The 102,373-nt window shown below is 39.2% G+C and overlaps 1 protein-coding gene across 1 annotated transcript; it reads right to left on the reverse strand.

The window, feature by feature from the left end:
• Window positions 1–3,230: 3,230 nt before the first annotated feature.
• On the reverse strand, window positions 3,231–96,891 carry LOC143029824 (phosphatidylinositol 4,5-bisphosphate 3-kinase catalytic subunit delta isoform-like). Its single transcript, XM_076192884.1, has 21 exons — window positions 96,315–96,891; window positions 89,062–89,240; window positions 88,107–88,335; window positions 70,311–70,426; window positions 65,470–65,586; window positions 57,690–57,821; window positions 43,620–43,742; window positions 36,480–36,606; window positions 31,480–31,658; window positions 23,072–23,314; window positions 22,498–22,776; window positions 20,528–20,722; window positions 19,166–19,296; window positions 11,674–11,817; window positions 10,032–10,156; window positions 8,485–8,632; window positions 7,833–8,021; window positions 5,842–5,984; window positions 5,412–5,731; window positions 5,183–5,302; window positions 3,231–5,083 (listed from the first exon to the last, which is right to left on the reverse strand). The coding sequence occupies exons 1-21, from the start codon at window positions 96,637–96,639 to the stop codon at window positions 4,958–4,960; spliced, it is 3,690 nt and encodes a 1,229-aa protein (XP_076048999.1). The 5' UTR covers window positions 96,640–96,891; the 3' UTR covers window positions 3,231–4,957.
• Window positions 96,892–102,373: the final 5,482 nt, after the last annotated feature.

The following is a 102,373-nucleotide window of genomic DNA, read 5'->3' on the forward strand; positions in this document are numbered from 1 at the left end:
TCTTCCTCTCTTATGTTCCATGTTTCTGCCCAATACAGTGCTGGACAGTATCCAGGAAATTAAGAAGTGGAAAGAAAATATTGAAAATAAAGAAATTGCTTTCAAAGAAATAGTCAAGCAGCAAATGCAAGATAATGCAAAAGACACAATCATTCAAGTGATTAACGAAAAAGCAAATTGGGTCAGGGACACAGTAGATAGGAAGAAATGTATTGTGGTTTATGGGCTTAAAGAAAAACAAGGATTGGCGAGGTACATGAGAGAAAAAGAAGAAAAAGAGACAGCAGTAGAAATCCTTAATGAAATTCAGGGGGGAGATAGTGATTCAGGCACAGACTTAGAAGAGACTTACAGAATTGGTCGCTATACTAAGGATAGGAATCGACCTCTAAAGATAAAACTAAGGTCACAAGTGGTAGTAGAAGACATATTTGAAAAAGTAGGTAACTTGGCAAAGAGTGAAAAATACAATAAGATATGGATAAAAAGAGAAATGAGTACTGAGGAATTAGAAAAAGAAAGGGCGCTAAGAGAAGAAGCAAAGGAAAAAAACTTGAAAAGATCGGAGACAGAATGCAAAGAATTCCAGTGGAGAGTAATAGACTTGAGATTAAGACAATGGCGCTTCAAAACGAACAAAACAAGGGAAGAAGAAACCAGGGAGAAGGAAGAAAATTAAAAGTGGCCTATACCAACATTGACGGACTAATTTCGGGACTGAACGAACTCAATGATTATCTGTTAGAAGCAAAACCAGACATAATGGGAATTGTAGAGACTAAACTAAGAGGTGAAATACCATCCACTGTTATCGGACAAGGTTTATACAACTACTGGATAAAAAACAGGGACAAGAAACAGGGAGGGGGAATCATGTTCTTGGCCAAGAAAGACCTAAAGGTGACAAAAATTGCAGAGGGCAAAGGTAATGCTGAATTGATCATGATAAAAGTCGAAGGCAAGAATACGAAAAGTAGAAAGTTTGTGGTGACTTATGTGCCTCCAAAAACAAGCGCTTGGAAAGAAATTGAACATACAAAAATGCTAGATGACACAAGAAAATCACTCAATGAGATACTAATGGGTAAGGGTAATCTGGTAGTTATGGGGGACTTCAATTGCAAAGAAATTTGTTGGGACAGCATGACAGTGCAAGGAGGAGATGACTCGTGGGGCAATGTACTGCTAGATATGACCATGGAGTACACAATGACCCAATGGGTCCGTGAAAACACAAGGTACAGAAATAATGAAGAGCCATCGAAACTAGATCTAATATTTACAACAGAGCCTGAAATAGTGCATAAAGTCCAGTATGAGACACCAATTGGAAAGAGTGACCATGTACTCATCGAAACTATACTAAAGGAAGAAATAGACATAGAGAGGAACGAAAAGCATAGGAAAGGAAGACTGAGGTACAACAAAACAGACTTTACAAAACTAAAGACATTCTTCCGGAATGCAAACTGGGAAATATTTTACAGGGAAGAAACAGCAGTGGAAGAGAAATGGAATATATTGATGGAAAACTACAATGAAGGGGTAAACAGGCATGTACCAAGACAAAAGCGAGAGAGAGAGTACATTAAATGTTGGTTCAACAAAAGATGCAGTGAGGCAAAAGACAGAAGGGACAAAGCTTGGAAAAAGTGGAGAAAAGACAAAAAACAAAGCAAATGGCAAATTTATGTTAACTATAGAAATGAGTATGTTAATGTGAGAAGAGAGGAGAAAAGGAACCATGAGAAGGATATTATAGACAAATGCAAAGAGCAACCCAAACTATTCTATCGGTATGTGAATGGTAAACTTAAAAACAAACAGGAATTGGTGAAACTATGCCAAGGAAACATAGAATACACAGAAGATTTAGAGATGGCCGAAGTCATGAACAATCACTTTAAATCTGTTTTCACCAGAGAGAAAATACCGAATTGTGACATAGACAAAAACAAGAAATCTCCCCTCATGAATGAGTTTACAGCATCACTAAAGGAAATATCAGAACATTTATCAAGGCTGGATGTCAGAAAATCACATGGCCCGGACGGTATTGCAAATTGGATTCTAAAGGAGTGCAAAGAAGAACTAACAGACAAAATACACATCTTAATAAACAGCTCACTCAAAGAAGGAAAGATACCCGAGGACTGGAAAAACGCTAACATTGTACCAATACACAAAGGAGGAAACAAAGAAGAACCCACCAACTATAGGCCAGTATCACTAACAAGCACCATTGCCAAAATTTGTGAGAAAATAATCAAGAATAGATGGGTAAAACATCTGGAAGACAATGACATATTAAACCCAAGACAATTCGGATTCAGACAAGGAAGATCATGCTCCACAAACTTAATATGCTTTTACTCAAGACTAATAGACATAGTGCAAGAAAGAAATGGATGGGCTGATTGTGCATTCCTAGACTTGCAAAAAGCCTTTGACAAAGTACCACACAGAAAACTACTAAAAAAACTGGAACACATAGGAGGAATACAGGGAAACCTACTAAAATGGATAGAGGACTTTCTGACTGGTAGAAAGATGAGAGTAGTGCTCAGAGAAAAATATTCAGACTGGAAAGAGGTGATCAGTGGAGTACCGCAAGGATCTGTGCTGGCACCAATAATGTTTGCTATCTATATGAATGACATGGATGAGGACGTGAACTGCTACATGAGCTTCTTTGCCGATGACGCCAAACTGCTAAGGAAAATAGAAACTGATGAGGACTGTGAAGCACTGCAAGAAGACCTAAATAGGGTATGGAACTGGAGTCAGAAATGGGAAGTGGACTTTAATACTAAGAAGTGTAGCATAATGGAGTTTGGAAAAAGCAAAAACAGAATATCAGGAAAATATACAATTGGAACCAAAGAAGTAAAGAAAGTAGGATCCGAAAAAGATTTGGGAGTAATTATCACGAACGACTTGTCCTATGATATACAGATTAACAAAATTGTCGGGGAGACTTACAACTTGCTAAGATCAATAAAAGTGGCGTTTACATACTTGGACGAAGACATGATGAAAAAAATATTGGTTACATTGATAAGGCCTAGATTAGAGTATGCAGCGACATTGTGGTCCCCCAGTACCAAAAAGAATATAAAGAAAATAGAAAGAATCCAAAGAGCAGCTACAAAAATGGCACCTGCACTTGCAAACCTATCATACGAAGAGAGATTGGCTAAACTGGAGTTACCGACACTGGAGCAAAGAAGAGAGAGAGGTGACCTATTGACCATCTACAGAATCATGAAAGGCACAGAGGTACTCGATAGTGAGAACTTACTTAACTGGGACAAAAGAAACACAAGAGGACATGGAAAGAAAATAAAAAAACATAGCTATAGAAGAGAACTGAAGAAAAACAGTTTTCCTCATAGAGTTTTGGACACTTGGAACAAACTGGACAATGAAATAGTATGCGCAAAAACCATTCATGAGTTTAAAAACAAACTAGACACTGCAAGATACAAAGGCGGGACAACACGAGCATAGCTCCCCTTCCCGCAAAATACAACTAGGTAAATACAACTAGGTAAATAAATACAATCTCCTCTTAGCATCCATTCCCAAATGTCTATTTCTCATTACACTTTTTAATTCCCCAAGGCATTTACTTGCTTCTCTTAATCCACATTATACCTTCATTCCTCCCTTTCCTGCCACATTCACACCCAAGTATTCAAAGTTATCCACTTCCTTCAGTCTCTCTCCCTTAATACTCACTTTCAATTTGCTGCCATTCTTTCCCCTTGTACATCTCATCACATTTATCTTCAACTTCCTTCTTTCACACACCTTCCTGAACTATGTCACCAACTTCTTCAATCGCTCCTCTGATACTGCTACAAGCACAGTATTGTCAGCAAACAACTGGCTTATCTCCCATTTTTCTTTATTTTCTTTAACCATCTCCAATCCCTGGTCCATTACCCTTGGATTTACCTCTCACACCACTTCTTCCATGTATAAATTGAACAGTCAAGGTGACATAACACACCCCTGATGAAGTCCCACCTTTACCTCAAACCACTCACTCTTTCAATTTCTAATTCTAACACAGGCTCTACTACTCTCATAAAAACTCTTGAATGCTCTTAACAGCTTTCCTCCTATCCCATATGTCTGCAATACCTCTCACAGTGCCTTTCTGTCTATACTTTCATAAGCCTTTTCTAAATCCATAGAGGCCCAAAATACATCCTTACCTTTTCCTAAAGCTTTCTCACATATCTGCCTTACCACAAAAATCTGATCCATGCAACCCCCACTTGTCCTAAACCCGCAATGTTCCTCACCAATTACTCCCTCTGTTCCTCTCTTAATCACTTTCAATCAAAACCCTCCCATAAGCCTTTCCAACTTAACTCAACAAACTAATCCCTCTGAAACTACTACACTCACACTTGTTCCCTTTTCCCTTGTAAAGCAGAACTATACAGGCACTCATCCAGTCCTCTCGTACTCTACCCTCTATTACACAAACATTAAACAACCTCACCAGCCAGTCCATCACTGTACCTCCTTTTCTTAGACACTTTGCATGGCACCCATCTAACCATGCTTAAAATATTGACAGAGCAAAATGTAAAAAGGAAGAGAATGGTATTAAAAAAGAAAGATTTTGAAACCTCTGCATGGAAATCCATCTTTTTACCTCTGTGATGTTTAAGTTGGTTTTCTTAGCTATCTATCCATACACTAAGGCCCTCTTCCCTCTTAAAAGGGAGCTAAGGGGGAAGAGGCCTTTGGTATATAGATAGACAACTAAGTAAGTCAATTTGTGCATCACAAAGAAAGGTAAATGGATGGATTTACAAGCAGAGATTTCAAAACCTAAATAAAGAATTTATTTTTTTTAGCTACAGGTACAATTATCCATTTTGAATTGACTTGCTCTGTTCTGGAATTACATGGTTCTGAGAAGTGAATTTGATGTTTTTTACTTGGTAACCTTGGCCATGACATGAAAGGCCCAGTTGATGGATGTCTTCCAGGAGTTTGACAATGCTTCTGCAAACTTGTCACGGAAATGCTGCAATGCTGCTTCTTCAGTCATGTCCAGTTTCTGAAAATGTAACTAGTCATCCACTCTCCTTTTCTTCAACTATTTTCTATTGCAAATATATTTTCTACTTAGCAGGATGAAAGAACATTGTGAACTTACCAAAGTCTCTCTTAAATAGTTTAGGTCCTTCTCACTCTGTAATTCTGGCAATCCTGTTGATATCATCATAGCAAAAAGTGATATAATGAATGAACCATATCGACGTAGAATGAGAAATGCCTGTGGAGAGTCAAAGGACACAAAAATAGTTCACTTTTTAGCTGTGCTATACAAATATTTTAAATTAATTATTCATTATTCCATTCTAAATACAGCAGAAAAACCTTACCCGTTCACAATATTCTTTAAAAAGTATGAATTCATCAGACTTTGTGTGATGTCCTTTAGTAATGATGTGAATAAAATCATGAGTAAGAACAAAGGGCTGCCTTTCCCTCTTGATTCCAAATTTTTCCTTGAAGTGACCAAGGATATGGCCAAAATCAATATGGAAGAGCTGTCCAGTTTTCATTATCATTATGTTGTCTGAATGCCGATCAGCAATGCCCAATACATATGTAGCCACACAATAACCAGCACAAGAAAGGGTGAATTCATGAATTGCTTTGTTCAATGCTTCTTCGCTACTGTTATGATCCCGAAGCCATGCTGTTGACAAAAATGGGTTCCTTAGTCCTAGCACCACATCTATTTGGCTATATTATAAAAATTTATCCTTCAGAAAATCTTTGTTTAATCAGATAAGAAAAAGATCTAACCTAACAGGGATCCTTTCTTGAAAGCACATGTGGCTGTGAAAAGACCTTTCTCCATTTGAATTTTAGCAATGGTTTCAGCATTAAGGACCACTTCAATAAGCCCTTCTCGGTCATCAGTGGACATACAACCATATGGATTCATTCTGAAAGTGAATACACAGAAGTGAAATATGTCATGTTCCATGATGTGTCACTGGACACAAAGGGGATGCGAAAAATGGTGTCACAAACTACATTCTAGCAAGAGCCATATTGCTGGTCATCCTAAATGGGATGACCATTGTTGTTGGATTCAACCAAATAGTGGATTATCTGAAATTAGAAAATAAGATTTTATATATAGTGTCTGTACCTCAAAACTGCCCTAGTTGCAGGAGCCTTGCTGTACAGATGGCAGAGGAGTACAAAATTAAGGCCATCTCCCCTCAAGAGGTCAAAGGGCGTGTAAACAAAATGACACTATGAAGTAGTATCCTTGCATATGCATTTATGTTCTCCTATTAATTAAGATAGGTAACAATTGAAATTGTGTAAGTTTTCTTCACACACAAGTAAAGAAGTAGATTTATTGTGTGAAGCCAGGCAAATAAGGATTGAATAGGCTTACAGAGGCACACATTGGCACCTGTCCTTGGCACCAATGTTGTGCAGTTGTGTTATAAATTCAAGAAGACATGGGCATTGAGTCTCTCTGACTCCCTTGCTCACACTCTATTCATCCCTAACTTCAATGTAAGTCAAAATCATATATTTTCATATCATGTAAATAAAAAAAATTTGCACATCACCTCTTTTTCTGCCCATGTGAGGATAGGAAACCAATTAAAAGGCAAAACACTCACATTGGCCATTGGATTGAAGGAACTGTTCAAATCACAGCCGATATTTGATACATCAACTCATACACAAAAGCTAGTCCATGACAAAATGTATGACACTTTTTAGTCCTACCTGATCCCTTAAAATTCAGACATGCTTTGGCTAAATCTTATTGGTAAATACTGTTTGGTGGGCTGTTTTTAGATGATTTGATGTTAAGGATGGTTGGTTTAAGAGTTTTTGTGCAAAATTTTTGCCTTTCATTCACATGTGCTGCTCTGTGGGGAGGATTTTGATTTTTAACTCTAACTTATATTCAGAGGGCCATGGATGTATCAGGGTAATAGGTTTGACATCCATAGTCATGTTTGTTCTGTATGAGGGCCTGGTATAAGTTCCAAAGTGATTGTCTATGTGTTCGCATCTTGTGTGGGATGGTAGTTTCAGATCACAAGTTTGGGGGTTGGATGTTTTTTAGTTACTTGATATGGGGAGTCTAAGTGAATCTATTTTTAAAAATGAGGCCCAGAAATGATCTATTCTACCACTGGGAGGGTGATGTTTCCTAGTTGTTTTTGATTGATTGATTTGGTTTAATGTCACAAACTCCCCCCTGTCGGGAGGCTAGGATAGTACCCCTTACAGAGGACTTTGTAGCATGGAATTTAATGACATTTCCTAGTTGTATTGATGGAATAGCTTTGCATCACCATCATCTACAAAAGTGTATGGTTACTGATGTTGAGGTGGAGAAATGAAATCCAAGGTCTTCTGCCCTTTGATGCACCTGGGGAAGGTGGTTGGTATGAGTAGGGTGGTTTCTGATGTGGAACAGGGATAGGTCATCAATACACAGACTAGCAAATATTTTGGGGGGATTCATTTTATATTTTCTGGTTCCTGATACATGGTTGGTGTCAGATACTCTGCATTTTAGCTAAATACCTTCCAATTGATGCAGCCTGAAGGGTTTTCTCCTTGTCTTTTCTATTTTCACATGATGGGTCACTAAGTAAATGAAGCAATGGGGCCTTGCTGTGGATGTGCTGTATCTTGTTGCATTGCATATGACCCCAAATCCAGGTGGGAAACAGGGAGACAATTTATGATATAATTAGTCTTGCATTACTTGCACAAAAAGATTCAAATGTTTCATCACCATGTAACCTTACCTCAGATCTAAACCATTATCCTTCCAGATTTTATCCATGATCCTAATTATCTGTAAAGTGAGCATATCTTGACGAAGGTCATCACCACTTTTAAAGATAAGATAAATATCTTCCTTAGGTGCATATTTGTTCTCAAACACAAGCCACAATGGAGCCATTTTGCTTTCTTTGAATGTCCACCTCTTGTCCCTGAAATGAAAATAAAAATAATATTGAGTTTATATCTACATAGGCATTATTACTATTTTTTTTTATTGTTTATCAATTACAATTTCTTCACTCTTCACTGTTATTATTAAAGGTGTGAAGTCTGTGTGAGATTGGAAAATAAAGAGAGCAAGGTGTTTCAGATGAATGTTGATTTGAGCTATAGGTGTTTAATGTCACCATGGTTGTTTAATCTGTATATGGATGACAAGATGAGAAAAAGGAGTTATGAAGAGAGGAGTGAGGGTGGAGGAACCTGGTCAAGAGTGAATGATCAATCATTCAATCTGTTCCTTCCATTCTCCTCTGCTGGAGATTTGTGACCTCCAGCTAACTGGTTATGCTCAACTGTTCAACCCATAAGTCACTTAGTGAAGAGAAATTGTGGAACTGTTTGGAGTTAATGAGAATAGGTCAATGTAAAATGAAGTTGTCTAAAACTTACCTTGGTTGACTGATATGGTACACGGGCTCAAGAGGATTCAGGAAGTCAGAGAAAGTTTGCTGGCCTGGAGCACTGGCCAAGTACTTTTGCAATGCTGCCAATTTACGTTCACGGCTGCAACCTGGGTCTATTACTTCTTTCTTTAGCTCTAAAGGACATAAAATTTTCATGGTTTTTTTTTTATAAAAAATCTTTCTCTTCCATATTCATAATAGCATTTATTTAGAACTATCATTCAATATTTCTCAACCATCTATTTTGCCAGTTTCAATTTACAAAATATGATTTTAACTATAATGATGAAATAGTATAATCAAAGCATAATCATGAAAACTATCCACTTAAAATATCTGATATATTTCTGCCTCACCACTCAATCAATAAATCAATCAGTTGCCCCAGATCTCTAATTCAAGGGATCCTCAACCCTGAGATATCTGGCCACAACCACTGACTTAATTAACTAAATGGAAAACCCACACCCCAGTGGTGGCTGGCAACAGTTCCTGAGCCCTGAAACTTTGGAATGTTGTTTTTGTATTGATGTGGCACTGTTTCTATGAACCATTCATGAGTTTAAGAGCAAACTAGACACTGCGAGACACAAAGGTGGGACACCACGAGTGTAGCTCCCCTTCCCGCAAAATACAACAACTAGGTAAATACAGGCTTAGAGTAGTAGTAGGACAGGAGAAGTCACCAGTTTTCACTTCTCTACATGTTAAACAGTGTAAGAAATACAGTTTGAGATGACAGAAAGAGATCTTGGGTGCAGTCCAGAGAGGAGGGGGTTGACAGGTTTTGAAAGTAGGTAGCTCTACTGTCTATCTTGTGGGTCCACCACAAGCAGGTACCTATCATTGATCCCTAATGGTGGCAGTGGTAGCCATGATGATGTAATAATGATCATGATTGTAATAACAATAACAACTGCTGGTTTAGGTTTCACTTAATAGAAATAGCATCCCAATAGAAGTTAGCAATAGTCCTCAAGCTTTCCCATTCTGGGAAGAACATTTGTATTGTTGTATTAGCATGGGTCTATTTCTATGACAATGTTGTGGCCCTCCCAAGACAAAGAGAAACCAAACTGTTGTGGATCCCTCCCAAGGTAGAAACCAAATTGGATGACTGAATTCAGGCCATTGCCCCACATAGAAGAGGTGCTAACACAGGGTGGGCCTGGCCACAGACTCAGATTGCCCCAAATGCATCAACCATAAGAACACCTTAACCTACACTGACCCACTTTTACCCTACCCAGACGGCAACACAATTTTTTTTTGTCTGAGTGACTTGTGGGTCAATCTGTTGTCTATTACTGCTTATCTGGGAGGCATGAGTCTCCTGTAAGAAAATATGGGGCAACAGACTGATTGATATATTTATCTATTTATTCATAAAATTATTTATTGATTTAATCAATCAATTCATTTATCTATTTTTTACCTTTTTGATGTTCTTTGAAATATTTGGATTAAAAAAAATCATGACATGACAGAAAGAAAAGTGGACAAAATCTTTTGCTACTATACAAAATACTTTACCTTTCAATTTCTTAAGTGAATCCAATTGCTTGATCAGTTGTTTCACATGCTCACCTGAACCTCTGCAGTAAGTTTCTAGTAACAATCCAAACCTTATGGAAACTGATGGGACATACATTTCAGATCTGTGAACAAGGAATGCAGTAATTTAATTTTTACAGATCTAAAATAATGTGCTATTTTGAAGAAGAGAGGTTATTATCTTAATTACATGAAAAAAGCTGTACTGAGTACATGAAAAAAATGCTAACCAATGTCATAATCACTATATTAGTCATCTATCTATATATAAAAGGTTCAATCCCTCTTACAAAGTATTGACTCAAAACAAACAGAAAATGAGGTGGTTCCTAATTCCCTCACACTATCACAGGTAACTGTCTTTCATGAAATGCAGAATACAGTGGTGATAATCTTGTCCTTTGTCATATGGTGCTGCCTCATTATTATGTAATTTTCTTATATTGTTTTTTTTTCCACACAAAGGTAAACACTCAACCTTACTTCTGTCCTACAGCTTTAATAGTTTACCTAAAGTTTCTGAGTGTATTCTCTTCTGAAAAGTGATATCTTTTAAATATCTATTAGTCCACCATTTTCTTTTTCTCTATTCATTAGCATGATTGCTGCGAAGGATTCTTCTTATGATCTTGTTCTGCCTAACTCTTGGCTGCTTTATTTGGGTGACTTTGGTGAGACCTCTATTTGTTGTGCAGGTCATAAGAAAAAAATCTTGAACAGAATCTAAAACAACTTTTTGCTCTCCCAATAATTCTGCTACAATGGGTGTTACTTAGTCTGTTCTCTTATCTTTGATAGTTTTAGAGATGCCATTTTACATGACCAATGCTTTTCTCTCAAGACTACTTCTTTAAGTATTCCTCAGGGTTTGATCTTGTCTCTTGCTTTTTTCTTGAATCATAAACAACATCTTGACTACGTTCTTCTGTACACTCCCATATAGACGACACTGTTCAACACCTATGTCACCTTCACATTCCAGTGCAAACTATTCCATGAACAGAACTGGGGCATTGTATTAATTGACTTCTCAATGAACAAATGTAAAATACTTAACCTTGTATCTTTCAATTATATCTGACTGTGGTAATGACACCTTACTGTTTCTTAATGCTTCCAGTATCTAGTGTGCCAAATAAAATCACCTACAAGTTTTGTCCTGGCTAATGCTTTATGTCTTTATTCAGCTTACAAGAACCTCTATGCTATATTAGGTTAACTAGTTATCTTGATTCAATTATCCTAATTCAATCAACCCATTGCCCCAAGTCTCTCTTGCAGGAGAACTGGAGTGCTCAGGCCATGGGTTTTGCACAGAACTGTGTGTCTGCCATTTTCATATGATACTCTATGGAAGGGACTCTGGATTTTGAGTGTAGATGTTCTATTGGAGTTGTTTTACTGCAGCTAGTTATTACTCTTACAGTTTTAGTGTGTGTTGCTTGGAGGATATCCTTGTGCCAATTTCAGTCATTTTAAAGATTTTATTCTAGCCATTGTCACATGACTTTATTCAGTTCAGCTGATCCCATGAAGGCTGAAAGTTAACTACATGTAAGATAAAAATAAATAAATAATTAAACAAATAAATAAAATAAATGAAAATGCTACTCCTAACTACCTCAAATGCCAGAAGAGAAAATGTCCAATCCTCTTGTTATTCAGAGCCCTTATTATAAGAAATTCTCCTAATTCACACTTGAGGTAGTTTTCATGCTTGAGAGCTTGGACTAATTGCAGTAGGTAGAGTAACAAATCATCATCACTGTGGACAACAATAGTTAACATAAAGTCCATTTATACTAGGGGAAAAAAAGTAATTATTTAGGTTTCTGCATGGCTTCCATATTGATTTGCATTTTAAGACTAATATGTGCCATTTGTCATGATATTATATAATTACAATAAGTACTATACATACATATACCAAGGGCTTTTTCCCCTTACAAGGGAGGTAGCCAAAGGCATAAATACACTCCCACCCATTTCATCCCTACATACTCCAGTCTCATTCACCACCCCTCCCTCTCTCTTTTTTTGGCTCCTCCTGGATGATGGGTCATCCCTGCATCTCACCCACTGCCCTGGGTCAGAAGCGATGCAATAAGACAGTGCATCCACAGCAAGGCCGCTTCATTTAATTTGCAACCCATCCCCTCTTTGCCCCCTCATGCAAAAAAAAAAAAAAAAAGAGAAGATGGGGGAAAAATGCCTTCACACCTTTCTCAAAAAATGTAATTTTTGCAGGAAAATAATTTTTTTCCTGATACAAACCTGAGGTACTCCTTACAATAGGATACTTTCGCGTAGCGCGAATATTTCTACTGCGAAATTAAAATCCTCACTCTGTGGGTCTGGGCAACGCTTATCCTCAGTAAGGGGCCCCATTGGGGCAAGGGGGGGGGGCTTGCCCTCCACCACAAGTCTCGCACACTATAACCATTCTCTGAGCCAGGTATGAATTAAGCACAAGGTTTGTCAGGCAAGGAGAAGGAACTGTTTAGAGGGGTGGTTGAGGAGGGCCATTAAAGGTAAGGAGTACCTCAGGTTTGTATCAGGGAAAAATTAATTTTCCTGTGAAAATTACATTTGTTCCGAAGAATACAAACTCTTCGGTACTCCTTACAATAGGAGACTCGGACTTAGGAGGGAAGGAAGTTGTTATCTAGCCTGGGAAACCGCTGTAAGGAAAATCTAGTGTGCTAAGACTATGTTGACCAGACCCCTATACATTCCCCTCACTTTGAAGTGCACCCCTTTCTGTTCCCTGGAGTGGAGACAGACAGGTTATAATCACTTTTGTACCACTGAAGGGCTTGAATTGATTCCCTTGGAATGCTTGAGAGCCCGCGGGTGAGGTAAGGGAATGTAAGAGTATGAGAAGGACTTTGGAAAGTTATCCCTGCAGTTGCCGAGCCAGAACCTGGATGAGTTGTCAGGGTCGGCTGTGTGCTCTTGAGGAGGGGTATATCATTTTCAGGACTTCTTGGGCGGCCACTATGGGGCCCAAAGATAAGTTCCCTAAAGATTCCCGCATAACTTCTTTGAGGTAAAAGGAAGTGAACGTATTCTGGCTCTTCCATATACCTGCTTGAAGAACCTGGTTGACTGACAGATTCTTTCTGATGACTAGGGAGGTCCCTACTGCCCTCAGGTCATGGACAATCTGTGTGGTTCATGTCGCAGGCTCTGCGGATGACTTCCATTGTCCAGTAAGAAATGGAATTCTTAGTGATGGGCTACCTTTAGTAGAAATGAACAACCTCTTTAATTCTGGTCGAAGATGTTCGGTTCTCTTGAGGTAGGTCCGGATGGCTCGTACCGGGCATAGAACTGTTTCAGTCTATTCTCCCCCTGCAAATTCGTCTAAGGACGGAACACTAAAGGACCAGAATCTAGGGTCGGATTTGGCAATGAATTGAGGCATGAAAGTGAAGGAGACCTCTTTCCATCCTTTGGAATGGGCGACTCTATAAGAGATGGCATGTAACTCCCCTACTCTCTTGGAAGATGCCAGGGCTAGCAGAAAAAACTGTCCTCTAGGTGAGGTCCTTCAGATGTGCCTCTCGGAGAGGTTCGTAAGGGGGACCCCTCAGAGAGTTCAGGACTAATGCCACATCCCGCGGAGGAGAACTGATTTCCCTGGGGGGGCATGATCTTTGAAGTGCCTGAAGAGCATGGAAATTTCCGGTGAAAGGGCTAGGACCATGCCCTTCAGAGAAAACATCTGATTTAGAGCTGCCCTATAGCCTTGTACTGCCGAGAGGGAGATCTTCTTGGACTTCCTGAGGAAGTGGAAGGAGGCGATCTCAGGAATGGTGGCTCGATCTGGGACTAACTTCCTGGAGTGGCACTATTTTGCAAAGGCATTGCATTTCCCTTGATAAAGGTTTGCTGAGGAAGAGCGAATAGGAGCGGACATGTCCTCTGCCACTTCTCTGGGAAAACCCTTCTTTAGGAGGATCCGGACCATAGTCTGAATGAGTGAAGATTGTGTGCTGAAGGGTTCTTGTGCCAAGGCCCGTTGATGGGTGGATACAGAAGATCTGGTCTTCCCTGAAGGGCCAGAGGCTCTTCTACTGCTAGCTCGAGGGCGTCTGGAAACCATGGGGCTTCGGGCCACCAAGGAGCGATCAAAGTCATCCGAAGGTAGGATGCGTGTCTTGCTCTGAGGAGTACCTTCTGGAGCAAGGGAAATGGTGGGAAAGCGTAGGAGTCCAGGTTGTCCCAACTTTGCAGAAGAGCGTCTTCTCCTGCTGCCAGAGGATCCGGGAAAGGGCTGAAATATATTGGGAGTTGGTGATTCCATCTCATTGCAAAAAGGTCCACTAGAGGGGAGCCCCATTTGCTGAGGATGAAGTTCGCTACCTCTCGATAGAGGGACCATTCTGTGTTGATTATCTGATTCTTCCTGCCGAGGTGGTCCGCCCAGACATTCCTCTTCCCCGGGATGTAGCGGGCTTTGAGTGACACCTGGAGATTCTTGGCTAGGTTGAGGATGTCCATCATCAGAAGGCATAGTTCCTGGGAGACTGTGCCCCCCTTGCTCGTTCAGGTAGGGTACTACCGAGGAATTGTCCGACATTATGCCCACTACTTTTCCTGAGACTTGATCCTTGAAGTGACGGAGAGCCAGGAGTACTGCTTTCAACTCAAGCCAATTGATATGGGCTGTCCGCTCGACTGTGGACCAGGAACCGCTGATGTGATCGTCGTTGAGGTGGGCTCCCCAGCCCTGCTTGGAGGCATCGGAGAACAGGAGGACTTCGGGGGGAGATGGGCCGAGGGGCATCCCCATGAGAAGGTTGCATGGGCCTTCCACCAGAGAAGAGAATCCTTGACTTCTTCGGTGAGGGAGATGTGTTGTAGGGGTTCTCCCTCTTGTGGGGCCCACTGAGACTTGAGGAGCCACTGTAGCGGTCACTTTCTTGGTCTACTCCTGGGGATTAATTTCTCTATGGAGGCCATATGGCCCAGGAGGATTTGGCATTGTGTCGCCGTCAGGAACCTGGTCGATAGTGCCTGTGCAACTAGAGAAGCGAGATTCTGGATCCCCTTTTCTACTGGGAAGGACTCCATTAGGGAGGAGTCCAGGACCATACCCAGGTACGTGACTCTCTGTCTTGGTAAGAAATCTGACTTTTCCGGGTTGACTACTGTGCCCAATTTAAGGACAAAGGTTAGGACCATTCTCAGGTGTTCTTGGCATAGCTGGGCGGAATGTGCAAGGATCAGCCAGTTATCCAAGTAACGGAGTAGTTGAATTCCCCTGGAGTGGGACCACGCTGAAACGAGGCTGAACACACTGGAGAAGACTTGGGGTGCTGTGGAAAGTCCGAAGCAGAGGCAGGGGAAGTGGAAGGTGTTGCCCCTGTGGATGATTCTGAGGAATTTCCTGGAGGAGGGATGCACTGGTATGTGGAAATAGGCATCTTGGAGGTCCAGCGACAACATGAAGTCCCCTTCCTTGATAGATGCCCTTACGGACTCTGGGGTGTCCATTCGGAACTTCGTCAGGGAAAGGAACTTGTTGAGTAGAGACAAATAGATGACTGGTCTCCACACCCCTGTTGTCTTTTCTACTAGGAATAGCCTTGAGTAGAACCCTGGGTCCGGAGTCGAGACTTCCTCTAAAGCTCCTTTCTGGAGCAGAACGGAGGATTCCTCCGCTAGTGCCCGCCCGCGAGCCGTGTCCGGGTGGAAGCTGCTGACTTGGATGGGATAGGGGGAGAGGTTTGGGACAGTGGGAAAGGGAAGACAATAGCATGTCTTAATGACTTAGTAGGTCCAGTCTTCCGCCCCGGCCTCTTCCCATGCTCTCCAGTAGAGGGAGAGGCAACCCCCTATCTTGTGCGGAGGGGCTGGCGAATTCCTAGGATTCCTGTGGGGGAGTCCGGAGCCTCTATAATGTTTGCGTCTAGGATCTCTAGTCGTAAAGGGACGGGGCTTTCCTGTCTGCCTTTTCGACTTGGAGTGGAGGGGTAGGGAATCAGCATGCGGGTTAGAAGGGGGGCCCTCTTCAATGGAGCATAAATTTCTCTGAGGAGGGGATCACTGGGGTCTCCTAGGACGGTGTCTCTCCTGCGGGACTCAATGTTGGCCCAAGACGTTAAGAGGCAGGCCGCTTGATGCTTCAGAGCTCTGCTTAAGCTTTCCCATAGAGCCTGGAGGTTGCATTCCCCTTGGGGTTGCAGCCCGGGTAAAAACTCCCTTACTGAAGCCAAGACGCGTTCCAGCCAGGAGTGCACCGCGAGAGAGCCAGGCCCTGAACGAGGTCCCTGGATTCTCTGCCGGAAAGGATGACGTTTCTTCTGAGCAGTGAATCCACGTCCGCTTTGACAAGCTCTGGTAACCGAGCCGGGATCAAGGCTGCTTAAAGTTTGTCCCTGATGGGAAGTAGAAGCGTTTTTGCTGTTCCACTGGAACAGAGCGCCAGCGCGGTTTTTCGGTTGCCCGCTTTGTGAGTGCGTCGGAGGCCTGGTTCATGGCTCGTACCGCTGTGTACTCCATGGGAGTTGGTTTTGTTGTTTGAGAATTGCCCGTCCTGAAGATTTCAGACTCGAACGTGACTTCCACTTCTTGTGGAAGGCTCAGTTGATTAGCTCTCCTAACTTTAGAGAGGATCTCTGAGCAGGAGGGTGTAACAACCATCGGGGATTCCGACTGGGAATCCTGCAAAGTTTGGTAACTTGTCCTCTCATCCCCGGCGCTGTGGACGTCGTCGCCGTCGTAGCTGGCGCCTGTCCAGTTAGCGAGAAAACACCGCGTCTGCAACCTCGTCCCTGATCTCTGTCCTCGTGAGCAAAGGGCATGGAAAGGTCACCGTTGATCACCCGGCTCTTCCTACGGTGGGTGTTGTGCGTACTGCGGGATTCCTGAGTAGAAGAGACTAAGGGGCTCTTTGTCTTTGAACCCGGGTTCTTTGTCCGTGCCGGCGTCGAGTTTCCGGGATGCGTCGGGGGCAAGCCGCAAGCGACCACATCCGGGAAAAATGTCATACAGGAGCGGTAGCTAGAGGTGCCCTGAGGCGCATGTCCGTCTACGCTAACCGTCCTGGTTGAAGGAAGAGAGGACAACTTGGCCTGAGAATGACTCGAAGTGGACGTTGTACCACCTTCCTGGCTACTACGCTTTGGAGGAGGGACCGTCGAGTATCCGGGATGGGTCGAGGGCAAGCCGCAAGCGACCTCATCCGGGAAAAATCTCGTACAGGAACGGTAGCTAGAGGTGGCCTGAGGCGCATGTCCGTCTACGCTAACCGTCCTGGTTGAAGGAATAGAGGACAACTTGGCCTGAGAATGACTCGAGGTGGACGTTGTACCACTTTCCTGGCTACTACGCTTTGGAGGAGGGACCGTTGAGTTTCCGGGATGGGTCGAGGGCAAGCCGCAAGCGACCTCATCCGGGAAAAATCTCGTACAGGAACGGTAGCTAGAGGTGGCCTGAGGCGCATGTCCGTCTACGCTAACCGTCCTGGTTAAAGGAACAAAGGACAATTTGGCTTCCTGTCTACTACGCCGTGGAGGAGGGAGAGAATTGCTCGTCTTCTCTGAAGCCGCAGTCTACCTTCTCTTGTTTTTGGGGGGTGAAGAGGGAAGCCATTTTCTATGCTTGCGCACCTATTCCCCTGCATGTGCTTTCCTGTGAACATGAAAGTACATGGAACACTGACTATCATCTCACTGAATGCACGTCTCACACGGGGAAGGTGAACACTTAAGAGCTATACACTTGAAACACCAAATGTGAGGATCCACTTGGGCTGGCGGTAAGGGGGGTGAGACAAAGGTATCTCCCTTCGGCGAAGGCACACAACCCATCTTGAACAACAACAATACTGGAACCAGATTCCATACTTACAGTGAAGGGTAGGATACCCGGTGGCGGTTAAGGGAATAATACAGGAAAGGGAGAAGCACTTAATAACTTCCAGGACACAGGATGGCGTAGGGAAAACCCCGATGAAATTGAAGGACGACGAACTCCTTAGCGTCCTGGGAGTGAGCTGGCGACAATCGAAGCGGGTTGCTTGATTTTCGGCCCATACGTAAACATAGAACCGTTGAGTAATTAACGGTTCGCTGCCGTGCTAATAATGGAGTTTGACTGAGAATCGGCCCATTAAGGGGGAAACCGATAAAAACTAAACATGTATAGTAGAGAGATGTTAACGCGGTCACTACTGCGAAGAGAATGGTTATAGTGTGCGAGACTTGTGGTGGAGGGCAAGGGCCCCCCCCCCCTTGCCCCAATGGGGCCCCTTACTGAGGATAAGCGTTGCCCAGACCCACAGAGTGAGGATTTTAATTTTGCAGTAGAAATATTCGCACTATGCGAAAGTATCCTATTGTAAGGAGTACCGAAGAGTTTGTATTCTTCGGAACAAATTATAGGATTTCTATATTCTTTGGTCATTAGAGACACAATACCAGTACAGTATCTTGCTTTCCATTTTTTTTTATATATAATGAACAACCCTTTTGTCTTTCCAGGAACCAATACTGGGTACCTGCAAGTGATGGTCCAGAGAGGTCAGACATGATGGAGAATCATCTCCCTCCCACCCATCTTCAAATCTCATTGATACCCTCACTTTTACCTGAAGGTGCAGCCCCAAGGACTAGCACTCAGTTTCTTATAAGAAGTATAGTTGAGCCAGAGCACAATTAAATCCCATTTATACCTGTCCCCCTCCTATTTCAGCACCTCTGGGATGAAGGGTTGTCCTTGTCTCCCATCATAATACTTGGGTCAAAGGTGTGTGTAGCAAGGCACAGCTCTTGCATGGCCTTTGGGCCCTATCATTCCTTTATCCATTTACAATCTCTCTCTATTTATTCTTATCTTTGGTATTCTCTCTTCCCTGACTGAAGATTCCATGTGCATCCAAAGCCTCCTTTACCCCATCTATCCACACTATTCTTAGTTTTCTTCTCAAGTTTACTCCATTTATTTCTGCTTTTCATGTTCTCTCTGCTAGTTTTCTTCATTCATTCTTTCCATTTAACACACCTGAAAAGAACTGCTAATAAGAGAATAATTCATACTAAAACAGTACATCAGCAGTCTCAAGAAAAAAAAATCTTACAAGTATGAATTAAAGAATATCTCACCTTAGATCACTGATGCACTCTATGGCAAAACTGCGCACTGCAGGATCTGCATAAGCATAGTCCAACAGCTCCAAAGCCTGTTCAGGTGGCAGTTTGGGCCACTCTGAGATCAGCCATATTATCTCACAAACCTAAGTAATACATAGTCTATGGTAACATGAAATACATTTACAGCCTTAACTACACTAGCTCTAGGTCAAGAGTGGGACCAATGATAGGTACTTGCAAGAGGTGGTTCTACAGGATGAATATCAGAGAGAATCATTGCCTTAATACCCATTTTCAAAACCTGTTAAAAACCTTATATTCATCTAGAAGTGCAGCCCTGAATGGCTGACACTTGGTCCTCAGACCTGGAATAAGATCTTTATTAATATCAATTGGTTTTCCTTCTCAGGCATTTCATTTCAAACATATTTAAACTATTCCTCTCTGCTCCTCTTAAATTCGATCTCTCTGTCCCATACAATGCTGTTAGCACAATCACCCCTTCATATAATCTCCACTTTGCATCCACTCCCAAATGCCTATTTCTCATTACACTTTTTAATCCCCCAAGACATTTACTTGTTTCTCTCAATCTACAGTTTACCTCCACCTCTACTCCATTCATGAGACAACAAAACAGTATCTCTTCTACAAATGGCCTTTGGACCAACCAAGTGTTGTTGCTAGTTATCTAGGAGAGACTTGGAGTAACAGATTGGTTGATCTGTTTCAAAACCACCTCAAACAGGTTCCTTTCATTGGTCCTTGTTACAAAAATTTCAAATACAAAGTACAACTATAATCATTGTTGCCTTGAGTTTTCATGACCAGAAACCTACAACCCTACATTGGCTGGCAATGGCCCTTGGCCCTTCCCACAAATATCTCTGGGAAGAACTTTTGGACTACTGTCTGTGTTATATTAGTGTGAAATTGTTTTTATGTTACTACTTGAAAGTAGTAGAAGAGTGTAGCAGTTGCCAGTTATCAAAATTTCTTGTGTGAGAAAGTGGAAGAAACATAACTGAAATTGACAGAAAGGTCTTGGGCTTGGGGTGGAGATCAAATGCCAGGACAACTATAGATGGAGTTGAGGATGTTGACAAGTTCTGGGAGATGAGTCTTTTTGTCACCCAACTTCAATGACTATCTGTCATTAGTCCCATTATATAAAGTATGATCATATTGTGGTTAGGAGAAATTAATGAGAACCAATCCCACCATTTCAAAAACTTTGAGGTAGAAAAGTAAATCATCAATATCTGATGTCAAGGAAAACATAATTGCAAAGGCTTGTTAATTCAAAGATAGGCACACAGGTTGAAATTAGAGAACTCAATTCTCTTGCACATCCTATCACTATGGAATACCAACCTGTAAATGATCATTCCACTCTACAACCTGGAGCAGCTTTGGAAGAACATGAGGGATTTCTCTCTGGCAATGCCATCGAAGTGACCAAAGTGATTTTTTCTCTTGTTCATGCAACTCTGTCATAAGGTCTCTGTCAGCTACTTGTTGTACTTGTTGCACCTCTTCTATGTTGGCATAGTTATCTGACTGTTCATCCTACCAAGAAACAAACAAAGCTGTTATTCATTTGATTTTATATACAGTAAGATGCAGAAAAAACACTGGTAAATAAAATACATAGGCCAAACATTTCTGTCTATTCAAGACATCTTCAGGGAATACATTAAGAGAGATACAGGGATATACGAGTATACAGTGGCCGCGAAAAGTTTGGGCGCAAAATTATAGGCGCCCCAACTTTCCCCTAAACTCAAAACATGCGAAAAATACAACTTTCCACCCAAACTTTTCGCTATTTTTCAATGCTAGCGTTTGTACCCGTATTTAGCCGAGACAATACACACTATTTGGCAACTCTGTTTAGGCGCACTCGATGTCACGTGGAGTCAGTTTCTAAACATCTCTCACGGAGAGTAGTCTTTTTTTTGCGGTGGTCTCTGTTTTTGTGCCTTGATATCTCCGTAATGGGAAGTGGTAAAGAGCTGGAAAGAGACACAGTTGTTACAATCATAACCCTCTATAAGGAGGGTTATAAGTGTAAAGATATTGCTACTCGTGTGGGAATTGGAGTGCGTCAAGTGCAAAAGTGGACCAAGAAATTTCGAGACGAAGGAAGTAACATCATTCGTACTCCAAAGCATCGCTCTGGTCGGCCAAGGAAGATATCAAATCGTACTTCTACGGTTCTAACTGCCTCCTACGGTTATTAGGAGGCAGTTAGAACCGTAGAAGTACGATTTGATATCTTCCTTGGACGACCAGAGCGATGCTTTGGAGTACGAATGATGTCACTTCCTTCGTCTCGAATTTTCTTGGTCCACTTTTGCACTTGACGCACTCCAATTCCCACACGAGTGGCAATATCTTTACACTTATAACCCTCCTTATAGAGGGTTATGATTGTAACAACTGTGTCTCTTTCCAGCTCTTTACCACTTCCCATTACGGAGATATCAAGGCACAAAAACAGAGACCACCGCAAAAAAAAAGACTACTCTCCGTGAGAGATGTTTAGAAACTGACTCCATGTGACATCGAGTGCGCCTAAACAGAGTTGCCAAATAGTGTGTATTGTCTCGGCTAAATACGGGTACAAACGCTAGCATTGAAAAATAGCGAAAAGTTTGGGTGGAAAGTTGTATTTTTCGCATGTTTTGAGTTTAGGGGAAAGTTGGGGCGCCTATAATTTTGTGCCCAAACTTTTTGCGGCCACTGTATATTACAAAGATTCCATTCTGTGTCTTCCATGTGATAAATTTTACATTGGCCAAATTGGTAAAGATCTACAAACAAGAATTAACCAACAGCGTGAGAAGAGGCCAAGTGTCTAGTGGGGTTTTTATTCATGTGAGGGATCATGGTCATTCAATTTACTGGGATACGAATAAAATTACTTCTTTTAATTCCTTGACAGAAAGAAACATTTTTGAATCAAGCCACATAAAACATACATTTGATGAAAACATTAATTTAAGTTTAAGAATGCACAAGCTTGATAAATTAATTTCAAAGAAAACTGTTGAATGTTATTCCTCCCAGCCTATATGACATTTTGTCTGACAAAACTTTTTGCGTTTAGTGTGACTGAGCATTCCATGTTCCTTTATAATATATACATCCCTGTTTCTCATACTGATGATGTCTTAAACAGACAAAAATGTTTAGATTACATATTTCATTTACAAGTGTTTTTTCTGCAAATTTATTTTCATGTGTTTTTGTGAATTACTGCAAATCCAATAAGATATATCAGTTTGAAAAAACTACAAATTTTGTATGCAGTTTTTTTTAGTGCATAATTGAATGATTACCTCCTCTTCTGTTAAATTTTCCTTTGCCCTGCCTATCATCTCATCTTTAGATGGAAACAGAACAGAAAACGTAGGATGATATTTCTTGAAGGAAATTGTTAAAGTAACAGCATGGTCGTGGTCATGGTTATTCACAACACTGCCTAATGCATAGGGGAGATCTGTCTCACCAGTATGGTCCATATAAGCCCATGAATACAGTGACATGGAGCCACTTTTCAGTTGATTTCTGTAGTCATAAACTGTTGTGTTTACCCAGGCAATTGGAATTCTGGTTTTCTGTGGAACAAATGGTTTTAGTTACATTCTTATACTGTACTGTCTAGTACTGTATACAGGATATTTGATATGCATTTAACTAATTGTAATATATATAAATGTATATTTGTAAAAGAGGGGAGCAGGTTCTCAGTAATACACATGGAGTTAAAAACAACAGCATTGTTGTAGTTATTCAGTTTTTTCCTTGTATTCTCGATTTTCCTGATTAGAGATTTGCCATTAACCGAGTGAATTGAAACTAAATCACTAACTACACACTGATGGCCACTTAAAAAGGAAAGTAAGAACATACCTGTTTCTCTTGCCCTGCATTGGCATTGGTTGGTTTGCCTTTAACAGCTTTATTACTCAGAGGGACAACTTTATATATAGCTAGGCATAACCGGGCATTCCTAGGAATATTGCACACTTCGATATTGAAGTTGAGATCTTGGTCAATTATTGCTTGACCATCTACAAATTCAACCTCTCTTGTTATTTGTGTTTCTGAGCAAAGACTGGCACCTCCATGGTAGAGACCTGCCTCTACTTGAACCTGCCAAGCATGAACATAAAGTTATACAAAAATAACAAAAATGTCACATCATACTAGATCACCAACTTGTTTATTTATTCTATCTAGCTATATACCAAGAGCTTCTCCCCCTTATAAAGGAGGTAGCCAAGTCAAAGGCACACACTAACTCTCACCCATCCCACTCCCATCCACCACCCTTGTTTCCCTCTTACCTTAGCTCCTTGTGGATGAAGGGTCAACCATGTCTCCTGCCCACTGCCTGGGTCAGGAGCAATGAGCAAGACACAGCACATCCACAGAGCAGGGATGCTTCACTTACATGACAGCCCCCACCTCCCCATCCCCTCATGTGGAAAATAGAGATATCTATTTATCTATCTAACTATATACTAAGAGCTTTTTCCTCCTTACATGGGAGGTAGCCAAGTCAAAGGCAGGTAACTGCTCCCACCCATTCCACTCCCATCCACCACCTTTCCCTCTCTCATCTGTTTATCATACATACATATACCAAGGCTTTTTCCCCCTTACAAGGGAGGTAGCCAAAAAGGAAAAGGCATAAAATCATTCCCACCCATTCCATCCCTGAAATACACTCCACACCCCTCCACCCTCCCTCTCGTCTTAGCATCTCCCAGATGACGAGTCATCCCTGCACCTTGTCCACTGCCCTGGGTCAGAAGCAGTGTCAAGACACAGCACATCCACAGCAAGGCTGCTTCATTAAATCAGCGACCCCCTCTCCGTCCCCCAATGCATAAAAGGAGAAGACGGGGAGAAATCCCTTCGGGCTGTGTCAAATTTTGCTCACACATACTACCTCAGCCCCCCCCATCTCCCTGCCCATTCCACCTCATGCATCTGTTTATTATACTAGCCAAAATAAAAACTCCTGGAAATCAGGAAAACTATATGTTTATATATATATATATATATATATATATATATATATATATATATATATATATATATATTTAGTATATTTTGGCAGTAAATTTTGTACTTAGATAGTACCATATTGTATACTTATCTTGTGTTTCTTATTTGAACGATAATTTCCATACGTAATCATGTAACGGTCCCATTGACCTACTGCCCATTCTCTTTTGTGTTGATTGCCTGTAAAAATATTTTCCATTAATAATTTCGTTTACTAGTTTTATCGCTAGTTTAATATTCCTTTCCTGGAATCTTCTTTGTTACCTTTACTTCTAGTCTTACGAATTATCTAGGCCCTGACCAGATAGTTCAGTCCTACAGTGGCTTCTAGAAGTGCGCTGGTTCTTAAGCACTTAGACGTTATACGTAACGTCTCTTCACATACCAGCAGCCCGTAACAATGTCTTGTTAAAGACCAATGCTAATTCAGTTTCAACTTTCTTCTTAGTTGTTTTTTCCATTCTTCTTATATGTTTCTTATAGTCCAGGGGTAGATTAAACACAAGTCTACCGAGATCCATGGTATATTGACACTAATTACATAAATACAATCGCAAGCTTTCGGTTGTTACATACAACCATCTTCAGGCAGATAAAATGACAGGAAAAGGTCCATGTCAATTATGCTAAGGAGTTACAAAATGACAAGGCTTTATGGTTCCAGTGAGGTGGAATTAGGAGAGGTTCGGGTCAGATCATAATGACTGGGGGGGGGGGAAGCTGGACAGTGAGGTGGAATTAGGAGAGGTTCGAGTCAGATCATAATGACTGGGAGGGGGGGGAGCTGGACAAGGTGTCCGATGATGTTATATGTCATGTTGTCGAGGGAAATTTTGTCCTGGTGTGACGGGTTCTTTGTTTAAGAGTAAGGTGCCTAATGTGTTTGTTTGTATGTTGATGATTGGTGTGTGTTGTGAAATGTAGACTTTCTCCAGGATGTGTAGTTTTTTGTGATTGTTAGTGTTTGAGTATTTTGGTATTGTTAACTAGGTCTTGTCTTGTTGGATTTCTGTTGTGATATTGAGTCATATGTTTCCGTATGCTACCATCGCGGGCATGCATTGTGAGCCTTCGGCTAAGTGAAGTAGTGGTAACACCAATATAATTCATGTTAGGCAGAAGTTTGCAACCTTCTTCGGAGCAGGAGTATTGGTATACCACATTCGCTTGCTTTAGGGTGTTGTTATCTTTTGTCTGGTTATTCTTCATGAACAGGCTAGAGACGGTTGTGTTTTTGTAGTATATAATTATGGCTAATTTTTCTTGTGGGTTGATACATGTGACATTCCTTGTGATGATTTCTTTTAAGACCCGTTCGTCAGTTTTATATGCGGGTGTCATTTGATTCTTAAAGAAAATTTTGTGTATAGTCTGTGTGGGTTTTTGTTCCTGTTGAGTTTGGGTACGTGTCAGAAAAAGGTTGATTTCTTTGTCTATGATAGTGTTTGAGTAATTGTTGTTGATGAGTATCTGTTTCAGTCTCAAGAGTTCTGTGTGAAGTAAGTCCCAAGAAGAACAGTTACGAAAGGCACGTCTTAAATATGCCTTGTCATTTTGTAACTCCTTAGCATAATTGACATGGACCTTTTCCTGTCATTTTATCTGCCTGAAGATGGTTGTATGTAACAACCGAAAGCTTGCGATTGTATTTATGTAATTAGTGTCAATATACCATGGATCTCGGTAGACTTGTGTTTAATCTACCCCTGGACTATAAGAAACATATAAGAAGAATGGAAAAAACAACTAAGAAGAAAGTTGAAACTGAATTAGCATTGGTCTTTAACAAGACATATATATATATATATATATATATATATATATATATATATATAAATATATATATATATATATATATATATATATATATAAATATATATATATGTATATATATATATATGCACACACAATAAATTTGAGGCTAAGTATAATAAATTGGAAAGTAGTATGGAAAAAGGTTGTGAATCACTACAGAGAGACCTGGACAAGTTCTGGGAAGGGAGTCAAAAATGGGAAGTGAACTTCAACATTAAGAAATGTAGTATAACAGAGTTTGGAAAGAGAAAAAAAAAAAAAAAAAAAAAAAAAGAATATCAGGACAATATAAAATCAGTGCAAATGAATGAAAGAAAGTTTGTTCCGAAAAGGACCTAGGAGTAATCATCACCAAAGACATCCCCAGACAAGCAGATAAACAAATTGTCAGAGAAACCTACATTTTACTAATATCAATTAAGGTGGCTTTTAATTACTTGGATGAGATACTGGTAAAGAAAATAATGGTCATACTGATAAGACCAAGATTGGAGTATGCTGTGACACTATGGACACCCAGTACAAAAAAGAATACAGTCGTACCTCGGTACTCGACCGCCTCTATACTCGACCAAATCGGTGCTCGACCAAAAAATTCGAGTAGAAAATGCATCGGACCTCGAACAGATTTTCGGTACTCGACTAGCTCGAACAGCGGGTAAGCGTCAGTTCGACTCAGACCGCCAGCGGAGTAAGACGTACGCAGTTTGTTCGAGTATTTCTTCCCAGATTTAAACTTTTTCGTGTTGCTCTAGCCCTTAATAATGGGTCCAAAGAAAGACAGTGATAAGGGGAAAATTGGTTTCGGTGTTCGAACAAATCGGTGCTCGACCACCACCTCAGAACGGATTATGGTCGAGTACCGAGGTACGACTGTATAAGGAAAATAGAAAGAATCCAAGCAGCAATGGCAGAGATGGTCCCAACACTTTCAAAACTGACATACAAGCAAAGATTGGCTAAACTGGAACTACCAACTCTGGAACAAAGAAGAGGCAATCTATTGGCCATCTACAGCATCATGAAAGACATCGAAGTCCTTGACAGAGAAGATTTATTAAAGTGGGATAGAAAAAAACAAGGGGACATGGAAAGAAACTCAAAAAGGATATTATAGAAGAGATCTGAAAAAAAAAAAAAAAAAAAAAAAAATCCACACAGTGGTGGATGTCTGGAACAAATTGGACGAAACAATAGTGTAAGCAAACACCATACAAGAATTTAAGAATGAACTAGATGTTGCGTGATACAAAGATGGGCCACCACGAGCATAGCTCCCCTTTCCATATAATACATACATACATATACCAAGGCTTTTTCCCCCTTACAAGGGAGGTAGCCAAAAAGGAAAAGGCATAAAATCATTCCCACCCATTCCATCCCTGAATACACTCCACACCCCTCCACCCTCTCTCTCATCATAGCACCTCCCAGATGACAGGTCATCCCTGCACCTTGTCCACTGCCCTGGGTCAGAAGCAGTGTCGCAAGACACAGCACATCCACAGCAAGGCCGCTTCATTAAATCGGTGACCCCCCTCTCCGTCCCCCAATGCATAAAAGGAGAAGACAGGGAGAAAATCCCTTCAGGCTGCGTCAAATTTTGCTCACACATACTACCTCATCCCCCATCCCCCCACCCATCCCACTTCATGCATCACGTCATCCATATACAACCATTCTCCATTCACCCGTCTTCTGTCCTCTCTCGTCCTTCCTCAACATACATTCCCCTCTTCCCTAGAGCCCCCTTCACCCCATCCATCCACCTCAACCTAGGATGTCCCCTCATGTTCACTCCCTCCACATCTGCCTTCCATACCTCTTTTACTAGTCTTTCTTCACTCATTCTTTCCATGTGTCCAAACCATCCTAATACTCTTTCATCAACCCTATCTCCCAACTCCCTTTCCACCCCTGTTCTCCTCCTCACCTCCTCATTTAAATCTCACTCTATCTAGCCTAGTAACCCCCATCATACTTCTCAGACACCTCATCTCAAACACATTCAAACTCCTTCTCTCTTCCTCTCTCATGTTCCATGTTTCTGCCCCATACAGTGCTGTTGGCACAATCACTCCTTCATACAATCTCCTCTTAGCATCCATTCCCAAATGTCTATTCCTCAATACACTTTTTAATCCACCATATAATACAACGATAACCCATATAATACAGGTACTCCTCGTTTAATGACGACAATTGGGACCAGTGCGCCGTCGTTAACCGAATTGGTCGTTAAGCGAAAGTGTATACATATACGTACATGTACTGTATGTACAATGTCCAGCAATACATGTATCTTTATTTTCGTGTATTTTCCCTCTTTTATACAGTACATTAAAGCTTTATTTACTGTTTATTTACAGTGGTTAGGTTCCTAAAATTACCGTATATGACCAAATCCGCGTATGCTGACATTCCATATTGAATACCGGGGTATTTTTTTAGTTTCGACCATGGGCGCAATATAGCAATAGAACATTAATTATTAATTTTGTAAATTAAAATGTATCAACGTAATATGCAATTTTGTGGGCAGAAATGAAAGTAAAAAATACCTTGCTACAAGAAAATATGCTAATGAACGAAGTCGGTAGCATAGGCTCGGGATGCCATCTTGTTGTCTACCAACGTCTCTCATGACGACGACAACGAGGACGAGCAGGATGACATTTAATTTGCAGGTAATGATTTATTAAACACAGGTTAGGTTAGTTTAGTTTAGGTTAGACAAATTAATGTATCATCCTTTCATTTCTTCGACATCGGCATCTATCATAAACATGGTGTACCATTCGTCCGACATGACTTCGTTACTTACGAAATCTGTTTTAGCATTTTTTTTTTCATTTCTGCTCACAAAATTGCATATTACGTTGATACATTATAATTTACAAAATTAATAATTAATTTTCTATTGTCATATTGCGCCCATGGTCGAAACTAAAAATTTACCACTACCGGTATACACTGTACCCCAGGTAGTTTTTGCAGCTTGCAGGATGGTAATGTAGACCTAAGCTTCAGAACACTTTACCTCACAGCTAATATCCACCGTACAAGTTCATTTATAACATCATACAAATTTGCCTCAGCCAACTTAATTATCATACACGACGTCGTAACTTCGGGAGATTTACGTTAAACGACGTCATAAAGCCCGTCATTACTCTGAGTTGTCGTTAACCGAGTAGGTCGTTAAACGAGGAGTACCTGTACAACTAGGTAAATACACACATACACACATGAGCAGGCATTCCAACTCTAGTGGCCAAGGAGTTTGGGGTGTGTATTTGTAAAATCACAACATTACCAAGAGACTAGGCCATAATGTGATCTCTGAGCTTTCATCTGGGATGGTAAAAGTTGTCTTGCCAGGTTATTCTCAGGATATGGTGGATGGTTCTCAGGTGGAAGGTGTTTAGCCTTTTCTCCTGTCTACCCATATGTGATCCATGTCTTGTTGCCATATAACAGTATACAGACGCTCCTCAACTTACGTTTTAGTTACGTTCCGAACAGCTGAACGTAAGTTGAAAATGAACGTAAGTTGTTACTGTACCATACATCCGTAAATTCTATTACCATATCTTATAAAACACCCCTAAATCATTAATTATACACATAACATTGTAAAATGATAACATTAATTTCAAATAAATTAAATTCAAGCAACATAAATTGAGATGGTGGAGGAGGAGGGGTAGGAGGAGGATGAGGCAAGGCACGTTCAGTCTGTCGTTTGTGCCATGTAAACAATGGATGCAGCGTCATGTGTAAGTATCGTTTGAACTACGGAGAGCGCGCTAAACTAAAAAATTCACTAAAAAAAAAAATTACAGTCAGTTCAAACGTAAAATCGAAAAAGCGTAAAACGAATGAACGTAAGTAGAGGAGTGTCTGTACTAATGACACACTGCCATCTTTGTCTTCACTGTCAGTTCTAAGTTTGTCCACAGTCAAGTTGAGAGGCGAGTGGTGTTACTGCTTTCCCAATCCTCTTGTTGACATCAGTGTCCAGGGAGAGGGTGATGGTGATGGTGGAGCTGAGGTACATGAACTTGTGAACAACATTGAGTTTGTAGTCATCTATGGAGATGGCTGGAGGCACCTGTGTACTCTGTCCCAGAATATTCATCTTTTTCAGGTTGATGGTCAATCCAAAGTCCTTGCAAGTCTGGAAAACCAATCCATCAATGACTAGTTCCTGCTATGTGTGGGTTGCAACTGCTGCATTATATTCAAACAGTATGTCTCTGATGAGGACTTCACATACTTTGGTCCTGGCTCTGAGGCAGGCAAGATAGAAGAACCTACAATCTGATCTGGTCTGAAGGTAGATTCCCTCTGTTGCAGTGCTGAAGATGTGTTTCAAAAGCAGAGTAAAGATCCCAAAGAATGGGATTAAGCAAACATTCTTACTTGACTCTGCTGTGAACGTCAAAAGGCTCAGAAGCAGTGCCACTGAACTATCATGAAAAGATGCAATCATGCTGTGCAGTTTTGGCGGGCATCCAATCTTCGGAAGTACCTTGAGTAGTCCATCTCTGCTGACCAAATCAAAGGCCTTGATGAGGTCAATAAAGGCAAAGTTCAAGGGCATCTGTTGTTTTCTGCACTTCTCCTGGAGTTGGCAAAAGGAGAAGAATATGTCTACCATTGACCTCTCAACCTGAGAGCCACAATATGATTCAGGGCAGGCTCATTTGGCATGCTTCTGGAGGTGCATCAAGATGACCCAAGTGAACATTGCTGATGATGCTGAAAAGGGAGATGTCTCTATATTTGTTACTATAGTTGCTTCTTTGGCTCTTCTTGTTGAGTATGATGGTCTTAGAGTTCCTCATGTCCTGTAGTGCTGCTCTTTCATGCCAGCACTGGCAGAGAACCTTATGCATTGGTAGCAGTAGGATGGTCTTGCAGTACTCAATCATGTCTGGAGGGATACTAATGCTGCTTGGGGCCTTGCCTGAGACCAAGATGTCTAATGAATATTTCAAAGGGGCAGTAGTCTGAAATTTTTGTCATGAACATCATTAGTAGGCACTGTCCACTTGATCCCACACCACATAATCAGGAGGTCATTAACTGAGTAAGGGTAGGCATCTTTGGTCCTTCCCCTGTTCTTCTTGTTGTAAAAGAGTGCTATATAAGTATAGTAACCTCCACTTATTCTGCACTACTGAAAAGGACTTTAGCTTACAGTCAAAATACGTAGAATCACTGTTTCTAGTCTTTTCTTCTTCTCCAACTGTAGTATTAGTTTTGATTTACAAATGTGCTACTACATTTATCATCAATGGTGTTCCTCATATGTATATGGTAAAACAAATGTACTGGCATCATATGATACAACAAATTTACTTGAATTTATATATAATAATAGGGATACAAAAATTAAGCTGAAAAAAACAGTAAGATCTTACTTCCACTTGGTCATCCGAATCAGTATCCAGCTTGCTTAAGGATCCAACTCTGAAGCTGAATTCCTCTTTAATATTCCAAGAAGACATAAAAGACATCTTAGTTGCTGTCATACTGCTGAAAGAACTCCGTGGATTCCTGAAGATATTACTCAGATCTTCATAAGTGTTATCAGATGGTACTGAAGTGGAAAATATTTATATAAGTATCAGCTTTGTCACTCAATGAATAATAATAACTGTTGCCTCTACATATGGGGTATTGACTGCATAACTGTCACGGAATCAATATTTCATGGACTTAGTGGCAGCCCTATGGACCAGAGAGTAATTTCTACTCATAAAGGAAAGCTAAGTCAATTTTAAATGTCTACTACTCATCATTTCTGCAATCCTCCTTCAGTCTCTCCCTTATCACCTCTATGACCACATCATCATCTTCCCTTATACCATAAGTATCTTGGAACTGGGTTTCAATTCAATATGAATCACTACCCACATATTCCTTGTATTTACCTAGTTGTATTTTACAGGAAGGGGAGCTATGCTTGTGGTGTCCCATCTTCATATCTTGTTTTATCTAGCCTGTTTTTAAATTCATGTATTGCTTTTGCACACACCACATTTTCATTGATCCAAATGTCTATTATCTTGTGGGGAAAGCTTTTCTTTTTCAGGTCTCTTTTATAATTGTCTTTTTTTATTTTCTTTCCGTGTCCTCTTGCATCTCTACTATCCGATTCTATTAGCTCCTCTCTATCAATAATTTCTATGCCTTTCACGATTCTATAAATAGTTATCAAGTCTCCTCTCTCTCTTCTTTGCTCCAATGTCTGTAGTTCACGTTTTGCCAGTCTCTCCTCATATGATAGTTCTGAGAGCATTGGTGCCAATTTCGTAATATTTTTTTGTATTTTTTCAAGTTTTGTTATACATTTTTTTGCACTTGGTGACCATGTCGTTGCAGCATACTCCAATCTTGGTATTATCAAAGTGACTAATATTTTCTTCACCATTTCTTCACCCAGGTATTTACCTAGTTGTATTTTACGGGAAGGGGAGCTATGCTTGTGGTGTCCTGTCTTCATATCTCATTTTATCTAGACTGTTTTTAAATTTGTGTATTGTTTTTGCACACACCACATTTTCATCTAACTTGTTCCAAACGTCTATTACCCTATGGGGAAAGCTGTTCTTTTTCAGGTCTCTTCTATGACTATCTTTCTTTATTTTTTTCCGTGTCCTCTTGTATCTCTACTATCCCATTTTAATAGATCCTCTCTATCAATAGTTTCTATGCCTTTCATGATTCTATAAATAGTTATCAGGTCTCCTCTTTCTCTTCTTTGCTCTAATGTCTGTACCTCAAGTTTTGCTAGTCTCTCCTCATATGATAGTTCTGAGAGTGTTGGTGCCAATTTTGTAATTGCTCTTTGTATTCTTTCAAGTTTTGTTATACATTTTTTTGTACTTGGTGACCATGTTGTTGCTCCATACTCCAATTTTGGTCTTATCAGAGTGACTAGTATTTTCTTCACCATTTCCTTGTCCAGGTATGTAAATGCCACTTTGATTGTTCTTATTAAATAATAAGTTTCTCCAAAAATTTTGTTTACATGATTCTCAGAGGACATATTATTCATAATAATGACTCCCAGGTCCTTCTCATTTTCCACTTTTTTTTTCTTCTTTTTTTCCTCTCCCAATTTATATGATCCCACAATCCTTTTTTTGCTTCTTCCAAATTCCATTATACTACACTTCTTAATATTGAATTCCATCTCCCACTTCCTACTCCATTCCCATACTTTACTGACATCACTCTGCAGTGACTCACAATCTTCTACAGTGTTAACTTTTTCAACATTTTGCATCGTCCGCAAAGAAGCTCATATAACTTTCAGTTCCTTTATCCATATCATTAATATATATAGCAAAGATTATTGGGGCCAGAACTGTTCCTTGTGGAACTCCACTAATCACTTCATTCCAATTAAAATGTTTGTCTCTTATCACCACTCTCATTTTTCTTTCATGCAAGAAGTCTTCTATCCACTTCAGCAGTTTACCCTGTATTCCTCCTACAGTTTCTAATTTCTTTAGCAGTTTCTTATGTGGCACCTTATCAAAATCTTTTTTCAAGTCTAGAAATGCACAATCAGCCCATCCATCTCTTTCTTGTATTACATCTATTAGTCTTGAATAGAAACACATCAAGTTTGTGACACATGATCTTCCTTGTCTAAATCCAAATTGCCTTGGATTTAGTACATTGTTTTTTTCCAAATGCCTTACCCATCTAATTTTGATAATTCTTTCACAAATTTTAGCTACTGTACTTGTAAGAGAGACTGGTCTATAGTTAGTAGGGTCTTCCTTGTTTCCCCTTTTATATATTGGTACTATATTTGCTCTTTTCCAATCTTCTGGAACTTTTCCTTCTTTCAATGAACTACTTATTAGACTATGTGTTTTGTTTTTCAGTTCGTTCCTGCATTCTCTCAAAATCCAGTTTGCCATTTCATCTGATCCATGTGATTTTCTAACATCGAGATTGCTCAAGTGATTCATTATTTCTTTCCTTGTTACTTCTATCTCTTTCATAGGGGGGGACTTTCTCTTCCCACTCAACATCTCTAAGTTGTACGGTATGTTCTTCCTTGTAAACACTGATTTAAAATGCTTGTTCATAATTTTGGCCATCTCTATTTCCTCTATGTATTCAACTCCTCCTTGTCATAGTTTCACTAATTCTTATTTGTTTATCAGTTTGTTGTTTACAAATCTATAAAATAGTTTTGGTTGATCTTTACATATTTCTATGATATCCTTCTCAGATTTTCTCTTTTCTTCTCTGCACACTTATACATATTGATTTCTATAACTAGTATATATTTTCCTTTTTTCAGGTCTTTTGTCTTTCTTCCATTTTATCCAAGCTTTATCCTTTTTGTCTTTTAACTCACTACATCTTTTGTTGTACCAACATTTTACATATCTCGGAACATACTTTTCCATTCCTTAATGAATTTTTGTTAACATTTTCCATTTCTCTTCTACTGTTGTTTCCGCCTTGTGTATTCTTTCCCAGTCTCCTTTTTGAAAAAAATTCTTATTTTATCAAAATTTGTTTTTTCATACATCAATTTTCCCTTTCTATATCCATTGTGTCATTGTATGTCCTTTTATCATATCAAGTAATACATCAATCTTCCTTTCCTATACTTTTCATTTCTCTCCATATTTCTTCCTTTAGTTCAGTCTCTATAAGTATAAGGTCACTCTTTCCAAGTGGTGTCTTGTATTCAATTTTATCCACAATTTCAGGGTCTGTTGTAAATATTAAATCCAGTCTCGACAGTTCCTCATTACTTCTGTATCTGGTATTTTCATTGATACATTGTGTCATTGTATATTCTATGGTCATATCCAGTAATACATTACCCCACATGTCTTTTCCACCTTTCACTGTCATTTCCTCTTAACAATTTTTTTTTGCAGTTAAAGTCCCCCATAATTACCAGGTTACCTCCACCCTTTAGTATCTCATTTAATGAATGCCTTGTATCTTCTAGCATTTTCATATGCTTGTTCTCTTTCCAAGAGCTCATTTTTGGGGGCACATAAATCACCACAAACTTTCTACTTTTCATGTCCTTGTCTTCGACTTTTATCATGATCAGTTGTACATTGCTTTTACCCTCTGTAATCTTTGTCACATTCAAGTTTTTCTTGGCCAAGAACATGATTCCTCCTCCCTGTTTCTTGTTTCTGTTTTTAATCCAGTAATTGTATAACCCTTGTCCAACATTAATGGGTGGTATTGAACCCCTTAATTTCGTCTCCACAATTCCCATTATGTCTGGTTTTTCTTCTAACAGGTAATCATTTAGTTCATTCAGTCCTGAAATTAATCCATCAATGTTGGTATAGGCAACTTTTATTTTTTTTTATTTTTCCATCTTTTTTTCTGTTTTTGCTTTGCCCATTCTGATGTACCATTTTCTCAGTCTCATGTCAATTACCCTCCAATAGAATTCCTTGCTTTCGGTCTCCATTCTCTTCACATTTTTTTCCTTAGCTTCATCTTTTAGTGTCTTCTCTTTTTCTAATTCCTCAACACTCATTTCTCTTTTTATCCATATCTTATTGTAATGTTCACTCCTTGCCAACTTACTTGCTTTTTCTAATATGTCTTCTACTACCATTTGTGATCTTAGTTTTATCTTTAGGGGTCGATTTCTTTCCTTAGAATGATGTCCCACCCTATACACATTGTCTATATCTTTCTCTATTTCCTGATCACCATCCTTTATTTCTTTTAAGATTGCTATTGTTGTTGTGTGTGTGTACACACATATTTTGATGCAACCCAAAGGTATTTCTCCCTGTCTTCTCTTTTTCTGCACGAGGGGACAGAAAGGGGGGGCCAATTAAATAAAGTGGCCTTTCTCTGGATGTGCTGCGTCTTACTGCATTACTTGACCCATGGCAGTGGGCAAGATACAGGGATGACCTGTCATCTATGAGGTGCCAAGAAAAGAGGAAGGGAGGGGTGGTGAATGGGAGTGGAGTATGTGGGGATGAAATGGGTGGGAGTGGATTTATGCTTTTGACTTTGGTTACCTCCTTTGTGAGGGGGAAAAGGACATTGGTATATGTATGTATATATGATATTATGGATCAAATCGCTCATAGCAGTGACGGCTGGGTACAATTATTTGATATATATATATATATATATATATATGTTAGTGACTTGGTACTTCCCTGAGTGAGGATTTGTCTCTGGTCCATTGGGGCACAATTAGTCTTGACTGTATACGACTAAGAAGCAAATACCCCGAAGTATCATGACCTTACTCTATAGTAGCAGTGTTAAAAAAATAGATGAGATATACTCAGTCTAAATAATATCACATATGAAGATATACCATCTTTGTCTTCTTCCTTCCAAGATATAATTTGGGGCAAAACTCATACAACTTCTAGAAATATTTTACCTTCAAGTGAGTCATTAGGTACGATCACTAGGGGGATTGGTGATTTCTCCTGGGATATGTGTTCTCTGATGTATGTAAACTGGGAGAGAGGAACATCAGCCATCAAGTACTCTTCACGTCCCGGAGCCTTCAAAGAGAATATGATTTTTTTGTTTCAGGAGGAATTAATATCTTTTTTCTGAACTGGTTATTTGAAATCAACACAAGTATTTTAGGACAAGAATATATAGTACAAGTTGCTCTGACATTGGATAAATTCAGTTAGTTCAACAGAAGTGAAACCAGTTTCAGTGACTGATGACAAACTTTACTGAACTATATTACAAGAAAAAATTGAAAGTTTTTTTTCTACATATTTCAAAGAAAAGTGGAATGGGTAATGAATGCGTACTCTCAAATCACAGACAAAACCCTGTGAAACATTACAGACATGAGAGAAAAACAGTAGCTGTCTGCAGCAGTAGCCATTCATAGGTGAAGAAGCAGAGATAGGAATTATAGGAAGTTAAAGTCTCGCTAAAGGAAGACAAAAATCAGACATATGAACTAATATTATTATGTCCACAGCATCAAACTTTAAGGTCAATTTTTTTTTACGGAAAATTGAGTATCAACTATTACATGAACATTAGTTTTGTTAGATTATTGGAACTTTTAGCATCAGGTGTAAAAATATTTATAAATTACTTCTACTAAACAATAGCAACAAAATATGTACTAATTTATAATGAAAAGATGTGAAATGCCTTCATCAGGTGAAGCTCACAAACTTATGATAGATTAACTTACTGTATAATAATACTTTCATTAGGTCAAAATCTGTACATGATAGGAAGGGTTACAAGCAACTCTTAGTTTCAGACATGGATTTTTTTTTTTCTTTTTTAGCACTGTTTTAGGTGAATGAAGAATGTTTTTTTTAGTAAAAATATTTTTTAAACAAATTCCATACAAAAATGTAATTTTCACAGGAAAATTAATTTTTCCCTGATACAAACCTGAGGTACTCCTTACAGTAGGATACTCTCGCGTAGCGCGAATATTTCTACTGCGAAATTAAAATCCTCATTCTGTGGGTCTGGGCAACGCTTATCCTCAGTAAGGGACCCCATTGGGGCAAGGGGGGGGGGGCCCTTGCCCTCCACCACAAGTCTCGCACACTATAACCATTCTCTGAGCCAGGTATGATTTAAGCACAAGGTTGTCAGGCAAGGAGAAGGAACTATTTAGAGGGGTGGTTGAGGAGGGCCATTAAAGGTAAGGAGTACCTCAGGTTTGTATCAGGGAAAAATTAATTTTCCTGTGAAAATTACATTTGTTCCGAAGAATACAAACTCTTCGGTACTCCTTACACTAGGAGACTCGGACTTAGGAGGGAAGGAAGTTGTTATCTAGCCTGGGAAACCGCTGTAAGGAAAATCTAGTGTGCTAAGACTATGTTGACCAGACCCCTATACATTCCCCTCACTTTGAAGTGCACCCCTTTCTGTTCCCTGGAGTGGAGACAGAAAGGTTATAATCACTTTTGTACCACTGAAGGGCTTGAATTGATTCCCTTGGAATGCTTGAGAGCCCGCGGGTGAGGTAAGGGAATGTAAGAGTATGAGAAGGACTTTAGAAAGTTATCCCTGCAGTTGCCGAGCCAGAACCTGGATGAGTTGTCAGGGTCGGCTGTGTGCTCTTGAGGAGGGGTATATCATTTTCAGGACTTCTTGGGCGGCCACTATGGGGCCCAAAGATAAGTTCCCTAAAGATTCCCGCATAACTTCTTTGAGGTAAAAGGAAGTGAACGTATTCTGGCTCTTCCATATACCTGCTTGAAGAACCTGGTTGACTGACCGATTCTTTCTGATGACTAGGGAGGTCCCTACTGCCCTCAGGTCATGGGCAATCTGTGTGGTTCATGTCGCAGGCTCTGCGGATGACTTCCATTGTCCAGTAAGAAATGGAATTCTTAGTGATGGGCTACCTTTAGTAGAGATGAACAACCACTTTAATTCTGGTCGAAGATGTTCGGTTCTCTTGAGGTAGGTCCGGATGGCTTGTACCGGGCATAGAACTGTTTCAGTCTATTCTCCCCCTGCAAATTCGTCTAAGGATGGAACACTAAAGGACCAGAATCTAGGGTCGGATTTGGCAGGATCTTTGTTTTGGCAATGAATTGAGGCATGAAAGTGAAGGAGACCTCTTTCCATCCTTTGGAATGGGCGACTCTATAAGAGATGGCATGTAACTCCCCTACTCTCTTGGAAGATGCCAGGGCTAGCAGAAAAAACTGTCCTCTAGGAGAGGTCCTTCAGATGTGCCTCTCGGAGAGGTTCGTAAGGGGGACCCCTCAGAGAGTTCAGGACTAATGCCACATCCCGCGGAGGAGAACTGATTTCCCTGGGGGGGGCATGATCTTTGAAGTGCCTGAAGAGCATGGAAATTTCCTGTGAAAGGGCTAGGACCATGCCCTTCAGAGAAAACACCTGATTTAGAGCTGCCCTATAGCTTTGTACTGCCGAGAGGGAGATCTTCCTGGACTTCCTGAGGACGTGGAAGGAGGCGATCTCAGGAATGGTGGCTCGAACTGGGACTAACTTCCTGGAGTGGCACCATTTTGCAAAGGTGCATTTCCCTTGATAAAGGTTAGCTGAGGAAGAGCAAATAGGAGCGGACATGTCCTCAACCACTTCTCTGGGAAAACCCTTCTTTAGGAGGATCTGGACTATAGTCTGAACGCGTGAAGATTGAGTGCTGAAGGGTTCTTGTGCCAAGGCCCGTTGATGGGTGGATACAGAAGATCTGGTCTTCCCTGAAGGGCCAGAGGCTCTTCTACTGCTAGCTCGAGGGCGTCCGGAAACCATGGGGCTTCGGGCCACCAAAGAGCGATCAAAGTCATCCGAAGGTAGGATGCGTGTCTTGCTCTGAGGAGTACCTTCTGGAGCAAGGGAAATGGTGGGAAAGCGTAGGAGTCCAGGTTGTCCCAACTTTGCAGAAGAGCGTTTTCTCCTGCTGTCAGAGGATCCAGGAAAGGGCTGAAATATATTGGGAGTTGGTGATTCCATCTCATTGCAAAAAGGTCCACTAGAGGGGAGCCCCATTTGCTGAGGATGAAGTTCGCTACCTCTCGATAGAGGGACCATTCTGTGTTGATTATCTGATTCTTCCTGCCGAGGTGGTCCGCCCAGACATTCCTCTTCCCCGGGATGTAACGGGCTTTGAGTGACACCTGGAGATTCTTGGCTAGGTTGAGGATGTCCATCATCAGAAGGCATAGTTCCTGGGAGACTGTGCCCCCCTTGCTCGTTCAGGTAGGCTACTACCAAGGAATTGTCCGACATTATGCCCACTACTTTTCCTGAGACTTGATCCTTGAAGTGACGGAGAGCCAGGAGTACTGCTTTCAACTCAAGCCAATTGATATGGGCTGTCCGCTCGACTGTGGACCAGGAACCGCTGATGTGATCGTCGTTGAGGTGGGCTCCCCAGCCCTCCTTGGAGGCATCGGAGAACAGGAGGACTTCGGGGGGAGATGGGCCGAGGGGCATCCCCATGAGAAGGTTGCATGGGCCTTCCACCAGAGAAGAGAATCCTTGACTTCTTCGGTGAGGGAGATGTGTTGTAGGGGTTCTCCCTCTTGCGGGACCCACTGAGACTTGAGGAGCCACTGTAGCGGTCGCATTCTTTGTCTACTCCAGGGGATTAATTTCTCTATGGAGGCCATATGGCCCAGGAGGATTTGGCATTGTGTAGCCGTCAGGAACCTGGTCGATAGTGCCTGTCAACAAGAGATGCGAGATTCGGGATCCCCTTTCCTACTGGGAAGGATTCCATTAGGGAGGAGTCCAGGACCATACCCAGGTACGTGACTCTCTGTTCTGGTAAGAAATCTGACTTTTCCGGGTGGACTACTGTGCCCAATTTCAGGACAAAGGTTAGGACCATTCTCAGGTGTTCTTGGCAAAGCTGGGCGGAATGCATCTTGGAGGTCCAGCGACACCATGAAGTTCCCTTCCCTGATAGACGCCCTTACGGACTCTGGGGTGGCCATTCGGAACTTCGTCAGGGAAAAGGAACTTGTTGAGTGGAGACAAATAGATGACTGGTCTCCACACCCCTGTTGTCTTTTCTACTAGGAATAGCCGTGAGAAGAACCCTGGGTCCGGAGTCGAGACTTCCACTAAAGTTCCTGTCTGGAGCAGAACGGAGGATTCCTCCGCTAGGGCCCGCCCGCGAGCCGAGTCCGGGTGGAAGCTGCTGACTTGGATGGGATAGAGGGAGAGGTTTGGGACAGTGGAAAAGGGAAGACAATAGCCCGTCTTAATGACTTAGTAGGTCCAGTCTTCCGCCCCGGCCTCTTCCCATGCTCTCCAGTAGAGGGAGAGGCAACCCCCTATCTTGTGCGGAGGGGCTGGCGAATTCCTAGGAGTCCTGTGGGGGAGTCCGGAGCCTCTATAATGTTTGCGTCTAGGATCTCGGAGTCCACCATATCCGGGGGAATCAGCGCGTGGGTGAGCATAAATCTCCCTGAGGAGGGGGTCACTGGGGTCCCCGAGGATGGTGTCTCTCCTGCGGGACTCGAAGTTGGCCCAGGACGTTGAGAGACAGGAAACCTGATGCTTCAGGGCTCTGCTCGCGCTTGCCAAAAAGCCTGGAGGTCGCATTCTTCCTGGGGTTGTAGTGCGGGTAAGAACTCCCACGCCGAGGCAAGGAGGCGTTCTAGCCAGGAGTTCACCGCCAGGGACAGAGCCAGTGATTGAAGGTGGTTGCTGACTTCCCTGCCAGAGAGGAGGACGTTTCGTCTGCGCAGCGACTCGGCGTCCGCCTAACCAGCTCTGGTAACCTCGCCGGGATCGAGGCTGCTCCGAGGGTTGACCCCGATGGGGTGTAGAAGCGCTTCTGGTGTTCCAATGGGACCGGAAGCCAACGCGTCTTCTCGGTCGTCCTTGTTGCGAGAGCGTCGGAGGCCTGGGCCATGGCTCTCGCCGTCTACGTACTCCATGGAAGGTGGAGGGGAGGAGGCTGGGCTTTCTGAGAGTTGGCCGTCATGAAGATGTCAGACTCGAATGTGGCTTCCTCTTCTTTCGGGAGTGACGAGTGAACAGAGAGTGGGGAGGAGGTCCGGGGAATGTCCGCTTGATGAGTCCCGCCTGGGTGCGGATGGTCCGGGAGACGCCAAGGGGAGACTGCCTCCAATGGACGAAGCTGAGTCACCCACGACGAACGCGCGCGTGGGCACATCTCGGGCTTCCTGCCCAATGGGCATAGAAAGGGTTCCGGCGATGACCCGGCTCGTCTGACGACGGGTGGAAGGTGGATGTGGGGGCCACCCGAGGAGGAGAAGAGGCCGACGCGCTCCGAATCTCCGAACTCGGCTCCTTTGTCCGTGGGGGGGCGGAGCCGCCAGCAGCGTCGCGGGGCCGGAGGACGCATCCGGGAAAAAGCTCGTACCCGGGGGGATTCGCGGGGGCGGCTATTGTACAACCATTCCGTTTACTACGCTTAGGAGGGGGGAGACAACTGTCCGCGTCCTCCGCCGACGTAGCATCCGGTCAGCGAGAAACACCGCGTCTGCAACCTCGTCCCTGATCTCTGTCCCTGTGAGCAAAGGGCATGGAAAGGTCACCGTTGATCACCCGGCTCTTTTGTGCGTACTGCGGGATTCCTGAGTAGAAGAGACTAAGGGGCTCTTTGCCCCCCCCCCCCTTTGTCCGTGCCGGCGTCGAGTTTCGGGGGCAGCCGCAAGCGACCACATCCGGGAAAAATGTCGTACAGGAACGGTAGCTAGCGGTGGCTTGACGCGCATGTCCGTCTACGCTAACCGTCCCGGTTGAAGGAAGAGGACAACTTGGCCTGAGAATGACTCGAAGTGGCGTTGTACCACCTTCCTGGCGAATGTTGAGTTTCTGGGATGGGCGAGGGCAAGCCGCAAGCGACCTCATCCGGGAAAAGCTCGTACAGGAACGGTAGCTAGAGGTGGCCTGAGGCGCATGTCCATCTACGCTAACCGTCCAGGTTTAAAGGAATAAAGGACAACTTGGCTTCCTGTCTACTACGCCGTGGAGGAGGGAGAGAATTGCTCGTCTCCTCCGAAGCCGTAGGCCGCCTTCCCTTGTTTTTGGGGGGGTGAAGAGGGAAGCCATTTTCTATGCTTGCGCACCTTTCCCCCTATCACCCTTCGGCGAAACCACAACAATACTGGAACCAGATTCCATACTTACAATGAAGGGTAGGATACCCGGTGGCGGTTAAGGGAATAATACAGGAAATGGAGAAGCACTTAATAATTCCAGGACACAGGATGGCGTAGGGAAAACCCCGATGAAATTGAAGGACGACGAACTCCTTAGCGTCCTTAGAGTGAGCTGGCGACAATCGAAGCAGATTGCTTGATTTTCGGCACCGACGTAAACATAGAACCGCTGAGTAATTAACGGTTCGCTGCCGCGCTAATAATGGAGTTTGACTGAGAATCGGCCCATTAAGGGGGAAACCGATAAAAACTAAACATGTATAGTAGAGAGATGTTAACGCGGTCACTACTGCGAAGAGAATGGTTATAGTGTGCGAGACTTGTGGTGGAGGGCAAGGGCCCCCCCCCTTGCCCCAATGGGGCCCCTTACTGAGGATAAGCGTTGCCCAGACCCACAGAGTGAGGATTTTAATTTCGCAGTAGAAATATTCGCGCTACGCGAGAGTATCCTAGTGTAAGGAGTACCGAAGAGTTTGTATTCTTCGGAACAATATGGTGTTTTATAATTATGATTTATTGTGTCTTCATGGAAAGGGGGAATCGATCCATCCATTGAACATATAAAAAAATCACTGAGCAACTTCTAGGTGAAACTGACTTATAGACATTGATATCAAACTTAAGGAAGCATCTGGTTCCAAAAACAGTTGTTAATGGGACTTTAACATAGTTGTGTTTTGGCAAAACAGATGTGATAGACAATGCCAAATTCATTACAAGCTCAGCTGTGCCTTGTGAAAGTTGCTGACAAAACTGACAAACTGTGTCAACATTTTGTTAGGAAACTACAGAAATTGTCAATAACATGTTATTCTTAGGGCAAAATACATTGTAGTGCACTGAAAAACATAAAAATGGAATATCCCCTTCCTTTTTCAATTATGTCTTTATCTAATAAATACCTTCAATTTCAATTCTTTTAAAGCTGTCCAGTCACTTCCTTCATTTTCCTCATCTTTGGTGAAATACATGGCCAGCAATTCTTTTGGCTTCTTCTGTGGGCTTACCTCAAGCAATATGGGTTTCTGAAAGATACAATAATGGGTCACTACAAGCATGGCTCCCTTCCCATATAATACAACTAGGCAAACTAGATAAATACACACACATGCATATATATATATATATATATATATATATATATATATATATATATACATACATACATATACCAAGGCTTTTTCCCCCTTACAAGGGAGGTAGCCAAAAAGAAAAAGGCATAAAACCATTCCCACACATTCCATCCCTAAATACACTCCACTCCCCCTCCACCCTCCCTCCCATCTTAGCACCTCCTGGATGACAGGTCATCCCTGCACCTTGTCCACTGCCCTGGGTCAGAGCCAGTGTCGCAAGGCACAGCACATCCACAGCAAGGCCGCTTCATTAAATCGGCGACCCCCCTCTCCGTCCCCCATGCATAACAGGAGAAGACGGGAAGAAATCCCTTTGGGTTGCGTCAAATTTTGCTCACACATACTACCTCAACCCCCCATTCCCCCAACCATTCCACCTCATGCATCACAACATCATCCATATACAACCATTCTCCATTCACCTCTGTCTTCTGTCCTCTCCTGTCCTTCCTCAACATACATTCCCCTCTTCCCTAGAGCCCCCTTCATCCCATCCATCCATCTCATCCTAGGATGCCCCATCATGTTCACTCCCTCCACATCTGCCTTCCATACCTCTTTTACTAGTCTTTCTTCACTCATTCTTTCCATGTGTCCAAACCATCCCAATACTCTTTCATCAACCCTATCTCCCAACTCCCTTTCCACCCCTGTTCTCCTCCTCACCTCCTCATTTCTCACTCTATCTAGCCTAGTAACCCCCATCATACTTCTCAGAAAACTCATCTCAAACACATTCAAACCCCTTCTCTCTTCCTCTCTTATGTTCCATGTTTCTGCCCCATACAGTGCTGTTGGCACAATCACTCCTTCATACAGTCTCCTCTTAGCATCCATTCCCAAATGTCTATTCCTCATTACACTTTTTAATCCACCAAGGCTTTTACTTGCTTCTCTCAATCTACATTCCACCTCCACATTTGAACCCAAGTATCTAAAAATATCCACTTCCTCCAGTCGCTCTCCCTTATATGTATATATATATATATATATATATATATATATATATATATATACACACACACACACACACACTTCAGCGAATGGACGGCTTGGATGACGTTCTGAAGAAAACTGAAGTCTGTGGATCCCAACGCAAAGAGAAGTGCCTAGTGTTTTTACAGGGTGGGGGGGAAATTGCTCGTGGAGTAGTGGGAAAGTAGTGAAAGAGGAAAAGGGGAGGGATTACTGAGGGAAATGGAAGGAAATGAGGAGGGAGTAGACTTGGCCCAGCCAGACAAGCGAAAGGTAAACAAAAGACTGAGCGATGATGAAATGTCTAATAAAAATGTAAAGATTAGAAGTATAGAGAGGAGCAATACAGTAGAAAGTGACGAGAATATGTTCCAGGGATTTAAAGAGGGTGGGGGGGACACAACCCCCCCTCCCCGACTGATAAGACTAGAGGAGAGAATTGATAAGGTGATCGAGGACTTGGAAAGTAGGTTAGGTAATGTTGACTCCATTTTCCAGAGAATTGAAAGGTTGGAACAACTAGAGAAGGCAAACAGAAACTTAACTGATGAAATAGAGGACCTAAAAAGACAGTTAAGAAATGTAAAGGAGGAGAATGAGAAATTGAAGAAGAATAGTAATGAAAACAGAGAGACAATAGCTAAAGTAGCTAAAAATTGGAGAACAACCCAAGAAGGGAATAAGGTTTCATTCACTGACATAGTCAAACAGCAATTGAAAGAACATAATGAAGACTCAGTTATTAAAGTGATGAGACAGAAGGAGAATATAGTAAGAGACTTAGCAGACAAAAAGAAATGTATAATTATATTAGGAATGGAATAGAAAAATAAAACAGATAGAACAGAAAGAATCAAGGAGGAAAATGAAAGAGTAAGCAGTTTACTAAAACTAGTTCAGGAAGATGAACCAGAAATTATAAAGGAAATTGAGGAAAAATTCAGACTCGGAAAATATAGTACAGATAAGACCAGACCAATTAAGATTAAATTCAGGTCACAAACAACGGCAGAGAAAATTCTATCCAAAACAGGGAAACTAGCAACAAATGATCAATATAAAAAGGTATGGATAAAAAGAGAAATGAATAAGGAGGAAAGAGAGGCAGAAAAGCAGAAAAGACTTGAAGCTAAGGCAAAAAACGAGGAAATAACGGAGTCAGAGAAAGAGAGATTCTATTGGAGAGTAGTGAACATGAAAATAAAGCAGTTCGACATACAAAAGAAAAACATAAGGGAAACAGAGAACACAATGGAAGTGGCAGAAAACTAAGAGTGTCTTACACAAATATAGATGGATTGATAACAGGATTGAATGAACTGAATGATTATTTGAAAGAAAAAGAACCGGACATAATGGGAATTGTAGAAACAAAATTAAAAGGCCCACTACCACCCAACAGTGTAGGACATGATGCATACAATTATTGGATTAGAAACAGAGAGAAAAAACAAGGGGGTGGAGTTATGTTCCTGACTAAGAAGGATATAAACGTGAAAGGTGTCATATATGGAAAGAATACAGTAGAGATGATTATGATAGAAGTGGAAGACCGAGATAAGAAGAGCAGAAAATTTGTGATCAATTATGTGCCTCCGAAAACAGCCTCATGGGAGGAGAGTGAATATAAAAGTATGTTAGAGGACACAAAGATAGCATTAACTAAAATAATTGAAGACGGAGGAAGAATAGTTATGATGGGCGACTTTAATTGCAAAGAAATCTGCTGGGAAGAAATGACAGTAAAGAGTGGTGATGACTCATGGGGAAATGCTCTACTTGAGATGATTACTGACCATTCAATGACACAATGGATACAAGAGAACACTAGGTATAGAAATGAAGAAGAACCATCGAGACTAGACTTAATAATTACATCTGAACCTAGAATAGTGGACAAGATTGAATATAAAACACCAATAGGTAAAAGTGACCACATATTGATTGAACTGGAACTTAATGAAGAAAAATATATGAAAAGAAATGAACAATATAGAAAAGGAAGAATGATGTATGAAAAAACAAACTTTGATAAAATAAGAGAATTCTTCCAACAAGAAAACTGGGAAGAAATATACAAAGAAGAAACATCAGTGGAAGAGAAATGGAATATTTTGACAAAAATTTACAAAAAAGGAGTGGAAAAGTATGTCCCAAGACAAAAACAAGAAAAAGAATATGTAAAATGCTGGTACAACAAAAGTTGTAGGGAGTTAAAAGACAAAAGAGACAAAGCCTGGACCAGATGGAAAAAAGACAGAAGACCTGAAAAATGGAAAATATATACTTGTTATAGAAATGAATATGTACAAAAGTGCAGAGAGGAAAAAAGAAAATATGAAAAAGATGTTATAGAAAAGTGTAAAGATCAACCAAAACTATTCTACAGATTTGTAAACAATAAACTGAAAAACAAACAAGACTTGGAGAAATTAAGACAAGGAGTTGAATACACTGAGGAAATGGAAATGGCAGAAATTATGAACAAACATTTTAAATCAGTGTTTACAAGGGAAAATATACAACCTGAAGAGATTGAGTGGAAGGAAAAAGTCCCCCCTATGGAAGAAATAGAAGTAACAAAGAATGAAATATTGACACACTTGGGTAATTTTGATGTCAGAAAATCGCATGGGCCAGATGAAATAGCAAACTGGATTCTGAAAGAATGTAGGAATGAACTGGCAGACAAAATACATAGCATAATAAGCAGTTCCTTAAAAGAAGGAAAAGTTCCAGAAGATTGGAAAAAAGCAAATATAGTACCTATATATAAAGGAGGAAATAAAGAAGAACCTACCAACTATAGACCAGTCTCTCTAACAAGTACAATAGCAAAAATATGTGAAAGAATTATCAAAAGTAGATGGGTAAAATACTTGGAAAAAAACAACGTACTAAATCCAAGGCAATTTGGATTCAGACAAGGACGATCATGCGTCACCAATTTAATATGTTTCTATTCAAGACTAATAGATATAATACAAGAAAGAGATGGATGGGCTGATTGTGCATTTCTAGACCTAAAAAAGCTTTTGACAAAGTACCACATAAGAAGTTGCTTAAGAAATTAGAATATGAAGGAGGAATACAAGGTAAATTGCTAAATTGGATGGAAGACTTTTTGCAAGAAAGAAAAATGAGAGTAGTGATAAGAGATCAGCACTCAAAATGGAATGAAGTAATAAGCGGTGTCCCGCAGGGAACAGTTCTGGCCCCAATAATGTTTGCTATATATATTAATGATATGGATGAAGGAATTGAAAGCTATATGAGCTTCTTTGCAGATGATGCAAAATTACTGAAAAGAGTGAAAACTGAAGAGGATTGTGAATCACTACAGAGAGATCTAAATAAAGTACAAGAATGGAGTAGGAAGTGGGAGATGGAGTTCAATACAAAAAAGTGTAGTATAATGGAATTTGGAAAAAGCAAAAACAGAATAACAGGATCATATAATTTGGGAGAAGAAGGAATAAAAAGAGTAGAAAATGAGAGGGACCTGGGAGTCATTGTTATGAATAATATGTCACCTGAGAAACATATAAATAAGATTTTTGGAGAAACTTATAATTTAATAAGAACAATCAAAGTGGCATTTACATACCTGGATGAAGAAATGGTGAGGAAAATCCTAATCACCCTGATAAGACCAAGATTGGAATATGCAGCAACGATATGGTCACCAAGTACAAAAAAATGTATAAAAAAACTTGAAAGAATACAAAGAGCAATTACAAAACTGGCACCAACACTCTCAAAACTATCATATGAAGAGAGACTACAAAAACTTAAACTACAGACACTAGAGCAAAGAAGAGAGAGAGGAGATTTGATAGCTATTTACAGAATCATGAAAGGCATAGAAATTACTGATAGAGAGAATCTGATAAAATGGGATGACAGAAATACAAGAGGACACGGAAAGAAAATAAAAAAAGACAACTATAGAAGAGATTTGAAAAAGAACAGCTTTCCTCACAGAGCAATAGACAGTTGGAACAAGTTAGATGAGAAAGTGGTGTGTGCAAAAACAATACATGAATTTAAAAATAGTTTAGATAAAATGAGATATGAAGACGGGACCTCACGAGCATAGCTCCCCTTCCCGTAAAATACAACTAGGTAAATACAACTAGGTAAATACACACACTTTCAACGAACGGACGGCTTGAAGAACGCTCTGAAGAAAAGTGCAGATTGTGGATACCAACGCAAAGAGAAGTGCCTTTTTGTATTTGCAGGGTGGGGGGAAATTGCTCGTGGGGTAGTGGGAAAGTAAGGAAAGAGGAGAGGGGGAGGGATTGCTGGGGAAATGGAAGGTAATGAGGAGGTGGAGGAAATGGCCCTGACGGGCCGCCGTAAGGTAGACAAACGACCCCAAGACGAGTTGGATGATAACGACATGTCTAATAGGAATGTGAAGATTAGAGGTATAGATAGGAGCAATATAGCAGAAAGTGATGAGAATATTTTCAAGGGATTTAAAGAGAGTGGGGGGGACACAAACCCCCCCCGACTGACAAGACTAGAGAAGAAGGTTGATAAAGTGATCGAGGACTTGGAGAGTAGGTTAGGTCATATGAACACCATTTTACAAAGGGTTGAAAGATTGGAAGAACTGGAAAAGGCGAATAAAAACTTAACTGATGAAATAGAAGAACTAAAAAGACAGTTAAGAGAGGTAAAGGGGGAGAATGAGGAATTGAAGAAGAATAGTAAAGAAAACAGAGAAACAATAGCTAAAGAAAGTAAAAATTGGAAGCAAACCCAAGAAGGAAATAAGATTTCATTCACTGACATAGTCAAACAGCAATTGAAAGAACATACTGAAGACTCAGTTATTAAAGTGATGAGACAAAAGGAGAATATAGTAAGGGATTTAGCAGACAAGAAGAAATGTATAATTATATTAGGAATGGAAGAGAAACACAACACAGATAGAACCACAAGAATCAAAGAGGAAAATGAAAAAGTAAGCCAATTACTAGAATCAGTTCAGGAAGATGAACCAGGAATTATGAAACAAATCGAAGAGAAATTTAGACTCGGAAAGTATAGCACAGACAAGACCAGACCAATTAAGATTAAATTCAAGTCACAAACAACGGCAGAGAATATCTTATCCAAAACAGGGAAACTAGCAACAAGTGAACAATACAAAAATATATGGATAAAAAGAGAAATGAATAAAGAGGAAAGAGAGGAAGAAAAGCAGAAAAGACTGGAAGCTAAGACAAAAAACGAGAACAGAACGGAGTCAGAGAAAGAGAGATTCTATTGGAGAGTAGTGAACATGAAACTAAGGAAGTTCGACATACAAAAGAAAAACATAAGGGAAACAGAGAACACAATGGAAGTGGCAGAAAACTAAGAGTGTCTTACACAAATATAGATGGATTAATAACAGGATTGAATGAGCTGAATGATTATTTGAAAGAAAAAGAACCGGACATAATGGGAATTGTAGAAACAAAATTAAAAGGCCCACTACCACCCAACAGTGTAGGACATGATGCATACAATTATTGGATTAGAAACAGAGAGAAAAAGCAAGGGGGTGGAGTTATGTTCCTGACTAAGAAGGATATAAACGTGAAAGGTGTCATATATGGAAAGAATACAGTAGAGATGATTATGATAGAAGTGGAAGACAGAGATAAGAAGAGCAGAAAATTTGTGATCAATTATGTGCCTCCGAAAACAGCCTCATGGGAGGAGAGTGAATATAAAAGTATGCTAGAGGACACAAAGATAGCATTAACTAAAATAATGGAAGACGGAGGAAGAATAGTTATGATGGGCGACTTTAATTGCAAAGAAATCTGCTGGGAAGAAATGACAGTAAAGAGTGGTGATGACTCATGGGGAAATGCTCTACTTGAGATGATTACTGACCATTCAATGACACAATGGATACAAGAGAACACTAGGTATAGAAATGAAGAAGAACCATCGAGGCTAGACTTAATAATTACATCTGAACCTAGAATAGTGGACAAGATTGAATATAAAACACCAATAGGTAAAAGTGACCACATATTGATTGAACTGGAACTTAATGAAGAAAAATATATGAAAAGAAATTAACAATATAGAAAAGGAAGAATGATGTATGAAAAAACAAACTTTGATAAAATAAGAGAATTCTTCCAACAAGAAAACTGGGAAGAAATATACAAAGAAGAAACATCAGTGGAAGAGAAATGGAATATTTTGACAAAAATTTACAAAAAAGGAGTGGAAAAGTATGTCCCAAGACAAAAACAAGAAAAAGAATATGTAAAATGCTGGTACAACAAAAGTTGTAGGGAGTTAAAAGACAAAAGAGACAAAGCCTGGACCAGATGGAAAAAAGACAGAAGACCTGAAAAATGGAAAATATATACTGGTTATAGAAATGAATATGTACAAAAGTGCAGAGAGAAAAAAAGAAAATATGAAAAAGATGTTATAGAAAAGTGTAAAGATCAACCAAAACTATTCTACAGATTTGTAAACAATAAACTGAAAAACAAACAAGACTTGGAGAAATTGAGACAAGGAGGAGTTGAATACACTGAGGAAATGGAAATGGCAGAAATTATGAACAAACATTTTAAATCAGTGTTTACAAGGGAAAATATACAACCTGAAGAGATTGAGTGGAAAGAAAAAGTCCCCCCTATGGAAGAAATAGAAGTAACAAAGAATGAAATATTGACACACTTGGGTAATTTTGATGTCAGAAAATCGCATGGGCCAGATGAAATAGCAAACTGGATTCTGAAAGAATGCAGGAATGAACTGGCAGACAAAATACATAGCATAATAAGCAGTTCCTTAAAAGAAGGAAAAGTTCCAGAAGATTGGAAAAAAGCAAATATAGTACCTATATATAAAGGAGGAAATAAAGAAGAACCTACCAACTATAGACCAGTCTCTCTAACAAGTACAATAGCAAAAATTTGTGAAAGAATTATCAAAAGTAGATGGGTAAAATACTTGGAAAAAAACAACGTACTAAATCCAAGGCAATTTGGATTCAGACAAGGACGGTCATGCGTCACCAATTTAATATGTTTCTATTCAAGGCTAATAGATATAATACAAGAAAGAGATGGATGGGCTGATTGTGCATTTCTAGACCTAAAAAAAGCTTTTGACAAAGTACCACATAAGAAGTTGCTTAAGAAATTAGAATATGAAGGAGGAATACAAGGTAAATTGCTAAATTGGATGGAAGACTTTTTGCAAGAAAGAAAAATGAGAGTAGTGATAAGAGATCAGCACTCAAAATGGAATGAAGTAATAAGCGGTGTCCCGCAGGGAACAGTTCTGGCCCCAATAATGTTTGCTATATATATTAATGATATGGATGAAGGAATTGAAAGCTATATGAGCTTCTTTGCAGATGATGCAAAACTACTGAAAAGAGTGAAAACTGAAGAAGATTGTGAATCACTACAGAGGGATCTAAATAAAGTACAAGAATGGAGTAGGAAGTGGGAGATGGAGTTCAATACAAAAAAGTGTAGTATAATGGAATTTGGAAAAAGCAAAAACAGAATAACAGGATCATATAATTTGGGAGAAGAAGGAATAAAAAAAGTAGAAAATGAGAAGGACCTGGGAGTCATTGTTATGAATAATATGTCACCTGAGAAACATATAAATAAGATTTTTGGAGAAACTTATAATTTAATAAGAACAATCAAAGTGGCATTTACATACCTGGATGAAGAAATGGTGAGGAAAATCCTAATCACCCTGATAAGACCAAGATTAGAATATGCAGCAACGATATGGTCACCAAGTACAAAAAAAATGTATAAAAAAACTTGAAAGAATACAAAGAGCAATCACAAAACTGGCACCAACACTCTCAAAACTATCATATGAAGAGAGACTACAAAAACTTAAACTACAGACACTAGAGCAAAGAAGAGAGAGAGGAGATTTGATAGCTATTTACAGAATCATGAAAGGCATAGAAATTACTGATAGAGAGAATCTGATAAAATGGGATGACAGAAATACAAGAGGACACAGAAAGAAAATAAAAAAAGACAGCTATAGAAGAGATTTGAAAAAGAACAGCTTTCCTCACAGAGTAATAGACAGTTGGAACAAGTTAGATGAGAAAGTGGTGTGTGCAAAAACAATACATGAATTTAAAAATAGTTTAGATAAAATGAGATATGAAGACGGGACCCCACGAGCATAGCTCCCCTTCCCGTAAAATACAACTAGGTAAATACAACTAGGTAAATACACTTCAGCGAATGGACGGCTTGGATGACGTTCTGAAGAAAACTGAAGTCTGTGGATCCCAACGCAAAGAGAAGTGCCTAGTGTTTTTACAGGGTGGGGGGGAAATTGCTCGTGGAGTAGTGGGAAAGTAGGGAAAGAGGAAAAGGGGAGGGATTACTGAGGGAAATGGAAGGAAATGAGGAGGGAGTAGACTTGGCCCAGCCAGACAAGCGAAAGGTAAACAAAAGACTGAGCGATGATGAAATGTCTAATAAAAATGTAAAGATTAGAAGTATAGAGAGGAGCAATACAGTAGAAAGTGACGAGAATATGTTCCAGGGATTTAAAGAGGGTGGGGGGGACACAACCCCCCCCGACTGATAAGACTAGAGGAGAGAGTTGATAAGGTGATCGAGGACTTGGAAAGTAGGTTAGGTAATGTTGACTCCATTTTCCAGAGAATTGAAAGGTTGAAACAACTAGAGAAGGCAAACAGAAACTTAACTTAGACAGTTAAGAAATGTAAAGGAGGAGAATGAGAAATTGAAGAAGAATAGTAATGAAAAAATGAAAACAGAGAGACAATAGCTAAAGTAGCTAAAAATTGGAGAACAACCCAAGAAGGGAATAAGGTTTCATTCACTGACATAGTCAAACAGCAATTGAAAGAACATAATGAAGACTCAGTTATTAAAGTGATGAGACAGAAGGAGAATATAGTAAGAAAATTAGCTGACAAAAAGAAATGTATAATTATATTAGGAATGGAAGAGAAACATAACCCAGATAGAACCGCAAGAATCAAGGAGGAAAATGAAAGAGTAAGCAGTTTATTAAAATTAGTCCAGGAAGATGAACCAGAAATTATAAAGGAAATTGAGGAAAAATTCAGACTCGGAAAATATAGTACAGATAAGACCAGACCAATTAAGATTAAATTCAGGTCACAAACAACGGCAGAGAAAATTCTATCCAAAACAGGGAAACTAGCAACAAATGATCAATATAAAAAGGTATGGATAAAAAGAGAAATGAATAAGGAGGAAAGAGAGGCAGAAAAGCAGAAAAGACTTGAAGCTAAGGCAAAAAACGAGGAAAGAACGGAGTCAGAGAAAGAGAGATTCTATTGGAGAGTAGTGAACATGAAAATAAAGCAGTTCGACATACAAAAGAAAAACATAAGGGAAACAGAGAACACAATGGAAGTGGCAGAAAACTAAGAGTGTCTTACACAAATATAGATGGATTGATAACAGGATTGAATGAACTGAATGATTATTTGAAAGAAAAAGAACCGGACATAATGGGAATTGTAGAAACAAAATTAAAAGGCCCACTACCACCCAACAGTGTAGGACATGATGCATACAATTATTGGATTAGAAACAGAGAGAAAAAACAAGGGGGTGGAGTTATGTTCCTGACTAAGAAGGATATAAACGTGAAAGGTGTCATATATGGAAAGAATACAGTAGAGATGATTATGATAGAAGTGGAAGACAGAGATAAGAAGAGCAGAAAATTTGTGATCAATTATGTGCCTCCGAAAACAGCCTCATGGGAGGAGAGTGAACATAAAAGTATGTTAGAGGACACAAAGATAGCATTAACTAAAATAATGGAAGACGGAGGAAGAATAGTTATGATGGGCGACTTTAATTGCAAAGAAATCTGCTGGGAAGAAATGACAGTAAAGAGTGGTGATGACTCATGGGGAAATGCTCTACTTGAGATGATTACTGACCATTCAATGACACAATGGATACAAGAGAACACTAGGTATAGAAATGAAGAAGAACCATCGAGACTAGACTTAATAATTACATCTGAACCTAGAATAGTGGACAAGATTGAATATAAAACACCAATAGGTAAAAGTGACCACATATTGATTGAACTGGAACTTAATGAAGAAAAATATATGAAAAGAAATTAACAATATAGAAAAGGAAGAATGATGTATGAAAAAACAAACTTTGATAAAATAAGAGAATTCTTCCAACAAGAAAACTGGGAAGAAATATACAAAGAAGAAACATCAGTGGAAGAGAAATGGAATATTTTGACAAAAATTTACAAAAAAGGAGTGGAAAAGTATGTCCCAAGACAAAAACAAGAAAAAGAATATGTAAAATGCTGGTACAACAAAAGTTGTAGGGAGTTAAAAGACAAAAGAGACAAAGCCTGGAACAGATGGAAAAAAGACAGACCTGAAAAATGGAAAATATATACTTGTTATAGAAATGAATATGTACAAAAGTGCAGAGAGGAAAAAAGAAAATATGAAAAAGATGTTATAGAAAAGTGTAAAGATCAACCAAAACTATTCTACAGATTTGTAAACAATAAACTGAAAAACAAACAAGACTTGGAGAAATTAAGACAAGGAGGAGTTGAATACACTGAGGAAATGGAAATGGCAGAAATTATGAACAAACATTTTAAATCAGTGTTTACAAGGGAAAATATACAACCTGAAGAGATTGAGTGGAAAGAAAAAGTCCCCCCTATGGAAGAAATAGAAGTAACAAAGAATGAAATATTGACACACTTGGGTAATTTTGATGTCAGAAAATCGCATGGGCCAGATGAAATAGCAAACTGGATTCTGAAAGAATGCAGGAATGAACTGGCAGACAAAATACATAGCATAATAAGCAGTTCCTTAAAAGAAGGAAAAGTTCCAGAAGATTGGAAAAAAGCAAATATAGTACCTATATATAAAGGAGGAAATAAAGAAGAACCTACCAACTATAGACCAGTCTCTCTAACAAGTACAATAGCAAAAATTTGTGAAAGAATTATCAAAAGTAGATGGGTAAAATACTTGGAAAAAAACAACGTACTAAATCCAAGGCAATTTGGATTCAGACAAGGACGATCATGCGTCACCAATTTAATATGTTTCTATTCAAGGCTAATAGATATAATACAAGAAAGAGATGGATGGGCTGATTGTGCATTTCTAGACCTAAAAAAGCTTTTGACAAAGTACCACATAAGAAGTTGCTTAAGAAATTAGAATATGAAGGAGGAATACAAGGTAAATTGCTAAATTGGATGGAAGACTTTTTGCAAGAAAGAAAAATGAGAGTAGTGATAAGAGACCAGCACTCAAAATGGAATGAAGTAATAAGCGGTGTCCCGCAGGGAACAGTTCTGGCCCCAATAATGTTTGCTATATATATTAATGATATGGATGAAGGAATTGAAAGCTATATGAGCTTCTTTGCAGATGATGCAAAACTACTGAAAAGAGTGAAAACTGAAGAAGATTGTGAATCACTACAGAGAGATCTAAATAAAGTACAAGAATGGAGTAGGAAGTGGGAGATGGAGTTCAATACAAAAAAGTGTAGTATAATGGAGTTTGGAAAAAGCAAAAACAGAATAACAGGATCATATAATTTGGGAGAAGAAGGAATAAAAAAAGTAGAAAATGAGAAAGACCTGGGAGTCATTGTTATGAATAATATGTCACCTGAGAAACATATAAATAAGATTTTTGGAGAAACTTATAATTTAATAAGAACAATCAAAGTGGCATTTACATACCTGGATGAAGAAATGGTGAGGAAAATCCTAATCACCCTGATAAGACCAAGATTGGAATATGCAGCAACGATATGGTCACCAAGTACAAAAAAATGTATAAAAAAACTTGAAAGAATACAAAGAGCAATTACAAAATTGGCACCAACACTCTCAAAACTATCATATGAAGAGAGACTACAAAAACTTAAACTACAGACACTAGAGCAAAGAAGAGAGAGAGGAGATTTGATAGCTATTTACAGAATCATGAAAGGCATAGAAATTACTGATAGAGAGAATCTGATAAAATGGGATGACAGAAATACAAGAGGACACAGAAAGAAAATAAAAAAAGACAGCTATAGAAGAGATTTGAAAAAGAACAGCTTTCCTCACAGAGTAATAGACAGTTGGAACAAGTTAGATGAGAAAGTGGTGTGTGCAAAAACAATACATGAATTTAAAAATAGTTTAGATAAAATGAGATATGAAGACGGGACCCCACGAGCATAGCTCCCCTTCCCGTAAAATACAACTAGGTAAATACAACTAGGTAAATACATATATATATATATATATATATATATATATATTTATATATATGTATATATATATATTTATCTATTTATTTCTTTTTTTAATGATAGTGGAGGAAAAAAAAAAAAATAGTAGGAGAATTTATTGCTGACGTTTTGACTTCACAGTGTCTTTATAAAAGCTTACAACATATTTGGTCACAATCAGACAAATATACACACACTGCCTTCATTTCACAGGCAGTGTGTGTATATTTTGTCTGATTGTGACCAAATGTATGCTTTGATAAAGACACTGTGAGGTCAAAATGACAGCAATAAATTCTCCTACTATTTCCTTGTTTCTCTCTCCACCATCATTCAAAAAATCTGTCAGCAAATTTATTCAATTATATCTATATCTATATATATATATATATATATATATATATATATATATACATATATATATATAGGTTTCTTCCCATTCTATCAATATATCAATATAATATTGTATTTACTTAATTTTAAAAGTACTTAAGCAAATTAATTTTTCTAATGAAGAAAGACACAGTCTTACCTCTTCTGATGAATCCAAATTAGAAGACATGCTCTCTGTATCCTTATTCAATTTCAACCTTTCTTGTAAGAATTTTGCTAATTCTTCACTTTTGGTAATGCGGCTAAGGTACAAATAGTCCATCTGCTTCTTCTGTGGGTATATATGTATGGTAAATGCTATGAAAAGAAATTACCAGAGCAAAGTGTTTTTGTGTATTACAGCTTCAGTGCAGATATACATATTTCTGCACTGGAATGGATCAAACACTTGGAAGAGAATAAAATACTAAACCCTAAACAATTTGGCTTTAGAAGTGGAAGATTGTGTACCACAAACTTAATATGTTTTTACTCAAGATTAATAGAGATAATACAAGAAAGAGATGGCTGGGCAGATTGTGCCTTCTTGGACTTGCAGAAGGCTTTTGACAAAGTACCACATAAAAAGCTAATAAGAAAAATAATAGGAGTAATACAAGGTAAGTTACTGGAATGGATGAAAGATTTCTTAAGGGGGTACGCGACACCTGGAGGTCATTTTCTAAAATATTTAGAGTAAAGAGCTGAAACTTCTCAGGTAAATAGGTATCCATATTGCCTACATTTTAGGTGAAGCAGAATGATGTATGTACACATGTACACATGTACACATGTACGTATACCAGTAGCGACATTTAAAAGTGCACAGCACCATAATACGTGGACCAATTTGTTTTATATTTTGGCTATGATTAGTCAGTAGGCACACCTAGGGCCGGTCATTTAGTAATTGAACAATTTCCTTTATACTTTTGCATACAGGCATTTCAATTTTAATGGCTGGCAAAAATCTTGAAAAATACAATTTGTTTGCTCTTGTTTCCATTATTACTCCGAACTCTTTCATCCTATTCAAAATATTCGAATCATCGGCCCTAGCAGGTACTAAAAGTAATATTCCCTGTAAGTTTCATCTAAATCTAATTTATATTAGATTTTTTATGATTAAAAAAAAAGTAGAAAAATATCGAATGGAGATATGGCAACTTGAAATATGAATATATCTGTAACTTGCTTATAGTTTCACCAATTTGACTGATTTTTTCATGGCTTAATTCTTATTATATAATAAGTAAGTACAGTAAAAATTATCAACATATTTTAATTATAAGTACTTTAAATACTGAAAAACTAAAGTATAAGTATGTCACAGTAGTGACGACGCACAGACGACAACATCATATAATTTGCTTTTTTGCACCTTTGGCGGTTTCTTCATATGAAACCTCTCTGCTGGGGGTCTTCAGGGTATCTAAATCATTGGAAAGAGGTTTATTTTCCAGTAGTGGGCGCCTTCTCTTTCCTCATCAGATTCCCCTCGCCAATCTATGTTGGTAGGGCACCCCCTCCAGCATCATATGATGTCCCTTCTTCTTTCTTCTTCCTGTATAGCCTTGATCTTTTTCCTCTTGCTTTCTTCTTTGGATTCAATCTTCCTCTTTGAATTGTTTAGTCTAATGTTGTCCTTTACCTCTGTCACCGTCACAGAGGTGCAGGTGAGGGCGGTGGTGGAGTGAGAGGTGGTGAGATCTTTAGTCGTCTTTGACTGCTTGCCATCTTTAACTGCTGTTTTTTGTCATTGTGATGTTCTTTTGTTCTTTTTGCTACCCATGATGACTGTACTAAAGAGTAATATGTACTAGCTAAAGTAATAGATTGCAATGAGAGCTCATGAGACATGCATACTTCCCTTTTCAGAGCTAGCCGGTAACTAACGCTTAGTTTCGCACAAAGTTGGCGAAATATTCTCCCTCCACCTTCCTCCCTTCCCCTCCACAATCGTATTGGCCGTTGATACACTGGGCGAGTGTAAATTCAATCAAATTTCAACGTTATTCGCTGCGCCTGAAGGTCCTAAGTGGCACGCCTCCTTCTAGTGTGGGTTGCGCCTTTAAATCTGTCCCTTTAATCCTCACCCAGGACCTTTAAATTGCGCGCGGCTGGAAAATTATTTGTCGGGATTTGTTTCTAAGTGGTATACGAACATTTTGAACACAGTTTTGAAAAATGCCATATCTTGACCAAATTCACCCCCCCAGGTGTCGCGTACCCCCTTAAGTGGGAGAAAAATGAGAGTGGCACTTAGAGACAAGAACTCAAACTGGGAAGATGTGATAAGTGGCATCCCGCAGGGCTCTGTATTGGCTTCTTTAATGTTTGATGAAAGAGTATTGGGATGGTTTGGACACATGGAAAGAATGAGTGAAGAAAGACTAGTAAAAGAGGTATGGAAGGCAGATGTGGAGGGAGTGAACATGAAGGGACGTCCTATGATGAGGTGGATGGATGGGGTGAGGGGGGCTTTGGGGAAGAGGGGAATGTCTGTTGAGGAAGGACGGGAGAGGACAGAAGACAGGGGTGAATGGAGAATGGTTGTGTATGGATGATGTTGTGATGCATGAGGTGGAATAGGCGGGGGGATGGGGGGTGAGATAGTATGTGTGAGCAAAATTTGATGCAGCCCGAAGGGATTTCTCCCAGTCTTCTCCTGTTATGCATGGGGGGAAGGAGAGGGGGGTCACTGATTTAATGAAGCAGCCTTGCTGTGGATGTGCTGTGTCTTGCGACACTGCTTCAGACCCAGGGCAGTGGACAAGGTGCAGGGATGACCCGTCATCCAGGAGGTGCTAAGATAAGAGGGAGGGTGGAGGGGTGTGGAGTGTGTTCAGGGATGGAATGGGGGGAATGATTTTATGCCTTTCCTTTTTGGCTACCTCCCTTGTAAAGGGGAAAAAGCCTTGGTATATGTATGTATATATATAAATGATATGGATGAGGGAGAGAAGTGTTACGTGAAGTTTTTTGCTGATGATGCCAAATTACTTAAGAGAGTAAGCATAGAAGAAGACTGCAGATCGCTACAGGAAAACCTAGACAAAATATGGGAATGGAGTCAGAGGTGTGAAGTGAACTTTAACATTAAGAAATGCAGTATAATGGAACTTGGAAAAAGCAAAAATAAAATATCGGGTCAATATAAAATTGGTACCAAGGAAGTCAAAAAAGCCGACTCAGAAATGGACCTGGGAGTGATTATCTCAAGTGACTTAACACCTCTGGGGTATTGGCTGCATGTTATTGTGGAAAAGTAGCATGCAGTTGATACTTTAGGGTCTATATGGGGCGCTCCTATGGATCAGAGCCACACATAATTTTGTCTGTGATAGAGGAAAACTGTTCATAGAGAAATGATGACACTTTTATACTATGACTATCCCTCCATTATGCTTTCCCCCAACCCCTTGTTATTGTCCTGTACCATTTCTCTGAATATTTATTTCCTTTTTTCACCTACCCTCTGGTGGGGGAAGAGAATACTACCACTAAGTCTTTCACTTGAGTCATAAAAGGAGACAAAAATTGGGATGGGGGTTGGGATTAGGAGTCCTGCAACCTGTAGCCCCTACAGGAGACATTACTTAAAAGAAAAAGAAAAAGAAAAAGAAAAAAAAAGAAAAAAAAAAAAAAAAGTAAAGGCATAAGAGGGTCTGGGAGCTTTCCAACCAGTACCCTAAGGTTTGGGTCTTTTAATGTGTGTGGATGTGGTACAGATGAGAGTAAAAGGGAAGAGATAGGCAGTATGTTTGTGAGAAGAAAGATGGATGTGCTGGCTTTGAGTGAAACTAAAATGAAAGGAAAGGGCAACTGTGAGTTTGGGAGTGTAGCTGGGAGGTACTCAGGAGTGAAGAGGGGAAGAGGGAGAGAAGGGGTGGCTATGCGAGTAAATGAAGAGATAAATAAGCGGGTAGTGGAGTGGAAGGAGGTTTCATCAAGGTTGATGTGGATGAAGGTGAAGCTGGGAAGGGAAATGTGGGTTTTTGTAAGTGCGTATGGGCCTGGTCACTAGAAGAGCGTAGAGGAAAGGGAGGCTTTTTGGGTAGATATAAATGAGTGCACAGAGGGATTAGGGGGAAATGTCAATGTAATTGTATTGGGAGACCTTAATGCTAGGGTAGGAAATGAACCAATAGACAGAGTGATAGGGAAGTATGGAGTTCCAGGTAAAAATCATAGTGGAGAATTGATGGTGGAGATGTGTCTTGAAAGAGAGTTGATGATAGCAAATACAGTGTTTAGGAAGAAAGTCAAGCATAAGTACACATGGGAGAGGGTGGCGGATGGAAGGGTGGCAGATAGAGTGTTAATGGACTATATAGTGGTGACCAGGAGTATGGTAGGAAGAGTTAAGAATGTACATGTTCTAAGGGGAGAGAATGGGGGAATATCAGATCACTTTCTAGTGGAAGGTAAATTGAGAGTGGAGAATAGGTGGAGAAAGAGGAAAAGGGCAGAAGGTAGGGAGGTACTTAGAGTGAACTGCTTAAATGAAAAAAAAAAAAAAAAGTATAAGAAGCTGAAAGAGGAGTGGGAGGGAGTGAAGGATAGAGTAGAATTAGTAGTGGAGGAAGAATGGGGATGGTTCAAGGAGGGAGTCATAAGGTGTGCAAAGATGGTATGTGGAACACGTAGGGTGGGAGGAAATAGAAGGAAGGTTAGTGAGTGGTGGGATGAGGAAGCAAAGAAAGGTGGAGAAGAGAATAAGCAGGCATTCATACATTGGCTACAAGTTAGGACGAGGGAATCGTATGAGAGGTACAAAGTAAAGAGAAGGGAAGTTAAGCATAAGATAAAGGAAGCAAAGAGGAGAGCAGATGTGAAATGGGGTAAGAGTATGACAGAAAATTTTGAAAGTAATAAAAAGATGTTTTGGAAGGAAATTAAAAGAGAGAGGAGGCGAATCAAGTAGAGAAAAAAAGGTAAAAGGTACAGATGGAGAGATGATAATGGAAGAGAAGGCAGTGAGAGGAAGGTGGGCAGAGTATTTTAGGGAGTTGCTAAATGTGAAGGAGGATAGGGAGGGAAAGGTAGTTGCAGTGGGAAGCGCTAAGAAAATGAGAGTGATGAGTGAGAAAAATGGAGGAGAAATAGGGAAGGATGAAGGGAAAGCAACTGTTAAGATGATGAGAGCAGGTAAGGCACCTGGATTGGATGGATGCCATGCATAATATTTGAAGAAAGGAGGTACAGTTATGGTGGACTGGCTGGTGAGGTTATTTAATGTTTGTTTAAGAGAGGGTAGAGTGCCGGAGGACTGGAGGAGTGCCTGTATAGTTTCGCTTTACAAGGGAAAGGGGGACAAGTGTGAATGTAGTAGTTTCAGAGAGATCAGCTTGTTGAGTGTAGTTGGGAAGGCTTATGGGAGGGTCTTGATTGAGAGGATTAGGAGAGGAACAGAGGGAGTAATTGGTGAGGAACAGCATGGGTTTAGGACAGGTAGGGGTTGTGTAGATCAGATTTTTGTGGTAAGACAGATATGTGAGAAAGCTATAGGAAAAGGTAAGGATGTTTTTTGGGCTTTTATGGATCTGGAAAAGGGTTACAACAGGGTAGACAGGAAGGCACTGTGGGAGGTACTGCTGATATATGGGATAGGAGGAAAGCTGTTAAGAGCAGTCAAGAGTTTTTATGAGAGTAGTAGTGCTTGTGTTAGGATTAGAAATGGAGAGAGTGAATGGTATGAGGTAAAGGTGGGACTTCGTCAGGGATGTGTTCTGTCGCCCTGGCTGTTCAATCTTTACATGGATGGGGTGGTGCAAGAGGTGAATGCAAGGGTAGTGGGTCAGGGGTTGGGGATGATTAAAGAAAATGGAGAAAAGTGGGAGGTGAGCCAGCTGTTGTTTGCTGATGACACTGTGCTTATAGCAGGATCAGAGGAGGTATTGAGGAAGTTAGTGACAGAGTTTGAGAAGGTGTGTGAAAGAAGGAAGCTGGAGATAAATGTGGGTAAAAGTAAGGTGATGAGATGTACAAGGGGAGAGAGTGACAGTAGGCTGGAAGTGAGTATTAAGGGTGAAAGACTGGAGGAAGTGGATAGTTTTAGATACTTGGGTACGAATGTTGCAGGAAAGGGAGGAGTGGAGGTGGAGGTAGAATGTAGATTGAGAGAAGCGAGTAAATACCTTGGTGGATTAAAAAGTGTAATGAGAAATAGACATCGGGGAATGGATGCTAAGAGGAGGTTATATGAAGGAGTGATTGTGTCAACAGCATTGTATGGGGCAGAAACATGGAACATGAGGACGAGAGGAGTTTGAATGTGTTTGAGATGAGGTGTCTGAGAAGTATGATAGGGGTTACTAGGCTAGATAGAGTGAGAAATGAGGTGAGGAGGAGAACAGGGGTGGAAAGGGGGTTGGGAGATAGGGTTGATGAAAGAGTATTAGGATGGTTTGGAGACATGGAAAGAATGAGTGAAGACAGATTAGTAAAAGAATTGTAGAAGGCAGAGGTGGAAGTAGTGAATATGAGGGGGCATCCTAGGATGAGATGGATGGATGGGGTGAAAGGGGCATTACAAAAGAGAGGAATGTCTGTTGAGGAAGGATGAGAGAGGACAGAAGATAGGGGTGAACAGAGAGGGGTTGTGTATAGATGATGCTGTGATGCATGAGGGGGGATGGGGGGTGAGGAAGTATGTATGAGAAAAAATTTGACGCAGCCTGAAGGGATTTCTCCCCGTCTTCTTTTCTGCATGGGGGAATGGAGAGGGGGGGTCGCTGAATTTATGAAGCGGCCTTGCTGTGGATGTGCTGTGTCTTGCAACACTGCTTCTGATCCAGGGCAATGGACAGGATGCAGGGATGACCCGTCATCCAGGAGGTGCCAAGATAAGAGGGAGGGAGGAGGGTGGAGGGGAGTGGAATATATAGGAAATGGAATGGGTGGGAGTGGTTTCTATGCCTTCTTCTTTTTGGCTACCCCCTGTGTAGGGGGAAAAAGCCTTTGGTATATGTACCGTATGTATGTACTTAACACCTGATAAACATGTCAATAAACTAGTTGGAAAGACTTTTAACTTATCAAGATCAATGAAAGTGACCTTTGACTTTGGATGAAGAAATGGTAAAGAAAATAGTAATTACACTAATAAGACCTAAATTGGAGTATGCTGCGACACTATGGGCACCTAGTAAAAAAAAAAAAAAAAAGGAAATTAGAAAGAATTCAAAGAGCAGCAACAAAAATGGCACCTACACTCTCAGATTTGACATACGAACAAAGATTGGATAAATTACATCTATCAACACTGGAACAGAGAAGAGAAAGAGGTGATTTGCTGACTATTTACAGAATTATGAAAGGGATGGAAGTTCTTGATAGAGACGATTTATTAAAATGGAACAGAAGAGAAAAAAGAGAACACGAGAAGAAGCTAAAGAAGGACAGTTACGGAAGAGATTTGAAGAAGAATATCTTCCCACACAGAGTGATTGATGTCTGGAACAAGCTAAATAGGGAAACAGTGAATGCCAAAACTATAAAATATTTTAAGAACAAACTGGATGCAGAGAGATACAAAAATGGGTCACTAAGAGCATAGCTCTCTTCCTGTAAAATGCAACTGGGTGAATACTGTACAACTAGGTAAATACATGAAACCACTCTGCTCTGGTTGTTTCTTTCATAGTGGTTACCTTGTATCTGTAGAGCACGCATCTCCAATGTTTTTACTGCATATATATATATATATATATATATATATATATATATTTATATAACTATATATATACAAATATATATATATATATATATTTATATAAATATATATACAAATATATATATATATACTGTATATATATACATATTGATGCTTCTTCCTCCCACTCTATTGATATATCAATATACTGTAAAAGCAAAATTATTTAATTTTCAAAGTACTAGAGCAAATGCATTTATCTAATAAGGAAAGACAAACATACCTCTTCTGATAAATCCAAATGAAGAGAGATGCTCACTGTATCCTTATTCAACCTCTCTTGTAAGAATTTTGGCAATTCTTCACTTTTGGCAATTCGGCTAGGGTACAAATAGTGCATCTGCAACAGAGTACTGATGATAGTATCCTGGACAAAATACTCCTTAAATAATATTCCAATGGAATTCATACACATTCACTACCAAGAGGTAATGTCTAATACTTTTCTCAAATATCCTTTGTCATCACTTCCTTTTTGAATTATGAGAAATGCTGTAGCACTACAACATCACCAACTTGGCCAAAACTTAGCCCCAGAGGAAGAGATTCATTCGCAGAGCACTGTGAAATAGATGCAAGGAATCTAGACATAAGGGCATGTACATGGCGACCTGTCAAATTTGAGCATTTTTTCTCATTTTTCACATTTCTGCCTGTTGCACCCATACCTTTGGCCTGAGTGATGTCCAAGTGCAATTGGCAGCAGGCCTGGTGGCCCTCCACCCGTGGGTGAGATGGTGGCCCAATCGGAGCAGGTCACCAAAATGACCCCAAAACGGAAAGGGGGGGGGGGGACAAAAATTGTCAGGTCACCAGTTTTACCCAAACTCACCCCAGAGGTAGAGACTTGTCCACAGAACACTGGGAGGTAGATGCAAGGAACCTGGACCTAAGGGCATGTGCATGGTGACCTGCCAAATTTGTTTTTTTTTTTTTTGTTTTTTTTTTACATTTCCGCCTATACCTTTGGCTTGAGTGGTGTCTAAGTGCAACAGGCAGCAGACCTGGTGGGCCTCCACCCATGGGTGAGATAGTGGCCCATTCGGAGCAGGTATATTGCCAAAATACTAAAATTGCTCAAATATTAAAAACATCTTTCTTTGGTTTGTTTAGCACTATTAGGTTGCATTATTGAAATACGTGAGGAACCTATGCCAGGAGGTGCATAGCTGTGGACGAAGATGTCTCTTTTGCCCTATGCAGTTGGGCTGTTGCAAGTAACAATCATTGCTGGGAATCAGAGATTCAAACCAACTAAGCAAATGTGGAACCACCACGCTTTTGATTACACCACCAGATGTATTATAATGATATCATTATAGTCTTTAATCTACAAATCCAGTGTTGTCTCTTTTATGAAAAAGAAAGGATATTAATTCTATTTACAAACGGCTTTTTTCTTTTGAGAGGCAGCTGGCCCAAGCATGCACCCATCCAACAGCCACTTGCTTCCTTTCCATCTCGGCTCCCTGTGGATGAAAGCCCATCCCTGTCACCTGCTCAGTGCTCGGATCGAAAGTAATGCAACAAAACACAACATATCTACAGCAGGGCCCAATATCCTAAGCTGGTTTACCCTCACTACATCACATGGCAATCCTCCCTCCTTGCCTCCTCATGCGAAAATAGAGAAAGACGAGGAGAAGTCTCTTCGCATCATGATAATTTATATTCCATTCACAATCATTCTCCATTCACACCTACCACTTACCTTCTTCCTTCCCTACTCAACAGATATTCCCCTTCTACTCAAGGCCTCTTTCACCCCATCCATCTCTTTCTCGGTCTTCCACTCAAGCTCCTTCCACACTTGTCAACCTGGAAGCTGACAGCGAGGGACATTTCGTCCACACGTAAGCTGTACCACGTGGACCGACCCATACTCAGGAGAGAGAAGCCGCTGTAGCGCGCCGTTACTTAATCCTAGGTCAAAGGTTGACCATAGCGAGAGGTAATCCCTTTCCAGGGCCGCCAACTAGACCGGACAATTCGTCGTCACTGCTGCGCTGTGCATGCGCAGTACAATCCTCCTCTTCGGTTTTCCTCCCCTCCCATATCCACAGAGGGAGGTCACGAAGGAACTTGAGGGACCAGGAGGGACACTCTACGACGGTCCGCCCTCCGTGACGGACCAAAGACAAGACGGGAAAGCTCACGGAGAGCCGCATCGTCCACATACATTTTACTGTGCGGCTCTCTCACTAGATGGCGTTTACGTCAATCACCAGTTTTAACTGCATCGTCTGTTTGTTTACAATTAAGCGGGACATTCAATCATGGAGTGTGGGCGGAACTATCACCCATGTGTGGTGTGCAAAAAAAAAAAAAAAAAATGCCTTTCCCCATCTAATATTTCAAGTTTTTCCTAAAGACAGAGAAAGGTAAGAGATTCAACATACACAGTACATGGAAACTTTAACAGAAAATGGAGGAATAAAATAGAACATGGTTAAAATCTTCTTTATCTTTATATCAGACTCAGTGCAGTGTCACTTAGCTTGGAAATGAAAATTATAGATGAATACCTTACAAATATCTAGAAATATGAATTGATCATGTCAAATTCATACCATATCTTTATGGCAGTCCCAGGCAGGCACAGCAACTTTGATATAGTTATGTCATGTTCTTAGCTTAAGTGGTAAAGTTATAAACTTTTACCTTTAACCTTAATTTTGAATAAATGGCCAAATACACCCAAAAAAAAAAAAAAAAAAAAAAAAAGAATCGCATGTATGTTACTTCTTTTTTTTTTGGCAGTTTGTGACTGCTTCTTTGGTAGTTTTAAAATTTAACGGTTTTTGTTGAATGATTTCTCTGTATTATGCTTATTCTTTTATGGTCTCACTAAACGTCAACCAACGCCGACCAAACCCAAATAATGACGGCTTTTGCTCAAATGTATAATTTTATATAGAAATTAGCATGTGGTTGCATTATTTGACCAATTTTCTTTTTAAATGTGTGATTTTCATGTAATTTGATCAAAGAGAAGTTACGTTTTTATCGTCTGCAAAATTACCTAAGTCGACCAACGCCGACCAAACCCAAACAATGACGGCTTTTGCTCAAATGCATAATTTTATATAAAAATTAGCATATGGTTACATTATTTGACCTATTTTCTTTAAAATGTGTAATTTTCATGCAATTTGATCAAAGAAAATTTAGGCTTTTATCCTCTGCTAAATTACCAACCACAGGCACGAATGCCGTCCGACTCACTAATAGCCGACCAACGCCGAACAAGGACGGTTTATACTCAAATGCACGATTATGTATAAAAAACTAGCATATGGTTGCATTATTTTACTTATTTTCTTTAAAATGTGTGATTTCCATGTAATTTGATCAAAGAAGTTACGTTTTTATCCTATGCAAAATTATTTTATGTATGATTGCAAATCTTGTTTGTTTGATTTTGTGACTTATTTCTTGCATGTTCATCCTTTTATTTTTGTCTATGTTTTTTACAATACAGTACCTGTCTTGCTACATATGTATATATTTTTGTTTGCTTGCTTTTGGGATTTTCCTTTGTTCTGTTAACATTTTTTGCTTTATTTTTGCTTAATATGCATGTTATGTCTGCTTTGTTTTTTTTTGTTTCATATTATTGTTTCTGATTACTGATTTTCCAATGTTTTGTTTGGTATTTAATATCTGATTGCATGTTTTGGTTGCCTGATGTATGGTTCATTTTTGAAGTTGAATAATGTTATTTCTTTTAGTTTGTTTGGTATATGTTCTTACAAGACAGTATTGCTTTGTTGCAAATAAAAGAATCTCATGTATACCAAACTTTTACTATCCTTGTTTGTATAATTTGTGTACAGACACTTGAATAAGTGTACAAAGTTCAAACATAAGCACAAGCACAAACAAGAAAAACATGATATTACAGAAATGATAAAATGAATATAACTAAAATAACATTTAAATTTTAACTGTTTACTCAATCTCAAATATTTAGTAATGAATGATGCATTGTGCAGAAATATTTTACCAACTTTTGATTTTATAAATATGATCATGTGTGTAAAGCATATATTAAATAGTCTTGTTTGTATGCAAAAGTTATAAAATTACTACTTATTATTTTATAAAGAGAAAGTAAAACTTTTTCGAGATCTTGATTATTTTAGCGAAAGGATCAGTTTTAAAATTTCCATAAACACTATATATAATACAAGTTAAGTATGATTTGAAAGCCGCGCTACGCCACTTCCGATTTATAGTTTGCGGCTCTGTCGATAGATGGCGCGCATTCACGCTGGATGGATGACGTTTTCTTATTAGTAAAAAAATAGAAGCTTTCCCATCTTTCCTATATAGTCTTTGGCTGACGGACCAGGAGGGACACAATCTCTACGACGGGCCGCCATCCGCGGCGGACTAGGAGGGGCTCAGCACCCGACTGGAGCAGCAGGACTCAGCTGGTCGACCCGAGCAGATCACAGCGACGAGCTGTAGCGGACACTTAGCCTCTTCCTCCAAACAGGAAAGTGTTGTAGAATTACTTATCTCTAACATATTTTGTTCAGTTAATCCAAATAAAGCCATCATAGTAGTGTTAGTGCTCTCTCTCTTATCATTTTTCTCGAGTACATCACATTTTGAACCCTTTTGACAACTCTGCTAGTCTTTCCTCACTCATTTTCCATGTGCCCAAACCACCCCAGTATTTTTTCATTCCTATCTGCCAGCTCTCTTTCCACCCTTGCTCTCCACTTCCTCATTTCTCATTCTAGCTATCCTAGTAACCCCCAACCATATTTCTCAAACACATTTGCACTCCTTTCCACTTCCCTTTCATTCTAAATATCTGATGATAATAATAATTATAATGATAATAATAATAATAATAGTAATAATAATAATGACAGTCACAATATTGATAATAATATTATTGATAATAATAATAATAACGATAATAATGATATTGATAATTATGATAATGATAAGAATGTCAATAATGTCAATAATGATAATAATATTAATAATAATAATAATAACAATAATAACGATGATAACACTGATTTTGTTAACAATTATAATACCTACTTTTTGGTCCCACGATAACTGATTCCTCTTTTCTACTTCGTTATCTACAAGCGACTTCATCGTCCAACGGAAGTCGTTCACTTCCGAATTTTTTAGGGCATCGAATTCATGCAGAGCTAGAAAAGAATGATCCACCTTGTCATATTCGTATATATACACACACACACACACACACGTATATATATATATATATATATACAGTATATATATATATATATATATATATATATATATATATATAGACAAATTGTTTCCATAGTTGAGACAGTTGAACGTCACAGAACGGAGCACGCTGACTGGTTCGTGCTCTTGAGGGGACGTATATTCTGTTGGTCTGCACATGTCTGTTACTCTATAAAAGACTTGTCGAAACGTCAGATTAGTGTTCCTGATACAACTCGTGATTTCCTACCATCATTTCCACTCATAATGATAAATAAGAACAATGATAGTAACAATAATGATAGTTATATATATATATATATATATATATATATATACATATATATATTATATATATATATATATGTATATATACACACACAGTATATATATACATATATATATATATATATATATACACACACACACACACACACTTTCAACGAACGGACGGCTTGACGAACGCTCTGAAGAAAAGTGCAGATTGTGGATATCAACGCAAAGAGAAGTGCCTTTTTGTATTTGCAGGGGAGGGGGAATTGCTCGTGAGGTAGTGGGAAAGTAAGGAAAGAGGAGAGGGGGAGGGATTACTGGGGAAATGGAAGGTAATGAGGAGGTGGAGGAAATGGCCCTGACGGGCCGCCGGGTAGACAAAAGACCCCAAGACGAGTTGGATGATAACATGTCTAATAGGAATGTGAAGATTAGAGGTATAGATAGGAGCAATATAGCAGAAAGTGATGAGAATATTTTCAAGGGATTTAAAGAGAGTGGGGGGGACTCAAACCCCCCCCCGACTGACAAGACTAGAGATGAAGGTTGATAAGGTGATCGAGGACTTGGAGAGTAGGTTAGGTCATATGAACACCATTTTAAAAAGGGTTGAAAGATTGGAAGAACTGGAAAAGGCGAATAAAAACTTAACTGATGAAATAGAAGAACTAAAAAGACAGTTAAGAGAGGTAAAGGGGGAGAATGAGGAATTGAAGAAGAATAGTAAAGAAAACAGAGAAACAATAGCTAAAGAAAGTAAAAATTGGAAGCAAACCCAAGAAGGAAATAAGATTTCATTCACTGACATAGTCAAACAGCAATTGAAAGAACATACTGAAGACTCAGTTATTAAAGTGATGAGACAAAAGGAGAATATAGTAAGGGATTTAGCAGACAAGAAGAAATGTATAATTATATTAGGAATGGAAGAGAAACACAACACAGATAGAACCACAAGAATCAAAGAGGAAAATGAAAAAGTAAGCCAATTACTAGAATCAGTTCAGGAAGATGAACCAGGAATTATGAAACAAATCGAAGAGAAATTTAGACTCGGAAAGTATAGCACAGACAAGACCAGACCAATTAAGATTAAATTCAAGTCACAAACAACGGCAGAGAATATCTTATCCAAAACAGGGAAACTAGCAACAAGTGAACAACACAAAAAGATATGGATAAAAAGAGAAATGAATAAAGAGGAAAGAGAGGAAGAAAAGCAGAAAAGACTGGAAGCTAAGACAAAAAACGAGAACAGAACGGAGTCAGAGAAAGAGAGATTCTATTGGAGAGTAGTGAACATGAAACTAAGGAAGTTCGACATACAAAAGAAAAACATAAGGGAAACAGAGAACACAATGGAAGTGGCAGAAAACTAAGAGTGTCTTACACAAATATAGATGGATTAATAACAGGATTGAATGAGCTGAATGATTATTTGAAAGAAAAAGAACCGGACATAATGGGAATTGTAGAAACAAAATTAAAAGGCCCACTACCACCCAACAGTGTAGGACATGATGCATACAATTATTGGATTAGAAACAGAGAGAAAAAGCAAGGGGGTGGAGTTATGTTCCTGACTAAGAAGGATATAAACGTGAAAGGTGTCATATATGGAAAGAATACAGTAGAGATGATTATGATAGAAGTGGAAGACAGAGATAAGAAGAGCAGAAAATTTGTGATCAATTATGTGCCTCCGAAAACAGCCTCATGGGAGGAGAGTGAATATAAAAGTATGTTAGAGGACACAAAGATAGCATTAACTAAAATAATGGAAGACGGAGGAAGAATAGTTATGATGGGCGACTTTAATTGCAAAGAAATCTGCTGGGAAGAAATGACAGCAAAGAGTGGTGATGACTCATGGGGAAATGCTCTACTTGAGATGATTACTGACCATTCAATGACACAATGGATACAAGAGAACACTAGGTATAGAAATGAAGAAGAACCATCGAGGCTAGACTTAATAATTACATCTGAACCTAGAATAGTGGACAAGATTGAATATAAAACACCAATAGGTAAAAGTGACCACATATTGATTGAACTGGAACTTAATGAAGAAAAATATATGAAAAGAAATGAACAATATAGAAAAGGAAGAATGATGTATGAAAAAACAAACTTTGATAAAATAAGAGAATTCTTCCAACAAGAAAACTGGGAAGAAATATACAAAGAAGAAACATCAGTGGAAGAGAAATGGAATATTTTGACAAAAATTTACAAAAAAGGAGTGGAAAAGTATGTCCCAAGACAAAAACAAGAAAAAGAATATGTAAAATGCTGGTACAACAAAAGTTGTAGGGAGTTAAAAGACAAAAGAGACAAAGCCTGGACCAGATGGAAAAAAGACAGAAGACCTGAAAAATGGAAAATATATACTGGTTATAGAAATGAATATGTACAAAAGTGCAGAGAGAAAAAAAGAAAATATGAAAAAGATGTTATAGAAAAGTGTAAAGATCAACCAAAACTATTCTACAGATTTGTAAACAATAAACTGAAAAACAAACAAGACTTGGAGAAATTGAGACAAGGAGGAGTTGAATACACTGAGGAAATGGAAATGGCAGAAATTATGAACAAACATTTTAAATCAGTGTTTACAAGGGAAAATATACAACCTGAAGAGATTGAGTGGAAAGAAAAAGTCCCCCCTATGGAAGAAATAGAAGTAACAAAGAATGAAATATTGACACACTTGGGTAATTTTGATGTCAGAAAATCGCATGGGCCAGATGAAATAGCAAACTGGATTCTGAAAGAATGCAGGAATGAACTGGCAGACAAAATACATAGCATAATAAGCAGTTCCTTAAAAGAAGGAAAAGTTCCAGAAGATTGGAAAAAAGCAAATATAGTACCTATATATAAAGGAGGAAATAAAGAAGAACCTACCAATTATAGACCAGTCTCTCTAACAAGTACAATAGCAAAAATTTGTGAAAGAATTATCAAAAGTAGATGGGTAAAATACTTGGAAAAAAACAACGTACTAAATCCAAGGCAATTTGGATTCAGACAAGGACGGTCATGCGTCACCAATTTAATATGTTTCTATTCAAGGCTAATAGATATAATACAAGAAAGAGATGGATGGGCTGATTGTGCATTTCTAGACCTAAAAAAAGCTTTTGACAAAGTACCACATAAGAAGTTGCTTAAGAAATTAGAATATGAAGGAGGAATACAAGGTAAATTGCTAAATTGGATGGAAGACTTTTTGCAAGAAAGAAAAATGAGAGTAGTGATAAGAGATCAGCACTCAAAATGGAATGAAGTAATAAGCGGTGTCCCGCAGGGAACAGTTCTGGCCCCAATAATGTTTGCTATATATATTAATGATATGGATGAAGGAATTGAAAGCTATATGAGCTTCTTTGCAGATGATGCAAAACTACTGAAAAGAGTGAAAACTGAAGAAGATTGTGAATCACTACAGAGGGATCTAAATAAAGTACAAGAATGGAGTAGGAAGTGGGAGATGGAGTTCAATACAAAAAAGTGTAGTATAATGGAATTTGGAAAAAGCAAAAAACAGAATAGCAGGATCATATAATTTGGGAGAAGAAGGAATAAAAAAAGTAGAAAATGAGAAGGACCTGGGAGTCATTGTTATGAATAACATGTCACCTGAGAAACATATAAATAAGATTTTTGGAGAAACTTATAATTTAATAAGAACAATCAAAGTGGCATTTACATACCTGGATGAAGAAATGGTGAGGAAAATCCTAATCACCCTGATAAGACCAAGATTGGAATATGCAGCAACGATATGGTCACCAAGTACAAAAAAATGTATAAAAAAACTTGAAAGGATACAAAGAGCAATTACAAAACTGGCACCAACACTCTCAAAACTATCATATGAAGAGAGACTACAAAAACTTAAACTACAGACACTAGAGCAAAGAAGAGAGAGAGGAGATTTGATAGCTATTTACAGAATCATGAAAGGCATAGAAATTACTGATAGAGAGAATCTGATAAAATGGGATGACAGAAATACAAGAGGACACGGAAAGAAAATAAAAAAAGACAGCTATAGAAGAGATTTTAAAAAGAACAGCTTTCCTCACAGAGCAATAGACAGTTGGAACAAGTTAGATGAGAAAGTGGTGTGTGCAAAAACAATACATGAATTTAAAAATAGTTTAGATAAAATGAGATATGAAGACGGGACCCCACGAGCATAGCTCCCCTTCCCGTAAAATACAACTAGGTAAATACAACTAGGTAAATACACTTTCAACGAACGGACGGCTTGACGAACGCTCTGAAGAAAAGTGCAGATTGTGGATACCAACGCAAAGAGAAGTGCCTTTTTGTATTTGCAGGGGGGGGGGGAATTGCTCGTGAGGTAGTGGGAAAGTAAGGAAAGAGGAGAGGGGGAGGGATTACTGGGGAAATGGAAGGTAATGAGGAGGTGGAGGAAATGGCCCTGACGGGCCGCCGGGTAGACAAAAGACCCCAAGACGAGTTGGATGATAACATGTCTAATAGGAATGTGAAGATTAGAGGTATAGATAGGAGCAATATAGCAGAAAGTGATGAGAATATTTTCAAGGGATTTAAAGAGAGTGGGGGGGACTCAAACCCCCCCCGACTGACAAGACTAGAGATGAAGGTTGATAAAGTGATCGAGGACTTGGAGAGTAGGTTAGGTCATATGAACACCATTTTAAAAAGGGTTGAAAGATTGGAAGAACTGGAAAAGGCGAATAAAAACTTAACTGATGAAATAGAAGAACTAAAAAGACAGTTAAGAGAGGTAAAGGGGGAGAATGAGGAATTGAAGAAGAATAGTAAAGAAAACAGAGAAACAATAGCTAAAGAAAGTAAAAATTGGAAGCAAACCCAAGAAGGAAATAAGATTTCATTCACTGACATAGTCAAACAGCAATTGAAAGAACATACTGAAGACTCAGTTATTAAAGTGATGAGACAAAAGGAGAATATAGTAAGGGATTTAGCAGACAAGAAGAAATGTATAATTATATTAGGAATGGAAGAGAAACACAACACAGATAGAACCACAAGAATCAAAGAGGAAAATGAAAAAGTAAGCCAATTACTAGGATCAGTTCAGGAAGATGAACCAGGAATTATGAAACAAATCGAAGAGAAATTTAGACTCGGAAAGTATAGCACAGACAAGACCAGACCAATTAAGATTAAATTCAAGTCACAAACAACGGCAGAGAATATCTTATCCAAAACAGGGAAACTAGCAACAAGTGAACAACACAAAAAGATATGGATAAAAAGAGAAATGAATAAAGAGGAAAGAGAGGAAGAAAAGCAGAAAAGACTGGAAGCTAAGACAAAAAACGAGAACAGAACGGAGTCAGAGAAAGAGAGATTCTATTGGAGAGTAGTGAACATGAAACTAAGGAAGTTCGACATACAAAAGAAAAACATAAGGGAAACAGAGAACACAATGGAAGTGGCAGAAAACTAAGAGTGTCTTACACAAATATAGATGGATTAATAACAGGATTGAATGAGCTGAATGATTATTTGAAAGAAAAAGAACCGGACATAATGGGAATTGTAGAAACAAAATTAAAAGGCCCACTACCACCCAACAGTGTAGGACATGATGCATACAATTATTGGATTAGAAACAGAGAGAAAAAGCAAGGGGGTGGAGTTATGTTCCTGACTAAGAAGGATATAAACGTGAAAGGTGTCATATATGGAAAGAATACAGTAGAGATGATTATGATAGAAGTGGAAGACAGAGATAAGAAGAGCAGAAAATTTGTGATCAATTATGTGCCTCCGAAAACAGCCTCATGGGAGGAGAGTGAATATAAAAGTATGTTAGAGGACACAAAGATAGCATTAACTAAAATAATGGAAGACGGAGGAAGAATAGTTATGATGGGCGACTTTAATTGCAAAGAAATCTGCTGGGAAGAAATGACAGCAAAGAGTGGTGATGACTCATGGGGAAATGCTCTACTTGAGATGATTACTGACCATTCAATGACACAATGGATACAAGAGAACACTAGGTATAGAAATGAAGAAGAACCATCGAGGCTAGACTTAATAATTACATCTGAACCTAGAATAGTGGACAAGATTGAATATAAAACACCAATAGGTAAAAGTGACCACATATTGATTGAACTGGAACTTAATGAAGAAAAATATATGAAAAGAAATGAACAATATAGAAAAGGAAGAATGATGTATGAAAAAACAAACTTTGATAAAATAAGAGAATTCTTCCAACAAGAAAACTGGGAAGAAATATACAAAGAAGAAACATCAGTGGAAGAGAAATGGAATATTTTGACAAAAATTTACAAAAAAGGAGTGGAAAAGTATGTCCCAAGACAAAAACAAGAAAAAGAATATGTAAAATGCTGGTACAACAAAAGTTGTAGGGAGTTAAAAGACAAAAGAGACAAAGCCTGGACCAGATGGAAAAAAGACAGAAGACCTGAAAAATGGAAAATATATACTGGTTATAGAAATGAATATGTACAAAAGTGCAGAGAGAAAAAAAGAAAATATGAAAAAGATGTTATAGAAAAGTGTAAAGATCAACCAAAACTATTCTACAGATTTGTAAACAATAAACTGAAAAACAAACAAGACTTGGAGAAATTGAGACAAGGAGGAGTTGAATACACTGAGGAAATGGAAATGGCAGAAATTATGAACAAACATTTTAAATCAGTGTTTACAAGGGAAAATATACAACCTGAAGAGATTGAGTGGAAAGAAAAAGTCCCCCCTATGGAAGAAATAGAAGTAACAAAGAATGAAATATTGACACACTTGGGTAATTTTGATGTCAGAAAATCGCATGGGCCAGATGAAATAGCAAACTGGATTCTGAAAGAATGCAGGAATGAACTGGCAGACAAAATACATAGCATAATAAGCAGTTCCTTAAAAGAAGGAAAAGTTCCAGAAGATTGGAAAAAAGCAAATATAGTACCTATATATAAAGGAGGAAATAAAGAAGAACCTACCAATTATAGACCAGTCTCTCTAACAAGTACAATAGCAAAAATTTGTGAAAGAATTATCAAAAGTAGATGGGTAAAATACTTGGAAAAAAACAACGTACTAAATCCAAGGCAATTTGGATTCAGACAAGGACGGTCATGCGTCACCAATTTAATATGTTTCTATTCAAGGCTAATAGATATAATACAAGAAAGAGATGGATGGGCTGATTGTGCATTTCTAGACCTAAAAAAAGCTTTTGACAAAGTACCACATAAGAAGTTGCTTAAGAAATTAGAATATGAAGGAGGAATACAAGGTAAATTGCTAAATTGGATGGAAGACTTTTTGCAAGAAAGAAAAATGAGAGTAGTGATAAGAGATCAGCACTCAAAATGGAATGAAGTAATAAGCGGTGTCCCGCAAGGAACAGTTCTGGCCCCAATAATGTTTGCTATATATATTAATGATATGGATGAAGGAATTGAAAGCTATATGAGCTTCTTTGCAGATGATGCAAAACTACTGAAAAGAGTGAAAACTGAAGAAGATTGTGAATCACTACAGAGGGATCTAAATAAAGTACAAGAATGGAGTAGGAAGTGGGAGATGGAGTTCAATACAAAAAAGTGTAGTATAATGGAATTTGGAAAAAGCAAAAACAGAATAGCAGGATCATATAATTTGGGAGAAGAAGGAATAAAAAAAGTAGAAAATGAGAAGGACCTGGGAGTCATTGTTATGAATAACATGTCACCTGAGAAACATATAAATAAGATTTTTGGAGAAACTTATAATTTAATAAGAACAATCAAAGTGGCATTTACATACCTGGATGAAGAAATGGTGAGGAAAATCCTAATCACCCTGATAAGACCAAGATTGGAATATGCAGCAACGATATGGTCACCAAGTACAAAAAAATGTATAAAAAAACTTGAAAGGATACAAAGAGCAATTACAAAACTGGCACCAACACTCTCAAAACTATCATATGAAGAGAGACTACAAAAACTTAAACTACAGACACTAGAGCAAAGAAGAGAGAGAGGAGATTTGATAGCTATTTACAGAATCATGAAAGGCATAGAAATTACTGATAGAGAGAATCTGATAAAATGGGATGACAGAAATACAAGAGGACACGGAAAGAAAATAAAAAAAGACAGCTATAGAAGAGATTTTAAAAAGAACAGCTTTCCTCACAGAGCAATAGACAGTTGGAACAAGTTAGATGAGAAAGTGGTGTGTGCAAAAACAATACATGAATTTAAAAATAGTTTAGATAAAATGAGATATGAAGACGGGACCCCACGAGCATAGCTCCCCTTCCCGTAAAATACAACTAGGTAAATACAACTAGGTAAATACACACACACACTTCAACGAATGGACGGCTTAGAAGACGTTCTGAAGAAAATTGAAGTCTGTGGATCCCAACGCAAAGAGAAGTGCCTAGTGTTTTTGCAGGGTGGGGGGGAAATTGCTCGTGGAGTAGTGGGAACGTAGGGAAAGAGGAAAAGGGGAGGGGTTCTGAGGGAAATGGAAGGAAATGAGGAGGGAGTAGACTTTGCCCAGCCAGACAAGCGGAAGGTAAACAAAAGACTTAGCGAGGATCAAATGTCTAATAAAAATGTAAAGATTAGAAGTATAGAGAGGAGCAATACAGAAGAAAGTGACGAGAATATGTTCCAGGGATTTAAAGAGGGTGGGGGGGGACACAACCCCCCCCCCCGACTGATAAGACTAGAGGAGAGAGTTGATAAGGTGATCGAGGACTTGGAACGTAAGTTAGGTAATGTAGACTCCATTTTCCAGAGAATTGAAAGGTTGGAACAACTAGAGAAGGCTAACAGAAACTTAACTGAAGAAATAGAGGACCTAAAAAGACAGGTCGGAAATGTAAAGGAGGAGAATGAGAAATTGAAGAAGAATAGTAATGAAAATAGAGAGAAAATAGCTACAGAAGTTAAAAATTGGAGAATAACTCAAGAAGGGAATAAGGTTTCATTCACTGACATAGTCAAACAGCAATTGAAAGAACATAATGAAGACTCAGTTATTAAAGTGATGAGACAGAAGGAGAATATAGTAAGAGAATTAGCTGACAAAAAGAAATGTATAATTATATTAGGAATGGAAGAGAAACATAACCCAGATAGAACCGCAAGAATCAAGGAGGAAAATGAAAGAGTAAGCAGTTTATTAAAATTAGTCCAGGAAGATGAACCAGAAATTATAAAGGAAATTGAGGAAAAATTCAGACTAGGAAAATATAGTACAGATAAGACCAGACCAATTAAGATTAAATTCAGGTCACAAACAACGGCAGAGAAAATTCTATCCAAGACAGGGAAACTAGCAACAAATGATCAATATAAAAAGGTATGGATAAAAAGAGAAATGAATAAGGAGGAAAGAGAGGCAGAAAAGAAGAAAAGAATTGAAGCTAAGGCAAAAAACGAGGAAAGAACGGAGTCAGAGAAAGAGAGATTCTATTGGAGAGTAGTGAACATGAAAATAAAGCAGTTCGACATACTAAAGAAAAACATAAGGGAAACAGAGAACACAATGGAAGTGGCAGAAAACTAAGAGTGTCTTACACAAATATAGATGGATTGATAACAGGATTGAATGAACTGAATGATTATTTGAAAGAAAAAGAACCGGACATAATGGGAATTGTAGAAACAAAATTAAAAGGCCCACTACCACCCAACAGTGTAGGACATGATACATACAATTATTGGATTAGAAACAGAGAGAAAAAAACAAGGGGGTGGAGTTATGTTCCTGACTAAGAAGGATATAAACGTGAAAGGTGTCATATATGGAAAGAATACAGTAGAGATGATTATGATAGAAGTGGAAGACCGAGATAAGAAGAGCAGAAAATTTGTGATCAATTATGTGCCTCCGAAAACAGCCTCATGGGAGGAGAGTGAACATAAAAGTATGTTAGAGGACACAAAGATAGCATTAACTAAAATAATGGAAGACGGAGGAAGAATAGTTATGATGGGCGACTTTAATTGCAAAGAAATCTGCTGGGAAGAAATGACAGTAAAGAGTGGTGATGACTCATGGGGAAATGCTCTACTTGAGATGATTACTGACCATTCAATGACACAATGGATACAAGAGAACACTAGGTATAGAAATGAAGAAGAACCATCGAGGCTAGACTTAATAATTACATCTGAACCTAGAATAGTGGACAAGATTGAATATAAAACACCAATAGGTAAAAGTGACCACATATTGATTGAACTGGAACTTAATGAAGAAAAATATATGAAAAGAAATGAACAATATAGAAAAGGAAGAATGATGTATGAAAAAACAAACTTTGATAAAATAAGAGAATTCTTCCAACAAGAAAACTGGGAAGAAATATACAAAGAAGAAACATCAGTGGAAGAGAAATGGAATATTTTGACAAAAAATTACAAAAAAGGAGTGGAAAAGTATGTCCCAAGACAAAAACAAGAAAAAGAATATGTAAAATGCTGGTACAACAAAAGTTGTAGGGAGTTAAAAGACAAAAGAGACAAAGCCTGGACCAGATGGAAAAAAGACAGAAGACCTGAAAAATGGAAAATATATACTGGTTATAGAAATGAATATGTACAAAAGTGCAGAGAGGAAAAAAGAAAATATGAAAAAGATGTTATAGAAAAGTGTAAAGATCAACCAAAACTATTCTACAGATTTGTAAACAATAAACTGAAAAACAAACAAGACTTGGAGAAATTAAGACAAGGAGGAGTTGAATACACTGAGGAAATGAAAATGGCAGAAATTATGAACAAACATTTTAAATCAGTGTTTACAAGGGAAAATATACAACCTGAAGAGATTGAGTGGAAGGAAAAAGTCCCCCCTATGGAAGAAATAGAAGTAACAAAGAATGAAATATTGACACACTTGGGTAATTTTGATGTCAGAAAATCGCATGGGCCAGATGAAATAGCAAACTGGATTCTGAAAGAATGCAGGAATGAACTGGCAGACAAAATACATAGCATAATAAGCAGTTCCTTAAAAGAAGGAAAAGTTCCAGAAGATTGGAAAAAAGCAAATATAGTACCTATATATAAAGGAGGAAATAAAGAAGAACCTACCAACTATAGACCAGTCTCTCTAACAAGTACAATAGCAAAAATATGTGAAAGAATTATCAAAAGTAGATGGGTAAAATACTTGGAAAAAAACAACGTACTAAATCCAAGGCAATTTGGATTCAGACAAGGACGATCATGCGTCACCAATTTAATATGTTTCTATTCAAGGCTAATAGATATAATACAAGAAAGAGATGGATGGGCTGATTGTGCATTTCTAGACCTAAAAAAAGCCTTTGACAAAGTACCACATAAGAAGCTGCTTAAGAAATTAGAATATGAAGGAGGAATACAAGGTAAATTGCTAAATTGGATGGAAGACTTTTTGCAAGACAGAAAAATGAGAGTAGTGATAAGAGATCAGCACTCAAAATGGAATGAAGTAATAAGCGGTGTCCCGCAGGGAACAGTTCTGGCCCCAATAATGTTTGCTATATATATTAATGATATGGATGAAGGAATTGAAAGCTATATGAGCTTCTTTGCAGATGATGCAAAACTACTGAAAAGAATGAAAACTGAAGAAGATTGTGAATCACTACAGAGAGATCTAAATAAAGTACAGGAATGGAGTAGGAAGTGGGAGATGGAGTTCAATACAAAAAAGTGTAGTATAATGGAATTTGGAAAAAGCAAAAACAGAATAACAGGATCATATAATTTGGGAGAAGAAGGAATAAAAAGAGTAGAAAATGAGAAGGACCTGGGAGTCATTGTTATGAATAATATGTCACCTGAGAAACATATAAATAAGATTTTTGGAGAAACCTATAATTTAATAAGAACAATCAAAGTGGCATTTACATACCTGGATGAAGAAATGGTGAGGAAAATCCTAATCACCCTGATAAGACCAAGATTGGAATATGCAGCAACGATATGGTCACCAAGTACAAAAAAATGTATAAAAAAACTTGAAAGAATACAAAGAGCAATTACAAAATTGGCACCAACACTCTCAAAACTATCATATGAAGAGAGACTACAAAAACTTAAACTACAGACACTAGAGCAAAGAAGAGAGAGAGGAGATTTGATAACTATTTACAGAATCATGAAAGGCATAGAAATTACTGATAGAGAGAATCTGATAAAATGGGATGACAGAAATACAAGAGGACACGGAAAGAAAATAAAAAAAGACAGCTATAGAAGAGATTTGAAAAAGAACAGCTTTCCTCACAGAGCAATAGACAGTTGGAACAAGTTAGATGAGAAAGTGGTGTGTGCAAAAACAATACACGAATTTAAAAATAGTTTAGATAAAATGAGATATGAAGACGGGACCCCACGAGCATAGCTCCCCTTCCCGTAAAATACAACTAGGTAAATACAACTAGGTAAATACACATATATATATATATATATATATATATATATATATATATATATATATATATATATATATACATACAGTGTATATATATACATATGCATAGAAAAAATATATGTAAAAAACCTAAGGATATTACATCCAAAATTCACGGCCTCTACCACACCCGGGCTCCCTGAGGTGAGGAACATATGGCCCTCTGGTTGGGAACTACGAGAGTTCTGACGACAGAAGCAGTTCGTCATCGCTGCCGATTGCAAACTCGGTAGTTCTTCACGAAATATGTTTGCTCTTGCAAAATCACTTGACAGTTATACAGATTAATTTATGAAGTTGAATCATCATGACAATAACGTAAGAATATTTCTGATTTAGAATGTTATTATAGCGTCGGTAAGGTTCGCTGTAACCGGCGGGGGATACTCAAAAAATGTAACTTTCAAGGTTGTGTGTGTACGTGTGATTCACCGATGTCTTGGATCACATGTTGGACTCGTGGTCGACAGCTATTTCCCTCCCAGAAGAGCTCAGAGCTCACATATGACCGATCTGTGAACACACACCCCAACTCCCCGCCCACGAGTGTTGGAGTAACGACTCAGAGCGCAGCGATACTGAAATTACTCCAGCCCTGGGCGGGATTCGAACCCGGACCGCCGTAGTGGCGGCCGCAAACACTACCGCTGCGCCGTCAAGTCGTGAGTGTTATTATGTGTATGCTTATACATAGGTAGACGTTGCAAATATATAAAAAAAAATACATTAAGAAGAATTCTTCAAATTTCGATACAAGTTCCTAAGGAACTTTTACTCAAGAAAATACTTTCCAGATTTAAGTTATCCATTTCCCTTTCATAAATGATACGTCTTTTCCTGGTAATCGATTTAGGTAAATAAGAATTTATCTTGATCGAGTTTACTGAGAATTCTAGAAAAAATACACGCATATATACACATACATATGGTGAGATATTGTGACAAGTTGAGGTAGGTGGAAAAAGAAGTCACGGGTCTAGTTCCGAGTTGTGAATTTATTCCTGACCGGTTTCGCTCTAAAGAAGCGTAGAGCGAAACCGGTCAGAAATATATTCAAAATTCTGAACTAGACCCGTGACTTCTTTTTCCACCTTCCTCATAGATACTTGTATAATAAAACTGGTTTAAACGAATGATTGCTTATTGTTTTCGAGTTTATTCAGTTTACCAATGTCCCTTCTGGAAGCCCCAAATTCCTCGGGGAGCCCTGTGTGGGTGAGAAACGTTGCTTCAGAGAACGCTTTTGAGGACGAAGAAAAAAAAAATAGTGCCTTTTTTTTTATTTATTTATTTTTTTTTTTATTCCAAGTCGGTGATACAAGGAATGTTTAGGAGCCTCCCAATCAAAAGGAACGTAATTGTTGAATTCTGTCAATGGTAATGTCACAGTCAGCTGGTTGGCGATTCTATCCATCTCGGCCTATTCTTTTTCTTTTCTTTGTTATTGAATCACAATTTTATTCAGCTGAGAAAACCCATCGTTCTGTTGTCCCACCCTCTTTCCCGGGCGACCGGCTGTCGCGTCTTCTACCGTCTGTAGTAGCTGGCCGGCCTACCCGTCTCGTTGTTATTCTGCCCCACTCACTTTTCCGGCCGACTGGCTCTTTGTTGTCTCTTGTTGCTATGCATGCCGGCCGGCCTATACACATCGTTGTTATTCTGTCCCACCCACTTTCCCGGCCGACCGGCTCTTCGTTGTCTCTTGTTGCTGTGCATGCCGGCCGGCCTATCCGTATCGTTGTTATTTTGTTCCACCCACTTTTCCGGCCGACCGGTTCTTCGTTGTCTTATGCTGCTGTGCATGCCGACCGGCCTATCCGTATCGTTGTTACTTTGCCCCGTCCACTTTCCCGGCCAACCGGCTCTTCGTTGCCTCTTGTTGCTATGCATGCCGGCCGGCCATCCTGTTCAATTCACTATCTCGTGTGTCAAAGATCCCCTGAGCTTCGAGTGGCCAGTCCTTGGGACACTTTTCACCACACCGAGGAAGACATTCGAGATTAACTCTCAAAAGCGCCTCCTTCGACAGACCTTTCAGACCCTGAGGATCATGTGAGCTTAAAACCGAATGAATAATATTGCCCGCCGGAAGCCAAAAATATATTCATAATTCGGTACACTGCAATTAAAGGGATTTTGGAAAATCTTTTTTTTTTCTTGAATAAAATCACATGGCAGCAGACAGCTCCTGGGAGCATCCTCATGGGAGTTCTCGCGCACCCCTGTCAAAGGATCTCTCGGATCCACATGATCACGTATATATTTTGCTAATGAATGTAATAGTGTACGTGTGCACAGAACTATATCCATATATATCTATATATATATATATATATATATATATATATATATATATATATATATATACACATACATATGCATTATACATATGTATATTAACAGATACTGAATGGTCCTCAGTGATATCTTATCAACCACATTAATTAATTTCCATTTTAATTAATTACAAACATGATCGAGACTAACAGGAAATGAGTTACTGTGGTTGATAAAATGAATATATATATATATATATATATATATATATATATATATATTATATATATATATATCTATATATATATATATATATATATATATATATATATATATATATATATATGTATAAATTGAATATCCTACTATTGGAGAAAAGAAAGTTGTTTGAAAATACATATATTGCGATCACTTTGATCTTCGATTTTTTTTTCCGATGGTGTCACACTATCTTACCAATGTGGTAGAACATTCAGCTCGCGCGCGCGCGCACGCACACACACACACACACACACACACACACATATATATATATATATATATTATATATATATATATATATATACACACACACACACACATACTAGCTATGAAGCCGCGCTCCGGGTAACGTTCGGCTAGCTCCTGCGTAGAGTAAACGAGCCTTCGGCACATTTCCTTTTCTCATAATCATGCAAGAGGATCCTCCCTTGCCTCCTACAGAAGACTGGCCTTATTTTGCCTTCTATTGTAGGGGATCCTCGCCTCCTGTGGTAGGAGTTCCCTCTGTCGTCTTCAGTAGAATGAAGTTTCTCCACGTCTACTTCGTAAGGAGGTTCCTCCGTCGTCTACTTCGTCAGGAAGTTCTTGCGTCGTCTACTTACCCAGGAAGTTCTTTCTTCGTATTCTTCGTCAGGGGTTCCTCAGTCATCTACTTCGTCAGAAAGTTCCTCGTCGTCTACTTCGTCAAGAGGTTCTTGTGTCGCCTACTTCGTCAGAAGGTTACTTTGTCATCTACTTCGTCAGTTAATTAAATATTGCCAAAAATATTATTTTTGAAACCTGGGTATCACCCTGATTCTTAATGGTATAACATGTCTAGATTGCATTGGTTAGAAAGTCAAAAAAGTGGACGCACATACACACACACATATACATATGTTATATATATATATATATAATGTATATATATATGCAGAAGAAATCACTTGAACGCGTGATTCTAATTATGCCGAAAAACCACAAGGAAAATAACAGAAATGAGACCGAGCGCTTTCGTCTATTCAAACCTTTTCGCCATGATGGTCTGAATAGACTAAAGCGCTCGGTCTCATTTCTGTTATTTTCTTTGTGGTTTTTCGGCACATATATATATGTGTGTGTATGTGTGTACATACACAGCGAACATTACTGACAACATAATAATATTCTAGAGCAGAAATATTCATACTTGTAGTCATGATGTCAAATGCAACAAGAGCAAACACATTTCGTGAGGATCTGTCGCGTTTCCAATCGGCAACGTTGACAAACTGCTTTTTTGTTGTCAGAATTTTCGTAGCTCCCAACCAGAGGGCCATATGTTTCTCACCTCTGGGGAGCCCAGGTGTGGCAGAAACACTGGCTGTATAGGAACACTATTTCTCTAACACACACACACACACATATATATATATATATTTATATATATATATATTATGGGAAAGGTGGAGGGGGAAACACGGGTCTTTATCTGATTATCGAGTTTATTCCTGACCGGTTTCGCTTACAATAGCTTCTTCAGAGGAGTGTTGTAAGCGATAATCAGATAAAGACCAGTGTTTCCCCCTCCACCTTTCCCATAATTTGTCCCAATGTCTCTACATATATATATATATATATGTATACATATATGTATGTATATATATTATTTATATCATATACATATATAAATATATATATACATATATATATGTGTATATATATATATACATATATAAAATATGAAAAATCGGATAGTATGGAGTTCAGAAAGACAGGTGAAATAGAAAAAAAAACAGTAAATCTATTTAAAATTTCAAGTTAACAGCCTCTATAATGAGAGGCCGGCACCACACCATTCTTGCTAAATGCCAAAACTGACTAGAAATCTTAAAACTAGATTTAAAAATATCACATTTGTTCGGAAACCTTTTGGTTATTACAGAAACGACTCCAGAAGCAAAATTAATCAGTTATGACCTATAAATGTGAAACTTGGAAACTGACAAAGGCAATGGAGACAAAAATAATGACTTAACAGAGGAAAACAGAGAGAATAATGCTGGGTATATCACTCAACGGCAGGAAGAATGCAAGCTGGGTAAGAGAATAGACTGGAATGAAAGATATTATGGAAGCGGTGAAGGAATGGAAATGGAGTTGGGTTGTCCTGGTAGCCCAAAAGAAGGATGAGTGATTGAAAAAGTTTGTTCCTAACTGGAATCTATGAGATGGTATGCGTGGAAGAGAGCGACCAGACAGAAAATGAAGAGACGATAGAGAAGCTTGCACAGGTGACATGGTAGAGATTAGCGTCTCGTCGTCGGGAGCCTTAACAATAAAGCGAAACTTCAATTTTACACCACGTGTTCGCCTGGCGCTCTTTACCTTTTCCGATCAGCATACCAATCTGACTGCTGAGGTGCCTCTGTGGTTCGAAGCTCTTTCTCTCTATGACCTTGAGGATCGGGACAATGGGAGCGATGTCGTGGTACCACTTGCCCTCGTCCATCAGTTCGAGCGTCTCTCCTTGTGGACCGACGCAGGCGAAGTGATAGGAGGCATCGTCGCGAAGACACCAAAACAAAGGGTACTCCCGTGCCTTCTCCCATAGTTCCTGAGGCACAGAAGGAACAACGATAATACGCTAATCAGAGAATTTCAATTTTTTTTTTTTTGTGAAGTTGAAATGTCCTACTTCTTTTGAACAACTAAAAGGCAAATTACCTGATATGTTTTAGAAAAAATAATATTGCATGATAAGATATAACGTAAATAATCGTGTAATAGTAAAACTGATATCTTGAGTCGTAAAGAGAGTTGGATAAGTGACTTATCCAATTTATAGTCATATGCCATGTTCAAATGTAACATTAAAAAACAAACAAAACATTCATTCTTAATAAACAGGAAAGGATATAAACATATTTTTGTCTTATTTTCCAAGAATGATATCTAGGTTTGATTTCGCTTGTGCTCTGTTATCCTCTAAGCTATTCCCGGAATTTATACATTTGTAAGGAAAACTGTTTCTTAGCAACTTTCTGACTTGTGGTCTTCACTTTGTTCCCACTACGTGAGTCCTGTCACAAAGCGAGAGGTTTTTGTCAGTTTTATCTATTCCCTTTAATGACTTGTGTGTGTCTGTGTGTGTGTGGGTGGTGCGTCTGTGTATGTTCACTTAACTGTGATACACAAGAAGATATGCAAGATGAAACACACAACATTCTCAAAGTATACAATGACTGTTGTTGAAAGCCGCGTGTGTGATGTAACCCTGAGAATACGTATGCCACAAATTTCCAATCGCTGCCCTATTCATGCAATTGGTCTGGCCACTAACCATTTTAATTTCCATCAGTGTGGAATTTATAGCAACTTTGAGTTGGATTATAATGCCATTAGGCATTAAGAAGTCGACTTCATCCTTTGCTCGGTCGAACGCAAATGGATTAGACCATTCGCTAGCCTCCGGGGTGGTGAATCCAAACCGCCTTGGAAGAATTGGCGTCGTAGGTGCATCTGCAAAATAATGAAAATATATTAATAAATAAAACACATACACACACACACACACACACATATATATATATACGTATCTTTTTTCAACCACAAATCACTTTTAATTCCATGCCATCGCAATCGAGACTGAGAGTCGCTCGAAGGAGGCATCCGTTGGAAATTGAAACGTGGACGAGCCGAGGATTCGAACCCAGCTAACCCGTAACAAAGTTACAGTGACGTAAACCAATACCAATACGCTATCACTGGGAACCAGTGTGTATGTATATATATACGTGTGTGTGTGTGAGAGAGAGAGCGAGAGAGAGAGAGAGAATATCTAGCATTGTAATCTGACCAAGTGTTACACGGCTGCGATACAAGGACACTGGCCAAGCAGAGTAATCGAAACACCATCATTGGGCCCAGTGTACGACGTAGAAACCGGAGATTGGAGAAGACAACATGTCACAAATGGAAGAGGAGCAAGGCGGACCGGTCGCTGTGCCAGGATACATATACTGTATATATATATATATATATATATATATATATATATATATATATATATATATATATATATTAATAGTATTGAAATCGACAGCATTCTGGCAATTTATAATCTTCTTATTAATATTTTCTAGGTTTCTAACAAAGACCCGGTCATTCGGGGGGTGAGCAAAGACGAGTTCACCAAAACCATCCATTTAATATCTTACTTAACATTTCGTTTACACAGAGACATCTTCAGGAAAAATCTGGAAAATACAGAAATACAGTACAAACATACAAGCATGATCACAAAATTTAAAGCGGTTATAAGGATATAACATAACAGGGAATTTTACACATTGTACAGGAAAAAAAATAAGAATAGCATTCGATTGCTTTCCAACGAGTAATATATACTCGCATATTCGTATGATCTGACACTATGGGCCTAACGGTCATCTTGGCGGTGTGTGTGTGTGGGGGGGGGGGGTCTGAGAAGTGGAGGAGGTGACCTTACCCTCCTCCTCCTCCACTTCTCGCCTCAATATTGAAAGACAGGATGTCGACAGCAACGGAAGCTTTCGAGCGATGCCTTTCTCCGAATATGTGAGAACTTTAACAGAAATCCAAGAAACACTTGAAGGCGTAATAAATCCAAGACGCATTTCGACTAGACTTCACATATTCAGGGAGGGAAACGTACAAAAATAAAGAAAACGTGGAAATAAATAAGAGGGGCATATACACTAGGAGTGGTAACCATGAGAGTTCCTGCGTTCCGAAAATTAGTAGGCTGCTATGACGACTCCGACTGGCTGGGAGTAGGTTTTGAGCTGTAGGAAAGACGCCTGTTGCTTGGTAAATATGTAGCAGACATAAGCTATCGATGGAAGGCTGTTTTTCATTGATTAGGACGGCTTAGGTCATGATGAGGCGGCAGATATCGTTTTCCTTGAAGAGGATTTTCGTGCTGGAAGCGACCATACTTCTAGTGTGGGTGATGCTGCGATTGTTCTTGGTGTGACATTGGATGGCACCGTTTTGGTTTTTGAAAGGGTTGTAGACGACATACCGATGTATGTTCAAGCACGGTGTTTACAATCGTCGACATTCCACGAATATTGTTATACAACGTTCATGTCTTGGAGGGTATCTGTTAGGAAAAGAGCTCTTCTTGATGACAAGGCTCTAGGTTTTAATAGTTTGGTAATGTATCATGAAGTTAATTTTGGTGCCGGGCTTGGTGGATTTGGCGTTCTGTGTACTATATGTTCTTGAGGACTTTTACATTTTGTGTGTAGCCGGTGTTCACGAAAGCCTTGTAGTAAAGGTCGATGGTGTTGGGACCGTCTCTGGCTATGGATTCTTGAATTTTCTGTTTGATGATGGAGTCCATGTCTTTTTGGGATTATCCGTTATCAACCAACAGCGAGGTGACTGTAATTCGGCGTTGGTGAAAACCCAAGCACTGCAATGGGAATAAACTCTGTTGACCATGGCAAAGACAACACTTTGCTTATATTTTCGGGGCACTCACTATTCCCAATAAGGCAGAATCCCAAATTTGTCTTCTTCACTAATACCTCGGGAGTAAATATACCCGCAATTACACCGATGAGAACATCCACTACACTTAAACATACATCGGTATGATCTCTACATTATATATATATATATATATATATATATTATATATACATATATATATATATATATATATATATATATATACATACACATTTAATGCTTTTATGAATGTATCAGGATGTGTGACAATATTTAAAAATATGAGAATTACGCAACTAGATTACAAGCGAGATTGTTGGACCAGTTGTTCGTGTATCTGCAATCCAAGCTGAATTCCTAAGCGATTATCTAATTCCACTTTTAAGTGCTGATGCAACTAAAAGGGCTTTCTCTTTCGATAAGGTCTCTTGTTATGAGACTGCGCTGCTTTAAGTAAAGTAGAAAGTGTACCTATTGTTGCAAGTTCTGCAAATGTTTTCTTCATTAATTCCACAAAATCCTTATAGGTATTCGTCTCACTAAATTAACCAGACACGATAATATCTCCTGCTACTGTATCAAATCTACACTACTTCTCAATATTGCTATCTTCTCCTTGTCATCTTGAACTTTACGTCTTGTGATCTCATTGTTTATTTCCACTAAAAATGAATAAAGGGGTATATTTTCACCATCGAACTTCGGTAGACTATGTTCTTCTCTAACTGCTGTCATTATGTTGTGGGAGGGCGTGGTGGATTTTGAAGATGTTGAACCATTGTAGTGGGAAATGAAAATTGAAAATAATCTAAATCGTCAATGCAACTTAAATCACCAATGCAACGTTGCCAATAAATTCTAGTTCTACGTAGAGAAAACAAATTTGATTCATCCCTTCGAATGAGAAACTAAAACTAGTACGTACTTGTACATGTGCTTTAAGTAATTATATTTCACTAAAATACTAACCATGTGGTACATCACCCGAAAATACAAAGACTTAAATACACAAACATACAAATTCACTGTGAATCAGAACACTGTTCACGTTGATTCTTTGAAACAAAACTTAAAGAATGTTGAATATAAAATCACAATAGAATATAAACCGAACACAATGTTATGAAATGCAAAAACACCGCACTGTTACGTTCGTCGATCACTATGTTCCATTGAATGTTTTGGTTAACAGAAGGACGGCGAGTAAAGTTCGATCAGCTGGCTGGAACTGACGATGCAATATTGATGGGACGTGCTAAGAAAGTTCTCCTAATGTGCCAATACACGTCGAAATCGTACGTGCGATGACGTCACTGGTGTAGTCGGAAGTGTGATGTGACTGTGACGTAAGCACGGCTGAGGGTGGTCACGTACATGGTAGTTACAGTGGTGACGTCACTGGGAAGGGCGTCGTCCTGCGATTCGCGGAGTCAGTAACTCCGAGTGGCAATAACAACTGGCTGCGTAAGATAGGAATGGTTGTATGACCCTGACGATTTGCATCAGGAGCGAGTTGCGCAAGTAGGAAGGTCTAACTGGATCCAAATCTAGCAGTGTAGATGTATCCGTAAAGAGGGTCATCCAGCAGTATGACGTATAGGAATCGCAGAACTTATCCAAGGGGCTAATCAGAGAAAAAGCTGTAAGGGTGCTTGTAGAATAATTGAAGTGGGCTTAAACGTTTGTGACGTGTGGACTAAAACGTTTTGGAGCTGTCGAGTGTGAAGCTCGACACATAAATCTGACGATTTTCTTCGACATGTGAACCTCGTAGCCAGGCGGGTACCAAAGCGAACATGTACGCCTGATACAATGACGTGAGTTGAACGTACGGAACGTGTTGAAAGGTTTGGGTTGGGAATAGTCCTCTCGTAATGTAAATGTATATAGAAGTAATACTGTTATTTACTTTACTGGTTGTAGAACGTTGCAAGTCAAAAGTCATTTCGTATAACATCGTGCCACCATTTTATGTAGGGTGGTAGTGTGGCAAATGAAACGTTTGGTTTATTTTTCTATTAATTTCGAACATATTTTTTTCAAATACTTTGTAGTAATCATCTATTTATTTTTACACAACTGTGACCACACTCTGGCAAGTCGCAAGTTAGTTCACAAGCCCTAACACCTATACTCGGACTGCTTTGCGTTTCTCCTCTCTCTTTTTCTGTTTCGGTTTTTTTTTTTTTTTTTTTTGTCTGATCTACGATTAAACAGACTCATTGCGTTAACCGATTCTATATGTTCTATTCTTTCTACTTCCGAACTGACTTTGTACATTCTATTTTGTCACTAATGTCTTTATCATCATAAGAACTACATTTTATTTCTGATTAGTTGATCTAACCTTTGGTATATACTTTTAATTCTGTTCAACTTCTAATTTTGGCATACTGAGTTCTGTCTTTCATTTTATTTTTATCACGGCTTATCCTTCTAGTGATTTGCCTAACCGTCATCAATCCTGATATGATTTTTCTTTACACATTCCTTTTCTCTGGGACCCGTATTTCTGAGTGCGTGGATATTCTATTTTCCTATACCGGTACCATACAATGCAATAAATACACACACACACGCACATATTTAGAGACATTTCTGTTATATGGGGTTTCAGTTTATACTCTTCCTTTTACGTATATTTCTAATAAAAAATTTGTACGATAAATCAATTGGTAAATTTTTATGTTTTATTGTTTATGATGGGATTATCACTACTAGTATTACTATTGTTATTACAATTATTTAAAAAAAAAGGCACCTGGTCTGGATGGATATCATGCAGAAGGTCTAAAAAAAAAAGGAGGTACAGTGATGGTGGACTGGCTGGTGAGGTTATTTAATGTTTGCTGGAGAGAAGGTAGAGTGCCGGAGGACTAGAGGAGTGCCTGTATAGTTCCACTTTACAAGGGAAAAGGAGAGAAGTGTGTGTGTAGTAGTTTCAGAGGGATTAGCTTCTTAAGTGTAGTTGGGAAGGCTTATGGGAGGATCTTGATTGAGAGGATTAGGAGAGGAACAGAGGGAGTAATGGGTGAGGAACAATATGGATTTAGGACAGGTAGAGGTTGTGTAGATCAGATTTTTGTGGTAAGACAGATATGTGAGAAAGCTATAGGAAAAGGTAAGGATGTTTTTGGGGATTTTATGGATCTGGAAACGGCTTATGTCAGGGTAGACAGGAAGGCACTGTGGGAGGTTTTGCGGATATACGGGAGAGGAGGAAATCTTCTAGGAGCTGTCAAGAGTTTTTATGAGAGTAGTAGATCATGTGTCAGGATTAGAAATGGAGAGAGTGAGTGGTTCGAGGTAAAGGTGGGACTTCGTCAGGGATATGTTATGTCACCCTGGCTGTTCAACTTATACATGGATGGGGTGGTGCGAGAGGTAAATGCAAGGGTGGTGGGTCAGGGATTGGAGATGGTTAAAGAAAATGGAGAAAAGTGGGAGGTGAGCCAGCTGTTGTTTGTGGACGACACTGCGCTTGTAGCAGGATCAGAGGAGGGATTGAAGAAGTTGATGACAGAGTTTGGGAGAGTGTGTGAAAGAAGAAAGTTGAAGATAAATGTGGGTAAAAGTAAGGTGATGAGATGTACAAGGGGTGAAAGTGGCAGTAGACTGGAAGTGAGCATTAAGGGAGAGCGACTGGAGGAAGTGGATAGTTTTAGATACTTGGGTGTAAATGTGGCAGGAAAGGGTGGAGTGAAGGTGGAGGTAGAATGTAGATTGAGAGAAGCGAGTAAATGCCTTGGTGGATTAAAAAGTGAAATGAGGAATAGACATTTGGGAATGGATGCTAAGAGGAGACTGTATGGAGTGATTGTGGCAACAGCACTGTATGGGGCAGAAACATGGAACATAAGAGAGGAAGAGAGAAGGAGTTTGAATGTGTTTGAGATGAGGTGTCTGAGAAGTATGATGGGGATTACTAGGCTAGATAGAGTGAGAAATGAGGAGGTGAGGAGAACAGGGGTGGAAAGGGAGTTGGGAGATAGGGTGGATGAAAGAGTATTAGGATGGTTTGGACACATGGAAAGAATGAGTGAAAAAAGACTAGTAAAATAGGTATGGAAGGCAGATGTGGACGAAGTGAACATGAGGGGGTGTCCTATTTTGAGATGGATGGATGGGGTGAAGGGGGCTTTAGGGAAGAGGGGAATGTCTGTTGAGGAAGGACGGGAGAGGACAGAAGACAGATGTGAATATGGTTGTATATGGATGATGTGATGCAAGAAGTGGATTGGGGGGTGAGGTAGTATGTGTGAGAAAAAAATGACGCAGCCCGAAGGGATTTCTCCTCGTCTTCTCCCTTTCTGGGTGAGGGGACGGAGGGGGGGTCGCCGATTTAATGAAGTGGCCTTGCTGTGGATGTGCTGTGTCTTGCGACACTGCCTCTGACCCAGGGCAGTGGACAAGGTGCAGGGATGACCCGTCATCCAGGAGGTGCTAAGATAAGAGGGAGGGTGGAGGGGAGTGGAGTGTATTTAGGGATGGAATGGGTGGGGATGGTTTGATCCTTTTTTCTTTTTGGCTACCTCCCTTGTAAGGGGGAAAAAGCCTTGATATATGTATGTACTACAATTATCATTATTATAACTATCACCATTACTATCATCTTCCAGCATTTCTAGGGGGTTAACGTTGTCAGAGGGCTCCCCCCACTTCATCACACACAGCCTCCCGCTGCTTCGAATTTGATTATTCTAAATTTAGGGACATCGTTGATAAATCGTCACTTTTGTTTTCAGTCGAATTCCTATTCCTCCCTTTGCTGTTAACAGTTAAAATAATTCAATAAATAATGGAATAAATACGTGACCAAATAAACGAATACATAGATAAATAATTTAACAAAGGAGGAATCGTGAAGATGAACGGCAAGAAAAATTGCAAATCGTATTTTTCTAGACATATCCTAAAACTATGTTACAATTCAATCCAAGTCTAAAAAAAATTGAGAAGTATGAAGAATTCAAGAGCTCATGCTGTAGAAAGTTACAATGTATGATTCCATTCGAAGAGCAAACAGTATACTATCCTACTGATGAGGAGGAATAACAAGGGAGGAAAAACTTGTTGCAAAATACGAATGGTACCTACCGTACTGCTTCGGACGGAGCAAAGGGCCAGCCGACACCGTATGCCGCCTTGCTGGTCGTGGAGGAGTTCCGTGGTTACAACTATGCCGACGTGGTGGTGGCTTAGGACGAGTATCAAGGTCGACACTGACAGAGCTGAATTTTCGAGAAGGTAATTCAGGAGGCCTTTCATAGGCGGTCAGTTCGGCTGGTGGTGGATCTGGAGGATTCCTTCGACGTGTTTGTCTGTTGATAGTGTTTATGTTGACATACACTGGTTTGACCAATGATACGTTACAGTAAGGAGATTCTCGAGATTTATTGTCATCACTGGAATTGGGATCCATGTTGAACGATTCTCTTATTTAATCCAAATGCACACACTAGAAGAATATATGTCTCTTACGCCGACGGTTCTTTGCCATGACATATAATTATTATCGCTTGCATTTCCCAGATAGGGTTTTACTAGTTTGATAAATTGCACCGTCAAACGCTGTCTATATTTGCTTATATATTAAATGTGTTCAAACCTAAGCCTTGAATACTAGTCAACCACAGGGCTCCATTACACATACTACGTGAGGTGTTCTCTTACTAGCAAAGCTACAACTAAAGGATGTCTATGATAAGAGCTTCCTCTCTAGCACAGCGAACAAAAGCTTTCTAAATAATGTGAAAACCCACAGCTGTAATGTCTGATGATGAATCTAATACAGTAAATTTACAATAATCACAAGATAATCAACAAAATATGTTTATGAAAACTATATCACAAGAAATTAATTTTGGAATAATTATTCTTCATCTGCAAGGTTATACACACATTCCCATAACTCCCTGCACACGATCAGCAGCCACAAGAAAACTTTAATTTTCGTGGCATTTTACAAATGTGGTCGCTTATTCTAGCCATCATCAGATGTTTCCATTCGACTCGGGGAAACACCGCAGTTCTAATTGCCGCCAGGCGATTTTATTCAATTGAGTGGAAATCGCTCCACAGCGAGAGGGTTTTCCCAGATTCATTTTCTTTCACCATAACAGCTCAAATGTGGCATATTTTATTTTAACGTCTTAAATGGTACGAAATTATTTCTATCGCTACTTGAAGAGGAGATATGGGTTAACTATTGAAGAATTTCACCCATAACTTTATCACGTGACTTGTTAATCTGCCTTATTGTATGGGTAGCCTCCCCTGCATCGTAGGTGTTTACATTATGTTTAACTAACTGGCCACAGCTGAAGTATAACAATAACGAGTGTTTCATCGTGACTGAGACTAGTGTGAGGTAACAAGATGTTAGTAAAACCAGGTTGTTAGGTGTAGAAAATTAATATCATTCCCAGGCATCCGTTGACAAAATATAGATGGTTCACGTAGACATGTTGTTCTGTACACAAACCATCCTGGCAGAAGTAGTTGCTTAGTTCAGACAAATAAGAGCACGAGAGGCGCATAGGTGCGAAATTGGAGCTTCGGGGGTACTGCATGAGGGAGTATTTACAAATTTATAGAAAAATAGGATCGGGAGAAGTATCAAGATGACAGTGTTCTCACCGATAAATTATGGAAGACACTTTACCATGTTATGCTTTCATTAACCTTGTCATTACCAAGGCGACGAACAGAATAATAAGTAAAAGTATAAGGAGGAAATTACGTATCTCTAGGACATTTAGGGTTTGTACATTTGGACCACCACAATCTTGACAAACTGCAAAAACCCTAGCTGGAAACTGTGCCCTCAGACCTCCTACCTCGTACACATATGAACAGTTATAGTGTATTAGGAATTTAAATATCGTAATGTCTGTAGAGGATAAAAACTTAAAGAATGGTAAATGTGGTCTAATGTACTCAAATATCGTAATGTAACAATATAACGCAATTTGGCCAAATGAAGCATAATGTAGGCTAATCTAACCTAATGCTCTGGATTATTATTACAACCCAAACAGAGGAGTACATGCATAGTTCAGCAGTTAATTTGATGTTGATAACTATTCTTCCAAATGCTAAACAAAAAATAATACTAAATAAAGTGCACAACTTTTGATGACATTTCAAATATTTCTTTTAGTTATCAGCAAAATGTAAGGCGTGTATAACAAGTTCCTTTTAATATAACTTATATTGTAAATCCATTTTCGGAGGTTTGTGATTTTAGATAACTGTTAAGTAATGCTTATTTTTTTAAAAAGTCTGTCACCATAGAAATAAAATGATAAAAATACCAACCTGATATGATATGGGGACCGCATTGTCTTGAATAAAACTGGCTCTTCACAGCTGCAATCCATCTCTTCCTTCTCTCAGTCTCAGCAGGGAAACGATAAAATGGGAGGTGTGGACACTTATCCAGTCTGTTATTGCGGCCAACAGCTACTCAAGAGACCATTTTTCTGATAAATTCCGAAATCACTGTGTTATCTCGCGCTAATCGTTCAATATGATCGACGTCACATGTGACCTGTGACGTCACCCCCTCCCCCCAATTGGTATTAAGACTGAGGGTGAGTATGGTGATTTGTTAGATATTTTTCGGAATCATTTCCGTACTTTGGAAATGAGAATTGGCAGGTAATTGTTGATAAGTTATATTTGAAAAAAAAAAAATCGACGGGCCATACGTCACATTTTATTTTATTTCATGTATTTATTTATGTTTGTTTATTTAAAGGTAGCGTTTCTAAGGAGGCGGCGAAAAGTTGTTTGCTTTGTACATGAACTGCACAATTCATATTCCTGGAAGAAACCAACCAATGAGGTATAAATGGTGATGTTTTTAGGATTGAAAGGAGAACTCCGGATGTAATGTGATCTGTGTGATAAATTAGTGCTCTGTCGACTGTGAGGGCTACTGTTGTTTTCGAGAAGTGGGTTTTCCAGTTTGCGCGGGAGAGGGACTAGCTATCAGAGGATGGACGGCCTGTGGAAGGTGTATTTATAGGTCAATGGAGGTATGGGGAAGACTGAAGGTGAATGGGGTCCGTGTTGAGGAGGGATGGAATGTGATGTTTTATCTCGTGGGGTCATGGGTGTGCGTTTATGAGAGGTGTGCATATTAATTCTCCGAGCTGAAGTTGGGTGGGGGGATGGGGGGTGAGGTAGTATGTGTGAGAAAAAATTGACGCTGCCCGAAGGGATTTCTCCCCGTCTTCTCGTTTTCTGCATGGGATCGGAGGGGGGAGGGTCGCCGATTTAATGAAGCGGCCTTGCTGTGGATGTGCTGTGTCTTGCGACACTGCCTCTGACCCAGGGCAGTGGACAAGGTGCAGGGATGACCCGTCATCCAGGAAGTTGCTAAGATAAGAGGGAGGGTGGAGTGTGTTTAGGGATGGAATGGGTGGGGATGATTTTATGCCTTTTTCTTTTTGGCTACCTCCCTTGTAAGGGGGAAAAAGCCTTAGTATATGTGTGTATGTAGAAGTTGGGGGAGGGGAAGCTGTGTAAGAAGTTCAGATAGTGTTTCTGAAGTGAAGAGGCGGGGAATAGAGAGTAGAAGACAGTTGGACGATGTAGGAGAGTTCGACTGCAATGGCTTGGAGTGTGATTGGTAACGACAAAATACTTGGGTCTACCAGAATTTCTGATCCTTCTAGTTTCGTTCGAGAAGGAAGGGTGTGGAGGCGGGCAAATAAGGTATATAACCTTGTAATCAGATGTAGTTGGGCTCACGTTGCCTGAGAAGTAAGAAATAAGTTTTCCCAGCTTGGGATGAGTCTTCCTTGACAGTTCCATTTTAGGACATATGTTTGTAGGACATGTGTTTGGGTAGGTGGGAGCTAGTTGTGGGTATGGGTTACGTGTCAGTAGAGATGCATGGAGGAGGGAGATCACAGATCTCGAGTCTCTCAAAAATGTATAACCCTTGACAGGGAGGCTAGATAAGTCCTTTTTTTAGAGGGATTTGGAGTCTGGGGGGTCAGAGGGCTTGAGGTTGACCACTGGTCAATTGCTCCAGTTGAGAGTGGATGTTTTTAAGATATACGAGTATGAGAGACTACGGTACTTGTACTGGGGAACGTGTGGATCTGGTTTACCATGTGGAACTGGAAGGGTGCGTTGTTAGCTTCCGAATTGGGCTTTATGTGGCCACCTTTGTTGGCTGGCTGGTTCAGGTTCGGCCAATCGCTTGCAATCTCTCAGCCGCCCCGCCATTCAGTTTAGCCGTCAATAAGAGGTCGATTTATTATGCTAATGACACTGTTCCTTCCGCGGCTTCATTCAACACAATTATATGGTCATCACGATATAAGGAACTGAGTAAGTGAAAAATAAGCTTCTCATGAATACTAAAATCAAAAGTTATCTATAACTCCTAACCGCAGCTCTCATCATCATAGGCTTGCTCACTCATATTTTTTTTTACCCTTGGCCAGAATATTTTGTTCCTTCTTTGTATAAATGTTCAACCGTAAAGTGAAGAAGTGTGTGAGGAGTTTACTTTTAATGTTAGGTCACAAAGAAAAGTGTTTTTTTGTCTGGTTTTCTGCGGTGTATAGTCTGTGCGCTCCTTGCAAGGAGTCCGTTCAGGGTTATGACTTGTGTCGTGCCAAATCAACCTAGTACATGCTCTTCTCTCTTACTTCCCATCTAGGTGCCATTTGTTTTTGTTTTTCTCATTCAGTATATAGTAAAAGAAGCTGCACAGTACAATAACGATCACCCATCTCATCTCACCTGTGACACCTTGGCGTGATAACATTGGGAAAAACCGCTGTTGCCACGTGTCATAGAATTCGTTCCAGTCGTTGTTAGAATCCTACAAAGTGATACTCATTGCACAATACAAATTCCTTTACTACACACACATACACACGTGGCAATACAGTAGAAGATGATGAGAATATTTTCCAGGGGTTTAAAGAGGGTGGGGGGGGGGACACAACCCCCCCCCCCCGATTAACAAGACTAGAAGAGAAACTCGATAAGATGATCGAGCACTGGGAATTTAGGTTCGGTCACGTTAACAACATTGTGCAGAGTTGAAAAATTGGAAGAACTAGAGAAGGCGAACAAAAACTTAACTAAGGAAATTGAAGAATTAAAAAAACAGTTAAAAGAAGTAAAAGAAGAGAATAAAGTCTTAAAGGAGAATAATAAGGAGAACAAGGAGGGTTGGAAAAAAATCCAAGAAAATAGCAAAGTTGCATTCACTGACATAATCAGACAGCAAATGAATGAACAAACTGAAGACTCAGTTATTAAAGTGATGAGACAGAAGGAGAATATAGTAAGAGACTTAGCAGACAGAAAGAAATGTATAATTATATTAGGAATGGAAGAGAAACATAACCCAGATAGAACCACAAGAATCAAAGAGGAAAATGAAAAAGTAAGAAATTTACTAGAATTAGTTCAGGAAGATGAACCAGAAATAATGAAACAAATCGAAGAGAAATTCAGGCTCGGGAAATATAGTACAGACAAGACCAGACCAATTAAGATTAAATTCAGGTCACAAACTACGGCTGAGAATATCTTATCCAAAACAGGGAAACTAGCAACAAATGATCAATATAAAAAGGTATGGATAAAAAGGGAAATGAATAAAGAGGAAAGAGAGGAGGAAATAAGGAATAGACATGAAGCTAAGAAAATAAACGAGACCAGAACGGAGACAGAAAAACAAGAATTCTACTGGAGAGTAGTGAATATGAAATTGAAGAAATGGAACATAAAAGAGAGAAACACAAAAGAAACAGAGAATACAATGGAAATAACAGAAAGTTAAGAGTATCCTACACAAATATAGATGGATTAATAACAGGACTGAATGAACTGAACAAATATCTGAAAGAAAAAGATCCGAACATAATGGGAATTGTTGAGACAAAATTAAAAGGCCCACTACCACCCAACAGCATAGGACACAATGCATATAATTATTGGATTAGAAACAGAAAGATAAAACAAGGGGGTGGAGTTATATTCCTGACTAAGAAGGATATAAACGTGAAGAGAGTCACATATGGGAACAATAGAGTAGAGATGATAATGATAGAAGTAGAAGATAGAGATAAGAAGAGCAGAAAGTTTGTAATTAACTATGTGCCCCCAAAAACAGCCTC

Source organism: Oratosquilla oratoria, chromosome 11 (assembly GCF_046742065.1).
Source record: "Oratosquilla oratoria isolate Oo_2021 chromosome 11, ASM4674206v1, whole genome shotgun sequence".
NCBI lineage: Eukaryota > Metazoa > Arthropoda > Malacostraca > Stomatopoda > Squillidae > Oratosquilla > Oratosquilla oratoria.

Bases quoted from the DNA above. Each gene is read 5' to 3' on its own strand.
- LOC143029824 (XM_076192884.1), bottom strand. From the start codon at position 96,639: ATGGATCCCAATTCCAGTGATGACAATAAATCTCGAGAATCTCCTTAC. The intron at 31,659-36,479 runs GTAAAATATTTC...TTTCCACTTCAG, and splicing joins ACCTAATGACTCACTTGAAG to TACCATCTGATAACACTTAT. The intron at 8,022-8,484 runs GTAAGTTTTAGA...TTTTCATTTCAG, and splicing joins TACCATATCAGTCAACCAAG to GGACAAGAGGTGGACATTCA.